Genomic DNA, 144,179 nt, shown 5'->3' on the forward strand with positions numbered 1-144,179 from the left:
TATGATCTGCTCTGTTGTGATGTATGCTTGGTGGACAGCCTGGGTCTGAAGCCCAGAAAGGTGTTAAGGGAAATAAAATTGCTCTAGCTAGAATAATCCTTCCAAGTGCTTCTCCCTCAGCTTAGGAAAATAGGTGTGTTAGAGATGATCACTGAAACCTTTGTGAAGGTTGCTTGTTACAGCCATGCAGTTGGCTCAGCACAAGCAGTGCTAGGTGGTGTACCAAGTTAATGACCTAAACACTGCAGGGTCTTTGCATCCTCTCAGTAAGGTGCCTTTCTGTCTCCACTGTGTGGCTTTTCCATGTGGGCTCTGCTAGGAGGTGTTCTCAGATAACCACTCTTCTGAATGCAGGTGATGAAATGACAGAGATTATTATGCCTGTTCAATCTAGGTTTTGGTTTTTTTTATTGATTTCTGAGGCCCAGGACAGGCCCTACCCTGAGTGGTCTGTGTGAATTTACATTCCTTGGGCATCACTGGAAACCACCTGCATGTGCACTCCATCTCTACAGCACAAGGTGCTCACAGATGTACCACTGTGTATTGTGGCAGATTCCTGAGGTGCAAAGGTCAGAGATTTTTTTTCTCCATCATACGGGCAGGAACATTCCCAGCACCCCAAACCTATCTTCTGGTGGGAATGAAGTGTAACTATCTGTGAGAGATTTGATCCTGATATAAAAGCTTCAAGCAATATTCTCTCTGTCATCAGTGCAAAGTGTTTGCACAGCTGATGAGTGCTGCTGTTAAAAATAAGCATAATTTCTGTCCTGAATTATTCCAGCTTCTGCTCTCGGTTGCTCAATCTCACTTTGGCTCTGCTTGGGCTGAATTGGTGTCAAGTAGTCTCTGTAAATGATTGCAGACTGTGATGACAAACCTGCATTGTTAAGCACATGTGTATGTAGTGCTCCTTCATGTGTTGATAGTATCTGGAATAGTTTCACTTAAAATAATGAAAGTGGTGTGTTTATTTCTTGTGATTCCATTTAGTCATTCAGCTGAACTGAGTCTTGTTGGTTTTGTCTGAGTTCCTTTCAGACAAACACAATGTTGTTGTTTAGGTTTCTGATTCCTAATTCCCTTTTCCAATTAAAAAACCTAGAGGGAATAAAGTGATTCTGGTAAATTTTAGTTGGCTTGTGCTGGAACTGCTTGGTTTGCACGGCCAAATGATGCATTTCCCACCTTCCAGACAGGCTGTTACCCTTGTTAATGTGAAGACTGTCAACTCAACACTCCATGGAAGAACCAAAGTATTCAGGCAAATAATGTGATTGGGAAAGAAAGCTGGGTCCTCAGGCAGGAGCCTCAGAAAGGCACATGGGAGAGTAGCCACTGGCTGCCTCCTCTGGAGGTGCAGCTCCTCTCGACCTTGCTTTAGCTGTCAAAAGCTATTCCTAGTTCATGAAGTGTGTCATGGTAACATGAGGTGCTGTGCTGAGTGAAAGAGTCAGTGCTCTGTGAGTGTGTGTCCCTGGACACTTCAGGTTGCCTTGCTGGGCTCTGGCCCTGTGAATGCACCTTAGCAGCTGGGATGTGTTTTTGGCTCTCCTGGAGTGCAGCTTCAGGTGTAGCTTCACCCACAAGGAGTGAAGCTATTCAGCTGCTTTGGTACTGCATGGGAGGTGAGGCATTGAGGTCACATCCTGATCCTAACTAAACTGCCAATGTAAGAGGACTTGGAAAGGTTAGGTGATTGCTTTATGCTGGTCTGGAAGCTTCCTTTCAGCTTGTGCATCCTAAGATAGATGTGCCAAAGACCAGCAGAATGGATCACTCCTCCTCTCCATCACCTGAGAGGCTGCAGGTGGAAGTTGGATACCCAGGTAATGAAATGGGGTGGGAGAAGTCCCACTTGGGACGACAGTGATTGTGCTCTGTGGCATGATGGGAGCTCACAGCTATGGCTTGTGGGTATAAAACAACCTATTGTGTGATATAAAGTCTAAAGGGAGAGGAAAGCACTTTTTTTCCCACCAGGATAGATGGAAAAACAAACCAAAACCAAAAAAAACCCTCAACCAACTGCCAGATAAGCCTTTAAGCATGTGAGCCTTGTTTTCAGGACCTTGCCTTGCCAAAGTCTTTGTGTCATCACAGCTAGGACACTACTACCAGGAGAGTATTTGAGTGAGCTAAGAATAGCAGGTTTCCTTGAGAAATGTTTTTGTTTATTTTGGTTTTGTATTTTTAAATTGTTGGAGCCTGGGTGACCTTTTTCTTAAGGTTCCTAGAATAGCCTGATTGGAGAGTATTGTTGTAAGGAGGAGGGCAGTTGTGAACTCTCTTAGTTCTCGGGCTTCTTCCTTCCTTCTGACCTGCAAGGTTTCACTGGCAGAACAAGAACAAAATCATCCAGTGGACATGCTTCTGAGCTTTGTTGCTGTTGGATTGAAGGTAGAGGAGGCTGGTGTGATGGTTGCATTAGTGCTGTTTCTCTGTTGCCATTGTCTGTGGAGCCATTCTAACTTAAATAAGGAGGGATTATTTTTTTAATGAGGTATTTCTTGTGAATGAAGGAAATGGACAGTAGTGAGAAGGGGTGAATGAAGGGTGGTGGAACCTAGGGAAGCAAGGGCCAAATGGTGATGGAGACTGAGAAAAGGGAGCTGGTCTAGAAGAAGTGATTCAAGTACTGCGAATGAGACACGGGCACAAGAGGTCAAAATAATTGAGGCTGTTTTTTTGGAGAAGATAATGTGTATTTGGGTTTTTAAACTTTATTTTATGTGGACAGCTGGTGCCTGTTAGCTGTCTCACAGGAAAACTATATGCAAGGCCAGGCAGAGGGAGGGAATTGTACTGTTAGTTAAGCTATGATTTAGTACTGCCTGTGCTCTCAGATGAGCACAGCAAAATTACAGCCTTGGAGAGATTCACAGTAGAGCAACTAACACTTCTTACTCTGTGATTTAAAGAAAAGAAAAAAAGAAACAACCCTTTCTGGAGAAGTAAAAAGCCAAGCTATCTTTGTCAGAGGACCTTGTAATGTTCACTGGCTCAGGCCCTGCCTGGTGGCTTGGCAAGTACTGAAAGTAGAGCATTGCACAGAAGAGGTCGTGTTTTATGTCTTGTCTTATGAGCCTTAACAGAGTGTATAATTGATACTGACATAAAGTGTAGTGTGTATACAAATATATACACCTATATTTGTATTGTCTGCTCATTTCACAATGGAACATGTATCCTGGTTGGAAAGCCCAACCTCTTGCTAAATTTTAGTTGCCTTCCCCTGACAATCATATGGTAAAGGTTGTTGGCCAATTAAGGGTGGTTTCTAAATCAGGATTCTGCACACACAAAATACCCTGTTATTTTCTCATCTGTCTAGACAGGTCACCTAATCCAGCATTAAAATGCTGGAACAGGAGGGGAAAACTTTTTCTTGGAGATTTTGTGTGAATTCTTTACATGAGTTTGTCAAGGCCTGGATTAGGAAAGCTGTGCTTAAAGGACTGAGCTAAACTGGATCAATTTTTACAAGATGTGGATGGCAGAAAAGATGTTTCTTTACTGTGGAAATTAAAATACATGCATTAAAGTATTATCTGGAGACTGGATGAGAAGTGGATAGTGTTGGGGAATGTTTATAGGTTGTAATAAATCCTGAAGATGTTTCTTCTAAGAGTTATTTCAGCTGTGGGTTTGTAATAGCTCACAGATGAGAAAGGACTAGTCAGAGTAAGATTTATTTCTTCTTGAAGAGGAGATGACTAGGATTATATATGAAGATCCTCAGAACTAAGGAGAATGGAAACAGTCTTCATATGAAAGAGTTTTGGGGGATGTCCTCAGCTTGCATTGGGGAGTGGTTTTTGAAATCACCAGTAAACATTGTTTGCATAAGTTTTAATAGACTTTGCAAAACTGTTGTGAAGGCCAGAAGTATATGGGCATTCAGAAAGGAGTCAGCAAATGCAAGAGGGAGAAGTCCCCAAGGGTGTTAAGCTCAGATGTCTGGATGTTAGCTCTACCTTTACAGCATCCTTTTTGGATTTACTGTGGAAGCTGGTGCTCCCAGAAGAGAGTCATTCCTCTTCATACCAACCCCACAGCCTTCAATATGACTTGCTGTGGCAATTCTTATGCTGTACAACTTTGCCCATTCTATGTGAGTGGTGGGCTTCTCTCAAGCTCTGAAGACAGAGATCACAATGTTTGGGACCCATACTAAAGGTCTTAAAAGAACCCAGAGAAATTTCACTTCTTAAATTGCTAGATTAAAAGTCAATGGTATGTTTGGGAGGGGAGGTAAAAGACCACTGATTGACTTGGCCCTAAAAACATAACAGTTTTGCTCAACCTCAGGAGAAGATGTCAGAAAAATACTCCTTTGCAGGAAACCCGGCTCCTTCCCACAGTCCACTGATGAATAGAGAAAAGTGATACTTTTTGGGTTGGGTTTTTAAGTAGAATGTTGTCCCTCATCTCTGCTTGTGGTGTGTTCTTGTCTGTTGAGGAGTGATCTTGTCTTTCCTATCTGCCCCTGACTGGTGAGGATTTAACTTCCCCATTGTGGATCTGTTCCTGACTGACTTCTGAGGGAGGCTGTCTGTACCTGGAGTGCCACGTTCCTGTCTATCTCAACCCATTCTGAAAATCCACTTTTAGAGTGGATTAAGATAAAAAGGAAAGAGCCCCCCTCCTCTCCCAGGTGAGGAAAGGCTGCAGGTAAAATGAATCAGCATCAAAGCCAAGTAGAGACAAGTCCTAAGGTGTCTGCAACTGGAAACTTCACCCACCTCACCACTTGCTGTGGGAAAGCAGCTTTGCATCCTCCTTCCCTCTGCCTGGTCCAGATCCTTACAGTTTCTTGGGGAACCAGGGAAGAAATTGCTCACTGCTACTTCAAACTGTTGTACTGCCTTTGAGTCCAGCTTGCTCAGAAATAAGTCCAGGTTTGTGCTGCTTCTGTCTTTTCTGCTCAGGAAATGACGATGATCCATGACTTCGCGATAGACCAGAAAGCTTGTTTGACTTCAGCTTGGAAATAACTCTCCAATAGCTGGCCCCCAATGGCAGATAGCTGCTAGCTGTGATGTGTTGGTCACGAGATGAAGAAGGTGAAGTGACAAATGTCATTGCAGGTAGAAGGTTTTAGCATGGCTGCAGCCAGAGCTGGCTCATCATCACCTGTTCCATTGCTCAGTGACAGTTGAAACAAGCGGTACTGGCAGGAACAGAGCTCTTGTGCTCATCTCTTGCAGGTGAGCCCAGCTAGGGGGGGAATTGAGCTGTCATTGTTGCAGTTGAAACTAAACACTTTCAAAATAGTTGTCAGGAGATCCAGTAGGACCACTTTATTTTTGGTACCGCTGCTTAAATCATTACCAACTCCAGTCCGGTGTCACCTCTGTAACAGACAGCAGGATGTGCTTCATCAACATATATAAATACTGTAAGAGCCTGGAGAAAAAGGTTCTGTCCAAACACACCTTTGTATTGCTTTGTACTTCATTACTACACATGATTATATACTGCAGCAGGCCAGCAGTGTCTTAAGCACAAAGGTTTAATTCTTCTGGTCATGCAAAAGAGAAACGGGATTTTTTCCTGTTGGGAAAATTGAAGAGGAGCTCAGGAGTATCCAGCAGCTTGGTAAGAGGTAGAGGCAGCATCTGATCTCCTTCCATCTCTCTGCATTCAGTAAGCATTGTGTGAGGAGGATGGGGAGGCAGGAATTCTTGGTGCCCAGCGATTTGGACAAAGTGCACACACTAGCTGAAGGGCTGTTGAATCCTGGGCTGTGTGTTTATGGTTTACAGGCCAGGGCTGATGTTGTCTTGGGTCTGGTGGAGGATGAGTTTCTGTACCCTCTTCCATCGTGCTCTTGAGGACAGGTCTGAAACTTTTTGGAACCTGATTCTGATGTGGCAGGACAGTGTTGGCTCCAGGGGCTGCATCACGTGGTTGTGAATTTTTTCAACTGGCCCTCGTTGGCTTTCATCAGTTGAAACATTTTTCTCCCTGCACCATTTCTGTAATGATTGGTTTCACGTCTGATCTCCATACTTTGAGCTAAATTCTCTTTACCTAGTCCCATAGTTACAAAGCTTATGCTTTGTGGTTGCCACAGAGGCAAAGTGCAGCTTCATCACTGTGTTGTGGAGCTTGTTGTCGCTGGATGTGTGGTTTTCTTTCTTTCTTTCTTGGTTTTTTTTAAGTCTTTACCACAAAACTGCCAATTTGGAGGTTATATAAAGAGATGAGAGTTTGAAACTCTTTGATTTCTCTGGAAATAGTCTACATGATACAAGTGGGTGGAGACTTCTGGAGTTTCCTGTGCTGGTGCTCCAGGCCAAAAAGTTGTTGCATCCCAATTTGACCTCAGTTATTCTTCCTGTACATCACACTTTGAAGGCTGAGTCTAGTCCACAAGTTTTCTCTCTTTTTCCGATGGACTTCTAATTTCTGACTGCCCCAGGATTTTTACCTGCAGAGGTTTGAGCCGAGATCCCTCAACACCCTTGTTTCCTTTTCTTCCACAGGTTCCTTAGAAAGAGAGCTTGGACGGCATGCAAAGTTGTGAAATATCTGCAGACAGCACGGATGATCCTCTTAGTAGTGGCCTACGGAGAAAGCGACAGCCTCGAATAGTAGTTATCGGTGCTGGGCTTGCAGGCCTCTCGGCAGCGAAGGCGCTCCTGGAAAGCGGCTTTACGGATGTAACTATCCTTGAGGCGACCGACCGAATCGGAGGCCGCGTGCAGAGTGTGAAGCTTGGTAAGAGCAGCCTTTTGGGCAGAATGGGTTGGGCCTTTCCCTTCTGTGAGCAAGGCCTCGTGCTGGCACTGGGTTGACTCGGCCTTGTAAGTGTGCTCGTTCAGTCAGTGTGTGTGTGTGCAGAGGTGCATTTAAGGTGTGATGTTGTCAGGAACGGAAGTCCTTGGCTTGTTTTCAGGGTGGGTGGGTGAGCCTGAGCTATCTTGTGCGTCTCTTCTGAGGGAGAGCAGCTCCAAACCCATGATTTTATAAGTTTAAGATCTCGGTGATTGTTTTCACTTGTTACACAGAGCTCCTCTGTACAGTCTGAGAGGAGAGTTCTGTGATTAAATAACTGTACTGAGACAGCTTCCACCGACGTTGTCAAGCTTGACTCTTGACTGGGAGCGCTCAGTAAATCTCCTGGCTAGCGATCAGCTGTTTCTCAGTGACTTACATCACTTGCAGAGGGGGCAAGCTCCAAGCCATTCTGTTTCACAAACAGCCCCATTCATTTCCCTAGAACTAATTTACTGTGTAGGGCACTACCCACTGTGAATCAGCCTGCTGGAAAAACCTCTTCAATGTATCCTTTCATCCCAATTTGCAGCTTTCCTACCTCTGCAGCTTCCTTTCTCGGTGTGTAATAGAGGTGCAGACACTGGATATTTTAATCCCATGTCAAATGGAAGGGCTTATAACATCTCTCAATGCAAAGCTGCTGGAACAAATGTTACCCTTTGCAGCACAGTAGTCAACAAAACTTCGCCTGGTACCTCGGAGGGCACTGCCCCCCCTCTTCCCTGTGGGATGCAAAAAGCTCTTTGCTCTAATGAAATAACTTTCCTGATTTCAATTAACTAGTTCTGTTTGTGATCCTACTCTCTGTATTTATTAGCTTTGGCCTCTTGCTGCCCTCCTTTTTATTTGTCAGGTGCTTACATCACTTACTAAATATTACTTGATAAACTCACCGCTCTAAACAGCAGTGCCCTGTCCTGTGAACTTTCAGAAGGGAAATGAATGAAAAGGCAGCCAGACAAATCTAATCTCCAGGGTTTGAGTAGGGCACTTTACATTCTGCTGAGACTTGGCATAGAGGTTAGAATGGGAAGTGTGTCCTTTACTCACAATACACCATATTAAAAATATCCTGGATCATGTCTGTGAGAGGAGGGAAGTGTTAAAGACCTGAAATCTTCAGGGAACAATGTATCACTTTGTCAGTGCACATGTGAAATAGTTTTGTTGTACTGGTATGGAGACCAGTTCTCTCACCTTTGGACACCTTCCCCAGCTACTCCTATATTTGCTTTTGCTGGGAATCTACCTCCTGTTTGTTAACGCTTCTTAACTACTGTGAGACCAGAGCAGGCTTTGCAGTCTGGTGGAGATCTTGCAGTTTGTAGATGTAAATGTAATTTGCAGAGCAGAGGACTGAAATCCAAAGTCTCGCTCCTTTAACCTTTCTGAAAACTGCATCTTTTGTTACCTTCTGCAGACTGCCAACATTACACAGTGTACGTATGGACTGCAGTTCTCTCCCAGGATGGGTCCATGTTCTGGCTCCTTGGGTGTTTAGCAGATTCATGTGCCATTTAGGCAAACAGTTTTGGAGCTCTGTTGAGTGGTGAAATCTTCATGAGTGGCACATACTCAGAACCTTCTTATTCCTGTGTTTTTTCTCTTCTGTGTTGCTTGGAGCAGCAAGATTTCACCTGGGGCATGAGAAATCTCCCCATTCCTCAGAACTGACTCAAGTCGGGGAATAACCTGGATTTTCAGAGGTTTGGTTCATCTTTTCTAGCACAGGTGAAGCGGAGGGTTGATGATGTGTCTGTGGAGCCTAAGTGTGTGCTTGTACATGACTTGGAACATCTGTATCCGCAGCACATGTGTCACAACAGGATGCCCAAGAAACAGGGCTGCAGGGGGAAATGTGAGAGTTCACGTGCATGTTCAGAAGGCTCAGTATGCAATCTGTGTGCTGCTTTGGAAAATTGCTGGCATGGTGTATTGTTGTGTATATGCCTGTTTGGCTGCTACTTGTGTCTTGGGAATTATACTCACAGAATAAGAAGCAGATTTTTCCTTTTTCTTTCTTTTTTTTTTTTTGTGTGGATGATTAATTTGAAGTGGATTAATATTGAGTTGAAAATATTTAAGGCCCTGAAAGTAAATCAGCCATCTCTGTTTATAAAGGTGATATATTTAATTTTACACCTTTAAATAGTTTATTGTGTAACTTACACAAGGTAACAACTGGCTTATCTGCCAGGCAGTGATGATACTCAGTTTTGAAGTATTACAGGCAAGAATGACTCTCTCTAACAACTTGGTATTTGATTATATTCCACACAGCCACCAAAACCAGAACTTGGAACACATCATAATTGTTACCCAGCTCCAATACAGAGGGACCTGCTGGTGTATTTTCTGTCTTTCAAAGATCAGGTGCCCCATAAATAAGAGCTGTATCCTAGAGAATTGTTAGCATAGGGGAGAGCGAGCTCCTGACATCAAGAAGCAGGCAGTATTCCTGCTGCTGATTTGGCATGTGATGACTCGCAGGAGGATTGCATTAACAAGGTGACTGCAGCATGCAGTATTTATGAGGTTTGTACCTTTGGCTGCCAGTGTGCAGCAGTCACTTCTGCTGGGCTGGGCGCTCCGAGAGCGTAGGGGAGTTTGTGGTGCTTTAAATATTCACATGGTCGTGACTTGACGCCGAGCGCTCTGAAGCACAGCCTTTGTTCCAGGTGTGCATAGAAACCTTGTGCTCTCAGAGTCCTGTAACACATATTTTGGAGGGCAGTCAGCATTGCTCCTTAATGACGTGGTGGTTGCTTGGCATCCTGGCTTGTATCAAAAATTGTGTGGCCAGTAGGTCTGAGGAGGTGATTCTGCCCCTGCACTTGGCATTGGTGAGGCTGTACCTTGAGTGCTGTGTCCAGTTTTGGGCTCCTGACCATAAGAAGGACATTGAGGTCCTGGAGCGAGTCCAGAGAAGGGCAACCAGGCTGGGGAAGGGGCTGGAGGGAAAATCCTATGAGGAGCGGCTGAGGGAGCTGGGGTGTTTAGTCTGGAGAAGAGGAGGCTGAGGGGAGACCTTATCACCGCCTACAACTACCTGAAGGGAGGGTGTAGAGAGGTGGGCGATGGTCTCTTCAGCCAGGGGACAGGAGATGGCACAAGGGGAAATGGCAAGAAGCTGCCCCAGGGCAGGGATAGATCAGATATCAGAAACAAATCTTTTACTGAAAGAGTTGTCAGGGCCTGGAACAGGCTGCCCAGGGAGGGGCTGAGTCACCTTCCCTGGATGTGTTTAAAAAAGGGTAGATGAGGTGCTTAGGGATGTGGTTTAGCTTAGGATGGGAATGGTTGGACTTGATGATCTTAAGGGTCTTTTCCAACCTGGTGATTCTGTGACAAACTACATACCTGGAGCTTCCCTTGGAGGCGGTGTCTCTGCTAGAGACCGGCATTTCCTGGAGTTCTCACCTCTTAACCTTGACTGAGTTACAGCACAGTGCCCCCTCTCTGTCTCTCTGAGCATATATTTACATGCTAAACACTGTATGATGACTGGTAACTGCACGATGCTTTCCTCATCAAGCAGGATCTGATTAACTAACCTCCTTAATCAGGCACTCACACACCTCTGCAGAGCGAGCTGCACAGCGTGGTGTCGGCTGGGATGCTGGGGGAGCAGCGCTTTGTCAGGCTTCAGATCAGTTAGCTTCAGACTTCAGAGAATCTATAGAAACATGTGTGGGGGACATGGCCCAAGCTTATCTTGAGTTCCTCCCTGCATCTCCCTGTGCTGTCGACCCAGTCATGGCAGCACTGGCTTGTGGGGGGAAGTTGAGAGCTCTGGTGCAAACCCTTCCGTTACAAGGAAGGGGGAGTGGGGCTGGCCAAACTCTGTGTTTTGCAGACAGAGAGTACAGGTGATGGGGCTGAGCACACCTGGTGCTTAACTTGACTGCATCTTTTTAAAGAACCTGATAGACATTTTCAAAGGCATAAACAGTGCAGTGTAACCTGTTTTGCTCATTTGGGGAACAGAAATGGATTTTTGTATTGCAGTTCATCTGAAGAGTTTTTGTAAATAATGTATATTTCTAATCACAGGACAAGGTTCAGTATGCAGGCCAGTGTTGCTACCCCAGGGTGATCCAGATTTTCCTCTATCTCCCTACCATAGATGCTTTTCTTCCTGTGTTTTGAATATCTATCCCCTCCTCTTGGATACAGTGGGTCTGTATCCAGGATTAGCAACAGCTTTAGGTACTCTGTTCTTTCCCTACCACTATAGTATTTACATAAATATCCTTACATGTCCTTCTTGCATTAGTGTGGTGTGGCTTCTTCCAGCTCTTTCCCTTCCCATCCCTCCTTCCCAAGTATGGGGCTCGTGCTGCAGCACAGGTGGCACATCCTCTGCTATCTGGTTATGTTCTTCAGTGCAGGTTTAGATAAGATGGTTTTTAAGGGACAAGTAACAAGAACAGATCAGCTGGCAACAGCCATGGCAGGAACTAGGAACTTAGAAGGTTCTGAAATTCTTCTTAAGTATCAGAAGTATGTCACTCTCTTGTACCTTTATAGGAAACATCCCATCCCTCAAGCACTCTCTAAACTTGTATCCTGAAGGACTGGTTTAAAGAACAGTAGCATTGCCCTTGTTTAACAGAGAAAGCTTCTTTAAGTGATGTTCAAACATGTAGTGTCCTTGAGCAGTTGTTCTGGCTTTGCAGGTGTATGTTGTGTTTAGGGATGAGTGTGTCATGCTTTCAGAAAAATGGGCTTCTCTAACTAGTCTGCTTGGTTTGCACTCCTGCAGGGCACGCCACTTTTGAACTGGGAGCTACGTGGATTCATGGTTCACATGGAAACCCAGTCTATCATCTAGCAGAAGACAATGGTTTACTTGAAGAGACTACTGATGGTGAGAGAAGCGTTGGACGGATCAGTCTTTACTCCAAGAATGGGGTGGCTTATCATCTTACCAACAACGGGCAGAGGATCCCGAAAGATGTGGTTGAAGAATTCAGTGATTTATACAACGAGGTTGGTATTCAGCTGCTCTGTCAGGTGGTAGATTTGCCTGAAACTCTGGGGACTCCCTGACAGTGAAAACGTTCCAGGTATTGGACAAAGGTAGAAAACCAGCATTGTCTTTAATTTCTTTGCGAAAATCAACTCATCTGCTCAACTCTACCCTATTTGTCCCTGATGTGAGCTTCTCACTGTTGTTAGGATGAACAGTCTTTCCACATTTGTCATCAACTTTAATCGTTTCCAGCAACTATTGCTGGGGGGATCCAGTCATTTGCTCTAGAAATCTGCTACTTAATTAAAAGGGTAAAGGAGGGATGAAATTACTAAACAAAGTAGAATGCAAAACCTTAGCAACAACCAGCTAAATATTGTAGTCATTGAGACATTTTATTGACGTTGCAAATACCATAGTGTGTCATGGAGTATGCCAAAGACAGGGCAGTATTGTAGGAATTGCAAGGTTTCTTGCATCAGAAGGAAAGGAACATCTTTTCTGGTAGGTTCAGATCAGTGTCAGCTTTTGATTCTTGTGCTCTAAGTCCAGTGACATTCTCAGTTTGGTGTAGATGAGCACCCTCAATAGGCATTGGAAGAGCCAAATAAAAAAAACCCTTAAACAAAACCAAACAAAAAAACCCCCACAAACCCAAACAAACAATTAGAGGCAGAACCTAAAAATATTACATAGAAACCTGAAAGATGGAAGTGCAAATGCATGTTTAGTGGAAAGATTAACCTCTGCTAAAAAGGCAGGAAGACAGAAAAAGGCTAAATTTACTTTTATCTAGCTTGGCACTGCTGCTGCCATCCTAGTGTTTCTTCCAGAGGGAAAACTGGGGGTTTCTTACTGATTTGTGTGTTGAATACAGATGAAAAATTGGTATTGGTTCTACCTGCTGCCAGTAGGAAGATTTGGCCTTAGCCAGAGTGAAGTGGGCTTGCTGAAGTTAATTATAATTATTCCTGGCATTTTTTAAATGTCAGTTATGAAGTATGTTAAGGGGGTTCAGTGCAGCATGTTTAGTCCTCCAGGTAACGTGATCTTGCAGTGAGTTACAGAAAGTGGAGCAAAATGTCATTATTTTCACCATACTTAACACTGTAAGATGAAAATCTAAAGGTAACTTCACCAGTGTTTGATGCTTGGCTAAACACACCCTAGACTCAGGTTACTCCTGCATATTTTATGCTTAAAAATATGTCTGTGAGCATTTAGAAAGTCACCAAGAGAAAAGTCACTGTACCCTTAGAAAAATTATCAAGAATTAAATGGGGAGCAGAAATGGGCATCAGTGCTGTTTTAAGAGACTTTTGATGCTGTCCTGGGGCTCTGAACTGGAATCTGTGATGGGATAGCACAAAATCTTTCCAGTTTTAGAGATGGGTAGGAGGAATTTGAAAGAAACCTTGTTATGGAAGGAATTTAGCAGTGGCAGGAAGGGAGTTCTTCTTGGACAAATGCAGGTGGAAATAATTAATCCCAACAGCTCTTTCGTATTACTGGATGGAAAAGAGGAGTAGAGCCAGCCAGGAAAACAGACAGGTGAGATGTGTGTGGAGCGAGATGAACAGCGATTAAGATGAGGAAAGAGAGAGGGAGTAAGTGAAAAATACTGCAGTGAGCAGCATTATTTATGCAAATGGCACGCTGCCAAAGTGCTCGGTGATCATCCTGCCTCAAAGATGATATGAAAGTCTCCAGCAAAGGCTGGGGGGGGAGGCAGGCAGACTCTGAAATGAGAGGTGAATACAATGAGAGCTCCTTACCTTTGAGATCCATCTGATAAGATAAAGGCAGTAACAAGGTGCCAGTGTTTTAGAAATGATTAAGTTGGTAAAACTACCCTTGCTTTTAAAGCCAGGGAAAGAGGGCAGCCAGTGACATGGGAGAACAACACATTAAAAGTTAATCTTCTTTACGCAACACGTAATTAGCTTATCATTGCCACAGGATATCTTTATCTCTAGGAGACAGGAAAGGCCTTCACATTTATGGATTGTAAAAATATCTACAGCTACTCTCTGAGATTAAAAAAAAATATGTAAGGGACAGCTTAAGCCAACCTCTAAATGTGGCTTGGAAGAGGTGCTTTCGCTGTCTTCCTTCAAAGCGTGATGGAACTTCTCGTGGGGGCAGCTCGTGGTTTTGTTGAGCTGCTTGTCCCAGCCTCTTTGGGGTGTCAGACTGGAAGATCTTTAGGGATTTAAGGCTGTGGGTTCTTCCCTGCACTGTGGGAATTGAGATGAGCTACGTGATCTCCTGAAAATCTCCAGTTAAAAAAGACTGTATGAAATACAAGTGCCCCAGTGGGTGAGCAGTCGGGAGCATCTGCAGCAGGCGTATGGCTTGGGGACCTTTTCCTCTGGCACAAGGTGCAGAGGATGTTTGTGTTTACATGTGCTGAGTCAGCCTGGTACACTTCTCATGGTGGGATTATTTTTTTTCCTTCCTACCCACCAGCATTTTATTTTGCTTTTCCACTACAGCCTGTTCCATCTTTCTCTTTTTTTTTCTTTCTTTTTTCTTTCTCCTTTTTTTGTTCTTTCTCCTTTTTTTGTTCTTTCTCCTTTTTTTTTCCTTCTCCTTCCCTTTTTTTTCCTTCTCCTTCCCTTTTTTCCTTTCTCCTTCCCTTTTTTTTCCTTTCTCCTTCCCTTTTTTCTTTCTCCTTCCCTTTTTTCTTTCTCCTTCCCTTTTTTCTTTCTCCTTCCCTTTTTTTCTTTCTCCTTCCCTTTTTTTCTTTCTCCTTCCCTTTTTTTTTCTTTCTCCTTCCCTTTTTTTTTCTTTCTCCTTCCCTTTTTTTTCCTTTCTCCTTCCCTTTTTTTTTCTTTCTCCTTCCCTCTTTTTTTTTTCTTTCTCCTTCCCTCTTTTTTTTTTCTTTCTCCTTCCCTCTTTTTTTTTTTCTTTCTCCTTCCCTCTTTTTTTTTTTCTTTCTCCTTCCCTCTTTTTTTTTTTCTTTCTCCTTCCCTCTTTTTTTTTTTCTTTCTCCTTCCCTCTTTTTTTTTTTCTTTCTCCTTCCCTTTTTTTTTCTTCTCTCCAGGCTGGCCAATACTCTTTTGGTTTAATGGTGATGAAATGAATGCTGGGGGGGAACAGTCGGGATTTGCATCTCTTTTCTTTTTTGTTTTTTTTTGTGTTCTCCTTTGGGGTGTTTTTTTAATAATGTCTTGAAGTTGTCCAGGATATAAAGCCATGTCATGGATCACCAGATCCTCCTCTGCTTTCCAGGAGCTCCGAGACCCTTCTTGTGGGCAGCCTGCTGTTAGCAATCGCCCCGTCACACGTCAGCTGCCTCTCCCCCTTTGGAAGAGGCTGAGGTAGCCCAGGCTGTGACGCAGCAGTCCTGACGTGAAAAGAAGAAAAAAGCAAAACAAAAACAGAAACCACATGATAGATACAAAACCTAATCATGGATGGGAGCACTGGCATTAAGAGTGGAAAATGCAGCCCTAACGAACGGGGCTAAATTTGTCAGGGTTTCAGATGCCGGCCGGCCCCTCGCAGCCGGCTCGCTTCCCACGCGCTCAGACACGGCCCTTCTGCTGCAGCAGCTGCCGTGTGCTTGGGCTCTAGCCTACGCCTCCAGTTCTGCTGCTCCATCTGTGTATCTCAAGCCCCAGTTACCTCGTCATCTGGACACCAAATTCTAGTGAACGTCAAGTGCAGAGGGCCTCCCCGGAGTAGGGAGTCACTGAAGTTGGAGCTTAGCAAGGCCAAGTCTCTGCTCTGTGGGCTGAGATTTCCTGGTGTGAGAGGCACGGCACCCCAGTACTGCCAGAGCTTTGCCTTGCTAGTTCATGTGGAAAGTCCTTAACGCTTTTTCTGGGCATTTACCCAATCTTTTTTTGGCTGGCTGCTTCTACTTCAATACAAGTTTTTTTGCTTCTTTTTGTTTGCAGTAGCCTGAATTTTTACTAGCTGTAGGGATGCCTCACAGAAGCCTTTATTTGGTTACAAGTAAACCATCAGTGAGACTGCTCAGCTCTTCATAGTTGTAGCAGGAAGATCCCTGTGAGAGGCTGTCTTAGCTCAGGGGCTCTTGTGCTGGATTGAAGTCAGTCAAGATCTACCACAAGCTTGTGACCTGAACCATCCCCTGTGAGATCACTAGAAAACTCAGCAGTGCCTGCAAGGGAAGCTCTGTAGTCCTGCAGAACAGCCATCTGGATTTCCAACCCCACACTGCCAAGTGATGCACCATAAGAAAGGTCATCAAGCCTGCCCTGGGAAGGACAGCTCTCCAGCCACTGTTGTTCTAAAATTATCTTTCTTAGGCCATGTACTATGTGGGGCTGGCACTGCTCAGGGTCACTGTCAGTCCATTTGGTTGGTCTCAAAGGAAGGGGGCACCAGCCCTGGAAGGTTCTCCAGGGTGTAATGTCTCTGCCACCTATTCGTAATCTTCCCACCTTCCTCTCTACCCCTGCAATTGGGGGAGTCCTGGGGCTGGAGGTGGATTTCATCCTCATGCTTATACCACATCTGCATGGCCCTCAAAGAAAAGGGACAAGAGTGTGACCTTAGAGGGTAATGTCTGCAGTTTCAGTGTCTGTATGTGTAACTGCTGTGAGTAGGGACAACCCATCTCAGAGCTCCAAAGAAGTATTCAGGCCAGCTCCCAGGTGCGAGGTGAAGGGTGAGAGGGAGGTTGTGAGCTTGACAAGTTAAATGCAGGTGAAAAGTCACATTGCTTTGCCTGCCCAAGAATTTCACAGTCTATTGGCCAGCCTGACTTAGAAAAAGTGCCTATTTTTACTGCTTTTCAGTAAGGACCTGCCTTCAGTAAGGTCCCTAAAGACCTTCCTCACAGGAACCCTCCCTTTAACGAGGCCATTAATTAGCTCATTGTTGTCTGTCAGCTTTCCCCTGTGTACTGCACAGCTTCTGGGGGAGGGATGCAGCCAAAGAACGACAAAGTTTTCCACCCTTCCCACCCCCCTCCGTGCTGGGCTTCCTGCCATTCCCAATTAAGGTCCAGTGCCTTGCTTTGCCTTATCATAGAAAGCAGGACAGAAGGGCCACCAAGAGTCACTGTTCCCTCCCTGCCCCTCTATTGCACTGACAGATGTCTGGCCTGGTAACAGTGTGGACCTGTCTCCATTGGGGTGTTTTTACTAACCAGGAATTAAGTCACTACACTTCCTAAGCCAAGTAAGAAAAAGACAATGCTACAGCTCGTCACTGGCTCTGACAGGAAGGAGTGTGGATGGGGATGTGCTTTCCTGACCTCCTTCAGTGCTGAGAAACTTCTTTATTTAGAGCTGCTCTTCCTAAGAGGCTGTCTCTTCCTGTAGTGGAGGAGCATGTATGTAGTAAACATGTAGCTAGAAGCCTGTAGGTAATGGAGAAGACATCCCTGGTGAAATCCACGTTCCCTGCAGACCCCAGTTGTGGGATGTAAGGCAGAATGAAGCCATTTTAGGATTATGGTCATTCAATTTCTGACCTGCAGCCCTATTTTTCTACAGGACTCTATGTAAACCCTCAGAGTTAGGGATGGAAATCCACACAGAGTGAAAAGTCACTTGAGATGTTCTGTGTCTTCTGCTGATGGTTCTCAGAAGCAGGTTTCTAGGGCCATTTGTCCTGCCCAAACCCAAAGGAGCTTTTGAGTGAGAACTGATGGGGGTCTTGGTGCTGGGATGTGCTTTTGCCAGTGGGAGCTGATGTAGTCTGTCCTTTTTCTTCTTGTACCAGGTCTGTGACAATAGAAAAGGAAGTCTGGACTGTGTGATGTAGGTCTCCTTGCTGATGGGCACAGTGCTCTCAGTTTGGTATGGATATTTTGTAGGGTTAACTAGGAAATCAGCAGAACCTTGATGTTACTTTTCACCAGGCTCTTTGAAATAAAGCCCACTTGAACTGTCTCAACCCTTTCTGTCATGACATCAGAATGAAATGATTGAAGGAAAATGTGTTTTTAAATCTCATAAATGCATCTTCACAGTGACTGAAGAGGTGGTTCTGTAGGCATGATGACGCAAAGCAACGCCAGACAGTAAAATTCTGCTCCTACGTTATTAAAAATGTCACCTAAATGAGGCTTCTAGTCAGCTTCACACACAGAATTTGTTTGCTGCACTTGCACCTTAAAAAATACATTTTTTGGGTGAGTTTTTGATTCTTCTATTAGGACAATACATCTCTTGATGTAGGACTTGCTCCTGTTTCTTCTGCTTCTTTCCTACAATAGTTTTGCCTTCTGGTCTTCATCAACTGATTCAGACACCCTCCCCCCCCCCCCCCAAGAAGAGGAAAAACAAGGAAATAACAGGGATTCTGAGAGAAACTAATAAATCCTGATGGTGATTATACTTCCCTGCTCTCTGATAGATGGGATGACATATATTGGAAAGGCTTTACTTGATGTCTACAGCATAGAACTGCCCATGGCTGTTCTTTTCTCCATTGGGCATTGAAGAACACAATGGTTAATAAAAGCATGCCCATCCTTTTGGCCAAGTGGTGGCTGGGTTTTAGCACAGCTTTGCTTGTCTTGTGAGTGCATTATCTGCTTAGGGCGTGCAATCGGCTTAGGAAAGCTGAGCTGCACTATGCTGACGCAAGGTCTGTGCAGCTTGGGCTTGCTGGAAGTGGTTTGGGCCTTCAGAAATCAGTGGGGTGGTGAAACTGCCAGAGAGCTCTCAGCATTGGGGAACAGAGAAGGCACTCTTCCCTTTGCTGGAAGCCTTCATTTCATACAGGGCACTGGTCTCCACTGTTTTGGCCTGGGAATCTCCTTGCAAAGGCTGTGTCACAATCAGTGTCTGCAGTTCTCTGTGGTCCTCACCAGCTCCACTGATTACTACTTTTTTTTTTAGCTTATTTTCTCCCTTTTTTTCATTTTTTTCACTCACTTTCTTCTTCAGTTTACTCCTCCTCCCTTACTTTTCATATCTACTCACCTTCCTCCATTCACCCGTAGACCTGCTTTCTCACACCTACCACTGTGGTACCTTTTTCCTCTCTTTTGGCACCTCAAATTCACTTTCTTCCTACAAACCAAAAGAAAATCAAGCTTCTGAGGAAAATCAAGAGTGGGAAGAAACTAAACCATAGTGAATTATCTGTGTCAGCCCAGGAGGGGAAGCTCTAGGAGCCTCTGAAGGAGAGGCTGTCACGGTTCTGCTAGCTTCCAACCAGGCATTTACTTTTGAGTTGAACTTCTCAGTCCATCCAAATAATCTGTCTCCAAAAAAAAAAAGGATCTTAAGTTGTAATCAAACCATCTTTGACAGGAAAAACTCACCACCCCTGTGTCGTGATATAAACAAGAAAGTGACTCATACTGATCAAGCAAGTTATTAAAGGGATAAGTTGTGCTTCTTAGAGCCATCTTTTCAAACCTTCCCTGTATTAAAAGGTTCCTCAGAGTTTTTCCATGGAAATGAAGGGCCATGATTCAACTGCAAGCTCTTCTAGCAATATTGCAGGCAGGTGTTCTGATTACTTCAGGCAGCCACAAGCAGATGGCCAAGGTGCATGGTGGTTTTCTTGCTTTTGAGTAGCTTGTACAGTGGCAAACTGAGGTCAGAAAAAAAGGCCAGGAAGATCTCCTTCAAAGAAGGAGGGGATTTTTTTTGTCTGTGTCTTCCTCAGGGTAGCTCCTGGAGGAGTGTTACTAGAGATGTCATTATTTTCCTTACATCTATACCTGTTGTGTGCTCGACAAGTAAAATGGGTGAGCACACAGAATTCCTTTGCTAAGCCTGCATTGGTTGCTTCCTGTTTTTCAGGGGACAACAGCAAAATAACTCTGAAACTGAAATCCCCCCCCACCCTGTTGGATTCATGGGCAGTACTGTTAGTAACAGAGATGGTGGAGGGCTGGTTCCAGGTTAGAGCAGTGACACTTACGGGCCCTGCAACCTGGGACTGCATCTGAGACACTGAGGTGGGAGAAGAGCTGGTGCCTTATTGCCAGATGGGAGGAAGCCCATGGGTTCTGCTGCTTAAATTCACTCCCAGTAGATTTTGGATGGAGTCTGGGGCCAGGTCAGGCTGTCACACTGCTCAGCAGAGACAGAACTTGCATATAGTGACCCCAGACCTCTTCTGCAGAGGTGCTCTGCAGTCTGTGCTCCCTGGGCTTGCTGATCTATCTGGCTGCACGTGGGCTGTAGCTACCACAAATGGCAGGACTGCCTCAGCTGGTGTTCTCCAAGGGGTAAAATGAACACGCTCGAGTGGAAGAGTAACTTAATAGTAAGTTAATAGTAATTTAATGACTTGCTAGCAACTAGAGCATTGCAGGTAAGTGAAGGTGCTATCTTTGCCTTTATCTTTGTAGGGAAGTGTTGCTTTTTGCCTTCTAACCAGCATAGCTGTGGCTGCAACTTGACCTGATGTTGGAGCGGAGCCCCCAGTAAATCTCTAAAGCTGGCAAGAGAAGGTGATCTGAACCTGCTGGGTTTGGATGGAGGGAAGAGCAGCCTGCTTGGGGCTTGGATTCTGCTGTGACTCACGTTGTCCATCTCTGTCCTGTCTCTGGCAGGTCTATAACCTGACTCAGGAGTTCTTCCAACGAGGTAAACCAGTCAATGCTGAGAGCCAGAACAGCGTGGGCGTCTTTACGCGCGACGTAGTGCGCAAGCGTGTCAAGGCCGATCCGGATGACACAGAGGCCGTCAAGAGGCTGAAACTTGCCATGATCCAGCAGTACCTTAAGGTGTGTGTGCACATCCTTTTTTGTTTGTTTGGACTAAAATCAGACAAATCTTGAGCCTCAGGCACCTCAGCCTTGCCCATCGCTGACAAATAGCTCTCTGTTGTCTCTCGCGGCTGGGGCAGTGTGTGTTTGTACTGACAAGTTTTCCTCATGAGGCACATACAAAGAGAGTGGGCTGGAAGAAATAATACCTTTAAATTATTTTTTATCCCTTACTTTAAGCTTCCATCTGATTAGAAGGGCCTTTCCTGGTGTGATTTAATGTTTTTTTGCTACCTGAAGCTACTCTCTTGTCGTGTTCTTTTAGTAATGTCTTGTCTTGTGCCTTATACCTGTGACCCCGTGATTGTGCCTGAGTGTTTTTTACTCCCTTCTGCCTCTGTCCATATCTCAGACACCAGAATACTGTATTGTACAGAGACCAAATACAATAATTTGCTGAAGAAATCCCTAGGTAGTGTTTTGAAGGTAAAGCAGTAAAATCAAAGGTAGACTGGATAAACCCGTGTACTAATCATCTTGCCTTATGGCTTCCTTTAGTTCTTTTTATCTACTTGATGCCTTGGCCTAAATGAGATCTCTGTGGGTTGAGGACTTAATGCTACATCATGCACTCCACAAGTAAAGTGTAACAATCAATTCATTGCAATTAGAATGACTTAAAGGCTTATGAGACAGGGGAGGCAAGCAGCACTCTGTGGTCTGGGTAAGTGTGTGGTACTCACTGCTTACAGCTGGGAAGCTGAAACAAAGACCTGAAGAGTCTCACAGGAGACATGTGATAAAGCTGAAATTTTGAATCCAGACATTCTCAGTGCTGCTCTGATACCTCACTGTATCACAGGGTGTCTCCACAACTGCCATGTAAATACTAGTTAGTTATTGTGTTACCCATGTAATAGCACCCATGCAGACATTGTTAGTCATTGGATATAGCTCTGATTTTTCCTGGTGGTTATTTCTGTGGTGCCAGAGGTTGCCACAGCCAGAAACTTTTCTGCAAGTCTTGCAAATCTCTTCTCATGTGTAAATACCTGAGAACAGCAAAGCTTCTGATACTTAAGACTATCAGATCCGAGTGGCTGCTGAGAGAGGGGATTAACTCAGCAAAATATAGTCTTGGCAGTTGCCTGTTTCTCCCTAGCATTTTTACTTCTTGGTTGAAAGAACCAAATAGCCATCACTGTTCATTATTTTCATAATGTAGAGTGTCCCTGGTGGAGCATCCAGGATGTTTAAGCAGCCTGGTGGCTGACCCAGGGTACAGGGTTTATGTTGTGGGCTAGCAGAACTGACCCTGTTTGGGTGTTGGAGGGTAGTCATTAAGCCATCAGATGTTTGTGGACCACAGCAGACTCAGAGGGTAGGTCTTAAAGACCTAGCTGTTGGCAACCTGGAGCAGCGGTTGTGCCTGCCTAGTCTTCACTGGAGTCATTGGACAATGACATGAAAGAGGCAACCAGTGGTATGTCAGTACAGCCACAGGAGCAGCCTGTGAACCACATAGTACAACTTTGGCTTGTTTGCCTGACACCTTAGCCCAGCACAGAGATTCCTGCCCTGCACCAGGATGCTCACAGGGAGAGAATCTGGGCTTCCAAACACGGTCATTCAAGGCCTGGGAAGTGGGCAAAGGCCAAAATGTTCCCTTTGCTTAAAATGCTTGAAGAATCACAGAATGGTTTGGGTTTGAAGGTACCTCAAAGCCCCCATTGCCACCCCATGCCATGGGCAGGGACACCCTTCACTAGCCCAGGGTGCCCAAAGCCCCATCCAGCCTGGCCTTCAACCCTGCCAGGGATCCAGGGGCAGCCACAGCTTCTCCAGATGGCTTGTGCCAGGGCTTCCCCACCCTCCCCAGGAAGGATTTCTGCCTCCCATCTCCTCTCCATCTGCCCTCCTGCAGCTGAAGTCCATTCCCCTTGTCCTGTCCCCCTCTACCCTTGTCACCAGCCCCTCTCCAGCTTTCCTGGAGCCCCTCGAGGGACTGGAAGGGGCTTGAAGGGCTCACTGGAGCCTTCTCTTCTTCTCCAGGCTGAACCTGTCCAACTGTCTCAGCCTGTCCCCAAAGCAGGGGTGCTTTAGCTCTCTGAGCATCTTCATGGCCTCCCCTGGACTTACTCCAACAGTCCTAAGGACCCCTCTGAGCTGGACACAGCATTGCAGGAGGGTCTCACCAGAGCAGAGGAGCAGAATCCCCTCCCTCAACCTGCTGGTCATGCTGGTGGGGATGCAGCCTGGCAGACGGTTGGCTTTCTGGGCTGCAAGAGCACATTGCTGGCTCATCTTGAGCTTAAGAACTACAATGATTTGAAGATTTTAAGATCAGTGTGTCCCATGCACCAGTATTGTCATTAGAAACTTATCACAAGACAGGCCAAACATCCTGCCTTTGTTCCAGGGCCTGCTATGCCTAACACTCCTGCAAACATTAGCCAACAGGTCCCAAATACAAAGCTTTGATAATCACATCAAGTGAATCAAATGCAAGTGTCTGTCATCTTGGCATTTCCCTTCTCTGTCTCCTTCAGTTCCTTCTGTGCTGGATCCTCTCACCTCCTGCAGATTGCTGGCTTGCTGGCTGCTTGACAGCCCGTTGAAAGCTGCAGGCAGCAGGAATAGCTGCCGTAAGTTTTTTCATGGCTCCTCATGGGAACATTTATTAACATTGGAAACAGGTAGTGATTGATGTAGCTCCAACTTCTGGTGCAGGAGCCCCGAGCAGCCAGTCCCTGGGGTTTGAAATGAGAGGTGACAGTCAGAATGGTAACCCAGAGCCATTCAGAAGCAGCGACATCATCTCTGAACTCTGATGCAACCGTGGCTGACGCAACCAAAGCTGATGCAGATTGTTACCATGACATAAGGGTTTCTGTGGTTGGAAGGAAGGCTGAGGATCGATTTTTCTCAGCTCCTATGGCCAAGCACTTCTTACTAGCAAAAATAAAGTGGCTTAAGTGGGAGATTCAGGGGTTTGTGCAGCTCCCCTGTGCCCTTGCAGTGTTGTGCTGTGGCAGAATGAATTGCTCTGTGGCAACGTTGGTTTTGTGTTGCTTTTCCTTAGGTAGAGAGCTGTGAGAGCAGCTCCCACAGCATGGATGAAGTCTCGCTCAGTGAATTTGGGGAATGGACCGAAATCCCTGGAGCTCATCACATCATTCCTTGTGGCTTCATTAAGATCGTGGAGATTCTGGCCCGTTCTATCCCCGAGTCTGTCATTCAGCTCCGCAAGCCGGTCAAGTGCATCCACTGGAACCAATCGGTCAGCAAGGAGATTGAGAGGGTGGCTGACCACAACAGTGACCTCCCTGAGGAGGACAAGGGCTCTGATGTCTTCGTAGAGTGCGAGGACTGTGAGTTCATTCCAGCTGACCATGTCATTGTGACTGTGTCCCTGGGAGTCTTGAAGAAACGCCACGAGACCCTGTTCCATCCCCGCTTGCCTGAGGAGAAGGTGATGGCCATTGAGAAACTAGGAATCAATACGACTGACAAGATTTTCCTGGAGTTTGAAGAGCCTTTCTGGAGCTCTGAATGCAACAGCATCCAGTTTGTCTGGGAAGATGAGGCGGAGAGTGAGAGCTTGACGTATCCTGAGGAGCTGTGGTACAAGAAGATCTGCAGCTTTGATGTACTCTACCCACCAGAGCGGTATGGCCACGTCCTGAGTGGCTGGATCTGTGGAGAAGAGGCTTTGATTATGGAGAAGTGTGATGATGAAACCGTGGCAGAAACTTGCACCGAAATGCTACGTAAATTTACAGGTCAGTCACGCCCTGGTCCCTTGGGTGACTGGAGAAGAGTGGGAGAGTGGGGCTGGGCTGCTGAATAACCACTGGGAAGGAAACACAGGAAAGTCATTTTTAGTTCTCTGATGTTTTGTGACGTTTTGAACGGGCTGTGTGTGTGTTTCCAGCATACCTCCTGCTTGGGTGTGCCTGAAAGCTATTTATACAGAGGCACTGATAACCAGCTCAGGAAGCAGTGGCCAGAAATGCTTGAGGATTCCATGTCCTCTGCTTTACATAATTGCAAGTAACTCTTCAGCTGTCAGACTCAGAACTCCTGAGCTCTTCCAGAGCCAGGGAAGTTGAGCCTGTTTAGATCAGCTGCAGTGGGCTGGTTGACTCAGCCACCCAACGTGAGGCTATATGGAAACCTCATTGGCCTAAATTTTAAAGAATCCATTGATCTTGAGAGTTCCCATTTTCTGAATGCCTTGTTTAAACCTTCCTGGACTTCACAGACTTCATGCTTACTCAGCACACCTGCCAGTAAAGGCAGCAGCTGGAGCAAGACAGATCTTAAGTGTGGGATACTGAGAAAATCCAACATTAAATCACTAAAAGTAGTGATACTTGAACATTTTGGGGCTTAGTTTGTTTGCAGTCACTTCTGGAGAAGTTGCACACCTTGCCCAGAAAAGGGCTTCTTGTGACTGCAGAGGTCTTTGAGATGCTCTGATGGAAGGCACTGTACAAGTGCAGGTGTGAGGTAGTAATGCTGGAAGAAATAGTGGTTGACTCACTGACAGCTTTGAAATGAGGATTTTGAATTTATCCATAATGATAAGCAATTATAAGAGCATCATCCTCCAAGATTAGGTGTGTGCTATGCTATTCTAGAGATGGGTCCCTTGACTAAGCTATTTATATCTGCCTGTTGGCTCATCTTAGTGAAATCTTGACACCCTGTGGGGTTTTGGCCTTACCTCTGGTCCATGGGCCTCCAGTTAACTAAAGAAATTTACCTTCAGAAGCACCCCAGTGCTTCCAGACAGTTTGCTACCACCATAATGGAGATTGAGAGAAAGAACCTGGAGGCTGAGGGCTACCATGCCTGGCTACTGCCAAAAGGGGCTTTACCATTTACTGCTCCTTTCAGGAATCATAGGGTAGGCACTGGATTTGGAGACTCGATTCCAGGGACCAAAACTGAATCCTTGAATCGTAGACTGGTCTGGGTTGGAAGGGACCCCAAGGGTCCCAGAGCTCCAACCCCCCTGCCACAGGCAGGGACACCAACCTCCAGGCCTGGAGCTACACAAGGTTGCCCAGGGCCCCATCCAACCTGGCCTTGAACACCCCCAGGGATGGGGCATCCACCCCCTCTCTGGGCAACCTGTTCCAGCCCCTCACCACTCTCTCTGTAGAAAACTTCCCCCTAATATCTAATCTAAACCTTCCCTCCTTTAGCTTTAGTCCATTCCCCCTTGTCCTGCCATTATCTACCCTTTTAAAAAGCTGATTCCCCTCCTGTTTATACGCTGTTTCAGCTTGTTCAGTGTTGCATTTATGTTGGATGAGGAACCTGGGGCTCCCCTGCAGTGGAGTAGGATGAATTAGTGGATGTATGACTCCAGGCAGCCCCTGCCTCCTGAGCTGTGTTTGCAGTGGTGTTAGGTATCCCTGTGTTCCGCTGCAGCGTCACTACATACGTGCCTTCCTTCCTCCTGACTTCAGCAGGCCAACTGCTGCTCTGTGCAGGAGGCACTTCTCTTTAAGGCCAGATTGTTCCAGTGCTGACATCTCCCAGAGCATATAAACAACTGTGGCTGTCACAGCTCTTCTTGCTTGAGAACACTTTTATTCTTTAAAATGCCTCAGCTCATCGGTGGGAATTTGGCTCTTTGGGTCTGTCTTAGTTTGGCAGGTGGGAATATACTCTGCCTTTTCCTTCTGGGGTTCTTTTGCTCTTGTTATTGTTTGCCTGTGCTGGATGTTCCTCTCTCCTCCCAGGACGGAAATATGTTGGCACTGGGTCACTGGTATGTGCTGCAGTTGCTGTTCCAGCTGATACTGCACCTGGTCACTGTCATTCAGCCTCCTCAGCAGTGTGAGCTCTGTCTCAGCCTTCTGCTAACCCAGGGTTATCTAACCCCAGAGAGTTTCAGGCCTAATTCACTAGGGCCTTGCCCTGCAGTGGACATGTTGTGAGCTGAGAGGTGACCCCTCAGCTGCTTGAAACCACGAGAAGAAAAACCTTCCCTTGGAGCATCCAGTACACAACATGAGTCCTTCTGTTTTCTGCCCAAAAAGCTTCTTATTAGTTTATCAGAAGCCTTTTCACAGACCTTTCAGGGGTGGCCTTGCTAAGGTAGCAGGGTTTCTCCTGTTAGCCTGGCTCTCCCATTTTCCCTACCAAGTTCACAGGAGCAGCACTGCATCAAGGCTAATCTGTGCCTGGTGCCAGGCAGGCTGAACTATCAGAGGCATGCTCAGCTCTCCCTGCATGCACTGTCTTCTGCACAAATCTCTTTCATTTGGAGTGTGAGAGTGGGTTAGACCAGCTGGGGAATGGATGGGGGGGTTACAAAACAGCCTTCTGTCTGGGATCTAACTGCAGTCATTTCTGAAAATGACTGGTCTCCTCTGGTCCAGTTAGCACTACCAAACCCAGCCTTTAAAGCATTGCCCACCACCCAACTTCATGTAAGTCAGCTGAGTTGGGAAATTAGTCTTCCTAGGATCCTAAGATCAGTGGGAAGAAAGGCTTTTCCATAAGGCAGTTCAGATCTTCCACCCCTTACTTGGTGCTCTGTGACATCTTCTGAAGGTTTTCTCTACAGAGTATAGAGAGAGCCTTATATTCAGTCATGAAAGTGGGTAGTGTGAGCCTTTTAATGTTCACTTTGCTTTTTGTAGCTTTCATGTTCTGGGTATAAAATCCCCCACATTCTTACTACTTCTGCTAAAGAATCAGTGCATTAGCCAGGTGGGTTCCCATCTTCAGCTTTGTGTTTTCCCAGTCCCTTGCTCATGGAGGCCTTTGCTTTGCCTTCAGAGGCTGTTAGACTAGTTAAATCCATTCTCTTAGACTCAATGTCATTTCACACTGAGAATTTCTCTCTGGGAGGAGATGATCTGCCTCTGTGACCTTAAATTTCACATGCAGGTTAGTGTTGTGGATTATCTGGCTTTGCTGTGAAAAGCTCTGAGGATTGTTCTACCCCAAGAACCACTGACAATTGCTGCATTTCACAACTGGATGGCTGAAAGGCAGTGTCCTCTAAATCTGATTAAATGAGATGCCTTTGAACAATTAGAAGTCTTGCTCTGGGTTTTTTTTCTGTTGGCTAAGCTCCTAGTCTTAGAAGCCAGAAGGCAGTAATTGAAGGCCTGTTCCCTTCTGAAGGACCCACTGATTTGTCAAGCTGCTGCTTGGAGATGCCCAGAGTTGTTCTCCCCATCCTCCAACTATTTCTCTAGAAGGGAACAGATCTCTTTTAGGTCCTCTGTCATATCTGCTGGCCCCATGTGGATACCTGGGGTGCCCTGATGTCTATCCAGTGGCTGTAGAGCAGCTCCCCTGCAAAGAGAGGCTGGGGGAGCTGGGCTTGTTCAGCCTGGAGAAGAGAAGGCTGCAGGGGGACCTCATTGCAGCCTTCCAGTTCCTGAAGGGAGCAGAGGAACAGGAGGGGAATCAGCTTTTTAAAAGGGTAGACAATGGCAGGACAGGGGGGAATGGATTAAAGCTAAAGGAGGGAAGGTTTAAAATAGATATTAAGGGGAAGTTTTTTCCAGAGAGAGTGGTGAGGGGCTGGGACAGGCTGCCCAGAGAAGTAGTGGATGCCCCATCCCTGGAGGTGTTCAAGGCCAGGTTGGCTGGGGCCCTGGGCAACCTTGTGTAGCTCCAGGCCTGGAGGTTGGTGTCCCTGCCTGTGGCAGGGGGGCTGGAGCTCTGGGACCCTTGGGGTCCCTTCCAACCCAGACCAGTCTGTGACTCTATGATTAATGTGAGGGTGGTACCACAGATCTGTGTTGGCCTTGATGGGACGCTAGAAACCCTGCTCTCAGGTAGGCAACTAAATTTGGGTGTCTGTTTGGATCTGTGAGTTGATTTTACGAGACTCCTGTTTCTCTTAATCAGCTCATAAGCTACAAATCTATGTAGCCACACCTTCCAGGAGCTGACTAGAGGGGGGACCTTTTGAGGCACATGGAGTTATGTTCCATGGCTTCACAAGCATGAATCTGTGGCATAAAGATACGTGCCCTCCTGTTTTAGTGAAGGCTAAGGTTCTGTTTTAGCCATTTTCTCTGTTTGGACAATGGAAACTTATTAGTTTCCGTATCCTGTATTAATGGTTACTTTTATCTCCAGGCAACAGCATGTGTTTACCCATCTAGTTAAAAGCAGATTGAGAAAGTCTGGTTAAATATGTTCCTTGAATGAGCAGGGCCCTCTCAGTCCCTGTAGTTTCTGTCTTGCACACAACATTTCAGAATTAGAGCTCATGTTAACATGTTCTCACCCGACCTTCAGCCAAGCTCCCCTCTCTGTCTGCAGAAGTGAAGGTCTGATGATTTTCCTTTTAGGAACAGCTCCTCACGTGAAAAGGTGCAGAAATGCAGCAGCACAGGGGCACAGTGGTTGCATAGTGGACACTGGATCATGCTCTTGTGGTCTGATGTGCTGGAAGACCTTTAAGCAGCTCATGAGAGCTGGTACCTCAGCAGCACAGCACAGTGCTAGGGCAGGAGACTGGCACTGGTTCTGTACAGCTGTGCTGTAGGGTACCAAGGCTCCTTGCCCTGCTCCACACTGGCAGCTGGCTGGGGCATCTCTGCAGGAGGCTCTGCCATCTGCCCAAAGCTGCATGTTTCATGTTGCTGTGCCACAGTTTCCCTTGTGATGGAGTTGCTAGTGAGGAGGAATTCCCTGGGGGGGAAGGCTTCTGGTTACCTGCTTGTATACACAGTGCAAGGTGATCCAGGGAAATGCTGGAGAGAGACAAAGCTGTTGCTTTCCCCAGCCTGAAGGATTGCTCTGTGAAATATTGCTGGATCTAGACAATTGCTGATAGGATTTGGGACTCCACAAACCCCTTCATTAACAAATGTCAGTCTTTTAGCAGATCTCTGGCCTTACCTGCAGGCTGGCAAGCCCTCATCTCAGTGCTGGTACCTGTGTGTTCCTGTTTATCATCTTTTATTGACATCTCCCCTACGAGGAAAGGCTGAGTGAGCTGGGGCTGTTCAGCCTGGAGAAGACTGAGGGGTGACCTTATTAATGTTTATAAATATCTTAAGGATGGGATGCAGGGGGAAATGGGCAGCCCCTTTTCAGTGCTCTGTGGGGACAGGACAAGGGGCAATGGCTGCAAGTTGGAGCACAGGAAGTTCCACACCAACGTGGGGAAGAACTTTTCCCCAGTGAGGGTGCCAGAGCCCTGGGACAGGCTGCCCAGGGGGTGTGGAGTCTCCATCTCTGGAGAGATTCCAGCCCCGTCTGGACGCCGCCCTGTGCAATATGAGCTGGGGAGCTGCTTTGGCAGGGGGGTTGGACCCCATGAGCTCTGGAGGTCCCTTCCAGCCCCTGTATTCTGTGATTCTATGATCTTGCTGACGCCTGCATTGAAACTCTTCTAGGTGCACCCAAGAACATGCACTAGGTACCCAAGAGGCACCACCAGCCCACTGCAAAGACTCCTTTTCTTGTTTGGAGACACATTGTGTGGTGGTTTCTGTGGGATGGGTGACTGCTTTGGCCCTGTTTGGTGGGGCACTAACAGCTTTCAAGGTGTGTCCTCCTGGGCTTTCCCACAGACCCTAAAAATAAAACATGATAAGTTATTTCCTTGACTCATCTGAGACCTCCCTGTTCTCAGGCTCCCTTGGGCTTCTCACTTCCATCCCAGGCATTCCTGCTTTGAAGATTCTTGGAGAAGCATGTTTTAAAGGCTTTGTTATGCTGAGTTGATACTCCTGAAACAACATCCAGTTGTAGGATGTATTTTGTTTGCAGGGTATATTTATTTACTAGCCTGTGCAGTATTTTGATCTGGAGGCTGGCATGTGCTCTGGAAAGCTGTCCAGGTGCCTTTGCTCTCTTTCAGCCCTGAATTTCATGGTTCTGGTTGACCCATGATACTCCTAAAAATGGTAGCTGAACCAGGAAAGTAACCTGCTCCTGATTTTAAGGAACTAAAGGCTTGACTAAATAATTGTTTAGTAGGACTGAGCAATGTAGCCTTTATAGTTGGATGTTTCCCTCTCTAAGCCCTGGTGAAGAAAGTGGGGGAATTTAGATCATCTTCACAACAGGCTGAGCATGCAGAAGTGTTAGTCAGGCTCTGAAGCAGGCAGAGGAACCACACAAGATGCAAACACATTTCAATTACTCTTGCTTCTTGTGCTGACAGTCTCCCAGTATCCAGTATCTGTGTCTTGCCTGGGTATGTGGGGTTGCCTCAAGGGTGGGTCTGAGCTCTCCTGCAGAGACAATTTCTCTTTATTGCAGTAATTTCCCTGTCCTGGCTCCCATTCCTCTCTTGCCAAGCCCAACACGATCACAGGATGCCAACAATATCTTGGTCAGTGACACTGAGATGGTCTCAAACCAGCATCACAAGAGGCTCTTCAACACAGACAACTCTGTGATACAACCCTCCCTGTGTCTGTCTACCCAAGGCTCTTATGGGCTGCCTTGGATACAGTCCTGGTCCTTTGTGCTCCTGTACCCCTTGGGATGGGGACAGTGGCTCGTGATGGCCCTATCATCATGATGGCTCACTCGAGTGCCACTCACTTTTAGGTCCTACACCCTCTTAGCAGTGAAAATCCTACCTCAATCTAGAAATCCTACTTCCAGCCTCAAAAGCCTTCTCTTTCCATTCCATGCACCTCCCACAAAATGGGTCTGTTGGATTTCAGGTTAATTATGGGGAGCAACTAAGTAACACTTGGAGTGAGTAACACAGTTTTTGAAAACTTTCTGACAGGTTTTGCTGTGCTTCCACATAATAAGGATTTACCTGCTAACATCCTGATACCCATTCCTCTTTGGAGACACACCTCTCTCACAAGACCACCTAAACATCCCATTTAGTCTGGGCCCCCAATTAAACACCTAGGTGATCTGAATCACATGCTTGATCACAGCTGAGACAAACAAGGCCAGGAAATACTCTGTATTTTCAGTCTCTTGGGAACATAAGCATTTTAATGATCTTTGCCCAAATGGAAAGCTGCAGCTGAGATTAAAGGGAATGCTATTAGCTAGATACTTAAAACTCAATAATAGCAGAGAGATCTGTTTGGGGCCCCTTTCCTGTAGCCTGCAGGCTGTGATGGGGTGTATTTTCAGTAAGTCAGGTTGGGTACATGCCACTCCACACCTTGCCCAGGCATTGTGGTGTTTTCTCTCAGGCACAGTCTTCTTACTCGTTATCTTCTCCTGCTTTCCACACAGGGAATCCAAACATTCCGAAACCTCGCCGGATCCTGCGGTCCTCCTGGGGCAGCAATCCCAACTTCCGTGGATCCTACTCTTACACCCAGGTTGGGTCTAGTGGGGCTGATGTAGAGAAACTTGCCAAACCACTGCCTTATGCTGAAAGCTCCAAAACTGCTGTAAGTACAACCCAAATGGGTTTGGGGCAAGAAGACTGATGGGAAGCTGGGCAGAGGGTTTTCTGGGAGGGGTCAGAGGTGTAGGTGAGGAGTCTGTGGTGGCAGTAGAGGGTGAGGGAAGCCTGGCCCTTGGCTGGGGGACTCATACATGGATGGGGGGGTTATGAATTTGCTCCTCAGGGGCTGCCTTTGCTTTCTGAATGTAGCAGGGAGAAGGGGAGCATGTCTGGGGGTGGCTGCCACAGCTCAGCGGGCGAGCGGTAACGCACTAAGCCAGACTCACCCTGTCAGTCAGGGTTATAGACCAATCCCAATGGCAAGGGTTGATGAATATGCAGCCTCCCAGCCCTGTCTCCTCCATCCAGAGCCTGACCCCACCATGTAATCCTGTTCAGCACAGGAATCTGTTTTAAAAAGATAGCAGAGGAGCTTTAGGAATCCTTCTCTGTAGTTCCTGGGGAAGAGAAGTTCCTGCAAGCACCTGATTATTGATGTAAGAGGCAAAGGCACTGGGTCTTACCCTGTGTGTGTTGGGACACCACTTTTTAGCCTTCTGAAATTTCTGTCCAGAAAAAGAAATACCAAATGCACAAAAGGCTAAACTGTAGTTCAGGGAAGCAAAGAGGGGACTTGACAGGAGTAAGGTGCTCAGTGACTCGAGCAGGTTGATTGAGATGATTTGAGCTGGCATCTGGCTCTGCAATGGTGCCTCAGCCCTGCAGACAGCTCTGTGCAGGCATCACAACAAGGATGACCTTGATCACAGAGTCACCAGGTTGGAAAAGACCTTTAACATCACCAAGTCCAACCATTCCCATCCTAAACTAAACCATATCCCTAAGTACCTCATCTACCCTTTTTTAAAACACACCCAGGGAAGGTGACTCAGTCCCTCCCTGGGCAGCCTGTGCCACAGTCCCACAACTCTTTCAGTGAAAGATTTGTCTCTAATATCTAATCTGCCCCTGCCCTGGCCCAGCTTCTTGCCATTTCCCCTTGTCCCATCTCCTGTCCCCTGGCTGAAGAGACCATCGCCCACCTCTCTACACCCTCCCTTCAGGCAGTTGTAGGTGGTGATAAGGTCTCCCCTCAGCCTCCTCCTCTCCAGACTAAACACCCCCAGCTCCCTCAGCTGCTCCTCACAGGAGGACATGTGCTGTGCTGGTCCCTGTGGTGGCCATTTGTAGGACCAGCACCCTAAAAACCCAGGACTCAGCTCATGGGGATGCGGGAAGGCACAGAGAGTTCTTTTTCTCCTTTTAGCTTTGCATCAGCTTCCCAATAAACACAGCTGAGCTTTCCCACTTCTCTCCCCCTCTGCAGCCCATGCAGGTGATGTTTTCAGGGGAGGCCACTCACAGGAAGTATTACTCCACGACCCACGGTGCTGTGCTTTCTGGGCAGAGAGAGGCCGCTTACCTCATCGAGATGTACCAGGACCTGCTGCAGTGCCCACCCTGAAAGAGCCCCATGTTTGAACACCACCAGCTCCCAAAGCCTTGTGCAGGTGTGTGGAGAGGGGTTCTTTTTTTTTTTTTTTTTAATCTCAGCTCACAGTAAAACAGCCTTTTATCTTTTTTTTTTCCTATTAAAAAACTGTTTAAAAGGTTAGTCACTGGTAGCTTCATTTCCATGTGCTGTATGGTTAAGGGGGAAGGGTGCTCCTTTTGTCAGGTAAACTGTTTCCTTGCAATTTTAATTCTTAACTTCACTTTTGGTGCCTATCATATTTTTTTCTTTCTTTCTTTCTTTCTGTATTGTAAGTGCCTTCTATACTAAAATAAATGTTGTAATAAAAAGATTGGGTGCCTTGGGACTTCCTGGCCACTTCACTGGGTGTCTTGTGACTCTTTTATTCAGTGTTATAAAAATTGGGGATTTTCTTCCTTCCTATGAAATTTTCCTACCAGAAACATTCCTCCAGGAATGTTCCCCCAAGTATGGTGCAGCCTGTGAAGAGAACATCAGAGTCTAACCTATCACTTGTCCTTTAAAAGTTCTTGGACCATGATGTGGAGGGAGCATTCACACCTTGGCAACAGACTAAAGTGCAGAGTAAGCCCCCTGTTCCCCAGTACCTTGATAATGCAGATGCAGCTGGAGTATCATCTGTGGCTGTAATAGGGGCAACTAATTCAAGAGGAGAACACTGTGCAAACAGGTGGAGTGTGGGCAAGGAGAATGGTGAGAAGCAGCATTCTTGAGCTGCTGCTGTGATGAAACCCCATCTTTTGCTACAGAATCCCAGTCTGGTTTGGGTGGGAAGGGACCTCGAAGCCCCCCCCCCACTGCCACCCTGTGCCATGGGCAGGGACACCCTCCACTAGCCCAGAGTGCCCAAAGCCCCATCCAATCTGGCCTTGATCCCTGCCAGGGATCCAGGGGCAGCCACAGCTGCTCTGGGCAGCCTGTGCCAGGGCCTCCCCACCCTCCCTGGGAAGGATTTCTGCCTCCCATCTCCTCTCCATCTGCCCTCCTGCAGCTGAAGGCCATTCCCCTTGTCCTGTCCCTCCCTGCCCTTGTCACCAGCCCCTCTCCAGCTTTCCTGGAGCCCCTGAGGGACTGTTGTACAGCAATACCCAAATCAGGTGAGGTTTTTGACCTTCACCCCAAGTTCCAAAAGTGTGAATGACACCATTGATGTTCAAGAGTTTGCTCAGAGAGGTCAAACCATTCCTAGTAGCATGGAATTTTGAAGGAATGTAAAGCTTGGCTCAGTCCTCTTACATCTGCACTAAAAATATGTTTTCTGTGGTACCTGACATGGGCTTCCACTGAAGCTTCTTCAGGGCACTTATCCCAGGTTTATGCTTAGCCCATGTGCAAGCTGGGTTCTCTCTCATGAGTTGAGACCTTAGAATACAACTTGGTAAACTTAATTTTCTCTGTGGGGATGCTGCATTTTATGCTTCAGTGATTGTTTTATTTGTCCAAGAGGAGGTGGCACCCCAGAGCCTCTGATACACAGTGAGTATCCCTGTTATGCATAAAGGTGCCTGCTTTATCACCAAGATTCATTCCCAGCTTTAAGTCTTTCTGCAATGGGACAAAAGGCTGGAAGACACTGTGTAGGGATCAGTCAGGGTTGGAAGGTTGATCAGATAGATCTTCCTTCTTTTGCCTGGGTGGAAGCAGCTTCTCCTCCAGTTTTGGGCAGAGAGGCCAACGCAGCTGAACCAGGAAATGAGTAAATGCCAGTGCTGAGGATAAGGAATTCCTGGCAAGGTTGGTTTGTGAGCCTGCCAACTCCTCCTTGTGTGATCTGGAGAGCTTGTCTCCATCTGAAGAGCACCTCTGGCAGTGACACCTCCTCTGGCAGTGACACCTCCTCTGGCAGTGACTTGAGTAGACCTTGGGGAAGGTGCCCAAGCTGAGGCTTACCTTCTGTGTGGAGAGCAAACTGGTTCCCAGGGGAGCCTTAAGGTGATCAGTCTGCCTGGGAGTAAAGATTTCTGCTCACGTGGTGTAAGAATTGCACCAGGTAACCAGAGCTTTGTATGGAAGAACCTCCCAGAACTGGGCATTTTCCTATCCCAACAGCGTGATCTGGACCAAAGAGATCCATCCAGTCTAATGGGATGGTGGTAAATGAGAGACGTGTGTTCAACCAGCTCCTTGCTTGGAAGAGGAGTCTCCACTGACCCAAACAGGCTTCTGAAAAGAAACCTGTTTATTTTAAAAATGGGTTTTGCTTTTAGACACTGAAGCATATGTGTGTGTGTGTGTGTGTGTTTGTGCTTCTCTCAAGGAGCTCTCTGGTTGTGAGGGCAAGGGTTTGCTAGGACATACGTTCCCTCGGTAAACTCTAAGCCCCATGGCAGCCACACCATATTCCAGGCTGTCCTGAAGAGGGCAGGAAAACTTGCAGGAATCACTGGTCACCAGGGTTTGGGATCCCTGAGCTCCATGGGTTTAGACTCTCTAAGGCTTTGGGTAACTCCTTGTGGCTTCAAGCCTCTGCCCAGTTCAGCAGCACACGGTAACAGGTCAGTACACGTGTCTCCGCGTGCTGGCAGTGGTGCCTCATGCCCTGGTGTCACCAGGGCTGACCCTTGGATCCTCAGAGGACACTTCTTGCTGGGATGCCTTGTCACATGGCAGCTTGAAGCTCTGCTTTTGCTTTGGAGCCCACCTTCAGGCCAGCCCTGTCCTCCCTGCAGAGAGGTAGGTGTTTCACCCAAACACTTGGCTCTGCTCTTCCCCTGGGCTAACGGCTCCCAGGAGGACTCGTACACAACGTGCCCTTGTTAATGAGCCCATTTGTTAACACTTTAATTGTGTGGCCTCCAGCTTGACAGGAGCACTCTGCCCCACTGCAAGCCCCTGAACCGTGCAGATGTGTTCCAGCAGGCACAGACATTCGCAAGGTTTATTCTTGACTCTGTGAAGGTGCCTCTGGAAGGGGAATAAACCATTCTTAGAGAGAGAAATCCTGTTGGTTTTTTTTTTTAAAGTGATCAAACAGGAGACATGGGCACAGTGCTGAAATGTCCAAACACCCCTCTTCCAAAAATCAATAGGTTTTGGATGAAGAAGGTGCATGTTTATCTCCACGTTCATTCATCCATCTGGCTGCTGGCCAAGGGACCATGTGAGGAGCGAATGAGGAACGTGCCTGTTCTGGCATCTGCTACCCTGTGCTCTGCTGGGGTGGGTGCTCACATTGCTCAGCTGCAGCTACATGGAAGTGGGATGTCTGGTTGATAAGTTAGTTACAGAGGGGACAGCAAGGAGAGGGAAAGGGGCAGTGGGAGGGGGGGAATAAAGCTCTCCAGACGACTGCAGAATCATTGATTAAGAGTCACAGCATCATTCATGTCTGAGAAAACCTTTCAGATCATCAAGTCTGGGAGTGCACAAGGATTTGGGAGGGGACACAGCCAGGACAGCTGACCCCACCTGGCCAAAGGGATTTTCCATACTGTATGGCATTGTGTGGAGCTGAGGGAAGAGCAGGGACAGGAGGCATTTGGTGTGATGGCATTTGTCTTCCACAGTCACCGTTAGGGTGGATGAATTCCAGGTTTGCTTTGCTTTTCCTTTCCCTATTAAACTGTCTTTGTCTCAACCCAGGAGTTTTCTCACTCTTACCCTCCTGATTCTCTCCCCCATCCCAACATGGGGGCAGTGAGTGAGCAGCTGCGTGGGGCTGAGCTGCTGGCTGGGGTAAAACCACACCAGCAACCATTACCCCAACCCTGCCAAGCCCACCACCAGACCATGTCCCTAAGCATTTTGCCATTCCTCCAGGAAAGCTGCTGTGCTGGTCACTGGGATCTCACAGCTCCTCTTTCTGCTTTTGACAGTACAGTGACTGTGTCCAGCTTTGCTAAGTGGGGACCAGCCATGGGCCTGGTGTACATCCCATGAGCAGGAGGTGGTGTCCTGCTCTTACCACCCAGTTCCATGGATCTGCCTTTGCTGCAGGAGGTTGAGCATTTTGCAGCAAACCCCAAAGTGTTCCTCCAGCCAGCACAACAGGCTGGGGTGTTGCTGTCCCTTCTGCAACCCCACAGAACCTGCAGCAGACACAAACAGCTGGGCATGCCAACAGGCAGCTCCTGGTCAAGAGGGGTGTGCAGGAGCCCTCAAGGGGTGAGGAGGGTTGGTCCTCCTGCAGTTTGGGGCATAATTCCCCGTCTTTGGTGGGGTTTTGCTCTGCCTGAGACCTGGATGCTTGTGGGTGGGCAGGTTGGTGAGGAAAAAGAGGTGGGTGACTGAAGCTTCATGCTTCCAGGCTTGGCTGTGGTTTTCATTTTCCCTTTATATGGGGACTTTGAGCTAATTTCTCCCTTCCCCACCAGAAAAGTCTTGCAGGGTGATCCCACTTCCTCATTGCTTCCCTCCTCTGCCTCCATCATCTGCAATCCAGCCTTTAAAACAAGGCTCGTGTTTCTCTCTGAGGCACTAAAATTAGCAACTGTGTACTAAGAGGTACTTAAAATTAGCAGCAAAGGCCACCTTGAGCATTTGATGAGGAGACTGTGACTGCCATCCCCTGCTCTCCCTTCTACAAAACCCATGGCATCCTCCCTCCAGCTGTGTCCACCAAGGACTCATCAGCAGGATGAAGGTTGGTAGCAAGCTGTGGGTGCTGTGATGGTAAGAGGCACCTAATTACCCAGAATTAATTAGAGAGAGCTCCTCCTGGCTGGCTGGATTGGGCCAGTGGTAGGTGGGCAAGGCAGGGTGCTGGCAGAGGTTGAGTCTCCAAAGCCCCATGGGTGATGGTGTCTTGGGGGAAGGTGCCCATCTGTCCCCAGCTCCCATTTTTCTGGCTGATCCTTGAACTCCACAGCAAGAAATTCCTTGACAAGGGGTTGTGTGCACAGCTGGAGTGCTCAAAGCTTCTCTTGCATTAGGAGGGTGGTGGTATTATGGGCCAGCTCCTGGCTTTTGCCCTAACATCCCTCCTTGCACAAATTGTACCAATCTGCTGCGAGCAGACAACCCCTTTAGTGTCCCTGTATGGTGAAGCCTGAGTTGTGGCACCTGTCCATGCTGCCACGCACAGAGGGGACCCTTTGGGCTGCACCTGCACCAGCATATTTAAGGGTCCCAGTATGGTTTTCTAGCACAGGACTGCAGATGTTTGCAGTCCCCCCTTGCCCTGAGTGAGACCTGGGCTGGTCCCAGAACTGTGTGTGTGTGAGCACAAGCCAGGCTGGAGCACCTGCCCTATGAAGAGAGGCTGAGGGAGCTGGGCTGGTTCAGCCTGGAGAAGAGAAGGCTGTGGGGGGACCTCACTGCAGCCTTCCAGTACCTGAAGGGAGCAGAGAAACAGGAGGGGAATCAGCCTTTTAAAAGGGCAGATAATGGCAGGACAAGGGGGAATGGACTAAAGCTAAAGGAGGGAAAGCTTAAATTAGATATTAGGGGGAAGTTTTTTCCAGAGAGAGGGGTGAGGGGCTGGAACAGGCTGCCCAGAGAGGGGGTGGATGTCCCATCCCTGGAGGTGTTCAAGGCCAGGTTGGATGGGGCCCTGGGCAACCTTGTGTAGCTCCAGGCCTGAGGTTGGTGTCCCTGCCTGTGATTCTTGAGGTCCTCTTCCCAAGGCCAGGAAAGGTGATTTTGTGCTGCCACCTTGTGGCACCCAACCTTGCCTAGAACTGTCACAAGTTCCATCCTATACGGAATCCATCCATCCATCCATCCATAGACATGAGCGAGGTAAAAAGGTTGGGAGCCCGGAGGGCTGAGCAGACAGTTTATCACTGAGTTTGGTTTTCAGTTAATGGACTTGAGGGTCTCAATAACCTGAGCAGCCTTTGCTGCTAATAAGATGCTAAGATGAGGAGAGGTGACACCACCACGGGGCTCTGAGACACCCCTGAGGCAGGTGTGGTGTTGTACAAGCTGTGGGAGGCAGATGGAAGAAGCTGGATGACTTCCTTTGTGTGTGTGTGCATATGTGTGAGGTTTTTGGGGATGCTGCAGGATCCCTGGGGGATGGGGTGCCAGTTACTTGGTGTCTTGGGCAATGGCAGTCCACCTGCTCCACATCTGCTTGGCTCATAGGAGCTTCAAGGTCAGCATCACTGGCATGCAGCTAGCACATCAGCTTCCATGGGCTGTCCTGCCCCTGCCACCCAGAGCTTTAGGTCTCCCCTTGTAGAAATGTCAGTGTTTAGTTGGGTCCTTTGTGAACGTCTGACAGAGAGGTGCTGAACAGGGAGGGTTTCCATGAGCTGCAGGGATGTGTGAGAGCTCAGCACCTTCCAGGATCTCCCTCTCTCCTCCCACCCTCTTTCCCTGCTATAGTCCCTTGCTGGACTACAAGGGAAGTTGGTCACATGTGGTCATGGGCTGGTGACCATGTGGACTGGCCTCCCTTCTCACAGGCCACTAGTGACACTGTGCTAGAGAGACAGGCCACAAGGGAAGAGCAACCAGCATGAAACTGCTCCAAGCAAAGGACTCTGATCCCAGCAGTGCCAACCTCATCCAAGGCAGGAAAATATATCCCTTGTGGAGCACTGGGAGAGATTTCCCAGCCCTGCTTAGCCTGGCAGCTTCATGGCAGGGTGGTTTGCCTTGGTTATCTGTAAGATGAGTGATGGGAGTGTGAGAGCAGCAGTAAAACAACCAAGTATGTTCAGAGGAGAAGCACCAGCGTTGGTTTTCTCACTGGCAGCGTGGTCGGGGTGGCTGCCAGGGGCAGTTTGCAAGGTGTTTGGCAAAGGAGCATCGCTGAGCAGCACAGGCAGGGGGGATGCAGGGGCTGGGGAGGTTGATGTGCAAGGGGAGAGACTCTTTAAAAACATAAAATTAGCAGAGCTAAATCTGGCACGTTTAACTGGGCAGGGATTCCAGGAGCACGGGAGGGTTTGGCAGAGCTTCAGGGGAGGATTTGTGGTTGTCATGGGTGGCATGGTTGGGTGCAGGGGGTTACAGCAGAGCAATGAGAGAGGTCACACAACCGCCGTCGATGGCTGCAGCAGTGCTGTGCTGAGACTCACCAGCTGAGGGCCTTAAATCTCCAGGAAACTTCGGTACAGGGACATCAGTGCCAGACCTCTCCTTCCCTGCTTTCCCCATCACTTCGTTTAAAATAAAGCTGCCAACCCTGAATTTCCTTCTGACAGGTAAGGATGCTTCCAAGTCCAACCAGATGCTGCCTCCCTGACCTGGGTGTTATCCTGATAACACCTGGACTTGCTTGTGGTCACAAACATCCCCAGAAATCTTTGCTTCTTCCTGGTCACACTGCAGTTTGCCAGGTGAATGGATTGGCTTTTTACCTGCTTTTTGTGATGATAACCATTGTGCTCCTGCCTGGTAGGAAGAGAGGAGACTTGCACAAGCTGGGACCTGTGCTCCTCTTCAGTCCCACACCACCTTCCTCAGTGATCTGGACTGTATCTGCCTGCTCCTTGCTAACCTGAGCAGCAGTCTTAAAGGGATGTCTGCTAGTTGTGTTGGTGACCTTGTGCTACCTCGTTGCAGTTTCTTGAGGCTGAAGTGCTCATGTGGAAGCAGTTGACCCTCACAACCATCATGAAGTGATATACGAGGGATGTTTTGGCTTCACAGCAGAGATATGGTTGCATTGGGTCTTGGTTCAAGTTACAGTCCAAAAAAGGACCTTTTTTGGGCTGTCCTCCTTCTCTATCACTGGTTCTCATCCATTTGTTGGGTGCCACCACTCATGGCTGAGCAGGCGAATTCATCTCATAGTAGAATCTTTGCTCCTGGATCACTTTCTGCTCTCAGTGAAGTTTCTGCTGAAACTTCTTCTAGAGGCCAAGGTCCAGGGTGGAGGGTGTTCAGCACAATCAGGGTGGAGGAGTCACAGCTTAGCTATACATTTTTCTTGAGGTGCCCCTTAGATGTTCCAGGGATGCCTGTATCTCTCTGCAAGTAGAGCCACAGATCGAAGCGGACCTGGTGGTGTAAGGATAGATCCAGGCCCCTGTTCTGTGGATGTGTGTTATGGAGTGGCCACCACAGAGGAGGAATTTGCCCTGTCATAGCAATTCCCTGGTGTCCATTGGACACCAGGGAATTGCTATGACAGGGCAAATTCCCTGTCATAGCAATTCCCTTCCTTTCTGAGGCCCCTCTGATGCAGAGAGGGAAGGGTTGCAGCCCACATGAGTTGTAGACAGCTCCTGTCTTTCAGCAATGTCTGCACATGGCATGTGGCTGCCACTGTTGTCCAACAGGCTCATGTGTCATGGTCTCTGTGCATGGGACTGGTTGCACCCCATCCTCCTCTTCCATCACATATCCCATCTCTGTCAGACCCAGATACCTTCCTCCTTTGCCCAGGCTTAGGCACGACCTACCAGAAAGGTTCAGCTCTGGTTCATCTTCCCCCCACCCCCCCAAAAAAATAGATTTGATCCTCTAATTCCTGTTGCCCTTTCAATTAGAAGACTGATCTGTTTTCCCACGTAGCAGCCTCCTGATGGCACTGCTGGGAAGGGCCACGCTGTGCCCACGGAAACTTTTCTGCTCTGACTTTTAAGCAGCAAGAAAACTTTCCCATCCCCAAAGAATAGGAATATCAAGCTGCCTGCTGACACAATCGGCTCTAAATGGGCCAGGCTTTCAGCACAATCAGGGTGGAGGAATCACAGCTTTTTACCCTAATACCTTTTCAGACAAGGATTAATTTTAGGTCGACCTCCTCTGCTGCCTGAATTGCGTCTGGAGAAGCAGCCAGCCTGCTGTGTGTGGCCCTCTTAGCAGGGGACAGCTCTCCTGGCAAAGCCCACTTCTGTCCTGCCCGTTTCCAGGCAGAAAGAGCTTTGTTCAAAACCCCTCCCAAAGCCCCACTTCATGACATGAAGTGCTAAGGTATCTCCAGGGACAGAGAACGTCTCCTCCTGGATCAGCTGCACACAAATGAGAAGTGTCAGGGCAGGGAAAGGGTGGAACGTGGAGAGATCCAGCTCAGAGGTGGGGGCAAAGGGGGTGTTAGGATACAACACCCCATAAATTATCTGGATCTGTGTGTAGGAGTCAACGCAGCTGAGTCATGGTTTTATTGGCTTATGGTAAATATATATATAAATAAATATAAAACCATACATAACATTTACCATATTATATATTTTATATAGGTATTATATAGAGTTATTTATTGTCCTATATTTATTTCTATATTTACCATATTTTTATTTATCTATTTGTATATATAATACAATTTACAGTATATACATATATAATTTTTATATCACAGAATCACAGCATCACAGGGGTTGGAAGGGACCTCCAGAGCTCATCAGGTCCAACCCCCCTGCCAAAGCAGCTCCCCAGCTCATATTGCACAGGGCAGCATCCAGACGGGGCTGGAATCTCTCCAGAGATGGAGACTCCACACCCCCTGGGCAGCCTGTCCCAGGGCTCTGTCACCCTCACTGGGGAAAAGTTCTTCCCCATGTTGGTGTGGAACTTCCTGTGCTCCAACTTGCAGCCATTGCCCCTTGTCCTGTCCCCACAGAGCACTGAAAAGGGGCTGCCCATTTCCCCCTGCATCCCATCCTTAAGATATTTATAAACATTAATCAGGTCCCCCCTTAGTCTTCTTTTCTCCAGGCTGAACAGTCCCAGCTCACTCAGCCTTTCCTCACAGGGGAGATGCTCCAGGCCCTTCAGCATCTCTGTAGCCTCCTCTGGACTCTCTCCAGGAGATCCCTGTCTTTTTTATCCCAGGGAGCCCAGAACTGGACACAATACTCCAGGTGGAGCCTGACCAGGGCAGAGTAGAGAGGGAGGATCACCTCCTGTGACCTGCTGGCCACACTCCTCCTGATGCCCCCCAGGATCCCATTGTCTCTCTCAGCCCCCAGGGCACCCTGCTGGCTCATGGCCACCCTGTCATCAACCAGGACCCCCAGGTCCTTCTCTGCAGAGCTCTTCTCCAGCAGGTCATCCCCAGCCTGTACTGATTCAAATGGGTATTCCTTCCCAGGTGCAAGACTCTACACTTGCTCTTATTGAAGCTCATCTGGTTTCTCCCTGCCCAGCTCTCCAGCCTGTCCAGGTCTCTCTGGATGGCAGTGCAGTGTCCTGCATGTCAGCATATATTTATTATATATGTATGTATGTAGATGCATACATAAATAAATAATATATGTTACATATGTATATATTATAATTTTTATATGATATATACATAAATAAAATATAAATAATATAAAAATATATTAAATGTAAAAATAAATAAATATAAAAATGCATACAAATAAATAATAATAATAATAATAAAATATATATAGAAAAAGCCCTGCAATGACCCTCATTCCCAGGGCTGTCCTAAGCAGAAGCTGCCCAAGACTTTGTAAAGTGTCTGCTTGACCTTGAACTTGTCAGAGTAGCTGTGAACTCGTTTTCCAGCAGGATCCCTTCCCAAAGCTCTGGCCCTGCACTCTCCACCCTCCTTCCTATTCCCTTCAGCCTGTGCACAGTGTAATGTCCTTGCTATGTGGTAGCGTCAGCGTGTCCACGCCTGTTGCTCCAGGACAAATACTTCCACTGGGAAATGCAAGAGTGGGAGAGAAGGAGCTTTGCAGAGCCAAGTGAAGCTCAACACTGCTCACCCCCCCCGCTCTGAGGACAGCTGGGACATGTTCTTCTAGACCTAAAGCGACCCACCTCAGCTCACCCTGGGATGGAGTAGGGTCCCTTTTGTGGAAGGACCTGTGTCAAGGTGGATGTGGCCATTCTACTGACCTGTCCTCTCAAGGGACACAGAGAGGAATTCCTCTGTAGCAAGGAGAGATGACTTGGTTGACCAGATACCCAGAAAGTCTTTAACACGGTCAGTCTAAGGAGCCTCTTGAGGGAGCTGGGGCATCACAGGATGAGTGGGAAACTCTGGTCGTGGCTCTACAGCTGTTGTTGGAGAAAGCAAAAGAGAAGGATTAAATGGTCAATTATGGCAGGAGGTCACAGTTCAGTGCTTGGTCCCAGGCGTGCCATGCTGGTTAATGTGCTGATACAGGGCTTGGAATTAGTAGCAGATGAATCCGCTGATGATGCAGAACCAATTTAGGTAGTCAAAAGCAAGGAGGAACTTCACAGACACCTAAACAAGCCAAGGGAATTAACATTACCAGAGAAGAGGAAATTTAGCAGAGATAAAATGCAAACTAACAGAGAAGAGAGGAGAAATGAAGCAAATCCTGAGCTGGACAGCATTCTCAGATAACCTGTGCCTGGTGGAGAGTGACACCGCTGTGTCAGGACAGACAGCTCAATACAAACCTCTTTTCACTCTATAATTGCAGCCAAGAAAGCAAACAAAACAGTGTGTTTCATAAACACTGAGGTGCTGACTAATCCTGATAGCGCCTTCACGTAAAAATCGATGTGTAATCTCCACAGAAGTATTGGCAAAGCCACTCAGATGGTGGTAACTGGGATCCAGGACCTCGAGACTGTTGAGTCACTGGGAGAGACTACATAACATTTGCATTATTTACAACACAAATGAACGAGGTATTTTGCAGAAGGATGTGAAATGTTGCAGACTGCTTAATGCCATGGGATGCAGAAAACCACAGCTGGGATGGGACTTGCATCTGGGAAGGAACAACTGTTTGTTTCAGTACAGGCTGGGGGTGACCTGCTGGAGAAGAGCTCTGTGGTGAAGGACCTGGAGGTCCTGGTAGAGGACAGGTTGGCCATGAGCCAGCAGTGTGCCCTGGGGGCTGAGAGAGACAATGGGATCCTGGGGGGCATCAGGAGGAGTGTGGCCAGCAGGTCACAGGAGGGGATCCTCCCCCGCTACTCTGCCCTGGTCAAGCCTCACCTGGAGTGTTGTGTCCAGTTCTGGGCTCCCTGGGATAAAACAGACAGGGATCTCCTGGAGAGAGTCCAGAGGAGGCTACGGAGATGATGAAGGGCCTGGAGCATCTCCCCTGTTAGGAAAGGCTGAGTGAGCTGGGGCTGTGCAGCCTGGAGAAAAGAAGACTGAGGGGGGACCTGATTAATGTTTATAAATATCTTAAGGATGGGATGCAGGGGGAAATGGGCAGCCCCTTTTCAGTGCTCTGTGGGGACAGGACAAGGGGCAATGGCTGCAAGTTGGAGCACAGGAAGTTCCACCCCAACATGGGGAAGAACTTTTCCCCAGTGAGGGTGCCAGAGCCCTGGGACAGGCTGCCCAGGGGGTGTGGAGTCTCCATCTCTGGAGAGATTCCAGCCCCGTCTGGACTCTGCCCTGTGCAATATGAGCTGGGGAGCTGCTTTGTCAGGGGGTTGGACCCCATGATCTCTGGAGGTCCCTTCCAACCCCTGTGATTCTGTGATTCTGTCCAGAGGAGGCTATGGAGGCTAGCCTGGTCCAGGGTGTTTGCTTCTGGGAGCTGCAAAGCCATAGAAACACTGCTGCTTTGACCAAATGCAATTTTTAGATGCTTAATCATAATCACTGTTCCTATTCCAGAAAGTCAAAACCTCTGGTAGCAACAGCCACATGAAAAACCTGACAGCTTCTCACATATTTTGAGTCATTTGCAGAGGGTGAAGATATACTTTGCTACCTCTTTCTTTCTGACAGAGGCAGTTACTTGTGGGTCAGCTCTAAATTTTGACCCTTCATGAATGATTATTTACCCTGATTAGTTTGATGGTCCAACTCCAACTTGAGATACCCTATGGTTCTGTGATTCTGTGAGGGTGCAGTCAAAATGTTGTAATCCCATCCATGTACTTGTCAGTGAACTCAACCCACTGGGGTGTCTCTGGTTAAATCTGGTGGGCTTTTGCTATGTCCATGTCACTTTATGTCCTCAGGGGTTCCTTGAGTGCCATGAAAGACACCAGACAGCTTTTCAGAATCTCTGGCATCATCCCACCTCTATGCCAGGGCAAGTCCAGAGGTGCTCTGTCACCTTCACTCTTGAGGTGGAGAAACACGTAGCATGGGAGATGATGGTGAGCAAGGGTGGGGGAGGGCATCAGCAAGGGCAATGCCCATGTTACAAAAGACCCTGATTAGGCAAGTGGGCTCACTGGCCCCCACTAGCCCTGTGTGATCACTCCTGTCAGGTGGTCACACATCCTTCTTGGGATTTGGTAGGATGGTTGTCTCCATGCTTGGTCACCCTAGTTGCCCATGGGTTGCTTGGGTGTAAGGAGGCTGTCAGTTTTGTAAAGCTTAATGAATTCCAGGTCATTAGTGTGGGTGAGGTGGAGGGATGGTGGCCTGGAGCAGATGTCCTTGCTATGGTGGAGATGAGGGTGAAATTGCATGCTGGGGAAGAGGGTTTGGGAGTGGGTAGGTTCCCTCAGTCCTTGCATGAAAGAAGAGTATTCTGCCCATGGTCAAGGTTTGTGAAGAGGGTAGAGAGAGGAGGAGAAATGCTCCTGTAGTTTGTAACACTCCTGGTTAGAAAGAGATCTGAGCCACAGCTAAGAGATGCAAAGCATTAAGAGAGATCAGCTGCAGGATCAGTGGACTTCAACACAGGAATGCAGGCAACCCTCCTGGCAGACCAGCACAGCTGGGAGATTTGTGTTTATTTCCTCTGGAGTTGATTTCACCACCCTACATCAAGGCACTTGGCAGTTAACTGCTGCGTTTTGGGCCTTCATTTGAACTACAACTATTTTAGAGCAGAGCAACAGCCTTCCAGTAATCACAAGGCTTTCCTCCTCCTTAGCTCAGAGTCATTAAGGAGAAGGGGGAAGAGGGGCGGAAGGCCATGAGGAATGAAGCTGTGTACCTCAGCAGAGAGGTGATCAGTGTCTTACCACTCACAAGTGACCAGGGACAAAGAAGGTGGAGGTGAGGTACCCACACATCTGAACATCTGAGCAGGTATCTCTGCTTGCTTTGGCTGAAAACAACACCTTCCAAAGAGAAAAGCAGGGAGAAGCTATGAAGGACCAAAAAAAAGGGAGAGGAAAACAAGTTTTTCTGACTAGCTGTGTACATACAGGGGGAATAGGAAAGAGCTTTTATCATAAACTTCAATTACAATAAATAGGCCATTTTATGTATTCACTGGGGAGGTCTGATGAAGATGTATTAGCATAAAAGTGACTCAGTCCCGCTGTGTCTGGATTCTTCTGAGTACACCCATTTATTTTCCACTTTTAATGACAAATTTCACTTTCAGTCATCAGCAATTTTTTTCCCCCTAGCTGATTATATTTACATGCCTTTTTGTTTGGAGTGAGTTGAGAGAAACTCAAATGAGGCTGGTGTTTTTGGCTGACTTTCTCCATTATCTGGGCAAATGCTGCTTGTGACCCTGAGTGGTGGTGGGTCCTGGCTCCCAGACCCTGCTGAGCTTGGAAACAAGGGCTCTGGGAGATGCTGGCTGTCACTCATGTGGTGTGTCCTGGAGAAACAGGTCACAACCAGGTCCTGCCCTGCACTGTTGATTCCTCTTCTCTATCCTGGTATCCGCCTTGACGAGACTCAGACAGTAAGGGCTGGGGTGTCAGGGTGGGAAGGTCTTTCCCTTGGATGTACGTCACTTGACCTCAGTCCCCTTTTTCTCACTGGTCCTTCTGATGACAGGACAGCTGTAATGAAGAGCTATCACCAGTCAGAACAAAGTCGGGTGATGAAAACTGAGGTCATTAAGGATTAACGAGCGCTGTCGGGGTGCGGGGTGTGCCGACCTCCAGAGCACGTCTGAAACGGAACAACAGCGACTGTTTTCCCCTTGATATAAACAAATCAAGACTGGCATTTTTACTTTTTTTTACTTATTTTTTATTAATATTCTGGGCAGCAGCCAGTGGTTCTCAATTCAGTGTCTTTAAAACACTGTGCCCAGCTGTCTGGGAGGCTGTTTGAGGGGTATACGTATGGCTGCTCTGCAGCCTGATAAGAGCTGTTTCTTCCAAGGCTATTCAAAGCCTCTAATCCTGCCCTCATGTTGCTTCTCTCCAGAACAGAATGACCTCTGTACAGCTCTGAGCTCTGCATATCATGGAAAAAAAAAAAGGATGGCGTTTCTCACTGGAGCCTCAGAGGAATTTACCCCAACAAAAATGGTACCCTACAAAACAAGCATCTCTTAAAGGGGAGAGCTGGATCACATATGTGATCCAGTTTCCACAGGATTGTAGGCTTGAGGAATAAATGAGGTTGGAAACGAGCTTTCAGCCCACCAGTTGCCCACCTGAAACCTTCTTTTCCCCAGGATGGATGAACCTAACTGCCTCATCCCCTCCTGACATGCATGCTCCAAACTCTGGAAAAGTGCCATGCTGTCCTCTGGACTTGCTTGTCCAGGTCCCCTTGCCCAGCAGCCCAGCCTCCCAACAAATCAACAACTCTCCCCAAACTAAAAGATCCCAAGGGCATCACTGAAATCCGCCAATCCATCAGGATCAATGCCCAGATGTCTCCCCTAGATGGCGAAACAGAATACTTCTTTAACTTTCCTTGATTAATTATTTAATATATGGCCAGTGCTAAGACAAGGGTCTTTTTCTTTTTTTTTTTTCCTTTTTTCCTTTTTTCCTTTCCTTCTTTTCCTTTCCCCTTCCCTTCCCTTCCCTTCCCTTCCCTTCCCTTCCCTTCCCTTCCCTTCCCTTCCCTTCCCTTCCCTTCCCTTCCCTTCCCTTCCCTTCCCTTCCCTTCCCTTCCCTTCCCTTCCCTTCCCTTCCCTTCCCTTCCCTTCCCTTCCCTTCCCTTCCCTTCCCTTCCCTTCCCTTCCCTTCCCTTCCCTTCCCTTCCCTTCCCTTCCCTTCCCTTCCCTTCCCTTCCCTTCCCTTCCCTTCCCTTCCCTTCCCTTCCCTTCCCTTCCCTTCCCTTCCCTTCCCTTCCCTTCCCTTCCCTTCCCTTCCCTTCCCTTCCCTTCCCTTCCCTTCCCTTCCCTTCCCTTCCCTTCCCTTCCCTTCCCTTCCCTTCCTTTCCTTTCCCCCAGTGTTGATATTCTGGTTGCTCTATTTGATCTAAGACTCTCAAAGCAAGGGGTTCATCCAGCTCTTCTTCCAGCCTCTCTCATTGTGAACTGTGGAGCAGGAAGCCTTTTTCTCCTCTGTTCTGCACTCAGCAGTTTTATTTAAAGACAGCTCGAAATCCTTTCTCAGTGAGTTTGGTACTCAATCCCTCCGTTAGGTACTGCCTCTGGAAGAGATCTAGAGTTGGAATATTGGAATATTTTAAAGCTACATTAGGTATTTCTACCACAGTGCAATTATGGGGTTTGTTTTTTCACATTTACATAAGTTATTAATAGGAATAAGCTAATTCATGCAAAGCCTGAGGTGTATCTGTTTGTTGCCCATGACTTCTTTCTCTTCTGCCAACAGTATTTTTAGGAATTCATTGCCACAAGCACCATTTTCTTGTGGAAAATAAATACATGACCCTTTTATTTTGCATTTGCCCATCACACTGATTTTTGCTATTAGGTTGCCCATTGCTCCCATGGAAAAATGTATCTCATGTAGTGAAGCTGGCACGTGGTGTGTACTGTATATGGGATCCATAGAATCACAGAATCACAGGGGTTGGAAGGGACCTCCAGAGCCCATGGGGTCCAACCCCCCTGCCAAAGCAGCTCCCCAGCTCATATTGCACAGGGCGGCGTCCAGACGGGGCTGGAATCTCTCCAGAGATGGAGACTCCACACCCCCTGGGCAGCCTGTCCCAGGGCTCTGGCACCCTCACTGGGGAAAAGTTCTTCCCCATGTTGGTGTGGAACTTCCTGTGCTCCAACTTGCAGCCATTGCCCCTTGTCCTGTCCCCACAGAGCACTGAAAAGGGGCTGCCCATTTCCCCCTGCATCCCATCCTTAAGATATTTATAAACATTAATCAGGTCCCCCCTTAGTCTTCTTTTCTCCAGGCTGAACAGTCCCAGCTCACTCAGCCTTTCCTCACAGGGGAGATGCTCCAGGCCCTTCAGCATCTCTGTAGCTTCCTCTGGACTCTCTCCAGGAGATCCCTGTCTTTTTTATCCCAGGGAGCCCAGAACTGGACACAACACTCCAGGTGGGGCCTGACCAGGGCAGAGTAGAGGGGGAGGATCACCTCCTTCGACCTGCTGGCCACACTCCTCCTGATGCCCCCCAGGACCCCATTGGCTCTCTCAGCCCCCAGGGCACACTGCTGGCTCATGGCCATATGCCAGTGGCCTCTGCAAATTCCTCTCCAGTTATATAATCCATTATTCTTCCTTTTCTCTTTCCCACATAGTCATTATTGCCTTCTTTTATGAAGGGTTCAGAGAGTTTACAGTTGTTTGTCTAATATTCATCAGTCTGTCCTGAAAAACTTCCTCTCTCTAAGCTGTCATGGGATAAGGTAAAAGGTCTTCTGGTTTAATAACTGGTGGAATAAACAGAGAAGAAGCAGAAAAACTATTGATAATTAAATAGTGATTTCTCACAATGGAGAAAGGCTATTAGAAATTTCCTTAAGGTAGTGCTTGGTCCCTTAACAGTCACTGTGTTCCAGAAAGATGGGGGGAAAAATGTAAGTGTGTCGGTGTCAGTTTGCTGACAATCCTTCATTATTCAGGGTAGGCAAAAGCTGATGCTAAATATGAGTATTTGTGGAAGAGATGTCATGATACTGGATTAGCAGGTGGTGAATTTAACACTGATGAATGCAAAATAATGTAGATGAGGAAAAACCTATGCATAGGTGGTCATGCACTGAAAAGTAGTCATTAGCATTCAGGAAGAAGATGCTGAATCTTGGGGAATAGCTGAAATGGGAACTTAGCTCAGTGCTCAGTGGTGGTCAAAGGGACCAATAAAATGTTAAGAATTACTAGGAAAGTACTTGGGAATAAAGAAAAATATGATGCTGTGTGCATGATGATGCCATCTATGACATACCTGATGAAACCACAACTGAAATAGTCGGTTTAACTTTGGCCACACACTCTCAAAAAATGATGCAATAGACCTAGAAAAGGTCATGGGAAGGAGACCTTGAAGAAGTCTGGACAAAGCTTATATGCAGATAATAAAATAGGGTAGGACTCTGCTGGAAAAGAGAAGGTGAGGGAGGTTGTGGAGTCTCCATCTCTGGAGAGATTCCAGCCCCGTCTGGACGCCGCCCTGTGCAATATGAGCTGGGGAGCTGCTTTGGCAGGGGGTTGGACCCCATGAGCTCTGGAGGTCCCTTCCAACCCCTGTGATTCTGGGATTCTGTGACTTGACGGTCCATAAACCGTCCCTATGAACTACATGGGGAACAGTTATTCATCTCATGTCAGAGTTCACAACTGGGAAGCGCTGGCAGCCCCGATGCTGGACAAAAGTTGTTGCCTCAGGGTAAACTGGTACCTGAACGTAGAGGTGTGATAAAAAGAGGGCTAGAAAAATTCACCCATCTGAGGTCCTGATCTTTACTTGCCTTGAGTATCAAAATCCAATCCCTTGATTTAAAGGGAGGGCAGATAGAAGGAGCGGCCTCTCAGACTGTCAGTCAGGTTCCTTTCTCTGCTAATAAATCCCTCAAAAATAAATACTTAAACCAAAAGCATAGAAAAACCAACTTTGCCTGGCTGGTTTCCAACAGCTAAAAATACCTGCAGGGGCCCTTGATAGAAAAATCCAATGCAAAGAAAATGGAGACTAAAAATAAAGTAAGAAATAAAGAAATTACTCAACAAGAGGAGAGGACACACTGTATTTTCTCCTTCCAGCAAAACAGGTGCAATCTTTGGGCAATATTTTAAGCTCAGCAGGACTTGCCATGTCAGGCAGGAAAATGATAATTTTTTTAAGAGCAGTGTATTCTGAAAATTTAGCCTGACCTCCCATGTAACTAGAGCAGGAGAGCAAATTTTTAGAAGCCCTTTTCTTCTCCCTATGAAAAAGCAGCATTATAAAATAATTATTCTAATCCCCCTTGAGTTTTGCATTTTAAGAACCCCTCACATCTTTGAGAAAATTTACTCCAGTTGTTAATTACTCCCTGTGCTCACTTTGCTTTGAGCTTTAACTTGGCTAACCTCTCCTGCCAGTGCATTTACCAGTCCTTTGCTGTTGAATGAGAGTCCTGCAAAGAGCACAAATAAGTATGTGAAGGATGAAATCCATGCATATTTATAGGGACATCCACATGTATCTATGTAGATGTATCTTTTTATACATATGTACATGTTCAATATAATTGCAGGCTGAATATGAGCCAGCAGTGTGCCCAGGCGGCCAGGAAGGCCAATGGCATCCTGGCTTGTGTCAGAAATAGTGTGGCCAGTAGGTCTGGGGAGTGATTGTGCCCCTGTACTCCGCATTGGTGAGGCTGCACCTCGAGTGCTGGGTCCAGTTCTGGGGCCCTCACCATCAGAAGGACATTGAGGTCCTGGAGCAAGTCCAGAGAAGGGCAACCAGGCTGGGGAAGGGGCTGGAGGGCAAATCCTATGAGGAGCATCTGAGGGAGCTGGGGCTGTTCAGTCTGGAGAAGAGGAGGCTGAGGGGAGACCTTATCACCACCTACAACTACCTGAAGGGAGGGTGTAGAGAGGTGGGCGATGGTCTCTTCAGCCAGGGGACAGGAGATGGGACAAGGGGAAATGGCAAGAAGCTGGGCCAGGGCAGGGGCAGATTAGATATCAGAGACAAATCTTTTACTGAAAGAGTTGTCAGGGCCTGGAACAGGCTGCCCAGGGAGGGGCTGAGTCACCTTCCCTGGGTGTGTTTAAAAAAGGGTAGATGAGGTACTTAGGGATATGGTTTAGCTTAGGATGGGAATGGTTGGATTTGATGATCTTAAAGGTCTTTTCCAACCTTGTGACTCTGTGATTCTATGGTAATAATATATGCATATGTATATGCAAATAACCCTATTTATGCACCGTCAAAACCCCCACCCCCTAGAGCTCTGAGAAGCACCATTTAAGCTTGCAAGCCTAAACCAGGTTAGAAGTGAAAGCGCCGCAGCAATAGAAGTTAAATTGGATTTATCCTGAGAATCATCTGTGGAGGGTTCTAGTAATAAATGTGCATGAAACAATGGCAATTTACGCACAGATTAACACTAGTGCTGTCAAGGTAGCAAGTCCTTATCACTGGTAAAACTGCCTTGCTGCGATAAGATGATCTTCAAAGGTCTTTTCCAGCCTTGTGATTCTGTGATTCTGTGAAGAACAGGGTTACCCAAAGGCATTCCCTTTTTCCAGGGGTTTGTTGAGAAGGTCTGGTCTGTGTCCAGGCAGCCATTAAATGACAAAGAGCTTTTGGGATAACTCAGAGTGGCCATAGTTTTGCCTTCCATGTTCTAACTGGTGAGTGCTGGGTCTTTAATTGATTGATTGATTTATTTGTTAGTGTGTTTCTGCCAGGCTTCTGTATTTTGAACACCACCTGGGAAACTCTGGAAACAACAAGTCAGCATTTGACAAGGAGAAAGGCCCTTACAATGGTGTCACTCTACTTCCTATGCAACCTGAAGCCTCCTGGCCATGGATAGGGCTAGGCTTTCCGACCTTCTCTGTCCAAAAACACCAGAACCAAACTCAAATTACTGATCCCTGCATTATTTTGCCAGGCTTTATAGCAACCACAGACTTGCTAGAAGAGAGCAGTGGGGTTTGAACAGGCCATGCTGTGTCTCTGAGCAGCGGTGCTGCTACTTATGGTCAGATTTCAATGAGGTTTCAGAGCCAACAACCGCCCTGAGGGATTTTTATTTTCCCATTCAGAAGGTAGCAGCTGTGGAGGAAAGAAGAGTAAATATTCAGCACAGCAGGTGGATTGAGACTTGATTTTTTTTGTAAAATCCCCTAATGCTTTTTTTAGGGTCTTAGTGAGATTTTTAGCATCGGCCAAAGGGACCTGAGATGAGCAGAGTCTCTGCCTTGCTTCAGTCTTCATGAAAGCAAAGGAGAGAAGTTCAGGAAGACCAGCAGTTCCCAAACTGTGTGAAATGTGCTTTAGGAAGCATTGTGGAAATTAAATTGGAGAGCTGGGCATAATAAATGGTAGATAATATTTCCAGAAAACGCCCAAAAATTATTTTTGATGTCTACACCCTACACTCCAAACCCCAAGGCATCTATTACCCACCAGCATTGCACACAGGAAATCTTTAAACTTGGCTAATTTTGTTTTATTAAGCTGAACAGAGCTGAACCTTTTGCTCTAACCCCCTTTTTTTTTGTCCTCATGAGACTTGAAGATAGGTTACTATCTCCAGCTTGTCCTTCCCATCCTCTTGGCAGGACTCTGTCTCCCAGGATGCCGTAGGGACTGGGTGGTGTGGTCCATCCTTCAAGTCAAGCGTTGATCTGACTTTTGATGATATGCTCAACCACAGTAATATCCTCTGTCCTCTTTTCCTTAGGGAAAAGGGGAGTTCAGACCTTCACTTGCTGTTTGTTCTTTGCCCAATAGCGACTTCTTCTCCCAGCCTACAGACCAGGTCCTTCTGCCATGTTTCTGAGTCAATTTTGCATGAGTTTTCTCTCCTATTTCCTATTTTTATGTGCTCCAGATCTCTATAATGGAGTAAAACCAACTGGCTCATATGCAGACATCTTAATGGAATGGGGATGGCTTCATCTGTGAGCTAAATCCCACTGAAGGTAGGTCAGAAAAGCAGAGCCACTTATGACTGGCCTTAATGCCACTATGCAGGAGGTGTGTGTCTTCACAGAGGTCTGAATGTGGAAAAGAAACTGAAATCTCTGCATGAGATGTCTGAAGTTTCCTGGGAAATCTCTGGGCAGCTCCCAGCCTGAGCTACAAACCTGCCCCATGGAAAGATCTTAAAAGAACAGAAGTTTCCCTGCAGGAACTGGCTCACACTGATGGCAAAATGCTATGAGCTGGGTGATTTAATGGGCATTGGAGACCAGCCTTGAGCTTTCTGTGTATTTTCTCATTTTAGCCTGTGGGGAGAGAAATGAATGATGCAACAGTGGCATGGATAGGCTACTCAGTGTGCAGATGAAGGGGACATAGAAATGACTGTGCCACATCAGAGCCTGGGTCCTGCTGCCTGAGCCCCCACTCTCTGATGATAGGAACTTCAGTAGATAGATGGAAAGAAAGAGCCAGCAATGAAATATCCCTTGAAATATTCTCCCAGCTGACAGTTGCTCCCTCAGGGATTTCTCAGCTCAGAGATTATGTAAATGTTTCCAACAGCCCTTGATGGACTTTTATATCATGATGCCACCTAATTGCTCTTCTAACCCCTACAGACTTTTGGCAGGTGCAATATCTTGTGGTGATGAGTTCCACCATTTACACACGCTCCATGTGAAGGATTACCTCACTTTATTCATTTTGGTCATTGGGTTTGATGTCATCTTGTTCTTGCATTATAAGAAACAGGGAACAATCATCCACTATTTGTCTTCTCCCTGACACTCCTGATTTTACAGACCTCCATTGTGTTCTTCCTCAGTCATCACTCTTTTCCAGGAAAGTGCCCTTTGATTTAATTGTTCTTCAGATGGAACGTATCCCATATCTTTGGTCATTTTTGTCAGCCTTTTCTGAGCCTTTCCTCAACTCATTCCCCCCTTTTTGAGTGGAGCTAACCAGAAAAACACACAATAGCCAAATTAAACGTATATCATAGATTTATTCAGAGATGCAAAGATATTTGCCATCTCTTCCATTCTTCATTTCTTCCCAAAAACTCCCTAACAAACATGCAAATTTCATCTGTGTCTGCTATCAAATATTGATCCAATGTTCTCATATGATATTACCCCTTTGGTTTTCCCTTTAAGTTTTCCCTTTCCAGTCATATATATGATATACATATATATTTGTATTTGTGGAGATATATATATATGTGTGTGTGTGTATATATATATCTCGTATCTCAACATGGGATCCTCCACAAATCCTCCACCTCTTGGAGGTGCTTTGCTGTCCCTGGCAGGTTTTCCTGCTGAGGTTCCCATCTTGTGCTGTGTCAGGCTCAGGGTGTGTAGAAAACCCCATTGGAGGGTGTTGGGGCAGGACCCCCTATCTGGGTTTGATCACAGGTGTGGCAACCCTGGGGTGACAGCTTCATAGGTGGGGTCAAGGGAATAGAGCTGTGGGATTTAAATAGCCAAAAGAGCTGGGCAGGATAGAGGAAAGCAAGCATATACTTAACAGGGTGAGATGATGTGTTGATCGTGGGGCTACCCAGGTCCAAAAAAAATCCCAAACTACTGGAGGGAGATAAGAGAGACCAATATGGGATAAGATGAGAAATCCAAGTGGATACACTCCTGTACCTGGGTAATGTTCAACCAGCACATGGAAAACATAAGGAGTCATAGCATGGACTTTGGTGGGCATGAGGAACAGATTTAGGGACTCATGCAACAAGGAAGAGAAGGAGGCAAGGGTAATTGCATAGGTCATACAGTCCCTGTGAGGCTGCATTAATAGATGTGTGGTCTATTACAGTCTGTTGTGAGATGAGCCAGATGAGCACCATCCCATGTTCTGATGGACACCAGGACCACATATCCCTGGCCCTGGTCCTGTCTGTGTAGCTCAGGACACAAAATGTTCTCAATGGATTAAACTTGGGGAAAGGAAGGACACCAAAAGCACCATGCCCAGCCAAGCTTTGTGGTTCCAAAGGCTCATCCAGCCCTTGTCGCCATGCCATGAGTCTTTCATATCATAACCTTAGAGAAGTCAACAGAAAAGGACCTAACACTTTCTCCCTGACATCCAAGCAGGGGAGCAGCTTGATGGTCAAAGAGAAGGGAAAAATACCCCTTGAAATAATGTGAGCAGCATCAGTCAAGAGCGTCCTTTGTTGTGTTCTCACCAGGGAACACAGCATCCACCCCCCTTCCCCAGCATCAGGCTGACTCAGCCACACATGAGCATCAGCAAAACACACATCAAGGTCATGGCAATCTTTCCCTGGAGCTGTTGACTTGCATTTCGTGGCTGCTCACTTTTCATCTGCCTGGAGCCATCCCTGAAGGATGGCCAGCCCTGGGCCATGTTTGAGCATATGTTTTGCAAAGAAATATTCCTGGGAAACATGTTATTGGGTATTTTCAGAGCTTGGTTTCTCCCCTCACTGCATTTCCCTGCTAAATGATATCGCTCTATTGCCCTAGGGGTGAGGCAGGTGTTTTGTCTTCTTTAGCTGTTCTCCCCTTTGGGCTTTCCAGTTCTGAGTCTTTTCTGTGCTACCCAGCCCTGAGACACCTCTGCTCAGTATGTACAGGTGCCACCAGGCTGTCTGTTGTGGAGTACCTGGAGAGAGAGAGGAGCATAAGAAATCCCCATTTCCCCATGGGCAGTGGGTTTGTGAGTCAGGTTGAAATTTTAACTTTAGAAGAGAAAGAATTTCTTTTCCAGAGAAATCTTCAATGAGATGAAATTTCAGGTTTCATTAGCAAACCCTGCTCTGAGGGAAAATTCTTTCACCAGGGCTTGTTCCTGATGAGTAACCTTCTCTCCTGTTCTTCATGCCCATGGGTCATGGCTGCATCTAGATTACTCCTTCTCCAGGGAGAAGGAAGACATGGCTGGTGCAGCCCCTTCATCCCTGCGTGGCACAAAGCTGAGTGTCCTTGTTTTAATCAGAAATTCTTCCATGTGGGAACGATTATCCTTGTGAAAATGACAGAAAACAACTATTTGAGGAGATAAAATGGCTCGTAATTTGCAGGTTTTTCTTCCTCCATCCCTCCTCCCCTCCAACCCCTGTTTTAAAAACCAGACACAGCAGCGACTCACAGGCAGGTTTTAGACTGGTTTGTGCATGTATTTGGTACAAACAAACAAAAATCTGTGCATTCTGTTCCATAGAGCTTACATCAACCTGGCAGAACTCGACTCACAAAACAGAAATACTCTGGCTAATAAATACATCTGGGGGGGGGGGGATGAAAAATAAAAATCTAGACATTAAAAATTCCAATGTCTGCTAAAGAAAATGTACACTTATATACACACTGTAAACAATAGTAATGCCACCCAACTGCAGTCCAGCTCAGGCTGACAGGCACCTTCCTTCCCCCTTAAATAAGGACTCCTGGGAGTCTACTGACTTAAAAGCTGCTCTTCACCATCCTGCACGCTCAGTTCATTGAAGCAGCAAGGTGTGATGATGCAATAGTGACACAAAGCCAGCGTGATGAGGTAAGAGCTGACACATAACCAAAGTGGGGGTGCTCTGGGAAATCGCCTGCTTGGCAAATTTGGAGAAACAGGGACATACCTTCTGCTGGTCACACCCTTGTGGGTCCAGAGAAGTCAGTGGGATCAGACCAGATTTACCTCCTGAAGGTCTGAGCCTGCTTTTCCAAACTTGGGAGAGCTTGTTGGTTAAGGGAACCAGGGGGAAATGCTCAGTTTTAGATATTCAGGTCATATTTCATACAGCATTGTCCTTCCTCCCCTGCCAGCAAAGGCAGCCCTGTCTGCTTTAAATGATGCTCTACATGAACAGCCTCAGAGTCTAGTCCTGGCATTGCCTCCTCTGATGCAAGATGCTAAATGAAAAGGGGGGGTCCTGGCTTAGGTGAGAAACAAGTCACAGCAGAGCTCAAGACTTTCCTACAGAACCTTCTAGGGTATCTCTTGGGGACGTATCAAGTGCAGGCATGGCTGCAGTGGAGAGAAGTATAGGAGCCAGAGATCATGTGTTTACGTGTGTGCATGCTTACGTGTGTTTAAATGGACTTTATCCTAATTTTCTCCCTTGTAGGTGTGTAAAGAAGTGGGATGGCAACATGGTAAACCCCCAGGCTAATCTTTCTTTCCCTTCTGGATGCTTTTAAGGGGCTGGAGGTTGTAAAAGTAAGTATTTTGAAATTGGGAAACAAGAAAGAAGCCTATTTAAAAGATTAGGGAGAAGCAATGATTTCAACTCACTCTTGGGAACGAAGTGCTTGCCAGCAATTGCTAAAAGCCCCTGCAAAATCTCACTTTCAGGAGAATGCCTGCCTTTTTGGAGATGACATTTATATATTCAAATGTAGTAAAATGTGTATGTGTACAGTAAAGGATGCACATGTTACCATGTGCTACGGGTCTCTGGCTGTGGAGAGCCACCAGATGAATCCTCTCCTGAGCATCAGAGAGCATTTAATGGCAAATGCCCATCTTCCCCTTGAGTGGACTTTCACTTCTCATTATATCTGTATCAGGCTGTTATAAACTGTGCCCCCAAATCGCTTACATTATGCACTTGCATGTGTTAGACCTGCAAAGCAGTATCACCAGAACTGAAGATCTGGGTGAATTTAGTCCCTCCAAGAGTGAAGTGTGTGCACATGCATCCCAAGAGGTGGGCAGAACGTAGGAGGATTAATGCTTTCACCTTGACCTTCCAGCCTTCAGTGATTGCCCCCTCCCTGATGCCTTCCATGCTATGTCCCCAGTGCCAGCAGTGTTCTCTCCCATCTGGATCCCAACACGCTCAGGAAGCCAGTGGCAGCTGCTATCCTTGCACTGCAAAATTACATTCCATGTCACCCTGTCATCACTGCAGGATCTCACTTCCCTTGAAGGCCAAAGAAATTGGGGAAAGAGATGGATGCATTTCCCTACAGAGGTTTCCATGGGGTAGAAACTCTCAAACTGGGAACCCTTTGCTGATTTTTCAGATGCTTGACACCTACAAAGATGCAGGCAGTCATGAGTCTGGGTGTGCTTTGGTGGGATTTCCTGCTGGGAGGAAAATATTTGGACAAGTTCTGCAGGTCTTTGTGCAGTAATTTGTCCAGTCCAGAGTCTTGCACTGTGTAAAGGGCAGAAGGGTGTTAAGGGTGTGGAGACAAGGGCCAGCTTCAGAGATCGTGTCTCCATGTGCACTGTACAAAAAAAGTAAAGAAAAAATAAAAAAAGTCCATCATTTCCTCTGTTTTGATTTCCTTTCAACCAAATGAAGAACAGAAAGAAAGGTGACATTCTCTTTGATTTGCCTAGGAGCCTTTCATCTACTTTGATAACCACCTTTAAGAGGATTAGATAGATGCTCTGTAGGCACATTCGTGAAAGACTCCTAATGGGTTTGGAGGACAGTGTTGATGTGGGTGAGTTTCCATTCAGGACACGTTCAGTGTCATGTCTCCACCCCTCAGTTTCATGTTCCTGTTCTTTATTCACCTGTCTTGAGACTCTCTGTACCTCAAATCCAGGCTTTGCCTCCACTGTTGACGTGTCTCGTGCCTCTGCCCATGGGTAAATCTGATGATATGTCTTTGTGGTGCAGTTGAATGCTGGAAATTTGAGGAAAACCAGTGCCTGACATACATGGCCAAGCAGAGTTTGGGCAACCATTGTTTTGAGTTGCAAAGCACATCTTGTGTGAGCCTGGGTGAGGTGTGCCTGTCATGTCTCCAAGCACCCTGTGGGCCCAGAGGAGTCCTCCTGAGGAAACCTCACACTCTGGGGCTGCAAGAAGGGCAAAAAGCCCTTTATCAACATTGCTTCTGACCACACTAGTGGACATAACCAAGGGCTATTGTAGACAGACACTAAAGGATTGATCTGTCTACACTTGGGAGAAGAATCATTGGTGTGACCCTGACTGGGGAGAAGATGTACCTACAGGAGGGGGTTCCAGCTGCACATCAGCTCCATTTTAGCTTTGAACCTATGGGTAGTAGAAATGGGCCCCAAACTCAGCCATCCCACCTTTCCTGAGTCACAGCCCAGGCTGAGTATGGACCTGAGCGACGTCCCTGGGATGCATCTTTATTCCATATTGTTTGAGGCAACGAACAAGAAAAGGAGAGAAAAAGGTCAAGGATGACCAACACCAAAAGGATTTGCTTTCTCTCTGGATCACAGAGGGATGCACACTAGAGCAAGGTGGTTTGCAAGTGTTTCACTGGAAAATGAAATGAGAAATGCATCAAAAGTTGGACTTAGAGAAGAGAGACCCACACGTCCATTGGCATTAGTGTACAACTCTTGACTGCTCTTTTGGCCTAAAACCAGGTTATGTGGGAGGAGCAAACCTGTGCTCACTGCAGACATGATCTGCTGAGAGCCAGGATCCCCCAACTCTGCTTGGGAATGCCACAGTGTGCTCACCCTTCAAAGCAAAGGCCTTGGCTGGAGGTCCTGTCCAGCCCTGTAAACCTACAAGCTTCCAACCCATTATCTAATGGATCAGCTGCCAGCCACTGCTCAGCAGTGTCCTTTCTGGGTGCTGCCTCTGGATGGAAACATGATCACATGTACTAAGGCAGGGTTGGCATCTTCTGATGATTTGATCTTTTGATTGATCTTGCCATTAGATTTTGTGGTGGTGTTTTTAAGGCAAAGGAGACATCCTTTCTTTTCCCTTAATTGCACAGCTTCCTTCAAAATCAAAGATAACCATCCACTGGAGGAAACAGCTCTTGTCCTAAGGCCATATCCACCCCACATCTTCCTCCCCTGCCGAGGCTCATTAAAATGGGCTACGCCACTGGCTCTTACTTGAGGAACCCATAACACCAAAGAATGGGCTGACCTCTGCATGGGGGACGCTTGTATAACCTTTGGGCAACTGCATTTTATACCTGATTGCTGCTTCCAATCTGCCTGACAGACCCACAGACAGTATTCCTTCATGTTTCTGCTGGATACATCTAAAGAAACCATGGACAGCTGTCCCAGGGTGCTCAAATGTCCGTTTCTCGCAGCCCACAGCAGTCTGTTAAGTCATAGGTCTGATAGTCAATGGCTTCTGCAAAGTCATGGGGGATCCCAATAGAGACAGACTCCACCTCTGTTTTGTAAGTGGCTGTGACCCCCCCTTTGCTGGAACCACCCCGGATTTTGTTCGAAAGGCTGTTCATCTTCTCCTTCAGCTGGGTGGATGCTGGTTTCTGGAAAGGGGTGAGCATTTTCCAGCCCTTGAAGCTGAGTGTTCGCCTCTTATGGGCTCTCTCCTGCAAGGAGGAGTTAAATATGAACGAGCTGTTCAGGGTGCTGATCCTGGGCCTCGTGTCTGTCTCAGAGTCTTGCACCGAGCTGTTCATGGAGGCCCCTCGCCAGTGGTGGTCGTAGATGCGCCAGATGGGCCGTCTCCTCCGGTGGCATTGGCACTTCAGCAGCCTAATGAAAGCTCTCTTGAACTCTTTGCTGGAGCAAGGGTAGATGATGGGATTCACGCAGCTGTTGAAGTATCCCAGCCAGAAGATGACCTTGAAGACCATTTCGGAGGGCTTCAGAGATGGGAAGAAAGAACCTTGGAAGAGATTATAAAGAAATATGGTTAGGGGACAGGGAAGGGTGTGGTAGTGCAGAGTAGCATGGGTGGTTCCACAGTCTGGAAGAGGCAAGACGTGCAGGAAAGGCTGAAGCTGTGATTCTGCTATTTATATCCTCGGCTAGCAATACCACTGCCACCAGAGTGAAGAGCTAGCCACTGCAGGACACCAAGGCATTGATTTTAAGGTGATAATGATGGATAAAACTGAATCTTTGTGAGGAGCATCCTAGCCCCACCACAAAAGGGGTCCTAGCAATGGACCCAGCACTCTCAAGTGCAGCTGTGAGCCACCATGGTAAACCCATAAAGCATGGAGAGTTGCTGTTAATTGTTGCAACAGCTACATGAGCATGAGGGGTGGTTGGGGTGGAGGATTTTTTTTCACAGCTCTCTCCAAACCACCATCTAGCTAACCCCCTCCTGGTTCAGCATGCACTCTGCTTTGAAGGGATCCACTCCAGAGGACGGACTGAAAGTCCTGCTTCAGGACCCAAGAGACTTATGGCCAAACCTGTTTCTGTCATTGTGGGTTCAGACATCCTGCTGTGAATTGATGCAGGAGGCTTGCACTTGAGAGGTATCTTCTGTTTCTGGGGACAGTCTGCTTTCTGAGACACTATAGGGGGAGCTGAGGGCGTAATTTTGGGGAACAGGTTCAGTGGTTGCACAGTTCACCACTGCAACATAAAAGGATGGAAACAGCCCTGTCACCTGCACTGATGGAAGAGCAACAACCCTTCAAGTCAAGCACTCACCTACTTTGGGTCATCAATGTCACCCTCTGCTCCAACATTGCAGTGATGTTACGGTGGACTCAAAGTGGTCTCAGAGAATATCCACCGCCCCAAGCTTGTACCTGCTACTGGAATAACACTGTGTTTACCCAGCCCCTAGTTAAGCTTTTGTGCTGCAGGTTTCCACCGGTTTTCTCGGTGAAAAAGCCGGAGTTTTTTTCCTCAGCCAGAAGATGTCAGTGTTGCCCCCACCATGGCCCCATCACTTACCATTCCCCACTCAGATCTGAAATAACTTTCTGACTCAGCCTTAATTTCTTTTAATTTTAGCTCTGAATGACAAATCAGGCTGCCATGTGACTGAGCGATAATTTGTATTTTAGTAAATAACATTAGCTCTGGATATCATTATTATTTTCCCTGTGCTCAAAATCCCCGTGTCAAAACAGTAAAACAGGTGCCAGGAGCCAGAAATTTGGGCCTGACAGTGCAGAAGAGCTCTCCAAGCTGTTTGCTGGGAAAAAAAAAACACCCCACATCATTCAGGAGATCCCCAACACTGGTTCTAGCAAAGCTGTTTTACACCCATCCCTAAAAATGCAGAAGTTACAACCAGCCTGAGCGTTAGGTACGTGGGCTACTCCATCATGGGGACGTGGGAGAACACAAACAGCTCTCAGCATTTGCTGGCAGCTAGGCAGGGAAAGCACAGAGGCACCCATGCAGCTTAAATATCTGCTGAAGGCCAAGCCAAGTCCTAGGGCTGGAGCACACACTGTCTGTGGGTACGTGCTGAAGGAGGCCCTGGGTGAGGACAGAAAGCAGGGCTGACAAGACCTGGGGCCTTCATGGAGATAAAGGCCTTTGCACTTTAATGAGCAGCCATTTGCAGTTTAATGAGCAGCCACTGGTGTTCTTGCCTGTGGCTTTGAACCGTGGGCACCGGGGTTGGGGGTCTGCAGAAGCAATGACCCCAGCTTGGTTGTTTCTGATGAGAGGGGTTTAATCCTTCTGGGGCAGCAGTGAGTGTTCTCAGTTGGTGCTATGCTGCTTGAATGCTCACACTCAGTTCTAACCACAGAAACAGCACTGCTGGGTGCTCAGCCAGGAGCTTTAAAACCCAACAGCAGTGCTGAGGACAGTGTCCCTTTGCACTGCACATAGCATCTCTTCCATTCTCCATTCAACAACAGCTTTGAGCCTTCTGCTTTGCTCCCACTGCTGCCATCCTACATCCTACATCTGGCCCAATGTGGACCAGCAGTATGTTTCCAGGCCCAACATCAATTCCTCTCCTCAGTCTCAGGTTCAGCAATGTTGGCTGGGTCTGCTTTCCTGCCCAGATCCCACCTTCCACCCCCCTCCCCATCCTGCCCAGGGAACAGCCTCCTCCCAGAGCCCTGTGCTCTCTACAACGGGGTCCCTGGCTCCGCCCTTTGATATGTATTGTCCCAGCTTGACCCTGCATTAGTTCAATGTGAGCATTTGGGTATAACACAGGTGAAGGAGCTCATTAAGCATGTAATCCTGCTCATACCCTCGTTGGGGAGAGGTTCCATGCCTCAGTTTCCCCACTGCAGAATGGGGTTAATTACCACAGTCTCTTTCACAGTGTTGATGTGAACCCAGCTTGCAGCGTGCACTGGGCTCCCAGGGGAGCTGCAGCTTTATGTAGCATTTTTTAGCTTGAAGAGAGAGGAAAAGAAAACAAAAAGCTATGGTAACAAAGCAAATAAAAGAAGGGTCTCTTTAGAAATGAGACCAGTAATTACTGCTTGAGCCAGGCTACTTGAGAGTTTGGTGCTTGCTTAAACAGCCTGATGGTTGTTAAAACAATAATTTATATCTAGTGTTCAGCACTTCATTGCACAATGCAGGTTCTGTACTGCACACTTTGGGCTTTGCATCCAGATCAAAAACACAAACTGAAAAGAAAATAAAGCTACAAGTTCCCTGAATTTCAGCTTTGGCTGGTTTTCACCCACTAGAACCTTGTGTGCATCTGAAGACAAGGGACTCATTACCATCCTCATTACCATGCAAATAAGCATGCCTCTTGGAAGAGACGTGTACTGAGTGCACCCTCAGTTTCCTCATTTGATCATGCTGGGATGAATGGAACGAGGTAGGGACTCCTCAGAAAAAGGTCCTTGGCTGGTAACTTTGTACCTCCTGGAGCATCAGACTCTCTTGATAGGCACTGGGGGGCTGCATGTGAGGAAGAGTTACAAGATCTTATTCAGGGAATGAGAAGAAATTAGCTCTTGCTTTCATGCACCCAAATATGCAGTGACATTTTGGGAGAGGTTTGGAACTGGACTTTGCAGCAGTTAGTATATATATAGGTGCATGGATGTTGTTATGCCTGGAAGTGAGTAATGGACACTTGAAGAGCTCAGGAAACACAGGCAGATGCTCCCAAACTCCAGAAATAGAAAATGAGAGTAAAACATCAGGTACAGCATCACAGTGTGATGCATCAGCACGTTAGCCTGATACCTTGGTGTAAGAGCACTTTTTGATGATCTGGCCCTAAAAAAACATCAAAGCCAGAACAGGGTAGTATCACAGAAAGAACAGGGAGCCCAAATGTTGTAGGACTCATGTCACAGTACAAACTTGTGAAGCCTTGTTTCCAAGAGGAGATATTACTACTCACTCAAAATCAGCCCCCTGGACACCTCTCTTGGGAATCCAACTCATTGCTTCATGACAAAGCCTTGTGTACTTCTCAAAGGGGTAGTTGCTGACACCCAGCTTGGGAGCATCCTCCCATGGGGTGGTCTTTGTGTGCTGAGTACTGACACTGTGTGCAGTATGTGTGCTGGGATCCAGCAACTCCCTGCTGTGCTGGAACATCTGGGACCCCAGAGCTCTCACAGGGAGAGGACAATGGAGACTTCTTGCCCTTGCTCTGCTTGAATGGGACTGCTGCTTTTAAGGTTGTGCTCCAAGCAGGGAAGTCTCCATCCAACCTAACCAAATCCACATGTGAAACAGAGACAGCCTGGAGAGTAGGAACAGACCTCTGAGGTGTCCCCTCTCCTCCCTCATTGCCCTCCCAGTGATGCCCACTCTCCTGACGGATGGAGGATCCTGGTTGTATTTCAGTGTAGGATGCTCACAGGTAGGGTGGGATGCAAAGCTTCATCCTTCATATTTTCCACTGCCTTGTTGAGAAAGCACTTTGTTGGCTTATGGAGATCCTGCTGAGAACTTTGTCATCTCCTAATAAGTCAAAATTTTAAATAACAACACTGCTGGGGAGAGGTGCTGGGAGGGTGGTGGGGGGCAGGGCTTGAAAGTTCTGTGGGGGCTTTGTTCCTTTCAGCATTTTATTAAAGGTCATTCCACATCTTGCAGAGCCTGAATTGTAGTGATAGAGCTGGGTCTGAGCAAGGACTGCAGGTCCTGTGGTAACCCTGGATAATTATCTTCAGGATCATTAAGAAAAGAAAGCTGCAGGTGGGCTCAGGGGAAGCTGCCCCCACCATGCAAAGTGACGGGACTCTAAACATGGTCTGAAGACTGAATTTACTTTGGTGGTGCAGAAATTGAGCCAATAAGCAATGTGCTCTGAAGTGAAAGCAAAAGAGCAATTTATTTGGTGTTACAGAGTGTGTGTGTATGTGTGGGACATGCCTGTGTGTTTGTCTGCTTTGTGTCTGTCTACACACTTATTTTCTTTTCTGTGTAATGTCATCCTATTCCAATCTGGAGAAAAATAAGCCAGGTACAGGTCTCTGAGGGCATGGGCATGGCCCCCAGTGCTGTGACACTCTGTGTTGGGTTGCTAGTGGACACAACTTCCCTTCCACATGTCCAAACACATATCACACTTTTTTTTTTTTAAAGTTGATTGAGCTAGCACAATCTCATGACTTTTCCTTGCCTGCACTTCTCCACCCTGCCCTCCCCATGACTCACTTGAAGGTGATATCACTGGATTGTTTGGAGAGTTGCTGGTCCCAGCATTCAGTGCTCAAAAAAAATAATAAATAAAGCAAAACAAGAAAAAAGACAAATGCACAAATGAAAATGGACCCTGTCCAATCTAAATTCTGGCCCTGGCTCCCAGTACGCAGCCAGAATCTCTGAGCAGGCTTGCTTTCTGCTGCAGTTGGCAAGGACATCTTTGTTTTAAAAGGTCCCTGCTTCACAGCATCTCCTGAATAGTCCATGGCACAAAAACGCTGCAGACATGATAGCAGGTGGTTAAAACAAAGTCATGCCCCAGTGCTGTCCCAACCATGAATGGGAAATACAAGGAGCAGCAGGATTGTTCATGCTGAGAAGGGGCCTTGCTGTTTCTTGGTGTGGGCTTTGTGTGAGTAATGGCCCTGGAAAAAAATAGCTTACTGAGAGATGGACCTTGCAGGTGCTGGTGGAATGCCATGGAGAAGGTAAACAGGTAAATACTATTCACTGCTTCTTCTGGTACAAAGTGCATCATGGGAGATGGAGACTAGTGGGTGATAGGTTAAAAACAAAGAAGAAACGATTCATCTCACAGCATGTTGCTTAGCTGTGGACATCTCTGCAGCAGGGATGCTAAAAAATGATTGGCCAAATTCATGGAAAAGAAAAAAAATCTACCAAGGTGCAAACCACACTGTTTCTGAGTTAGAAAGCTCCAGAAATACATATATACAAGATTAGGTCCAAGGTGGGGACGTGACCTATCATCTGAGCTTCTCCTGAATGTGGCCTGAAAGGTTAAGGGGGATCTGAGAACTCCCTCAGGATTTTTCAGAGCAGCAACTCAAAGGAATTGCAGCTGGTATAGGAAAAAACCCAATGTAGGAGGTACCATAGCTGCTGATGCTCATTGTGGGGTTTCCTGGCCAAAGAAAGAGTCAAAGTCTCTTCCTTCTTTTCTGTCTGGCTCTCACAAACTAGATTAATTAAATCTGGTCAAAAGCAGTCATGAGCTGTCACTTTCTGCTCATTGCCTAGCCTGCATCCCTCCTCCTTGCCAGATCCTTCCTGGGCCCCCATGATGGATAACCTCCCTGATGTGGCTGCCAAGCTATGGGAGAGCAGGCGGGGTATCAGCAAGTATTTCTGCCTGTTTGTGGGACTGGCAGTCTCAGCTTCTGCCCAGTCTTTTCTGACCTTCCCCTCCATCTATTGACCACCTCCACTGGGTGTCTGTAGGTGTTTCAGGTTCCCTAGAGGGTTAACACCTTCCTGCAGCTGGTGGCACGTCTTGGAGTGATGGGGGGAGTTCACTGCCCTCCTGAGAGGGATGGAAGCACTGCTTGGCATGCAGAGGAGGACAGCATGTTCGCAGAGACTCTGGTGTTTTCCCTGGAGGACGATGGCTTTGGGATATCTGGTGGAATTCCTTGGGCCTGTGAGCCTTCCAGCTGACCCCATAAACAATGTCACAGATAAGCAACAGCTTCTGTCACGCCAAGGAAAGCCCCAATGAGCTGCCTGCACAGCTCTCTGCGCGTAGCCATGACTGCTCGCTCCAACTTCGGCACCCTGGGCCAACTGGGAAGAAAAGCAAGGACAGGCTACCCTTCCCCTGCCCATTGCTGGCCTTCTTGGCAGTGTTGCATTGTCCCAACTTGATGGTTGGAGAGGCCCTCCTGGAGAGGCCCTGGCAATGCCAAAGCCCATGGCTGGGTGTGCATATGTGGCGTCCATGGGAAGACAGGTCAGCCTGAGGTGTGGTAGGCCTCAGGGCAGCATGGTCAGGGTTTGAGGTGGTGAGGAGGTTGTATAAGCAGGAAAGGCCAGGCTGGGGGTGCTGAGGGCTCTGGAAAACACCAACACTCTCAAGCAGGACCTTGAATTTGAGGAGTGAATGTGGTTTATCTGCCAGCAAGGGAAGGAAAATGCAGCAGAGTCTTGTTCTGGTAATTTACTGGTCTAATTCACAGTGCCCAAACTGTCCTAGTGAATGTCTCCAACGCTTTTCTCTAAGTTGCAGCACATCAGTAGGACTTCATCTGAAATTGCCCTTCGTTCCCCTCAAAGCTCACATTGGAGCTTTCCTCAAAGGAATCCCATCAGTCTGGACAACTCATAGGAGTCATTGCCATCAGGATGTTTCCAAGGCATCAAATTTCCTGAAAACTGTGGCCGTTTTCTGTGAGTCACCTAACTGAATTTAGGTATCTGAGCAGGTCCCTGGGGTCTTCTTACAGTAAATGGTTTAATCAGGAGACTATGTACAGAGGAGGAGGTGATATGTCTCACCCTAAAGCATTAGCCTGTACTAGGCAGGTGGCTCACAGAAGATCTCAGATATGGACCCAGACTCCTGGCTCATGGACATCCAAGGTAAATTCTGATGGATTTCACCTCAAATGTTGTTGGCATCTGGTGGTCTCCTCCTCTCTTCGGGGGAATCTCAAAAACCTCCCATGCATCCATTTCTTTCATCACTGAAAGAATTTCACCAGTGAGACTTCCATTGTGGTAAAGGGTGGCAAAAGTGAAGAGCCACACAGGTACATCTACACTGTTACCTAACAGAAAGCTAATGAGTCATTTCAAATCTTGGATTGTGCACAGTGCTAATTTGATTAGCATGGTTGAGCTAGACCTGTCCAGATAAATTTGGTGCAGAGAACTGTTCACTCCAGTGACCATTCCCAAAAGGCTGCAAGGACTTTACTATGCAGTCCCCTAACACTGTCCTAGTGCACTCTGCACCCTGGATTGCCTCCATAGGTCCTCATGCCACATCACAGGGCAAATGCAAAGCATCTGTTTCACACTGAAGATCCACTCTGGTGGGTTGCCACACAACACCCCCAGCTCTTCCAGAGATTTAAAACTCCCACAAAAGATTAATTATGTCTTAGGACCACTGGGGCTTTGCACAGGGTCTAAGTGAGACCTTGGGCCAGGCATTATAAAGTACTTTAGTCTGCTCTAGTTTGCCCTTCTTGGGGGGCTTTGGGGGCTGTGGCCATAATCTGGCTTTTTTTTTTTTTTCCTTTTTTTTTAATCTGCAGAGATGACCCTTAGTATTTAGCTTGGCTCCTGAGACAGTTGCAGCTAAACTTGTCATTTTCTAGATGCCATTGGAAATGTGCTTATGCAGTACTACAGGCAGGTGAGGGGAGGGCCCAAAGAGGACTCAATATGCTGAATTTCTTGAGAAAGAATGACCCTTCGTTCAGGGACTCACAGCTGAAAGCAGCACCAGAAAATCCCCAGAATGTCATCATGCTCATTGCATTCTCCTTCCAGGGGCCAGGAAATGCCATGCTAGCACTGTGCACAAAGTTTAATTGCCCTGAGCTGAATATACTGCATTTTTCATTAGGGATCTATAGAGAACAAATTGTGCTCAAGTAATAACAAGAGAAGGTGGTCTGCCACTGAACAGGAATGGATAGTCAGATATATAGATCCCTGGGTCTGTAGAAGGGCAAAGAAAGGATTCCCTTTTTTTTTTCCCAAGTCTGTAGCCCTATAGCATGACAAAAACCATCCTTCTGAAGAATGTATGTCAGCAGGGTGAGAATTGAGAGTTTTGCTCTGCTTCTTGATTTTTAACAGGAGCTCTGTACACCCCACTTAATCAGGACCAGGCAGAGGAGAGGGAGAGAGATTTTGAAACCACACCTAGGCTTGGGTACTGCAAACCAAGCTCATTCTATGGCAAAGCATTAAAAAATGGTTAAGGCAACACTTCCAGGAGGGAATGAAGAGAAGGTCCAAGTATCTCCTTTTATAGTGTGGAAGGCAATGTGGAAGGCCCATCAGTATTCTCATACCTGTGATGGAGCCAGCACTTGGCTACCTGATGAGCTCATCATCATCATGAGTTCTTTGCCTGCTCTGTGGTGAACAGCACAGCTGGTTTGGCATTGAAAGGGGATGACTTGATAGTCTCAAGCTTGGTCTTAAATATTGTCCTCTCCATGCCATCAAACCAAGCTGCCCATTAACTCACCTCAGCACTGCCCTACCCAGGAGTAGCCTTTTAGCTGCTTGGTTCATTCTCCAGAGAGGGCTGGGCAGCAGATTCAGGGCCACAGGCAATTCTGAACACAGCAGGGTCAGTAGGATTTGAAAAAGAGCCACAAAATTAAAAAGAAGACAAAGATGTAGAGTTTTTCACCTCACTTCTAATGCAGACTCCCTTAAAGGTACTATTTTTGCAGTTTCTTCTGCTTGGGAAAGACATATGTGTATCTAACTGCCTGTTCTTTAGCAGTTCACAGATAATAGCCTGACTCTAGCCCCAAAGGGAACTTTAAAACAAACCTGAAATTCATGGGACTCAGCAAAAGGGCAGAACTAAAGTAAGGAAAAACAAATAAATAAATAAGCCTGGAAGTTTTGCCAATCTGGCAAATCCAAAGTGAGATATCAGGAAGGGTCTTATTTGCCAGATGCAAATGAAGGGGGAAAAAAAAGTCTCCTGAGAGAAGGAAAAGGTCAGGGTAACTGAGTTACATGTCAAGAGCTCTTGTCTTGCTGCCTGAGCAGAAAGAAGACTGGAGTTCACGTGCTGATCTTAGAGTGAGCACGGCACAGGCCACACTGAGCTTCTTTCCTGGATGGTTAAACAGAGGAAACAGGCTTGGGGCAATCTTTGAAAAGAGAATTTCCATCTGGCTCAGGAGCTGAGTGAACACAATGGCCATGTGGGGTTGCTAGGTTCCCTCCAGGGCCACACAAGAATCAGCCCTCATTCAGGAGAGGAGCCCTCCCGCAGCTCTCCATTGAGAGGAGCATCCTGAGCGTGAAGGTCTTGCTGCATCTGCGCCTGGGAGTCCCTTCTCTGCATGAGGGGACCTTGGGCACACGTGTAGGTGAGGCAGCCAGCATGAGCAACCCTCGGGCAAGGGAAGCATTTATGGATGAGCTGACTGGCTGCCATCTGCAGCAAGAGTCAGCCATAGGTGGCATGTGTCAAGGGCAAGTGTCCAACCACAGGCAGAGGTTGCAAATAATCATAAGCAAAAATGCTGCTTATTTGAGCCCTGTGACTCAAACAGCATGATGGCAAACCGTGGAAGTTCTCAGCCATGGGTAACTCTGTCCTTAACTAACTGTTGCATAATGCTCTCATTTGGTAACCATTACTCCTTGTAGTAGGAGACTATGTGCTTAGCTTCCTGATGCTTGCATCGTTGCCTCACTGGTGTGAGTCAGTTCATTAGGCGTAGGAGGCTAGCACCATTTCAGTCATACCAATCTGTCTGGGTCTACTACCTAGGAAATATTCCATGACCTTCTTTGTTAAATGTTTCTTTCATGGGCTACTCTAAAACTTCATGAACATCAGCATTGCTATTTGGAGGGATGAAAATATTTTAAACAGAGGGCAGAGAACTTAATTAAATACATACTGAACTAAGTATAATCTCCAACAGCCAAGGGAGAAAGATGCTAAAAAGGACTCTGGAGTGTCATTTGAAGGCTCACCACAACAAGCTACTGGAGAAAACCCTAGGTATTGTGATGAGAAAAGCAATGACAAATTTCAGCAAAGTGGGTAAATTAGTTGAAACATTGCTGTGACTTAGCCCTGTGATAACTCCTTTGACACATACATTTCATGGAATGTCATCAATGCTTTTTTTTTTTTTCCAAGAAAATCACAAAAATGTTTCTTCAGTGCTTCCCACAAAGAGCTCTCTGCTTCTGTGTCTATAAAGAGTGAATGGACATAGCACAGGGCCTTAGACCACTGGCTCTCCAACTTTTCTGAACCAGAAGCTGTTAATTCTCACATTTTTTGGCAAACTCTCTGACTCCTCTACACTCTGGTTTTCTATTTACCAAGCCTTCATGGACCATCAGGATCTGGAGACCACAGTTTGGGAACCATTGTTCTAGACTATTGGTTCTTGCATTTATTGGCAAAACCAATGACACATCATGGTGAGCACTCCAACTGTCTGCTTCTGTGCAACTCCTTTTAGTAGCTTCCTTAAACCTCCATTTGCAAGTAACTGATGTTCCTCTGCGGTTACTGCAAACAGAAGCCTGTCTTCTATTCACCTCCAAGATAAAATGTCCCTTTCTATCATGATGTCTCCTCAACTCTGGTCAGAAACATTAAGAATGTGTATCTTTTCCGACTAAAGAGGAAGCTTAGAAAATCCTGTAGAAAAGGAGTGGAGTGGAATGATCCTGAAGCAAGTCATGCCAGTCTTGGAAAAAACACTGTGTTTGCTGGGTCAGACCCAAGACTACTCTTCGTTTTTCCAACTCAGAAGTTCTTTTCTCTGCACTTGGTTTTCTAAGAATGTGAACTCACCCTCCCTGTCCTGTTTACAAGCCCGTAAATATGTAGATCAGATTTGGCTGTGGGGTAGGCCTTGGAAGGGCTGATCCTGCTGGGAACACATGGCATTTTCTATACAGTGAGGCCAGAGCTGAGCTGCACGAAGGAAAAAAGCAATTTTTCATTGGGCCCAACCCAGGAAAAAAATTCACCCCAAGAGTAAAACATACGAGTCCTGACTTTAATCTACAGTGTGGGGTGAGCAGAACTCACCTTGGGTGGGTGAGCATCGCCAGGATCCAGAGAGAGATAAGACCATTGATCTAGAATGATGCTACAGTGGAAGGTTTACTTAAGATGATTGATAGTAATGCTGGTGGCCCCATGTCCAGCCAACTTGCTAGTGGTGGGACGTCAGCGTTTGGAAAACACGCCGTCTAGGGAGGTGTGAGAGTTTCCTCAGTGTGTTTCCCCCACGCTGGTCCCAAGGACATTCTGTTTATATCAGAACTGGGCAGACAGCACGTCACCAGCTGCCGAGCCTGGCACCAACAGCACTTGCAGCCCATGCCCTGCTCCTGGCATCGCCGGCTGTGAAGGATGCTGAGCACTATCCTCCAGAGAGCTGCACCGCTGGACCCAGGCGCGGTGACGTCGCAGAGGAAAGGGTGGGGAAGAAAAGATGGGGGAGGTTGATATTTTCAGCTAGGATGAAAAATTGGGACTGGCTTTGCAGGCTCTGGAGGAGTTATTCAAGACCAGCCAGCCAACTTCTTGTTTCTTTTCAGGCTTGGAGGGGAAAATCCTCCAACGCCTGCCCTGTTTCCGCACCCAGCTCCAAGGCACAGCCCTTCTGGCATTAGCTTGCATGGAAAAATCCACAGTTTCTCTTTGCTTGCCTTCTCTTTCTGTAATTTTGTTGTTGGTGGTGGTGGGTTTTTTGGTTTTTTTCCAACAAGAAGGGAAACTTACCAAAAAAAAAAATCATATTTCCTCTTCTCTCCCAACCTGCAATTACTCAGGGGAGATAGCAACGAGCTGCTCTGTCACTCTCCAGCCCTAAAAAGGCAGCTTTCAGCTGATACCAAGCTCTAAAAACACCACCCTTCAAAAGAGATGCTTATCCCTGCTCAGGAAACAATGGGTCAGTGTAACAGACCTCCAAAAATATATCAGGAATGGTGAGATAACAACATCCTCATCACTCCCAACAGTTCCTGATGCCCTTAACTTCAATAGAATAAAGTCTCCAGTTTAATGCTGTTGCCTGTGAAGGGTCCCCCTTACTCCGTCCTTTCGTCTCCATGAGGAAGGTCGTGTCTTCTGTCAGATGTGACCAGCTGTACATCTCTTATCTGGTTATTTGGCAGTGATGCACTTAACCCATATCTCTGAGGATGAAGAGGGACAGGACAAGGGACCAGATTTTGACCAAGGGGCACCTGGGCTGTTGGCACGAACCATGACTTTGGCATGGCCATGGTGCAGTGGCACATGGCTAACAAACTGACCCTGGTCCCTTTTATTTGCCAGCATCAATATGACATGGGAGACACCACACTTTTTGCTAGGTGCTGTACAATCACACACTGATGGGAAAACCAGTTTCTGAAGACAGTTTGTTACCCAATACTGAGCTGAGGTTTCCTGCACACTCACAGCACACACAAGGTTTGTACCCCAGGATTTGGGATCTGACAGGATGTCTGGCAGTGTAGATGGGAGTGACTGCACGGGTTGCACCATGTCAGGGGAGGAGAGACCTTGTGATGCCCAGACTAATCTCCCACAGAGCTGGTGGCATGATATTGTCATGCACAGTGGTGCCAGGACCTGTGAGTGGGAAAGGGTGACAAACCCAGAAAACCCAGATTATTGTTATTTTTCTTTTGTTACTGGACCAAGCCACCTGGATGTCATGGCTGAATAGAAAGTAAAATGACACAAGAGGCAAAATCTGTGTCTTGGAACTGAGCCTCAGACAAGCAGGAATCGATGCTGGGCAGGACCAAGAAACATAGCAGCAGACACATTGTCATATCGTGGTGGGTTTGTTCCAGCTCTACAGCCACATGAAGTTTTAAGGGGACATTTCAGGAGAGAGAATGCAAGAAACTTGCTGCATCGCCCGGTTTAAATGCCTGCAGAGGGCAACGGGATCTCTGCTGAGAAAAGATGAGTGTCTCAAAGTGCCTCATTACAGTGATGAGGCTCATTCTCCACTGACATGCTTCCTGCTCCATCGCTGCCCTATCTCTATTTCTTTTTAAATCTCTAATCCTGAAGGGAAAGGTTGGAAATTTGCATTCAATTTTCATGGCAATTTGAGTACCTCCCATGAGATATCTGCCTGCTCCTGTCTTGCCTTTTCGTTAGATAAACAAGCCTTTTTGCCTCCTGTGCTCTTCACTCACTGCTCAGAAGTAATAGCCATGGGATCTTGGGTGTACTCTCTGTCTTGATGTGGTCTTGACTCCTAATTAACTTTTGGATATGCTAATTTTGTATATTCACTTCTTGTTCCAGGGAAGTGACCCTAAGTGGACTCTCCACCCCTTCTCAGGAAAGTACTGAGTTTGAGGAGAGCCCCTGCCAAGACTGGTGTCATCCCAGGTAATTATTGTCTCTTCTTCCATCTTCACCAATGAGCTTCTGACTTGACACTTCCCTCTTTGGAGACTTTGATGGGTCCTTATGCCATGGGAACGAAAAAAAAAAGGCACATAAATGTGCTTTGTTTGTCCACTTCTACCAACAGTGTTGTCTAAAGGTGGGGAGCCTGAAGGTCCAACCAAGGCTTCCCAGTGCAGCCCCAGGACATCTCAGTCGGTTGGTCTGCAAATAGGGGTGTTCAGTCTTGTCTTGTGTAATGAATCTATGTCTGGTTAAAGTGACTCTACACTTGCTGTGAGGCAGAACTCAACTTCCCTACAATGCAGATCACCTACATTTTGTCTCCAGATATTAAAATAGCTGAAAAAAAAATAAATTTCTCTGGCAAGTGAAACCACCTGTCTCAGGCACCACCACTGATGTTTCTTCAAGGCTATCAACTTGTTTGTACCAAGAGACAAATATCTTGTAATGCTGGGTGAAGGTAAGCCATTTGATGATCCCTAACATAAATGATATGGCACAGATTTTAAAGCTACACATTGAACTCTCATTAAACTCATGGGTATCAAGCATGAAAACATCTTCTGGACATGAGGGTTCCCAGTATCAATCCCAGTACTACATACATTAGCCATACTGTCAGGTCTGGATCAGTACTCACGTCTGCCCTGAGTAGCAGCACATTTTGGTGAAATGGTTCTTTAGAGGATTATCATAGAATCACAGAACCATTTAGGTTAGAAAAAACCCTTAAGATCATCAACTCCAACTGTTAAGCTAATGCTGCCAAGTCCACTGCTAAACCATGTCCCTAAGTGCCACATTTACATGTTTTTCAACCAACTCCCCGGGGATATTTTTCCTTCTAGTAACAGTTGATTACTGCTACTTCCCTCACAGAAGGGCAGTCAAGGCTGTTGGTGTGATCCACCTAAGAGTAGCATTTCACTGAGTGTTAGTAATAATATCACAAGCTCAGATCATAAAAAAGCTAAGAACAGGAACAGATGAACCAGACCAAGGAAGACTGAGAAATGGAGGTTGCTCATATGGAAAATCACATCCCATTTCAGTGCCCACAGTGCAGCAAAGAAGCCAAGGAGAGAGAAAGTGCTCTGAGGAGCTCGACAAGGCAACACAAAGGTCTGGAAAACTTGGCTTAGAGCATGAAATTAAAGGATCTTGATCTATTGGCGTTATCCAAGAGAAATTGAAGTGACTTGCTCATGCATTGCGGTGAAATATAGGGGAAGCTGCTTCTGATACCAAAAGTATCTTTAATCTAGCCAAGAATGGTAGAAGAATTTAATGGCTTGAAGTTATAGCTAGATAAATTTACCCTGGAAAGAAAGCAGTCATTTTTAATAGCAAGGATATAAAGCAACTGGAAAAAGCATAACTAGAGAGATGGATTCCATTATTTGCAGTCCTGTGCTAATGCTGTGTGTCTTCCTAAGGAGAAAACTGCTTTTGAGTAATGGGGGAGTTGAAGAAATTATTGAATGAGGTGCTTAGGGTTACAGTCATCTGTAAATCACAGCAGGCATTTGGAGCAGTCCCTTCTAGCCTTGCAAAATATGATTAAGATAAGGAAACTCTTTTCCGAAAGGTGGTAGTTCCTGAATGTAGAAGAGTTGTAAAAATCATCATGTTCTGCAGACACAATACATGCAAGAACTGTTTGGGAACCAGTTGATCTGTTCCAGAAACTGCTTTAATTGGAAATAGCAGTGGACCTTTATTCCCCACTGCAAGACACTTCCCTGGGTTTGACACATGTATGCTGTGATGTCTACATTTCTATGCATTTGCTCTTAATTAGAGGGACTGACAATGAGTCAAGCATCTGTGTCAAGGGGCTTAATTGAGTATAATGAAGGTTTTTCTCGTTGGGGATCATGTCAACATTTAATTAATTACAACAAGCTACAGTGTTGGTATTTGAGACCGGTTTGTCTCTCCGCACTCTCACATCCAGAGCTAATATCCTTTGGTGTGTTAGTAATTACCCAGAGCAAACAAAGCTGGGAAGAAAGAAGCACTGCAGAGTGCTTCCTGTGTGTTTCCTCTCAAAGGAAGCCGTTCCCTATCGCTGTCACTTATGGCAAGGTCTGCAAGGACTTGTGGAGGCCACGAGCAGAGACCAGAGACAACTGTGAACAGTCATTCAGGTCCCAGCAGCCTTAAAGCTGCATTATTTTGCTTTTGTGCTGCAGAAGAAACCAGTTTGGTGTGCTAACCCTGCTCTGCAGCTCTGGGGACAGCCAGTGAGAGTGGCCTGGGGTGTCCTTGTGCTGTGCTGTGCTCTTTGGTGCCTGACTGCCTGCTCTGCTTTGCATTTGTGGGGCACACAGCCATCTGGGAGTGGTTCTAAGGACCCCCAAAGGAGGTGGAAGAGCAGATGTGTTGATGTCTAGTAACACCCCTTTGTCCTGACCTGTGAGTTTTCCTTTCTCAGTCCAGCAGAAATTGTATAACCAAGATGAAGAGAATTAAAAATCCTCAACCAACCAAAATGACTCATAAAAAAGAAAATAAAAAGCTCCCTTCTCCTTCCCACACCTAGTGTTTTCTCTGGGGAGACTGTCCTAAGGCCCCACCAAAATCTCCCCTGCTCCCTGTCAGGGCAAGTAAATGGCCGCGGCCAGGGACTGTCTCCTGAGCTTTCCTCTTGGTGGTTGTGTCTCACTCTTGCAGGGACAGGTGCCAAAGGACACATGCTCGCTCCTGGCCATGCCCAAATGAGGAAAATCAAACCCAGGGCAGCCCTGACTGCAAACACTTGGAAAACTCTGCCAGCTCCTCAGTGGCACTGAGTCCTACACAGCAATGGCACCAGGAGTTAGGAGGCTTTGCATGCCAGGAATGTACTGGTTTCCCTCAGGGTGGATGTCTCAGACCCATGACAGCAGGTCAAGGAGAAAGTAAGGAAGCTGTCTTCAAATATCTCTTGGGGTGAGTGCATCTCCCTTGCAAGCCTGACCACATAGATCCATGCAAAAGGAGGTTCTTACCATGGATTTTTTCACCTTGCACAAGTCCTTTGACTCCACATGGGAGACACCTTGTAGAAGACACAGGCTTTCTCCTAAAAAGATCTCAAATCCCATGAGTGTAGGACAGAAACATCTGGGGTATTTTATCCTATCTGCATATGTGAGTCTTCAGTAATCACCACCTTACTTGTGTCTTTGAGAGGTGTCTGTACCTCCTGCTGACCTGGAGGAGATGGGGCTGCTCTCCTCAGTGACACAGCTGGGGTGAATCTCACCTGGACCTCTCACTGAGGGAAATCCCTGAGGGATGCTACTTTCAAAACCTGACTGCTCTTCTTCTAGACTGAGCAGCTAGAGCTGGTCCACTTTCTAAAATGACATGGATATTACAAAAATAATTTAAAAAGCTCTGATGAATTGGCCAGGATGCTTTCTGGGATATAGAAGATATAGGATGGAAGCCTGAATGTGAATGTGGAAGAACGGTGGCTGGGACCTGAGACTCATGTCCCTGGGAAGCTTGTCAGCATAAGACTATGCATGTCAGCATAAGTCTAGTTGCTTTTTTTCAGCACATATCTTCAAAAGCACTGCAGGCCAACAAACACATTTTCCTTAGTGCTAGATCTCCAGCTGGAGCTGCAGTGCTGGACTTGTCCTGGGTGGCTGTAAAGGGGATACATACACTATAAAAATCACACCTGTGCCTCAACACTCTTCCTTTCCTGGAGTCTGATTGGCAGGTCTACCTGGGACATCAGATCTCCCTCCCACCACTGAGGACCCAGCTGCAGCTCTAAGAGGCTTTGCAGAGGCTGTCCTGCCCTTGTGTTTCTACTGACTGCCAAGCAATCACTGCTGATGATTAATAAGTATAGCTTATTCCAAGCTTACATTGGATGCCAGCCGTTGGGCTAAGCCTGATGACACACAGAGTGACCTCTTGGTATTTGTCTCTAGAGGAAAGCAGATAAACCCCCCAATCCTAGCTCTTCCAGCACTTTATATGCCAGTGGATGCTATATTCCAATTATGCATCAGGCCATGCGACATCACGTAGGATACCCTGGTCATCAACATACATATCTGACCTCCAGGGTGTGTGACCCAAGATAGCAGGGAATGGGGCAGTAATTACTCTTTGAAGACAGACAACTACCTTCATGTTTCAAAAAAATAATTGTTTTTCTAACTGAAAGAAGCTTGTACTTAATGTCTTGATGAATGTGTGTGTGTGTTGGGGTGTGAGCCTTCAGCCTTGCATATCTGAAGGTGAGCCCTTCCCTGAGTAATTTTGGATCCTCCCACTACGCCTGGAAAGTCCAAATCCCTCCACAGATGAATTTTCCATCAAAGTAGGGCTTATTTGCTTCTAGATCTGCACACAGCCATGTGGCTGCCCAATGTCTCATTTCTTGGGTTAAGTCTTTTCAGGTGTATCTTTTTTTTCTACTGTTCTCCAAGCTCGAATGCTCAGATTAGCTCTGCTGTGCTTGCCCAGGTCTGATAACCTCTTTAATACCTCTTAGAAGTAACTACAAAACATCAATACACTGTCATTACAAATACCATTAAGCCCATGTCTGAGATGAAAAGAAGCAGCTCCTTGCCAGGCATGGAGCTGAGTCTGGACTGATCCTGGATCCAAGCAAACCCATTTCAGATTCACTGACACATCTCTGAACACAGCATCCTGTGACAGATACTATCTTGATTCAGGAATAGATAACCAGGACTGGGATGAGGTGCATCAGTTGTAGAAGAGGAACAGCAAAGACAATTAGATTTCAGGAAGTGCATTAGAGGCTCCTGAGCACCTCCATAACTCTCTTAAAGTTCAGTTTATAATAGACATTTCATGCTGTTATGTTGCTTAGGTTGTTCCTGAAAAAGTGCAGTTCCCAAAACTGTTTCTCTAAAATTCTTCTATCATTAAGTTCTCTCATAGACCTGAATGGCAGCTCAGAGCAACCCCAAGTTTCATCACAGGCTCACCAGGCTGTCCCATCAGGGTTGTCATGTTTTTCCCCCAGATTTAGCTAATGGGGAAGGTGGTTGGGGTGGATTCCTCTGAGTTCAGCTAATTTTTCCCCCTTTGTACCAGCAAAGTGAACACAAAGGAGCCAAAGAGCAGCATTTTCAAAGCAGTAAGATGTTCAGCAGATGTGCCCTTACTCCATGCTTAGGGCAAAACATGGACTAGAAATTGGAGGCTAGCTGGGACACCCTCGTACATCTTCCATGGAAACAGCATGACAGCCAATACTACCTTGTATGGCAATGAGAGTTTAGGTATCTAACTCCCATGTAATTCCTGTCCGTGTGCACCGATCTTCTGGAGCATTACTATGCTGTGGTTGTAAGTGGCAAAATTCCAGTGTCACATTAAAGAAGATATATGTTTAACAAGAGAAAATACTCACTAGCTGTACCAAAAAAAATGGTACCAAATCAAGTCTTTGATCTGTTTTAGAGATAAGGAATTACTTCAGAATAATAGATGCCAAGTTTCCAGGCATCTACCCCTACACATGAGATAATCTGCACTCCTCTGATATTTCTGCTGCATGGAAACATCTGCTGGTAAACCATACTCTCAGCCAACTCACACCACAGGACAATCAGCTCAACTTGAGGGAAAGGGTTGATGTGTATGCTGTGTGTAGAGGAGTCCCAGGATAAAGAAAGCCAGTTACAAGAGACTGTGACAATGGTAGTACTGGGTATGAAGAGTCAAGCTGTGCAAAGGCTGAAGCTATTAATTAGGAGTTGGAGTTTGGGTGAGTTTATGTCACACAGCTTATGCTTGCACTGCTGGTGGATGTTAGAGTTTTTTCCTCAATGATAACCATACAGAAAGGACTTGTAGTGATGCAGATACTTCCTGAATCACACAAAGCAGCAACAGCAGACCTGCACACTGGAACCAGTTTCACAGCACCAGGGAAAACAAAACAAGAAATTCCCATGTAATGGAAATATTCTATTATTGGCCAGATCTATTTTTGCTGACCTGAGGTCAAGGGAGGGACTAGAGCATCTCTTACGACAATTTCCAGTTGCAACCATCTGTATTTCTACAAAGCCAGTGGTGCAAATCCCCATGATTTTAACATGACAAGTTGGAATTAAGACTAATTTTTTTTTTTCAGTGTGTCAATACATGCTTGGTAACAGAGCTGTCTGGCAATCCAGGTGCCTGGATTGTGGGAAATGTCAGTGTTTCAATTTTTTTTCTTTCAGAGCCAAAATGCAATAAATAGTTACTGAAAATTTCCAAGGAACTATAAATCCAAAAAATTATTTCTAAGAACCTCCAGAGCACATTGTTGTCTAAAGGGCTTTGCCCCTGGAATCCTGACAACTACCAGCTGACGTGGAAACACTTGTTAATCCATGAAGACAACAGTCAACTACCACTAGATGGATCTGCACCATGAGGCAGTCTTACCCTTCTCCCCAAACACAGGGTTCTGAAGATGCAAAGTCCTTGGTCAGCTACATTCCCTGAGCTTTTCTTGGACTGAGAACACAGGAGATCAGACAAGAGAAGTCCTGCAGTCCTGGGAATGAATGAATCTGGGAATCTGGAGTGTCTTAAAGTCCCCCAAATTAACATACTTGTAGCAGGAAGCCTTGAAGCATGAGAAAACCCTTTCTGGAGCCAGGGAAGCTCAGGGCTTCCAGGTTACTTGCACTGGATCCAGGAGTCAACCGCGGGTTAGCGCAGAGCTGCCAAGGTTTTCACTCTGCTGGTTGCATGGTAAGAAAGCCATGGAAACTTGGCAAGAATGGGCTGCCCTGGAGCTATGTGTAGTGGTTGAAGCAGAGGTTGTTAAACCTGGGACATTTCCGCTTGGTTTTCCAACTGGCATTTTCCAATGAAATCCTCCTCTGCTGGCCAGTGTCCAGACCTGCTGCTACTTGGGAATCTTGTGAGTTCAACATCTGCTTAAATGCTTCACTTACTTTGGGCCATTGCACGCAGGAGAGTGACAAGTGCTTTGCAGATGTGCAGGAACCTGAATCCATACCCCAAATATTGCAGCCAGAAGGTCAAATGAGAATGAATTGCAGTTGCTGATGGTTCCGGATTGACACCGGAGAGCACAGGACCTTCTGTCATGACTGCATAAAGCAAGGAGAAGGAAAGAGGTGGCACAGGTGGATTTTTTATCCATCCCCATTTTCACCTTTGCCTAATGGTTTTCTTATTTGGTTTCTAATTCTTCCTCATTCATGTACCCCACTACTTCCCAGCAACTTCATGCAAAAGGTGCCAACCAATCCTTCAGGTATGCACAACAATGCTTGTGCTTTGCAGGAGCATGGATATCACCAGACATACAGTCCTGCACCCCTGACTGCTGTAAGAGCCAATACTCCCATCCCCAGGGATGCTGAATTTGGCACAAAATTAAGTTGCTGATTTATAAGTACAGAAGTGATGCAAGCAGGGAGAAAAAGAGGACTCTCATTCTTTTGGTTGCTGACAAGAAGGGAGGACAAAATACTTCTGCTCAGAAAATTTCACTTTCTGTTTTTATAAAGTCCTTCCAGTTACTGGAGATCAAAACATGCCTTGAAAATGGATGCTGACTTTCAGATTGTCCTGGGGAGGATTTCCCATTTGACCTCTTTTAAAAAGGTAACTTCTGCTTCTCTGCAAAGTCAAAGCACAGAAGCAGTCTGCTGAGTTGCAGAATATCCTATGCTGACCCAGTTGGCTTTCTGGCCTGCAAGTGCTCATTGATGGTTCCACCAGTACCACCAAGTCCTTCTCCACAAGGCTGCTCTCAATCCAGTCATCCCCCAGCCTGTACTGACATCCTCTTCAGTCCTTGCACCAGGCTATCTAAACAAGTAGAGGGAGAAGTTGGGTGACATAAGATATTCCCCTGGGTGCTGGTTGACAAATCTGTCCAGATTCTACTGATGAACTCTGCTCTCAGGGAAAGGGGGGATATTGCCTCAATTGGGAGATTGCTCCCCTGAGGAGACTCCAGGGTGAAGGTGGTCTCTGCCCTTCTCACGTTCTGGGACATTCATGCTCCTTTGTTCATTCCTTTTGACCTCCCTTGGCTTGGTTCCCTCAAAGACCTCCCTGAGGAATAGAGGCCTGGTAGCAATTAGCTGCATGAGGCAGCTGGTTATGAACTTTTCTTTGATGCCTTGGCACAGAGAAATCCCTGGATGCTCCATTTGAGAGAGAGAAAATGGTCCAATTTATGGGCTGGTTCTGCAGATTGTCAGGGCTCCCTTGGTACTTAGCCTGGGAACCTCCATGGTCATGAATCTGCCCCTGTCCTCATCTCCTGTGGCACAATTGTCACAGCTGTGGTCCACATGAAGAGGTGTGGGCAGTGCCATCCATGCCCAGAGCCCCAAAGAGGGATTTCAAGACAACCTAGGGAAGACTCTGGCTCCCTGTCTGAGACTGAGCTGATGCCTGGCCCTTGACTGTGCTCCCACAGACATTTGCACTGACAACTCGAAGGCCAACAATATCAACCTGACCCATCCTGCCTAGATTTTGGCATAGCTCAATGGTGGCTATTTAAGGGCTCCTTTGTCAGTACCTACCACTACTAAACAACCTCAACTCTCTGCTAAAAAAAGGACACTTGGTCTCCTAAAATGGCTTTTGAGTTTGCAACAAGGGGCATTTCAGTCTGGGACTTGTTCTGCAAAGGGAAACTAAAAAATGGGTACAACCAAGAAATGTCACCATTGTTCATGGCAACGTGCCTGCTTTGTTATCCAACCTTCCTAATAACTTCATACAGAGAGATTCCCAAGAGTTTTCCAGGCTGTACCAGGATATTTCTCCTGACATCGCTCTCATGCAGCCTGCAAGGAAAAAAAAAGAGACCTGATGATATCAGGTGAAAAATATATCAGATGGCCATTTCATTCACTGCAGAGCATGTAGACTGGAGGAGATGTTCATAAAGGACAAGCATCAAATTACTTAGGCCAAAGTGGGTGAGAGGGAATTTGCAAAACAAATGCAAAATTTCAATCTTGGAACTTTTCTGAACTAAACTTTTCTTTTTTGGGTAGGAAGGAACAGGCATGCTGAAGTACTTTGTATTGAAATTTGCTTACATTGAAGTTTACAAAACAAACCTAATCAAAACACACGGGGAAACTGGGACATTCTGGGTCATTTTGAAAAACAGAGTTTAATTTTCTCTTGTTGACCCAACAATTCTCTCCCTTCGCTTGATCCTAAACCATTATCAGCCTTCAGGATCTCCCTTGGGTGATTCAACAACCTCATTATCTAACTTTTCACTGAAAACATACACATTCTAATGCTTTATATTCTTATGTGCATCTGCTGTTGACCAGCTGTGATTGTCCCACAATCTAATGGTGCCCGGAGGTCAACCATTTGCACAGTTAAGTTCAAAAAGCCCAAGGCAATAGTCTTTGGATTACCATTTTGCTACAGGAGTTTCAGTCCAACCCCCTGCCAAAGCAGCTCCCCAGCTCATATTGCACAGGGCGGCGTCCAGACGGGGCTGGAATCTCTCCAGAGATGGAGACTCCACACCCCCTGGGCAGCCTGTTCCAGGGCTCTGGCACCCTCACTGGGGAAAAGTTCTTCCCCATGTTGGTGTGGAACTTCCTGTGCTCCAACTTGCACCCATTGCCCCTTGTCCTGTCCCCACAGAGCACTGAATAGGGGCTGCCCATTTCCCCCTGCATCCCATCCTTAAGATATTGATAAACATTAATAAGGTCCCCCCTTAGTCTTCTTTTCTCCAGGCTGAACAGCCCCAGCTCACTCAGCCTTTCCTCACAGGGGAGATGCTCCCGGCCCTTCATCATCTTTGTAGCCTCCTCTGGACTCTCTCCAGGAGATCCCTGTCTTTTTTATCCCAGGGAGCCCAGAACTGGACACAATACTCCAGGTGGGGCCTGAGGAATAACAAACAATGAACTGTTCCCAAATGATCATGCTCTTCCATTCTCCATGGGTTTAAAATTTGTTTGTTCCTTTTTCAATATTTTTCTCTTTGTTAATGGCAATAAACAGCTCAGATTGCTTTTTTCTTGTAGGCCTTTTCTGCATGTTTTTGTAGACATTCCCAAATTTGTAGGCATTCCCAAATTTTGTAGGCCAATTCCCAATTTATTAGGAACATCTGCCTACTGGGATGCTTTTTGCTCCATACCAGTATTGGGGTAATAGAGGTACAACTTCCACAGCTACTGCTTAGCACTGATGTCAGCCTTGGTGGTTTCTGCCAAAATCTACAGGACCCAAACTCCAGTTTGCCTGTCAAAACCTGCCACAGAGTTTCTGTTTTGTGTAGGGAATGAAATGGAACAACGTGCAATAATGATGACTTAGGAGAGGATGAAATTGAGGGAAAACTTGCTAGTGCTGAAACTTATTCTGAGTGACCAGCCTAGACCCAGTGCTGGATCAAAAGAGCCATTCAGAGAGGGATGGAGACCAACAGCCACTGTATGAGGAAGGGTTCAACCTTGTGAAGGAAGGAAACAAGCTCTGGGTACAGGGATTGGGGTGACAACAGTGGTGACCCCAATGCAGAAATCTAAATTCAGTGTCTGAACTTTGCAGGGCCATTAGAAAAGCCCAGATCATTGCCTGGGTGTCTTTCAGATATATGAATAGGATTTAGTCCAACACCAAATGTGTCCATTGCTGTGAGGAGGGAAGGACAGAGAAAAGCAACCCCACCACCACCCGAGGGGCTGGGAGGGAGCTTTCAGAAAGAGGTGGGTCCTAAAGGGGATTTTGGGCAGCATAAATGGGAGAGGATGGGACAGTTTTCCCATCCTTATGGCTAAGCATAAACAAAGAGCTACCCAAGGAAAGAGGTTTCTAAATTTTTCATCCAAGGGGGACCTCTAATCTTGAGATCCTTTGCTCCTGTGACTGGTGCAAAGGTGGTTTCTTTTTCTTGGGTGCTGGGTGCTGATGCATGATCACCTGTATTGAAGAGAGCCTTCATTAATGATGGATTATTTGATGGGAAAAGTGGGAAAACCACTGGTACCACCTATGGCTGGCCCAGTCCCTCTGTCTCTATGAGCAAAGTGATTTCTCATGGACTGTGACACCTTTTCCAAGTGTGTGTGGTAGAATTTCTTCCTTGATGATTTCAGTTTGGAATAAAATAAAATCTTTGGTTCCCTGCAAATGGCTTTATCCTCAAAGCACAGGCCATTCCTGGGATGGAGAAGTAGAAGGGTGTGATGCAGGCATTTGGAAGTGACAAGAAATAAATAGGGAGAAAGAAAAATGGACTTTCTCAGATAATTTTTCTGAGATGCTTGACCCAATCGCCATGGTGACCATAAGCAAGTGTTTGAGAGGCAGGATGACTCATATCTGGCAGTGGAGCAGCATTTCTTAATCAACATTTCAGCACTGACTGATAGGGACCTCAGCTCTGAGGTGTCTCCCCTCCAGTGACCTGGGGTGCTGTTTCCAGCTGAGTTTGGAAGGAGGGTCCTTTGGAGAGTCCCTCATGGAGCAAAATGGGTGCAAAAAAGACAGGCTTATGAACTAAAGCTTCTGATACAATCCTGAATACTTACACATGGCAGGTAGCATTCACTTGGGGATCTTTGTGGCATGACTCAGAAGAGTCTGAACCCAGCCCTGTGTTAACAGCCAGAGCACCAAGCTGCACAGGTTGCATGGTGGCAACCACATGGGACATCCATCCCCCATCACAGTGCAGGTGGTTGTCTTCTCTGTCTCTTCTCCAGGTGGCAGGTGTTATCTACCACTAGTGTTGCTAACAGGAATATCAGGATTGCCACACTTGCCCAGACAGCTATTTATCTGGTGCACCTTCAAGAGTTTGAGTGTGAAGTACAAGGTTGGTCTCCCAAAGTACTCAAAAAAAATAAGTGATATTCTCCTAAAGAGGAATAAATCCAGATGGAACAGTGGAGGAACATGGACATATCAGGCAAAACAGAATTCATTGGCTGGGATGAATTTTCACTCATTCAATGCAGCATAAAGAGGCTACAGGGGAAGAAGACATCTGATCACCTGTCTACTGGAAGGGTGAAAGCCAAAGAGAGAATATAACTACTTAAGGAAGAAGATGATATGTACACAAACTTAATGATTGCAAATGAGACGTGAATATGTTCTGGCTGCAAAAAGAAGTTTCTAAGAGATGGGTGCAATAAGATTCAGAACAGCCTCCCCAAAGGTACAGGCAGCAGAGGGTCAGGGGTTGGGACACACATGATGCTCAAAGGATTTTGAATGGGATCATGTACCCTAGTTGTCTGCAGTGGCAGTCATTCCTTTCTCAAAAGGGTGACAGCTGCCTCTGGTATTTGCACACCACAGAGGGTTACAGAACATAGGACAAACAGCGGGAGGAAGACGAAGATGAAGAGCTGTGAAGGAAGGAAGCACGATTGAGCTTGCAATGCACTTGGTGAGATGGCAGATGTGATCACATTTCTGCCTATGCTTCTCTCCAATGTCTTGTCAGAATTCTTCTGTGAGTCACCCAGTTACTCTTTGAGTGGCAAATGCTTGTATTTGGAGCAAAGTATTTTTGTTCCATACATTAGGCTGCTAATTTAGTCACCTGCTGTTTTACTAAGTGCACACTGATGGGTGTGCAGCCAGAGGAAGAGAGAGAAGGCACAGACCTTTTTCAGCTGAATGTGAGGAATAAATCCTGGCAGCCTGATGGCTACTTTCAATGTAAACAATCTCCACTCAGCCCCCTACCCGCACTGTCTTTAACTCAGTCTCAGACACTGATGAAGTTCTGTTTTGAATGCAAATACTTCCCCTTGCCCTGTCATTGCAGCAGGAAAATGAAACTGCCCACATCCTGATGCCCTTGATCTTGGTCCTTCCCAAGGATCCTGATCCTTGATGTTCCTTGGGTCCATCCTGTAGGACAGCAGTAACCATGCTGCCCACTGGGGTCCTCAAGGGATCCCAATGAAGCCCAGGAAGACCCTATGCATCACATGTGTCCTGCTGTGTGCTTCTGAGGTGTTTCTTACATCTCAGCACCAGCGGGTAGGCAAAGACCTAAAGCTGCGATGGGACACGCTTTGTGCACACCACCGCCCTTTCCAACAGCCTTACTATTGTTACATGTCCAAAGTAGAGAGGCCTATTTAGGGGAGAGACCCACCACTGGCAGGTAACTCCATGTTTTCCATCTGTTTGGCCAGCTGGGTCCTACTTGCCAAGGTAAACGTGCCAAATGCTGGAGCCTACAGGAGAAGCAGACAGGTCAGCCCAGTGAAGACACACTTAGATGGCTTTTCTTCTCGGTCTCTGATGGTCAGCAAAGATTAAGCCTTTCCTTCAAAGACTTTTCTATCTATTTCCTACTATTTCTGCCTGGAAACATTAGTTGTGTTTTTTAATGTTGGTCAGTGATGTAAAAGGAAGCCAGACTGACTTCTCATAGGTCCTCTGAGAAGCCACAGTCACCCCTTTACTATTATTTTCAGGAGATAGCTTCAGAATTAGCCTGTGGAAGCATGCATCTGAGCAGAAGGTACCAACACACCAAGACAGCAAGCTTCAGGGCACAGAGAAAGAAATGTTTATGTGGGGAGGTCACCAGAAGTATTTTCCATGAGGGTGTCTGCTTTTCTTTTGAATTTCTTGGGAAAGTTATCCAGAGTGCAATCCAGGCCTTCCTAAGGTAGACACAGAGGTTGCTTGTGTGTCTTCTACTGCTGGAGAGAAATGGTCAGAGATGTCCTTCCTACTCTCTGAATGCCCCTCTAGAAGTGCACAAGGCTTCTCTAGGTCCTGTCTTGCAACCAAAAGCCCCACAGAATTGTCTCACTTGCCTTAGGGGATCTTGGATAGCACTGGATGTCTGCTAGGGAAGTAAATTGCACTCCAATTCTGGTTAGCAATCTAGCTCTCTAGGCATGGATAATAATGGGAGCTGAGCCTTCCGTCTCACATGCAGACTTCTACCTTTAGAAGACCATACATAGTTTTCACATGTGAATCCCCCCCATCCCCAAACTTTGCTGACCTGAAAACCAGAATTAATGAATCACAGAATCACAAGGTTGGAAGAGACCTTGGAAGATCATTGAGTCCAACCATTCCCATCCTAAGCTAAAACATATCCATGGAAGAGAAGGGAAACACTGCTAAGGAGGTATTCAGGGAAGAGGACTCAGGGGGGAGGGCAGTGACCACAGAGGTGATCAGGTGCAATGGGGATAGGGCTCTTCTCCTCACCTGCTTTTCTAAGCTAGCAGAAGCAGCCTACCAATAGTTGGACCAGTATCTCCTACCCCTTTCCCTGGATGCTGGGAACACCACAGTCTGCCTGCATGCAGATGCCACTGGCACTGGGTGCTCTCCTGCCTCCCACATCCATCTGGATCCACCACTTTGAACTCCTCTGGGCTAGAAATAGCACGACTGTTTGTACAGCACCTGACACAAGAGGGGATGAAGCCTATGACTAACAGGCTTGAGCATTGTTCAGGAGCTCAGGGAGACCAGCCTACAGAGAGCCTTGAGGTGCTGGAACCCTGTGGTATCCCTGGAAGTGAAAAAATGTGAATAATTCAAAATACCTCTGCTTTTTGAAAGGCAGAAGAGAGGGAGACATACAATATTTGGAAAACTCTCCATGCTTTGCTCCTTCCTCTCCTGTCTCTACATGCTTTCTGAGCAAGAAACACACAGAAAGAAAATCCTGTGACATGAAGTCATTCTGTTTTGTTTCCCCAATCCCCAGCCTGAGTGCAATATTGAGGGAGGCAGACAAGCCTGTGGCTAGCTGCCAGCTCGACTTCACAACATATCCTCACAGCTCTGCAGATAATTCCTGTGGAAGGGACCCTGGGAACAGAAATAGCCCATGCCTGAAAAACTTTCTGGGTGCAGTTTGAGAAGTGTCTCCTAAAGAACTCGGGTATAAAGGCAGAGGTTCAGGAGCTGGCAGATGGCTCTGAATGCAAGACCTCTGCTGTCTGTTCTCAAACTAGTTTGGTGAGCAGCTGATGGTCTCTCCATTGTTGTGTTCTGCATGTATGTGTGCACCATGCCCTTCCAAATTGCGTTTCTGCAATTGCTTGTAGGGTGGGAATGTGCACTAGGTCCCCTTCTTGGGGCACAAGTGTGAGGGTTGTCCCTCAGGCAAGACGTGGCACCATCACCAGCTTCATCTGGTGGCCTTGGGGCTTGAAAGTGACTCTGACTACCTGGATTTTGGGGCCAGTGCCCTCCAGAATCCCTGTCATTACCCATGAAGTGTTTCTCAGCCATCTGTGAGACTGAGGAAATCTGCCACTGGAAAACAGCTGAGGGAAAGAGACGTGGCTTAAGCCCACTGTTCTTGTTACCTCCTCCCTTGTCCCATCCTGGGGTGGCAATACCTGGCTCCAGACCATCCTCCTGCTGCAGTGTCCCTGCTGCGCCTGTCCCTTTGCCAGTCATGTTGCCCTAACCTTCTCTTGGCTCACTGCCACAAGAGCAGAGCACCATGCCATGAAGATATCCCCATTCCCTTCTGTCTCTATAGTACAACTCATCTGTTTTAGGCTCAGGATACACATTTCCCTCTCAACAAGTTTCTTTGGTGTCTATTCCCCATCTAAATGTTTTCACAAGGGTCTTGTCCATGGCAGAAGAGCTGGATGGGTCTCCAGCACAGCCACACCAGCAAAGCCTGGGGCAGCCTTCTTTTGTAGTGGGGGCTGCTCCCTACTCAGTGTTTCCATAATTGATCCCTGCATAGGAGATTTTTTGCAGGGCTTCTTTATGTTTTGGGTTTTTTTTCCCCATGATGGACACCTTTAGGAGTATTTGCAGCCTGGCTCTTGGCATCCCAGCACTTGCAACCTTGTGTCACAACAGCCTTGCAGGGGGAATGCAGCCAGTTCTTTAACAAAAGAACAGTGAGGTGACCCCTGTGACCCCTGCCCTGGTCAGGCCCCACCTGGAGTATTGTGTCCAGTTCTGGGCTCCCTGGGATAAAAAAGACAGGAATCTCCTGGAGAGAGTCCAAAGAACGGCTATGAAGATGATTAAGGGCCTGGAGCATCTCCCCTGTGAGGAAAGGCTGAGTGAGCTGGGACTGTTCAGCCTTGAGAAGAGAAGACTAAGGGGGGACCTAATTAAAGTTTATAATTATCTAAAGCAGGGGATGCAGGGGGAACTGGCCAGCCCCTTTTCAGTGCTCTGTGGGGACAGGACAAGGGGCAATGGCTGCAAGTTGGAGCACAGGAAGTTCCACAGCAACATGGGGAAGAACTTTTCCCCAGTGAGGGTGCCAGAGCCCTGGGACAGGCTGCCCAGGGGGTGTGGAGTCTCCTTCTCTGGAGAGATTCAAGACCCGTCTGGACGCCTATCTGAGTGATATGTCCTAGGGAGCTGCTCTGGGAGGGGGGTTGGACCCGATGATCTCTCAAGGTCCCTTCCAACCCCTACGATTCTATGATTCTATGATTTGCTCTAGCCTTTGACTCTCTGGGGGAGATAGAGATCCCATTAACAAACTGCTAAACAGAAGGTCTGATTCCAGGTCCTGAATCCAAGTGGCACTGACCACCTTGTGTTCATACTGCTCCAAGCACAATTCTTGGGCAGACTTGTGTGGGAGAGGGGCTAGGACCTAACTAACTCCTGATGGCCTTCCTTTCCTGTGTGCCACCAATGTGCTCACTGTGAGCGATGGGAAATGCAGCTTGGACTTGTCTGGCTCAGGGATTTCTCCCAGAAGGAATCCCTTGGAATTTTAATTTTTTTTTTCCTTTTTCAGCTACTGGATGGGGGGTAAAAATATAAGTTACATTTCAGGGCCCTTAATGACTGAGTTGTGAATTGGAAACTTCCCGGGAGGAGGAAATGTCCCCTCTTTAGTGAGCTGGCAGTTGGTTTTCTGCCACCAGACCCGGTCGCTCTCTGGCTCAGCTCCAAATGCATTAGCTAAGGAGCCCTCTTAGAGAAAGGCTATTCATTAGGAGCAGCTAAAAAGCTATATCCTGTTCCAGCCACTCCAGTAAATCCATCCTTGGTCTAATGGCACCCATAAATTATGGTGCAGGGAGAAGTAGAGTCTTCTGTTCCATGTGACAATTTTATAGAGCATCAAAACAGAGAAAGCAGGACAGGCAGAAGAAGCTGGTGTGGCTGCTACGAAGTGACCACAGGTATGTAAGTGGTGCCTCAGTTTCCTGATCCAAAAATGATGATGAGCAGTGTTGAAACAGATGGGTTGTGCCCCTCCCTGATGACATTTGTGTGTGTGTCCCCCTTGTTCCTGTTTAGTCTCTGGAACTCTGGAGCTGGTACCACTGTGAAAAGTTTGTCCCCAGCACATGTTGTGTAGAAAGGTGCAAATGATGCTGCCTCTGCCACTCAAGCAGGTTTTATCCCATCCTGGATGGCACATAGTTGATGCAACAAATCAATGCCCACTGGAGAGTTCATTTTTTGCATTGGGATAGCTGGAATTTGCTTTGGGGGAAGAAGGAAGATGAAGCTTTTTGGGCATGTGTGTTCAGGTACAGGCGCAAAGGACTCAAGAGTTCTCTGGAAAGTGCTCATAAAAGCAAAGCCTTCAGAAGGAAGAGCTCATCACTCAGTGTTCCTAACAGCATTTCAAAGGAAATATTTATTTCAAAGAAGAATGGCAATTAACTGCCAAATCGGAAAGGAGCTCCCCTGTGAAAGGAGCAAGCTGATGAACTTTGATAATGAAGTTATTCCTTGTGAACTACCCTCCCTCCCAAATCCCCAAGCCCTTTCAGCCACAACCAAATTCAGAGCAGGTGGGGAAACAGAAACAATACCATAAAACATGTTCAGCCCTTGGAAACACTCCTGTGAGTTTAAGCATTAGGAGAGTTGGGATGGTTCCATTTTGGGGCTCAGCAACCCCCCTGTTATGAAGTCACCTCAAGGAACCTCAAAACCCTGCTACCTCAGGGCTACTGGAGACAAGAAGGACTCCTAGTCCAGCCTTCCCAACGCCTTGCTAGCTTCACTTCACCCAAAATCTTCTGCTCTTCCTCCTCATCTCCTACTGTGCCTTCCAGATACACAACTACTTTCCTTGCCCCTCATGAAGATCTTGCATAAAAACAAGCTATGATGGACAAGGGGCTCCACCATAGTCACAGGGGGTTGGCTGTTTCTGACCCCATGGCCACATTCAAGAGCTTGCTGGTGGGGGACCTTTCCCACAGGGACTTACCATTCCACAGGTGCTACATGGTAACCTGATGGGGCAGAGGGTTGGATGGGCTCCATATGTGAGGTCCTACTGAAACATACAGCACTTGGATTACCTAAATCCTTGTTTGACAGGTTACCAACACTTTCTATGTTATTGTAGGCCCTTATTCATTAAAATGGCTCTAAATAGTAATGAAGCCTTAGAGCCACTGAGATACCTTGTGAAATCTGGAGAAGACCTTGTGTCAATGAGGATGCACCAGTCTCCTACAGAGAGGACTAGCCCTGAGTTATGTGGACTCTGCACTGCTTTGCTGGGAAAAATGCAGGATTTGCTTCCTGGAATGGGTGCATTTATCTAGTGGACATAGCCCTAGTGATAATCCTGATGTGAAGAATGGAGAAACAGCACCCTGAACTTTACTCCAGCCATCCTTCTCTAGGGTCTGGGCCATCAGCAAAAGTCACTGATGCCTGCACCACCATTCAGCAGCCAGTGTGCACAGGATTAACGTACTGCAAGCAACAGGTCTGTCTTGTTGAAAGCAAATAACAATCTCAGGGTCGTGAGACCACATTTAGCCTTGCCTCATTAGCACATGGCAGGGAAGGGTGGTAATTAGTTCACAATGTAGAGCAAAAAACCATCTTCACAAAGTGTAGTTAGTACCAGGCTTTCCTGGGGAAACCTCTGCTCAGAGAACAAAGCTGGTTCACAACGTCTAGAGAATCCAGACAACACAAGAAGGGCCAAGTTGTACTGTAAAGAATGATGGACAGAAAACCCTGATCTGTTCACCCAAAGCTAGATACCTTCAGAGGACTTCAAAATTTTATGTGTAAAAAGAATAAGGAGATGGAGCAACTTGGGTGGCTCAAAAAGAGTCTAAACACCTATTAATGAGAAAACTGGATTTTTCATTACATACATTTCATGGCAGAATCTCTTTAGAGTTTTGTTTTTCCAAAACAGTAAAAAACCTAATTCTGAAATATTTTGTTTTTCAGTGACAATGTCAGTCTTCTGAGAGCTGCAGTTCAGTCACTTTTATATTACTACTTGTCTGGAGGATGGTGTAACCTGTCACGGAACATAGGCTATCACTTGTATCTGGGCTGAGTGGGAACCAGTGGGGTATAGAAGGAAAAGTAGACCAATTAGGAGGATCACCATGTAAAGGGCAATAAGGGTAAGAGACAGGGAAGACATATATCCAATGCAGCTGTGAACCATATAGAAATACCCAGAACTGTATTTTCTTGAATTGAATTTTTGTGGAAAGAGAAATTTCAAAGAAAATCTCTGTTCTCAGGCAGCTCCTGTCCTCATCAGCTGATTGAATTTAGGAGTTTTTTATTAAAAAGTAGACTTTGCTACAGGCACCACTCAAAATCCCACCAGTGTCCATGGAAAGATGATTGCTGAAAATGTGGTGTGTAAGCCACAGCCTTTGCAACTCCTGATTCTGGACTTCAGCCATTGTAAAGATGGATTTTCTCATACAGAGAAAAAGTATTTTAAGAGATTATTACATTATTTGCTTTACATTTGGGTAACAGATTTAAAAAAGAAGTCTTGTTTAACACTATAGCGAGCACTGGTTCCTACCAAACAGACCAACAGCAGCTTGTGGACAAATTTCTTTAAACAATAAACCTGCTAAATGAACACAAAGGAAGCTGCACAGTTAAGGACTTGAAAGACCAACAAGGTCGAAGTGAAAATCACATTTGAAAACCTTTGGTTTCTTATGTTTCAAGAGTTTAATTTCAGGATCATGCTCTGTTGTTGCTGTGGTGTCCCTGCCATGCCAGTTGCAAGGAAAGGTGAGTGCCCAATTAAGTAATAGCTCAGCAGAGCTGCTCAGTATCTCCTCACTGGTCAGTGGCTCCACAGTTTACAGACTCACCTTGCTCAGCTCCACTCTGATGACAGAACTGTTTGTTTCCTCATGGATATCTGAAGGTACATAGCTCAGTGCTGGCCAAACATTTTGCAAACAAATATATTCTCCTTTTCACAGCTCTCCAAGGAGAAAGGGGTGTGTTACAGCCATTTTGCTGTCCAATCTATTAAGCAATGCCAAAATATGTCTATATTTTGAGTGTGGATTCCTGAGCCCTTGGTGCTAAGGGAGCATTTCACATCCTTAAAGCGTAACTCCTACCAGCTCCAGATCCAGCTGGGAGTGCATCAGCTTTGACAAAACTAGTCCTATGTTTGGCTTCACAGTGAAGTTCACCTCAGCTAGTTTAGATCTGTACTGTGCACCTTGCAGCTGGTGATCTTTGGCCTCCTTCAGATGTGTTGAGGAGACACTTTGGGGTGGCTCATCTGCCCGGTTTAGACAGCAATATTAAGAGGAGATGAATGCCTGTTTTTTCATTGGTGGTTATGTAGGAAGCTGAAGATAAATTGGATGAAGATCATATACTGTTGGCATCCAATGACACGGACTGTCTTGACATTAGAGAAGATGGGAATGGTCTTGGGGGTGGGGGGTTGGACTAGATCATCTCCAGGGGTCCCTTCCAACCCCTATCACACTGTGATTCTGTGTGTGGGAAAGCACAGTACAGGGGACTGTAGAGGAAAAGAAAAGCCCATCAGACACCCCCAGGTCATTGCTCTTAAAAGCCCCTCCTCAGCAAGCTCCAGTCTTGCCATACTGCTCAATCTTGCCAACATCTCAGAAACATTCTTTCTTCAAAGGAGTTGTCCATATTGGCCTGGCTTTGTCCAACCCCTGCCCTGTCCTGATGTAAAGCACCCTCCAACACTGATGGAGTGAAATGTCCAGTTCCTGCTCTGATATATGGCACTGTCAGAGATTTTTAAACCCAAGGCTGTTCCCATAACACTTTTTATAGGAACAGAACACTGTAGTTTTTCTTGTCATCTTTCTCAGGTATGGCTATTTCACTTTGTCTCACATTTGACAGAACAAATCCAGCCTGTTATAAAGACATGGAATGGAAAGCTTTACCTAATAGCTAATGGTTGGCACCAGAAACTGGGACTTTGTTCCAGAAGGGTTCTGTGATGTTAATAGGTACTACCAGCCCTACCTACAATACAGCATGGTAATCACATCCAGTAAAATTCATGACCCATCAATCAGAAGATACTTGTTTTCTGAACAGCCTTGGGCAAATGTGCTGTATGAAGTGAGCACACTTCTAATTGAAACCCTACAGGTAGCATGAAGTTTGTGCATTGTTGCTTGCTAACATTATACCATCACTAGTACCTCACACATGCTCGTTGATGGGGCAAAACCAATTAAAACCCATCTGGTAGCAAGGGATTAAACAAACACCTTGTGTGATCGTACCAAAAAAGGCATTCCCACCCTCCCCCTCAACCTTCATTTCATCTCATTAACCACATTATCAGAGTTAATGAGCAAATATTTATCCAAATATGAATTAATGAAGATAGATCAGGCCAATTAAAGGCTCCTTCCCAAAATATCCAGGGCATAGTTTTGTGTGTGTAAATATAATAAAACTGTCAGACCCAACTTAAAGTAGGTGCATTTAATGTTATATGGTATATTTTGATACTGGTTCAAAGACTCCTTTTGAGAGATTTTATGATATTTTGCCCACTGAATCACAGTAATTTTAGATTTTTCAATTTTCCCCCTGTTTGTGGAACGTCCGTTGTAGCAGCTCCTGCCAGATGTGTCAAGACACTGCGATATAAACCCAGCCATTTGGATTTAAATTGTTTTGTTTTGTGGTGTGGTGGGTGGACTGGAAGCAGAGCAATCCCATACATAGGTCAGGGAAGATCTGGGTCCTACTCCCAATCACTTCAATGAGCCACTGCATCACTTTGGTCAGGCAGAGGCAAAGCATATGCTCAAACCTCAGTGCCCAAATCATGTGATGTCCAGAATGCTGCATATCTTGTAACAGAAATACAGTACTAAACCCTTCTATCTGCCTCTCTCTTTCTACACAGGGTAATGGGTGGGAAGGCAACCACACACACTCATTTGGGCTCCAAATAATCAACTTTTTAAAAGGGTAGACAATGACAGGACAAGGGGGAATGGATTAAAGCTAAAGGAGGGAAGGTTTAGATTAGATATTAGGGGGAAGTTTTTTCCAGAGAGAGTGGTGAGGGGCTGGAACAGGCTGCCCAGAGAGGGGGTGGATGCCTCGTCCCTGGAGGTGTTCAAGGCCAGGTTGGATGGGGCCCTGGGCAGCCTTGTGTAGCTCCAGGCCTGGAGGTTGGTGTCCCTGCCTGTGGCAGGGGGGTTGGAGCTCTGTGATCCTTGGGGTCCCTTCCCACCCAGACCATTCTATGATTCTGTGATTATATGATTTTTTGCTGAGCATTTCCAAACACATGTTGACTCCTTCCCTGTTGCTCTGCACTGTTGTGACTTCTGCACTAGGACATGAGGAGTGAATCAACACTATCAAATGCTTTAGCTATGTAATTTACTCACAGGCTCATTATCCACGTGCCTACTTGTAATTCTTTCTTGTGCCCTTCTGCATGATGTCAACATGTTGCCCCCAGAGAAAAAACAAGCTCCCAGTTGCTTTTTCACTGTATTATCTTTAGACAGACACAATCAGTGCAGATGACTCCCAGCCAGGTTCCCTCCAGTGGCCATCCCAGTGGTTCTACACTCCACTGTGTCCCTGTGCCTTGTCTACTGCATGCACCCCTGCTATCATGCCCTAGGATGGGGTTCTGGTAGGCTGCAATGCAGCCTTAATGTTATTGCAGGCACTCTGAGCTGAAAAAAGAGAAGCAGAAGTCACATGTGAGGGCTGTTCAACCAACAGTATAATTTGCCTGGGAAAGAAATGGATTTGCCCTCACTGTAATTCTTTAAGAATAAGCTTGGAAAACAGGTCAGGAATGGTTTGGGGCCAAGTGATCTTTCCCTCAGAAAGGGAGATGGGCTGGAAGACCCATCCATCCCATATAATTTAATGAATTTATATTATATAAAATTTATATATGAAATTATAATGAGTCCATCTGATAGAAACATCCTATGGTGCAAAGCAAACAAGAAGAATCTTGCCTGGATGTTGTCCAGTAAATCAAACTGGATCCTGGTACCTAGCAGCTTTTGAGACTCTGTGTCTTTGCTGGCATTTGAAATGAAAGTACAGTTCCTGTGGACCAGGATCAATGGGGAAAGTGTGGCAGATGGAATAGTTCACTGCAATTGCTCTTGTTCCAGTTTGATTTGATGCTCTGGGCCATAGATAATTATTCCAAAGCCCATTCCTTTTTCCATGCCAATTCTGCCTCTTCCACCATGACTCAGAAAAAATTCGGGAGATACAAGAGGCTGCCCTGATCGCCAAAGTAATTGAATACTTTATCTTTCAATCTCCTCCTTTTAAATCACACATTTGATCAGATCCTCCTGTACACAACAGAACTAAAGAAGTTTGGTTTTTTAGTGGATTTTTAGTGGATAATAATTAGTTTTCTGATATCAAACCAGAGCTCGCTATGCAACATTCTGTCTGTGAGGGAGTATGAAAGTTTCCACTCCTTCATCCATCTACCCATTTTTAGAGCAACTTGGTATCTTGAGGACTTTTAGGACTTTCTCAAATACAATTGAGATTGATGAGAGAATCCATCAGGTGGTGGGGAAAGGCGGCTCACAGGCTCGCAGGCACAGAGCGATGACGTAAGCCCCTTTTTTCCTTAGGTAACTATGCTAAAAACACTTCCACCAGAATAGAATTAGATTTTTCACTTTTAGCAGAACAGACTGGGTCTGTTCCTCTGAAATGTGCTTCTTACCTTCTTCCCCATCATTTATTTTACAAGTGACGGTTACTGAAGCTTGAGCACTGCTCTGCCTCTGTCAGCCTGCAAAATGGTTTGTGGAAGGACTCCTGCCCTGTGAAAAACAGCAGCTAAGAAACAAAATACAATTTGGTTTGGCTTGAAGGAGACCTTTCTGAGCCTGGCTCATGCAGCAGCTGCTTCAGGATGCAGGTAAAGAGCTGGTATGCTGCTTTTCTGAATCATAGCTGGAGATGAGTACCAGCATCCACTACAAACACAGGCAAGTCATCATCCCAAGGCAAACACAGGGCTGTGAATACAGAGGGGTTTGCTCATACCGAGGGATCTCTTATCTCACTCCTTGTCTGGGTAACCTGCTGCTTGTTGGAGGGGCAGAGTGAAGGGAGCCTTGGGTTGTGGTCTTCCCCCTTGTGTGGCACTAGCTGTGGGTGCTGCTGTGCTTTGCTCATGCTGGTCTTGATTTTTAACCAAATCCAAAGAATAACGAACATGGGAGCCCACCACTCCAAGCAGACTATGCTTCTCAAAAAAAGAAGGGTCATTGAGGTGTGCAAATGGCCATCCTGAGTACTGGCTAGTGTGTCCTTGATCCCAAGGGATGGTTGTGTCCTTTGAGATGCTTCTGGAATGTTGATGGAGAAGGTCTTTGCCTCCATTCCTGAGATGATCCCACATTCTCGTTGCATGCTCCCCAGCCACTGAAAAGTGAGTTCATGCCCAAAGGCTTCATTCCTCCTCCCAATTCTTACTTCCTCCTGGACTAGCTTTGAGAAAGCTAATGACTATTTATCTATAGGTGTTGTATAAAGGGTTGTAGTACCTTGGCCCATTGCATAGGTGCCCCACTGCAAGGATAAATCAGGCACTTAACTTTTAGCAGGGTTTCCATTAGTAGAAGAGCCAGGGAGGCTTTTATGGTTGTGTGACTTAAGAGAGCGTTTGTCTCTTGTCTCTAATAAAGGCTTGAGCTGACATAGGAGTAAGCTTCCTCTCACCTTGGCATCTTACTTCCATTAGACTTAAAAAGATCCAGACTAGGATATATCCCACCTCTCTGCAAATACCAGCAGTGCAGACACCATCAGCTGGTTAGTTTACCCCTGGCTGTTATGTCAGTCAAAGGAGGGAAAGATGCAGATTTACATGACAATTCATGTCATCCTAAGGCTGTCCGAAATAGGTCAGGTGAGTCAGACCTTAAGGCACCCCCCCTTGCAAAGATAAAGTGAAAATATGACTGATTGATCTGGTACTAGTGTTCCTCAGAGGAGCTGGACCCTCAGAGAGGTCTCTTCCAACCAGCACCTCCAGGATGCTATAACTCACTGAGATGAAGGCGCAGACGCCTAAGACAACCAGAGAGATGAATCCTATCCAACAGAGCCACCTCTGAACTCCAGTCCCACATAGAATCCTAGACTGCTTTAAGTTGGAAGGAACCCCCAAGCACCCAGTGCCACCTCTGCCATGGGTAGTGACACCCTCCATGAGCCCAATGTGCCCAAAGCCCCATCCAACGTGGCCTTGAACATTTCCAGGGAAATGGAAACTCTGAGAAGCCTCCAGTTAGGTTCTCTTGACTGGTCTTTGCTAAGGGAAGAGGCACCCTGGCATAAACCACACAACCACCACCCAGGATCCCTAGGCAAATCAGCTAGGTCCAGTTCTACTGCACACCCAGAAAAAAGATACAACCCACACAAGAGTTATCTGGATAATTAGGATTTCATTGCTTGTGGAACAATCAGCTGCTTAAAGAGCCACAGAAATTGTTAATTGTGTCAAAACTCCTGGTGATGCCATCCTGTGCTTGGGGACATGTATCACAAACCCATCAGTGAGCTGATTTACTCAACTGATAAATAGTCTGTGGAGGTATTTGGGAATTTGAGCTGATTTAAAGAAGTATATTTGCTTCTTATTCAAGCATGGAAAATGACTGACAACACTCAGCAGATAAGTAGGTCCTGTTTTTAGAAACATATTGATTATTTATATTATGGGATAACTGTTACACCTGTGTAACTCCGGTGGGAACTACCCTGCAGAGAGTTGCAGAGGTGTGTGCAGTCTCACACAGACACCTGTGGCAGAGCCCTTACACAGGTTTCTGGTGGCTCAGTCCATGCTAAATTCAGCTGGGAGTCTGTTTTCAGTTGACAAATTTACTTATCCCTAAAAAGCATAATCACACATCAGTCAGTCAACAGTGTAAGTCACCCAATGACAACTTCTCACAAATTCATGTTGAATAGATAAACCCTCCCCAAAATTTCAATATTCTCAGAAGAAAATAGGTCACATTCATTTCATTTCCATGTGGCAGTTCATTCTGCAGTGTACCTGAGAACTCATTTTGAAATAAACTTCTGTTCAGCCTTTTCTTAAATGGAATTGACACGTTTCATATCAATTATTTTTTTCTCACCCATGTTTCATTTTAATTTCAAATGTGTCTCAATGTCACTTCCACTTGGCCCCAAATTATGTCACATAACTTTGTCTACCAAGCAAATGAAAAAGACGTTCTACTTAGCCATTTACAAACTACTTCTCAAGCACAATCAGCCCCAGCATGTTTCAGTCTGTGGATTTATAGTGAACTTTGCTGGTTCTCTGAGTTTCAGACCTGTCTCCTGGGCTGCAAAATCAGAGATCAAACTGTGCAGAGATTTCTCCTCTCCTTCTAGATAGCACTGAATGATTCTCAGATTTGAATAGGAAATAGCAATTAATAAAAAGGGGGTGAAATCAAAGGCAGCATGTTTTGTAGTCATAAAATGAATGAGCTTTTGCTGTGTTTATATTAGACATATAATACAGCAGGAAGTAAAGATCAAAGCCATGTTTATAAAGAACTTGGCAAGTTGTGCACTTGGAGGAAGCAAATGGGTTCATGGGAGGTACCTAAAAAATGAAGTTTGGATTTTTAGCTGGTGTAAATCAGACCCCAGTGCAAGGGTAGTGATTTATATCCATGGGAAAGCTGGTTCAGGGGCTTCAAGAGAAGACAGATATGGTAAAACAAAGTAAAATATTTTTTCCTACTGAAAAGTATTTGCCTGTTGTTTGTTGTTTATTTCCAGGTATGAGGAATAACTTGGGGGAGCAGGATCCTGATTCCCAGCTTCATTAGCTGTAAGGTGCAAAGGTGTGAATGAGGATCGGAGCTGGTTCCCACCCTTCTGATAGGCAAGTGTCAGACTGGGGCTGCCCAGAGAGCTCAGTCTTCAGGTACTGGCATCTTCCTGAGCCCCACAAGTCCCAAACCATTCATTTACAGGCTAAACCCCCTTCCCCCCAATGCACCTCATTGATAAAAGGGAAACTGAGGCACAGTTAGGGTAGTTAATCTCGCATCTTGTAGTAAGAGAAGTTCACTGCAGCCTTACTGCTCCCTGCCTGCATTATACCACCAACTCTCTTGCTCACGAAAGGGGAAAACTCTTTGCAGCAGCAATTTCACTCCTATGGAGAGCTGAGATAAATCCAGCAAATACCACGCTTGCCAAGAGAGAGAAAATGAAGCAGAGAACAAGACGGTGCAGCAGCATGCTGAGACCAGACACCCACAGCCCTGACCCATCACCCTGGGGACACCTCAGCTCCAAAAACACCACTGGTCTGGGTGAATTATCTCACTGGAAGGCAGGTAGGGATTGAGCAGCCTCACATAGGTGTCTAACAGCCCCAGGCTCCAGCTGTCCCTGGGTGGAGAGTCCCAGTCCTGGAGGGACATCAAGATCTCAGGGAGTCAAAATGTGTCCTGTGGTCAGGATGCTCTGCCTCCACTGCCTTGAGAGGCAGCCTTGAGCAAGAGGATTTGAAAAATCCTGAGAAGTGCAGAACTAACTGTAATGTTTCCACCCAAGTGCCCAGTGGGCTGCAGGGCGTGTGGGTCCCACGCAGCATATGGAATGACAGACCTCTCTGCTTTGCTGAGCTGTGTACAAAGGCCATTGTTCAGAAGTTATTTTAAATTCCCCCCAGTCCCCTGCTGCCCCCCTTCCCCCCAGTTTAGCTACACCACTGAATGTGGTCCCCTGAACTGGGTGTTTGCTGTTAGGTGAAGTAGAGATGAAGATCTCTGGCTTTCCTGCACTTTATGGGCTGCGGGTGACACTGGTGGTGGAGGGGGATGTTGCCTTGGACATCACGTAGCCTCCTGCCCAAGTGGGTTCTGTGCCCACTTAGCATCCTCTGCAGCCTTTCCAGCCAGGCAAACAACTTGCCAAAACTTAAAGAACAACCTATCAGACGACTCCAAATGAGCACCCAATGACACAGGCACCATAGCAGGGCCAGCAGTCGAGGGTACAACTCCTGCAGGAGGTGGTTCAGTGCTGGGAAATCACACAGGACCTTCATCCTGGTAGGTAGGACCTGGTCCTGCACACCACTGTCATCCCAGGAAGTTGGTGGCATGCTCCTTGCAGGGACTCCTCTCCAGCACTATCACCAGTTCAGGGGAAGGGGCCCTCAGCCCATGGAGGCAGATCCAGTTGCCCTCCCCCAAAGAGGGAGGAAGGGATGTCAAAGCTGCTCAGGGACCACTGTGCCAGAATTACAGCCTGTTTGAAACAGAGCTGTTTCCTCTTCAGCCTGAACTTCATTAATTAAACTGCTGAATGCAGAATGAATTAATTAAACCAATTATTATGCTGCTATTTTATTCATTTGCTATTTACTTTGATTGATTATGTGGCTCTGATTAATAAATATTGAATAAGTGTTAATTAATTGAATTAATTCATTGCTGGTTTATTCAACTACCAGTTACCTATCCCTTCACCTCCAATGCAGGAGTTGTGTCCTGAATGTTTGTCCCAAGGAACAGATCCCCAGGGGTTCAGCCCCGGGCAGCGGGGCTGGGATGGTGGATGGGATCACTTACCAAAAGGCAGGACGAAGAAGAAGGGGAACCAGCAGAGGATGAAAACACCGACGACGATGGCAAGAGTCTTGGCTGCTTTTTTCTCCCGGGAGAACTTGAGGAGCCGCACGGAGAGGGAGCTCCTGAAGTTGTGCCCCTTGCTCCGGGTGCTGGAGAGGGGCTCCTCCAGCACGCTGCGGCAGTGAATGCGCAGTACCACTTCCATGGATTTGTTCCTCTCCTTTTTGACCCCTGCCTCCAAGCTGCGGGTGGTCCGCCTGGCCACCACGTAGATCCTGAAGTACATCACCAGGATGACCATGAGGGGCAGGTAGAAGGAGAAGAGAGAGGAGAACAGGGCATAGCCCGGCTCCTCCGTGATGCTACAGATGCTCTCATCTGGCGGTGGCGGCTCCTTCCATCCCAGCAGCGGCCCGATGGAGATGACCATGGATGAGAGCCAGACCACCACGAGGATGACCCCCGCCTTCCTCTCGGTCATGATTGTGGGGTACTTGAGGGAGTACTTGACACCGATGTACCTGTCCACAGAGATGATACACAGGCTCATGATGGAGGCGGAGCAGCACAGCACGTCCACCGCTGCCCAGATGTTGCAGAAGATGCGCCCAAACACCCAGAAGCCCAGCACCTCCAAGGTGGCTGAGAAGGGCAGCACGGTGGTGCTGAGCAGCAGGTCGGCGATGGCCAGGTTGACGATGAAGTAGTTGGTGACCGTCTGCAGGTGCCGGTTGCAAGCCACAGAGAGGATGACAAGGATGTTCCCCACGATGGCTGAGAGGATGAAGACGGCCAGGAAGACCCCGACGCCCACTGCCTGCACGTCCAAGGCGAAAGTCAGCGTGGTGCCGTTGCCCTCGGGGACCTCCTCACCTTGCAGCCCCCAGGACCGGTTGGCACCGCTCTGGCTGCCCTGTCCCGTCCGGTTCCCACTCAAGCTGCCATTGCTCAGCTCGGGGAAAGTCATTGTAGAAAAGGTCCGGGCTCCATGGAGGGCGAGGAGAAAGCGATGCCGAGGCGCAGCCCCCGCGGCATGATCCCCGCAGCCCCTTCCAAGGCTGGCTCAGTACCTCGCTCCCTCTCCCCGCCCCGGGGCAAGGCTCGGTTCCCCCCAGCCGGGATGGAGGGCAGGCGGGATGCGCTGCTCCCCGCTCCCCCCCCCGACCCAGCCCGCTTCACTCCGGCCGGCCGCGCTGCCCCCCTCCCCGCGACCGGCTCTCGCCGCCGCTCAGCCCCGCCGCCGGCCCTCCCGGAGGGGCAGCGAGGTCGGTGCTCCCCCGCTGCCCTCGCATGCTCCGGGGTGGGCGGGGGGGGGGGGGGATGCGCTGAGCAGCCGCCGGCAGAGCTTGGCGGCTCCGCTCGTCTTCCCGCTCGCACGGGAGAGCTCCGGGAGGGGCGGGAGGGAGGGGTGGGCCGGGCCGGGCGGGAAGGGAAGGGAAGGCGGAGGGGGGGGGGGGGGCGGTTGTCGGGAGCCCCGCGCGTCAGGTGCCGCCGGAGGAGGAGGAGGAGGAAGGAGGAGGGTGAGAAGGAGGAGGGTGAGGAGGAGGAAGCGTCGGCGGCTGCGGGACGCGGAGAGCCCCGGGCGCCCGCAGACCGCGGCGCGGGGGGGGGAAGCAAACAGCGGGGTGGGGGTGCGGGGGGTAACGGCAGGAACGCACTTGAGGGGCTCGGGGGTAGCAGGCACCCCCAGGGACGGACAGGCACCCCCCCACTGTTGGGGGGACACGCGGGACTGGGGAGCAGATACCCCGGGGGGGGGGGGTGTGTGGCGTGGAGGGACCCCGGGGGGTTGTGGAGGGACCCCGGGGGTGCAGCCGTCTCGCCGCCGCGCCGCCCGCCGCCGCCAGGGGGAAGCAGAGCGCAGGCTTTGCCCGGCGGCGCGGCGGGAACCCCGGCCCGGGGGCTGCATCTCCGCACCGGGCACCCCCCTCGGTGCCGCGGGCGCCGGCCCCAGCACCCCACCGGGAGGGTGCTCGGCAAGGCTGCCAAGCCCCCCTCTCCTCTCCCCTCCCCTCCCTGCGTCCCGCAAAGGGGGATGCTGCGCAAGACTGGCAGGTCTCCCCCTCCAGTCCCTCCCTGCATCCCCCCGAGGGGTTGTCCGGTAAAGTCTCCTCTCCATCCTCCCACGCTGCCTCCCAGCCCGGGCATCCTGCTCGGGCTGCAGGCACGGGCTGCCCCTCGTTAGCTCCTTCCAAAAGCAGGAGGGACAGCCGGTATCTCTGCTGCGTGACCGGCAGCTCTGCGCCTGGGACAGCGCTGCTGCCGGACTCGGAAACGGCAGCTTGTGATTAGAACATATAGGCACATAGTTCTGGCTGATCTAAACAGGGTTGGGGTTCTTTTTCCCACCGATAAAAGCAGATCCTGTTTACTCTGCTTTCCTCTCAGTGACCCTGCCCCCCTGCCTCCATACATCGCGATGGGGAGTGACCCCAGTGTTGAGCAGGGGCTCTCCCTTGGCTCCTCTCTACTATACACAGGAAATATTTCCTTGTCATGTGTTTATCCATGGTTTTTTCAACTTCTACTTCTCAAAAAAAAAAATGATTTTAAAGGGCGGTCCCGGCTGGCAGTGAGGTGATTTAACTGCTGCTCTGTCAGAGGACTGGGGATCTGTTGATTCACCAGCCAGGAGGGACAAAAAAATAGAATATTATATTTATTCCCATGTTTTTTCTGACAGTCATTGCAGGAAAGGATACATTTTTGATCTTCCTTATTTCTTTTGTGTGCTTTTTCATCCTTAAGATTTCCCCCTCTTTCCCAGAGCTGGGTTTTTGACCCTGGTGGGAACAAGCAAAATGGAGCAACTGGAAAACACAAGCAAACAGGAACAAATAACTGCAAGGAAAATTTTCAGAAGGATGGTTTAGCTTAAAAAAAACCCCACAAACCAAATAAAAAACACCCCAAAACCCCCTTTAAATTTTTCAATATGTAATTTATTTAAAAAAAAAACCAACAAAACAAAACCACCCAACACCAGAGGTCAAATTACTCATTTCCCATAAGTTTATAAGAAAACGTGACAACCACCAAAATGAAATACCATTTCTTACTGGGATGCTAAATTCAGCATGGGGTGATCTCAACCCATGGAATTTTGTAGCTGTATCTTTGCAGCTACACAGATTGCTCTCTAGATAAATATATCTCATCCAAGCAATCCAGCAACACACAGAGATAAGGAAAACACGTGCATTTCTCCAAAGTTAAGGCTGGACTGAGCTTCTCATGTACAGGGCAATTGCAACCACCTTTTTGGTCAGAAAAGAAAGGTTTCTCCCCAATGGCGTGGTAGGAAAAGCCATGAGGGTGAAGAGTGCATTTGCTCTGCATCTTGTCTTCCTCAGGTGAGCTCTCCTCCTCTCCTGACCTTCCTGAAGACAACATCCCCATGTCACTGAGAGGCTGGAGCTGGCTTGGTCTTCAGGGTTCAAATGAGATGCAGGGATGGGGTAGCTGAGCTGAAGGTGTGCTTTGTGGTGGGGCTAAGGATGGGGGCTGCTGCCTTGTGTGCTGTTCAGAACTGATGGACCTGACCCAACCATGCATAAAACCTTTGGGGTTACACTGATGTGTTTCCCCTCCCAAGGAGGGCAGGGAGAGAGCACGTCCCGTGCCATCACCACAGCTTAGTTAATGAACATCATCTCATTAAGACCCAGTTATGTCATTGCTTTCCATCTGTCTCCTTGTTTCAGTCTAAACCAGGACTGTTACAGTTAATGTCAACTAATGAAGAACAGCTTTATAGTAATGCACTTAAACCCAAACAAAAGTGTGCTTTCAGGTAGGTCTGCCTGGAGGAACTGAAGGGCTTGAAGTAAACAGCCCTGGAGATCTGGGACCTTGCCAATCTGTTGGACTTGAGCTGGAAGGAGGCACAGCTTCTTCTCCTCTTGCTCTCCACATCTCTTTCCTCTCTCTTTTTTCCCCTTCTTCACCTTCCTGGGGCAGAGTTTACTCTAGGACTTGGGGAGTGCCATGTGGTGAGGTGAACGGGCCTTTTTCAACAAGGAGACAGACACATACACCCGAGGAGCGGTGTTTGTCCCGCTGTCGTTACGTTGTGCCTGAGTCTGGAAAAGGGAAGGCAATTCCTCAGTGCAAAAACCCACAGCTTAAAGGATTTTGATCAACATGTGCTCCAGGTTTATCTGAGGCCCACTGAGGACAGTCATGCCCTGGGCGCACCCCTGTTCTCCAAAGCTGCAGTGCAGCTGCCAGCAGCATCTCCTGGGTCCAGAGCTGGGCAAGGTGGATTCTGCTCACATTCAATGTAGAATAGTGCTGAAATAATGATGTTTAAGTCATTGCAAAGGTGGGTTTGCCTTGCCATGAGCAGGCGGCTCTGGGAAGATGGAGTTGGTCTTCCCTGCAGGTCCCACTGTGGCTGTAGGTTAGATCTGCCAGCTCCTTTGTCCAGCTGACCCCCAGACTTCAAGCATGTTAAAAATGGGCTAGCAGTGATTGCAAGCAATGATTCTAAGCTGCCTTTCACAGCATGCAACATGGCCCTCTTGATAAATTCCACATGGAGTAACTGGGAGAGGTAACAGGCAAAATATGGACCAGCCATCACCAGAGAGCTTTACAATGGTGGGGAATTTTGAATTGTGGTTGTGCGATGAAGTGTGGAGTGTGTGTAAATTTTCCCACCCGTGTTGGTGTTGCAATGGGGTTGTTTTGACTTTAGTGTGGGAATTCTTTCTGTTGATGTAAATGAGCTTTGTGAAGACTGTGTGATGAGTGTGTATTGTAATGATATTGTATTGTTGCTTTTTTAGTCGAAGTCTAGGAAAAATCAGGCTATGTTTTGAATGTTTATGTCTTAATCAATGAAGTGAGAAGGATAAGGACAGGAAATAGCTCTTATTAGCTGACTGATAAAAGTGTGTGTGTGGGGAAAAATCACACAATCGCCTTTTAACATCCATCTAAAACTGCCCAGACATGGACTACACCTTCTCTTTCTGCCTGCCTTCCCAGTCCCCCACCCATCCCAGTCACTACCTCATTGCCACCATTACTACATTTACTACATTTGCTTTGGGTTTGGTTTTGGTTTCAACTCTTTGCCACCTTACCACAGTTCTGGTGGCAATCACTCATCCCCAGACCACACATGGGAAGGACAGTGGTGATGTGGCCCCTGTCCTCTGGGTTAGAAAGTGTCCCTTGATCTAGCTCAAACTTTCTTTATTGTTATTTCTTGATTTATTGCTGGGTAATGTGGAGAGGATTTTATTGCCTTCCTCTTATGGGTTTTAATTTAATTTTCGGGCAGCTGAATAGAAAAGGTACAGGGAAAAAGAATAAAAAGGGAAAGGGTCACCACGTGGATGAACTCCTTGGTTTTGACCACTTTCTTAGTGCCATGAAGGTGCTTTTACAGAGCCTGGCTGTGATTAACAGAAGCAGAAGCTATTTTGGCTTTCTGGGTGCAAGAGCTGGCACAGCAAGTGGGGAGGGAGGCTGAAGCTAACAGGAGCCCTTCCAAATGCAAAGCAAGGGGTGGCGTCAAAATGTGGTGGCAAGGCGTCTTTCAGGCCATCAGCAATCAGCACCTATTGACATCCACAGGCTATGGGTAGTTCAGGAGGAGCAAGCCTCTACCCCAAATCTCAGGCACAGTGGAGAGGAGCCAAGGAAAGAGGTCAGACCTTTTGAGTGCAAGGAGATCAGCTCTGAGTGCCATGCTGATATTGAAGCAACCAAGGCAGGTGGGATGGGTAGATAAAATAAGCAGATAAAAGTGGTTTATAGGGCTGGTTGGACATGTTTGTTATTTCAGTGGGAATGTTGATGTGTTCAAAATGAAGCATTCCACAGGGATGTTCTTTTTTTGGTCTTTTGCTCTGCTAAGAGCCATATAATAAAATATTTCAATACCAAGCAGAACATTTTAGATCTGCATTTCAAAACACTTCCCTTTTCAGGGGAGGAATGAGCAAATCATGAGGCAAATTGCTTCAGGAACTGCCAACAGAATTAGTAATTAGCAGTACAATTTCATACGACGATGCAAAAAGAGGAGTCACTGATGTATAGAATAAAATAAATCATAGCTTAAGAGATAAATCACAGCAGAACTAAATACATAAACAAAAATGCTACAAAAGGTCAAATCTGCAATGAAGGGTTTCTCCGTTATCACAGAGAAATATTTCTGTTGGCAGTTTTGTTTCTTTGAGAAATTTCACTCCCCCCCCCCCCCCCCAAATGTCAACATTTATTTGCCATTACTGTATTTTTTCCCTAACAGTTAGAAATTCAGACCATCAGCTGCCTCAGCTTTGGTTAGAGCCCTGAACCAACACCCCTCTGGTTTGTGAAGTTCTGCCTCTCATGGGTGACTCTTTTGCTCATAAATAAAAGTCCTAAGAAGTAGCTTTTGGAAAAGAAGGCCAAACTAGGACATTGCCCACAAAGAAATTGGTCATGATGTTGTTCCATCCCAGCAAGCATAAGATAACCATAAAACTTGAGCAAGTCATTGGCCCAACAGCTGTTCTTTAAATAAACAGGGGATATAGAAGCTGGATAGAGAAAGGGAGTTGTCAGGACCCCTAGCAGGAGGGGAGGATCTGGGTGTTTGGCTTGAGGACTTCCCTGTGGCAATCAGCAGCACGGGACACTTGCAGGAGCCTGAGGATCTTTGGGCTTGGAGACCATGTGGATGTGCATGTGTGTGAAGGCACCTCCAAGCTTGGTCCAGCTCTAAACCTGTCCATGTGTCATCCTGGGCACAAGGGCACAGCACAGGTATGGGCAAAGCAGGCTGTGGGCAAAGGGAATGGCAGGGAAGGAGGAGGGGAAAAGTGATGTGGCTTCAAGGAGAGAAGAATGTAGGGCAAAGGCTGACCCTGGGTGGTTGTGTGGTTGCTCTGTTGGCAAGAGGATCATGTGTGTTCATCCAGGCTAGGACTGTGCTTTAGAAGCAAGGAAATGATCTTGAGTACAATAATGCCCAACAGCTTAAATCAAAGATAAAGATATATAGATATGTAGCTAAAAAGAAAGGGATAGAGATAGAGAAGAAGATGGAGACATAATATTTCTATAAATTCTAGTCGCAATTTAATTTCTCCCAGTAGCTTGTTTGCTTTCTCATCAGGGACAGGGAACTCCCAGACTTCCACCCTCTGGTTTAGCACAAGTAAATACAAATAAGTATAAATACATGGCATGAAAATGGGTGGCATAGGCTCAGACTCAAATTAAACTGCAAACTGAGTGCTGTTTCTCATCTTTCCCTCACTTAGAAAAAATCAGAGTTACTTTAGCAGCTACTTCATGACAGATTAAAACGGGCTGGGTGCAATGTGTGTGAGGTTTTGTTTGGTTTAGTTTAGTTTTTAATAAAATATTAGAGAATGAGGAATAAATGTCAGGTTCATTTGTTTTTCTGGCATTAAGCAAGTTCACCCCCTGACTGGCTTCCTCACCTTGTGTCCAGAGTCAGTAAAATGTGTGCTTAAAGGTGGCTACCTGTGGGCAAGGGCACATGGTGTAGGTACAGCCATGACCTGAGGGATCTCACTGTGAAAACCTCACCTGGAAGAAAATCTCTCTTGCATTGATATCTTCAGCCACCAGCTTTCTTTGTCTCCTATTTGCTAGTGGTGTTTGGTTTTTCTTTTCTTTCTGTTTCCTTTTCAATTTAATGCTGTTCATGTCACCGAGACCAAATTTTAAGCAGTGTAAGTTGAGCTTGTACTTAGATAAAAGCACATGAAGTGTGTACACAAGGTGTTGAGTGCCTTGTCTCCATTAAATGTTTGCAAAGCGAAGGGATGTGAGGAAAGAAAACCCAATGCATCATTCTTTTTCTTGCTTTTTATGCCAACAGCAAGGAGCAATGCCTAATGGAGGCTTGTTCCTGTAGTCTCCCAGTACAATAAGGACATTTACCAGCACTCCGGGAACAAATCTGGACACCTTTTACCCCATAGAAATAATGGCACCATCCTGTTATATATCTGCTGAGAAATTTGGCCCAATGTACCAACATGCTGTCCAGCTGGCTTTCTTCTTCATCCAGCTCAAACAAAATCCCTCCTGGCAGAGGTTTGCCTAGCCAGTTCTGGTGACAGACAGCCCCAGCCAGCCGAGGCTTCGCTCACTTACCCAGGGCTCGTGCTCCAAATGTGGCTGTTGTGGGAACTTGTGTGCTACTGGGGATGTTCAGAAGCTGGGCTGAGCTCAGCCATCTCTCTGCTTCAAAATCCTTCTGCACCTCCAGCGTGGGTAAAGAAGGGCTGAGAGAGTTGCATCTCTGAACCTTCATGTGGTTCAGCTTGGCTGCTGCCAATGCCCCTGTGAAACCAACAGAGAGTGTCTCCATGAGTGATGCTAACCTGACAGTTTCCTAGGCTGGGAATACAAGATATGTCATACAATATAAACAATATGATATAGACAATATCATATATACAATATGACCTATACAATGCAATTAAGAGGTCACAGATGTACAAATATCCAAAGTTCTTAAACAAGAGGAGAATAATATCTCCAGCTTCCAGTCCAAGTATGCAACCTGATGCAACCTACAGAGTTAAAAGCAGTGATGAATTTAGCAACAGGGACAGCAATGGGCATGTAAAAGCATTAGCCAGATGTTTGCTTTTAGCATGACATATGTAGGATAGGCTTGTTCTGTTCCCGCTGGCTCTAAAGTGACTGCATGACTGCAATCTGATTTAGAGGCCAGAAGGGAACATCAGCTTTATCTTGGCTAGCAAAAGTGAGAAAACATTGCTGATGGCTCTCTAGTTTGGAGGTGAACTAGGTCAGAATAGCCCCATTAAAATAAGTTTAGCTAAAGGAATGACCTTACTGCAATGTCCAGACTATTTGGATGGCAGCATCATTTTCTTATTAGTTGTTCCCAAGTGATTCTGCGCTGCTTTGTCATAGCACTCAGTGAACTTGGCCTTCCAGGGCAGGGCTTTCTGCTAGCATGCAGAGCCAGAGAGGAGAGGGGACAGTGATAAATAAACACTGTCTGGGACACCAGAGCTTGAAAGAGCAACTGCTTCGGGAGCCAGTGACTGCACCCAGGTGTATTTACCAGGTGAATGGCTGTTCTAGGAGGTAATACACATGATGACCTTACTAGGCTTAAAAGAGATGCCTTGAATCAGACTTACCCATTTTCCACTGCAAGGATGTCTCTTCAGATGGGAAATGGTTCCCAAATTTCTTTACTGGTGGCTTTGCATTTCAGTATGAGCCCTGTTTCTATAAATGAATTTCTATAGGTTTGGAAATCTTCCATGTGGGTCCCAAACCCCATGTAAGTCCAGCAACCTTACTGATGGTTGTGACACCTGGCTGCTCTAGAGAAAGGGAGGTAGTCATCTCCTCCTACACTGTGCTGCTCCAAGTGCTTTAGACAACACTGATGGGTGAACTTTTTACTAGGGTATTTCTGAAGCTGAAATTTTTCAATTGTATCATGTATCTTATGTCCTGATCTCCCAGGGAGATCCAAACCCCAAATGTGGGATCAGATCTCCGTTCCCTCTGGTGAAGAGCTTGTTTCATTTACTGAGTGTGTATTTCAAATTACACATCCTTGTTGGAAGGAAGGAGTTAGAGATAAATTTCAGAAATATTTTACATATTATCTCCCAGTTAAAGATAAAGAAACAAAGGTCTTAACCAAGATCCTTCGGGGAAAGGAGCCAAATTTTCTGTCTCCAGTGTTAGTTTTCCTGGATCACCATGGTCCCTGATGAGCTGGGCTCAGTTGCCCCACAAGGCTGCAGGTTGCAAAGGCTGAGAGACTTGATCTTCAGTCTGAGGATATCTTGGCAATGTTCAGTGTGAAGTCACCATTTTACAGAGATTGTCTTTGCTTGGGGCTATCCCATTTACCTCCCCCCTTTTTCATTTTTGAGCATTTACTTGGAAGTTGGAGAGTCCTTGCTGTGGGGACACTGGCAGAAGGTGGTTGTCACACCACATGCCAGCAGTATGTTAAAGGTCAAAATAAATTTCTCAGGGCACTTGGCAGGGTCATGTTTTCTTCTGGTGATAAATCCATGGGGTCTACATGCATTGTTACCTCTCAAGAGGAGTCCAGGACTGACATGCAAGCCAGGAGCAAACTCACAGACAGCACTATCCAAATCAATCTTTCTGATCTTGGCTATTTGGGATCTTGAAATCTAATGAGTCAATCAGACAGAAGACATGACTCCCAAAGACTCATGGAAATTACTTCTGAGAAGACAATGAATAATATTCTTGCATCAGCTAGCTAAAGAGCTAAATCAGGTCAAGAAAGATCAGTCATTATTATAACCGTCATCATTATTTTTAGTAGGGACTAAAATATAGATATACAGAGAGGAAAAGAAGAAAAATACACTTCCAGAAAGGTGTGTGGTATAAGCAGATTGGGAGAAAGTGCTACAGATTGGAGGCAGCAATCTGGAAAGTGAGGCAGAAAGAAATCAGAAAGGCCACATTAGAAACCAGTAGCAACCCAATGCAGATTTTTTTCCAGCTCGGTTCCAGGAAGAAAACAGGATTTACTGATTGCCATTCAGTGTTTGGATAAAGAAGCATCCAGAAAATCCCCAAAGATGCCTCTGCTGTGAAAGTTGCATTGCAAAACTCAGATAGGGGAAGCCTGGAACAGTTTTGAAGTCTGCAGCTGCTTCCAGCTTCTGGTCTGGAGCGGTGGCTGATTGCAGGCCGTGATGCAGGAGCAAAAAGGAAAGTGCAGTAATCTAATACAGATGTTTCAGCAGTGAGCAGATCCTTGCTTTTGACAGCAGTTCTCTGGCATTCAGGAAATTACTGTGGTCAGAGACTAATGCTTTCTACTGCTCCACTTTCCTTCCAGGATGAGGGAAAACAAAACATGAGAAATGAACGCAGAAGTTATCGAAAGATGAGAGGCAGTCTTAAGGTCTGGGTCGTGTGTTGTGTGTGTTCCCCCCTCCCATTCAAAGCCATATTTGATTGAGAAAGTGTGAGAAGCAAATGTTTGCCATAGGTTGTATTTGTTTATGAAGAATATAGCAGCCAACTGCTAGAGCTATCAAAGACTGAAGCTCAGGTCCTCACTATCCAGTGGTGCCTACTAAATCCAAATAATTCCATGCAGTGGGAGTACCTTAACACAGCAGTGAGGGATCAGGAGAGAGGGTGAATGAGAGTAAAATTAGCAAGAATACTAATGACTTGTTGAATGATAAGAAAATACCGTGTCTAGGAGAGCTCTTAGCACTCATCCTGTATTTTCAGCATGACCATGTATGAAAATCCCTTTGTATAACAGTGACTCACCTCTGGCCACTTCTTACTTTATAAACTAGCTGGGTGCAGTACTGTGCTAGTGAGGGATTCTTCTGTGGAGAAGGACCTGGGGGTCCTGGTAGATGACAGGTTGGCCATGAGCCAGCAGTGTGCCCTGGGGGCTGAGAGAGACAATGGGATCCTGGGGGGCATCAGGAGGAGTGTGGGCAGCAGGTCAGAGGAGGGGATCCTCCCCCTCTGCTCTGCCCTGGTCAGGCCCCACCTGGAGTGTTGTTTGCAGTTCTGGGCTCCCTGGGATAAAACAGACAGGGATCTCCTGGAGAGAGTCCAGAGGAGGCTACGGAGACGATAAAGGGCCTGGAGCATCTCCCCTGTGAGGAAAGGCTGAGTGAGCTGGGACTGTTCAGCCTGGAGAAAAGAAGACTAAGGGGGGACCTCATGGGGGACCTTATTAATGTTTATAAATACCTTAAGAATGGGATGCAGGGGGAAATGGGCAGCCCCTTTTCAGTGCTCTGTGGGGACAGGACAAGGGGCAATGGCTGCAAGTTGGAGCACAGGAAGTTCCACACCAACCTGGGGAAGAACTTTTCCCCAGTGAGGGTGCCAGAGCCCTGGGACAGGCTGCCCAGGGGGTGTGGAGTCTCCATCTCTGGAGAGATTCCAGCCCGGTCTGGATGCCGACCTGTGCAATATGAGCTGGGGAGCTGCTTTGGCAGGGGGGTTGGACCCCATGATCTCTGGAGGACCCTTCCAACCCCTGTGATTCTATGATTTTCTTGCATAATGGCTACACTTTGACAACAATGTCCATGGCAGAAATGCCAGATGATGAGTATCTGAGGATGGCTATTGTCTTGGCTTGCAGATTAGCTGTTAAAGCAAAATGCAGCCAAAATTCTGAAGAAATTTACCTGAGGAGGGGAAAAGGTTTGTTATGGATACCAAACACAGAGATATCACCTCTGCTCTGGTTGGAGGAGAAGTAGTATGCCTGTATTGTCTAGGCAATACATAGGTGTGTTACTACCTACCTGCTCTGGTGTTGTGCTCTTTCCTAGGCAGTTTGCAGCTGTCACAGAAAAGACTCTAGTTCTTTTTCTTGTCACCACAAGGCCACCACTCATGTTTGTACTGGGGAAAGAGGAGTGAGGCCATTGCATAAGACGATACACTAACCTCTTCCCCAAAGATTTCCCATGAAAACAGAATCAATTGGAGAGAAACCAGAGATACAATTTGCCACAAGCCAGGCAGTAGGACTCTGGTAACACTTTAGAACAGACTTCTGGTCTCCTGAGTTTTCAACAGACATCACCTTCTTATCATCGTATTTGTGTAATGAAACAAAATACTTTAAACTGATAAATAAGGGACCTGTTGGCACAGTTTGGTGTAAAAAAAAAAAAAACCTTTATAGCCCATGTAATTGTTTTTTGAGTGCTTCCATGGGTACCATCTAATTCTTTAAAAGTAACTAGCTGGATTCAGGTTAAGAAAACCTCTTTGGCTTCATGGAGGCCAAAGTTCAAAATTAATTTTGGTATTTTGTACAGTGTACTGGAAGTGCTGAAGCTGAATGTGTTGAGAATAGTGTGATACATTTCAGCTGAAGCAATGCCTTCAGGTGCCAGCTGCAGGGACTGCAGGATTTATCTCCTTCCACAGTAGATATCTAAAAATGCAGTGAGCTCTGTGATAGATACTTCCATAAATACCTTAGATTTCTATAAAAGAGCCCCAAGCTCAATTGACTAAAACAAAAAGCACCACAAAAGCTGGCAGAGGAAAAGAAAGCACAAAACATTAGAACACTTCATAAATCTTTAATATTTGGGTTTTCCCACACCTCAAATACTATGTGTAAGTTTGGGATCTCAAAGGAGATATAGGAGAACTACAGAGGAGGGCAACAAATCCTTGCAGCTGTTAGCAACAGTTTTTCTATGAAGTCTGATCAAGTAGGTTAGAACTCCTCAGTCTGGGGAAGAACTGCTTGAAAGTGAGGTAAAAAAATCCATGGAAATGGAGGTGGTGGAGAAGAAGTAACTACTCCTGGTCTCTCCCAAAGTAAGAACTTGTATGAAAGTGGTACATGTCAGATTAGAAGAATGTTGCAGTATACAAAGTTTATATGGCTCATGTGAGAGATTGCACAATCTATAAAAGAAATAGACTACAAAATGAGAAAATTGCATCAGATTCAGTAAATCTGAGCTGGAAGTAATGGTGGACAGGAGGAATGTGCAAAGTGTCATTATTTTTTCCATATTCTGACTTTCTGCACAAGGCTGACAGAGAAACATGGGCTACTTTTGCAATTACAAAGCCAGCTCCAAGAATATCACTAACAGAGAGTCTTTCACAAAGGCACACTCATTGGAGAACCAGGCTGTTACCCTCAGTGCTGCCCTCTTAAGGGCTGATATGCCTCACCAAACTGTGTTGCCCCATTCATCCCTTGATCTGCTCCAAAGAACAGTCTAGGGCAAGAGTGATCTGAGGCTGTGGGTGCCAGCACCAACAGGAACAGAGGTTCACCATAGTACTAGTATCACTCATGACCCCATGACAAACTCACTGTGTTCTCAGCTCTATCTGCCAAGCTGAATGAAATGAGTAGTTTCTGGGATGCTCTACTAGGAAGTAGTAGATCTGTCTTCAAGATCTGTCACAAGACAAGAATTATAGAATCATAGACAAACATTCTAAGGCACTTATCTGAAATCTGCCTTGGTCGTCTTCCCTTTTCTGGTTGTAAGTGCTGTATTTTCCCATAATGACTAGTTCAGGATCACCAGACTGGTTAATGAAGTGGAACAATTTCATAAGAGATGAACCCAAACTGGAATTCAGCCAAGAAACATAAGTGGTTCAACTACCTGATTAGGAGATGAGCTTAAGCCAATTTGCAAGCAAAAGCAAGGTCTGTGGGATTTAAGTCAATTCTTATCGTGGTCATTATCTCAGGGCATGAAACGTAAAAGAGATGAATCTCCATGTGGCTGGCAATGATTAGAAAATGTGTTGTTTCCTTCTCATATGATATACTTAATTCCTAAGTATCCATTGGACAGCTTGAGTGGATTCTTTGCAGTAGTGACTTTCCCAAAGCAGTGCCATATCCTCCAAGGCGACGTACTCAAAGCAACACATTCCTATTAAGAAAAAACTACACAGAAGAAATATTTGCTTAATTGGAGCTTCTCTACAGAAACTAGGTCAGCTCCACAGTAGCAAATCACAGTGATGGTCATTTAATTGAGATGTGTAGCCAAAGCAGGGCATGCCAGGCAAGGCCTGTGCAGGGTATGATACATATTCAGGTTTCTGGGACATTCATCCAAATGTTGAGCAAGCTGACCTGCTCATTGCATGCTTGCCTCTAACTCCTGGCAATGATGACCATGAGTCCTCATTGTCACCTCACTGAAAGTATTTTGTTCAGCTAGATGTATTCAAATCAAGAAGAGGTGAGTGTAGCTCAACTAGCAAACTCATAAACTTGCAAGATTTTAACAAAGTTCACAGGCATCAATGCTTTACTTAGCAGAAAGTAAACTGGAAGCTTCAAAAGGAGGTTTGCATTTATGGTTATTTGTATCATACAAAGGGGCAATTAGTGACCAGGCTCTGAAATGAAGCAGGGTTTGGGATGAAATATGTAGGAGATCAACAATATCCATCAAATTAAAATTCTGGCTAATCCTTTTACTCTAACAATGCAACGGGCTGTCCTTTAACTGAGTAAAGCTCCCCTTGTTCATCACAAAAAGCTGTCAGGCTGCTGAGCTAAGAACCACCATCTTTCGTTTCGTTGGTTGTGATTTAAATAGCAGTGCATAGCAATAGGTTTCATACAAAAGGTGTATTCTGGGTAAATAAGTTAATAAACTAGGAAAAGACTGCATGCATGCAGTGGAAGGGGAAAGATTGGAACAGTAATATAAATAATGGAAACTACATAAAGGAGGTGTGTAAGTCACATAGCTTAATGCATTTCCAAGAAGTGTTCAGACACAACAGAAATATGAATGATATTGAGGATCTGATTAATGTTTATAAATATCTTAAGGATAGGATGCAGGGGGAAATGTCCAGCCCCTTTTCAGTGCTCTGTGGGGACAGGACAAGGGGCAATGGCTGCAAGTTGGAGCACAGGAAGTTCCACACCAACATGGGAAAGAACTTTTCCCCAGTGAAGGTGCCAGAGCCCTGGGACAGGCTGCCCAGGGGGTGTGGAGTCTCCTTCTCTGGAGAGATTCAAGACCCATCTGGACACTGACCTGTGTGGCCTGTTCTAGGGAACCTGCTTGGGCAGGGGGGTTGGACCTGATGATCTCTGGAGGTCCCTTCCAAGTCCTACAGTTCTGTGATTCTGTGATATTTATGAGCATATAGAATAGAATAGAAGAAGAAACCAAGAGATAACCTGTGCAATCAGTAACATTCACCTTTTAAACCTATCAAAATAACAGGATGCAAACAATTTCCCTTTTATTGTTCCTCTGTCAGTTGAACCAAGAGACTGAAATTAAAATAAGTTAAGTGTGAGAGAGCTTCTAATTGAAGCATTACAAGAAATTTCCTAGAGGATATTAAAATACCCTAGAATTAGCTTCTAGAGGAAATACAATGAAGAGACATTCAAGCACTAATTAAGCAGACAAATAAACCATAAGGAATATAAACAATCCAGGCAATAAAATGGGAAATAACTCCTCCATGGACCTTGGACTTAGTCTATGTAAAATCATGGATCCAAGAGCTGCAGTGAAAATTTATGTGTGCAGTTGGAACAGTCCTTAGTTTTCTTATAAAGCTAGGTTGGGAATGACCCCATCAAGCCAGCAATGGGCCAGTGCTGTGGAAAGCAGCATTTTCTGGTGTGGGCATCAGTTGGCTTTATTTGATGTTTGATTTAGTCTTAGTGTTTCTGAGAGATGCCAGAGCTGATATGCTTGTAGAAAGGTCTCTTGTGTGGCAACAATTCACTCCTTTGCTAAACACTGATTATATCCTGGTCATGTGCCACAACCATCTTCCAGCTCTGAGTGTGAAAGATTCATTTTACAACTCTGAATCCACTTTTGAAAAATGAGCAGAATTAGTCACAGTGATACCCATTAGTAGCAACAAGGGATGTGAGAAAGGAATTCCTTGACCCAGATGTTCCTGGAAAGAATACATCAGGGTATGTAAAGAACCCAAAAAACTCTCTAGAAGTGAATAAGTATAATCTTTTGATGAGCAACTTTAAGAAAAAACCCAACAAACTAAAGAGGAAAGGAGATGTTATGACTTTTTATAGAGTGAGTAGGAATGAACTGAGAACGTGAAGGTAGAAGACAAATGATGAAACTAAAACAGTATGGATAGTCTTAGGAAATGAAGACAAGAAACTTGGTTAACAAGGATATGGTTAAAGCTGAGGTGCCTAATGACTTTTTTGCCTCAGTCTTCACCAGCAAGTGCTCTAGCCACATGCCCAAGCCTCAGAAGGCAAAAGCAGGGATTGGGGGAATGAAGAACCATCCGCTGTAGAAGTAGATCAGGTTTGAGAATATCTAAGGAACCTGAAGATGCACAGTTCCAGGGACCTGATGAGATACATTCACAGGTCTTGAGGGAACTGGTGAATGAAGTTGCTAAGCCACTATCCATCACATTTGAAAAATCATGGCAATCCAGGAAAAATCCCACTGTTGGTCAAAGGGGAAACGTAGCCCCCATTTTTAAAAAGGGAAAAAAAAAGAAGACCCAGGGAACTATAGACTGGACAGTCTCACCTCTGTGCTTAGCAAGATCATGGAGCAGATCCTCCTGGAAACTATGCGAAGGCACATGGAAAGTAAGGAGGTGACTGTTGATGGACAACATGGCTTCACTAAGGGAAAATCGTGCCTGAAAAAACAGGTGTCCTTCCACGATAGGGTTACAGCATTGGTGGAATGATGGAGTCTGGCCAGTATAAGGATATTGGCCGTTATGGGAAATGTAGTTCAGCTGGAATCTTGTAGAATCCTAGCATCAAATTTTGGATTGGGAAGATCCTGTAGAGGTCATCTAATCCCACACCCTGCTCAAAACAGATCTCACTTGATCAAGTTGCTCAGGACCATACCCAGTTGACTCTGCAACACCTCCAAAGACAGACTACTGCTTTTATCACCCATAGCTCTGGTGCTTCAGTGTTTCTTAGAGGGACTGAGGGGGTGAAAATGAAGGTAGTTTCAATCCTATGATAATCTGTGAAGCCAAAATTCAAACTCTACAAGATGAAGATGCTGAAAATAATGAACTGTAAGTATAAGATAATTTAAGCAAAGACAGAATAGAGATGTGAGGGAAGTGAAGAAAGAGTTAATTCCTCTTTTGCATGGATTGCAATATGTACAGACAAAGAGATAACAGGGTGCTAATGTCCCAAGTCCTTTAATATTTTGATTGGCATGAACAACACAAATAAGTCAGCTATAGTTAGAGCTTGTTCCTACATGTCCAGACAGCTCTGTAAAAATGTAGAAATTTAAGGAGGGGTGAATCCTGCCAGACCTCACCCAGACATGTTAAACTGCTGAGTTCAACACCGCTACTTCAGTGAAAAAAGTTTTCAAGACAGTGTGCCAGGCATGTCCCTTAAACAGACCAGTCTGTGATCCTTGGTCAACAGTCTTTTGAAAGGATATCCGATTCCCAGGCCCTTTGGAAACCTTACCTGGCATTACTTCCATTTGTATTTACAAAGGCTGTAAATTATAGGTGCCACATAGACTGATATCTGCAAAAAAGGCTGTTATTTTTCAGACTCTATGGTTAGGAATAACAAGTCTGCTTACGGGCCAGAAAGCATGATTTCCCATTTGGAAGAATTTAAAGAATTAATTATTTGGCAGAACAAATGTACTTGTAAAATTAAGCGTCAGAACACATTTTGCCCTTTGATTCCCTCTAAAATTCTCAGATAAACCAACTTACCCCAGATACACAAATCATATACATCAGCTGTCTAGCAGGGAAAAAAAAAAGAATGCTATGTGTAAATGAATAAGAACTCTTGGGATTTTTAAAGAGAGGAAGTAACCTGAGTTGCCTGAAATATTTTTCAATCCCCAAACAAATTTATAAATGTTTGAGGTGCATTTTATTCTTGTTTTGTACATGTTTTTCCACAGTTATCAAAACCTTTCTGTCATGTCTGGAATACGTGAGAGCTGTTCAGAGAGAACAGGAATGGTATACAGAAATCCGCTACTAACTCAGGAATCCAGAAAACATCACAATATCTTGGCAGAACCTGCATTCAGGAAGAGTCATTCTTGCTCCCCACTACCATGCTGAAAATCCCAGAAAAAAAATTAAGAATGCATATAAATAACTATATGTATTTATGCATGGATGTATTTAAAAATATACATTTTTTTTCTTGCTTCAGTTTATTGTAATTGTGAAAGGAGGAATAAAAGGTGGAAAAGCAACTGGAATTCATGAAGGCCAAGAACTGTGGCATTCATATCACATTTTGGAAACACTAAAAAATCCCAAGACAAAGAGTAGCTCTCATGTCTGGGATGTCACCCAGATTCCAGTTGCAGCAGATGTATCTAATAGTAGAAGAAAGCTTTCAAACAACTGTGGTGATAACAACAGGTATCTTAGCCTGTTTGGTTTTTGTGACGTAACTCTACCTTGGCTAATGCTGCAGGAGATGACATGCTGCCATGAAGTAATTGTTTGAACTGCGTGGTTTTAATGTTGGACTGACAAAATTCTGACTGTATTTAGATGTAGATCAATGCATTAGTACCCAGAGGGTTTTCTCACATCTCATATCAGTCAGAGTGGTTTATAACATAGTGATCAATGAATCAGGTGTTAATAGTGTTTGCACTGTGGTTACAATTTTGTAATTATGGATTATATTTGCATAATCATCCCATGCAAATCATACTGTGCTGACATTGACAGAACTTGTAATAGCACCAGGAATAACCAGCTGATTCAGTTACTGTGGCAAAACACTTCTGTTCTGTGAAATGCCTTCTGGACACGGGTCATGCTGAGGAGTTTTACAGCATTAAAGTCTCAGCAAACAAGAAAGTGAAGCAAAACTCCCCTTGAGGGTTTTATACTTTGCCCCATAACTGGCCATGGGGGGCATTTTTAGTAGTGCTGGTCGCAGATGATATAGTCTTTGTGGCCTGATGGAAACAAAGTGGGGTGCTGGTGAAGAAGGTAAAGCCAAAGAAAAAGTTACAGTCTCAGTTTCCATACTGGCAAGAAGAGTTTTAAGAACATGAGGAATAAAAGAAAGCACTTTGAAAGCATAAAAAATTTTAGCATCTCTTAACCCACAGTCTGGATGGTGAGTGTTAGGGAAAGGCAGAGGGTATGAAAAACGATCAGGAGAACTTAATGCTGTGGTTGCATTGATATAGCTGAAAAGATGGGAGGAGGGAGGAGATGAGACCAACTTCTTGCTTTGAGGGCAGTCACAGAGTATGTCTATTATTCATGGGCACCCATTTTTTTATGTTTTCTGTGAGAAAAAAAAGAAAAAAATTTCTTTGGGTACATAAACGGAGTTATAGTGGAGTTTTTTAGATGAAATTATGAGACACACTCAGAAAACACAATTGTGGGCAGTTAACAGCCTGAAACATTCAGAAGAGCCGCAAAAACATGTTTGATCCTGCTCCAAACAAAAGGATGGAGAATAAAAAGTGTGAACAAGCTGCTTCCTGTATTGTAGTCTGTCTTACATTGCTGGGTCCCTTACAAGTTATAAATAAAATTATCATCTTTGTAGATAGGAATAATGCAACTGAAAACCAAGAGAGAAGGAAGATGAATCCCCATGGGGGCTATCACAAGTCAAATAAAGTATATGAATGGGAAAAGCAGGAACCTCATGCTTGACCAAGGGCACCTCATGCTTGACAAACCTGATCTCCCTCTGTGACAAAGTAACTTGCTCGTTTGATGTGGGATATTGTCTCCCTGGATGTCTCCAGAGCTTTTTATACAGCGCCCCACAGCCTTCTCCTAGAGAAACTGATGTATTATGGTCCGGACAAGTGGTCTGTGCAGTGGTGGGGGGACTGGCTGACAGGCTGCACCCAGAGGGTGCTGGTAAATAGATCTTTTTTTTAAACTGGCAACCTGACACCAGTGGGGTCCACCAGGGATTGATATTGGGCCTGACATTGTTTAATATCTTCATAAGTGTATCCCTTGAAGTCTGAGAATGCTACCAAACTGAATGAGGAATTAGACACTTTGGAAGGGAGGGATACCCTGCTGTAAGACCTGGATAAGCTGGAAGACTGGGCTAATGAGAACCTTATGAAGGATAAGTGTAAGTTCTTGGACCTGGGAAAGAATAATCCAGGAATGCAGCACAGGCTGGGATCCACTTGGTTGGAGAGCAGCTCTGTGGAGAGGGATCTGGGGGTCCTGGTGGACAACAAGCTCAGTATGAGTGAAGTGTGCTGCAGTGGCAAAGAAAACCAACAGGATGCTGGGTTGCATCAACAAGTCTAAGTCCATCTTGTCTAGGTATTGCTTTTGTACAGATGGAGCTTCTGCCAACAAAGGTTGAACCAGATGATCCTTGAGGTCTCTTCCAACCTGGTATTCTATGATTCTACAATTCTGTGATTTGAATCATCCCTTATAGCTGCAGGAATGGGACCTACGATGGTCAGGATGCGGATGCTCTGGAGCACTGGAGCTGTGGTTTATAAACGTGAACACCAGAAACTACAGTACTGTACATAGCAGAAGTTTCTTTGAATTATCAATTAGATTATGTTCACAAATTCCATTCAGTCCATAAATTGGGGTCAGTAACATCACAGTGTGAATTGAGGCATAGTTGCTGCAAAGGCTTTTGCTCACAATCAACTCTTTGGCCTATTTATTATATGGCTACTAAAGGTTACCACCAACCTGAAAAATTACATAGAATAGAATTATTAATAAAGAATTAAATGCTAAAAATAAAATGCTTAATATATTTATCTTGGGGGTGATTTTTGAAGAATAGCACAGAAGAGGACACCTGGATTTGATGGAAGTGGTGAGGTTTCACACAGCACCTACCACCTCGAGAGCATTGCTGGCAGCCTGCTGCTTGCCAGAGAGGGATTAATACCTGTGCCAATGTAGTGGCTTTGGCAAGGATCAACATAAAGGATAACAACACTACTAATCTATTAAACCTCACCAAAATTATATGACCTAGAGGGAGAGCAGCCTTCCAGAGCAGACAGGCTGTAGCAGGTAGAAGCAAGTCACTGAGATTTTATGCGGTTGTCTTGCTTGCAAAGAAGTTCTCCTGGGGTTCCTTTTTTACTCCATGGGCACATAGTTTAATTTGACAAACTGTAATCATGCCAATATTAATTATCCATAATGAGTCAGTCATACAAAGTAAAACCTGACCACTGGGGAGATATTGGAGGTGATGTACTTATTTTTTATGTGCATATTAATCTGCTAACTTTAAATCTAAGGAACATTGTTAGACTGGAAAGGCACTCATTATTAAAATTAGGCTGAAACTTATAAGGCAGAAAAGATGCTGAATGATCTCATGTGGCAGTAATGATTTACAAATATTCATTATTAAACCCAGAGAGGTTGTGTTTCAAGACTTGAATTATTCCGTAAACAGTATCTGATTAACTTGTATTAATCTTGTGTTTGCTTGTTTTCATGACCTGAGTGAATGGCACAGGATTTTGTTGGCATGTGTCATTTATATCCATTTAGCAAATAAGTCAAGGTGATAGAGTAACTGAGGTTACAGGGTTGGGAGGGGAAGAAACGATAGCCTATGTCTACTCAGCAGAGCACATTTAAACTAAGCAAGTGTTTGTGAGCTGCAGCCATGAAATGTTTTTCCATTATGTTAAATTTGTCCAAAATCACAGCACTTCTCAGACTTCAATGTGACATCAAGCAGATGACTACTAGTACTGAAAACAGGTTTGTTATGTTAATCAGTAGCTAATCTAAGTAAACTATATATTTGCTGACTTCGAGATATGCAAGATTCCCCCCAAGACAAATAAGATAAGGGTATAATCTGAAGTATTTCAGGAATCTTGTGGCAGCATGCTTAGATTAGTCCAAAGGGTATAACCATATTTCTTTTTTGAGCATCCTTTCCTGAGCAGATTTGAGATGCCCTCATGACTCTACTCTCCAAGGAGAGCACTGTGTCTAATCCATTGCAAAGCTGCCTGTGCCTGTTGCTAATAATCTAATAGAGCGAGCCCAGCTCTTAAATTTGGAGTGTCGTTAACATTGAACCATGCATTTATGGCTATTAACATAATATGAAATAGTGCCATTTCACAGTGACTGATGAATTGGAGAGCAGAGTGTCACAGTTCAGCAGAGAACAATAGAGGACTTACAAGAGCACTTTGGTGTACAACCAATAACTATTAAATAGCCAAATACTGGGAGCGATTTGCAGAAAAGAACCACCTTGTATATAATAATGAGAGTCTCTGCACATAGGAGGTGAAGATGAAGATGACTGTGAAAGGTAGTGGGTCACAGACCACTTAAAAGGCCCAATGTCAAGGCAGAGGTGTCTTTGAAAAACACCATCTATTAATCAGGCTGAGGTAGAAAAACTGTAAGAAAAAGGGCATATGAGCAATGCAGAGCAGCAGTGAGCTGCCAGTCAGCACAGTACTAATAGGGCTTTTGCTCTGAAAAACTATGAGGTTTAAAAAGACCTAAAGGGCTTGTGGCAAAAGCCACATGCCTGGGAGGTGGGTTGTTGACTTCTTCAAGCAGCTCTTCAAAGTGCGCACAACAGGAGGAGTCCAGTGGAAGGTGGATTCTCCAACCTGCTTGGAGAAATCTTGCCAACATGCCTGTGGCTAAAACACAGGTAGGAGTTGTAGTACCTCTCATGAGCTCTAATAGTGAAGAGAGAGGTAATTAGGAAATGTGAGTCCTCTTAAAACATTGTAGTGGACAGGGTTTGTATCCTCTATACAGTGTAACCCATGGAAGAGAGCATCCTGGCTAAGACTTGCTTTCCTCTGTTCTCAAGTTGTCTTCTTGTTGCCAGTAAGCCTAGAAACTATTTTATCTAGCAATCACGAAGGTGACTTTTGAATAAATCAGGTCCTGGTCTTTGAGAAGCTCAAGGGTCGATATTGCAGCCTCATGACTTTGGACAAGAAGGCAATTTTTTGAACGGATAAATGAATATAGTGAAAAGATGTGTTCACAAATCCAGAATAATTCATAAATATTCACCTCTGAGAACACCATTTTTTACCTCTCAAATCCTGTTTCAGCAGTTGACATAGGACAATAAACACATCATTGACCAAGCCCACATGTGAAGAGTCTGCTGCCTAGTTACCTGGCTCTAGGGAGCAGTGTGGAACCTGCAAAGTCCCTGACATGTCACATATGTTTTACAAGTCCTTAACACTTCTGGGGTAAAATTCAACTGAGTCTATAGAGGCAGATGCCAAACACTGAACTATATAAAGCAACTTTGGTTCCCTGGGATAAGGACCAACCATCTCCTTGAGGTGTTTGAGACCATGAGGCTGAATTATAGCTGAATTAGTTCAAGTCTTGAAGTTTAAGCATTGCATGAGAGCAATATTTTCGTTCTCTGCTCATTTGGAGGATACATGAAACATCTCCAGCTCCAGTTCTGTCAACAAATAGGCTTTTGTCCTAGCAAAAGCACACTTTAAAAGTCAGCACAGCACACAGAATTCACTTTGTTATTTTAAACTGCTTACACATTCATCATGGAGCAGCTGAGCACCAGGACGTGGCATTCACACTGTTTTGGAGAGGTTCACCCATGTAGCACTTCCAGAGCGGTCCAGAGCAGTGAGATTTGACCCAATTGCCTGGGCTGCAGAACAGCTCTGCACAGACCCCTGAAGGGTCAATGACTGGGTTACATGAAGCAGCCAGAAAAATGGCTATTTGAAAGAAAGCACCAAGCTGAGGTTACTTTTATCCACTGGAAAATGAGACTAATTATTCAGATACACTGATAATGATTACACCTGAAGTAGTTTGGATCAGCCAGTCCTCTGAAAGCTCTGTCATGCGTCCAAAGCTCTTTGTCCCTTCCATAAGCCATCCAGCTTAGCAAGCATGACTGTCCTTTAGGCAGCTTAACTTTGCACAACAAAATGGGGAAGCAGTCACGCAACAAAAATGCCCCCAAAATGGTACCTGAACTAAGTGTAGGCTCAGAAAGCTGTTACATTAAATTTTATTTAAGCAGCTAGAACAGTCTTTTATTACCTGTTTGTGTGAGAATCTGAAATGGGAAAAAAAAAAAGAGAAAAAAATAGAAAATAAAATAAAAGGGCAAAACCTGCAGGAAACCAGTTTGAAAGCTGCACTGCACAGCTCCAGAGAGAGCAGGTAATGAGCTCCTGTAAGTCTGTGCTGGGACGCTCCCACATGATGGGATCTGTGATTTCAGCTCCAGTGTTTTCATGCAAGTTCAAGTTCAGCATCTCCTGCTAGGTGAGAGCCTCCTCAGTGCTGCTGATTGATATGGAGACTTCTGGGTGGATTTCTAACAGAGGAAAATAAAGAGAAAAAACCTCAACCCCAGAACAAATCAAGGAGCTTAATTGCCTCAAATGTTGCACGTTATTTCTGTGTTATGGTATCCTCCTGGGCTAAGGTGGCTGAGCATGATGTGGAGCTTGCTGGGTTGACAACAGGTTTTATAGGGTCTGGTGGGTTGTGAGACCCAGGACAAGACCCTTTGACCCCAGAGATCTCTTTTTGCCCAGAGTCCCTATGAGAAGGTCCTGACCTCCTTCTCCCTCTTCTCTACTATACCCTTCCTCCTTTATCACAGTCTGCACTGGCAGAAGTGCCAAAATTCAGGCCAGTCTGAGTCTACTGTCACCTGAACAAGCAGAACTGGGTCCCACCAAGGCTCTTGCTAGGCTGTGCTTCAATTTCTGCCTTCAGTGCATCTCTCCTTCAGTAGAAAAGTGGTGAGCAGTTGGTTTTCATACATTTTTTGTTTGATCTGCTGGCGAAGTCTCGTGTTTGCTTTTCCAAAAGTCAGAGTAATTCTTGCCCCTAGTTTCAAATAAATATGTCACAAATATGTGGTCAAAGTCACACCTTGGAAAAGCACAAATTTCTGGAAGATCAGAGCAAGGAAAGCAGGGAAAAAGCTAGAGATGGCATTTATGTGTTGTTTAAAGATGTCACTGCCTCTTTCGCTCCTTCTTGTTGCCTCTCAGGAAAATTCATCTGCAGAGTGGTATAAAGCACCTTGCTTCAGTAATACTGTTTTATTTGGGGTTTTTTTTGATCAGTGGATGTCTAAACATTTTTTTAAAGTAAGTAAAGCAAGATTCCTTCCCTCATTTAAGAGTAGCTGAAGTAAATTGCCCCAGGTGATGTAATTTATGCCATTGGCAGAGCTGGAAATAGAACCGAATCTCTTGTGCAATGCACTGCCCACTCTGCTCTACTGTCTGAGGAAGTAAAAAAATATCCTTTAATCCCCCAGAATACTTTATAAATAAATGCTCCATAACACATTGGCATAAAAATTGTCATTTGCCATGCTGGAAAGGCCCTTCTGGCAATTAGTGATTAGCAGTCTCATAGTCACATCCAAAAACCCCTTCATGTCATCAGTGCCCCACGGTGCAATGATTTCCACATCTCACCACGTTCTGCCCGTGAGTTGGGGAGTTACAGCCCTGGAAATGACAGCAGAATTTGGGCAAGGTAGCTGGAAAATTAGCTTCCTTTTTTTTGCACATATGCACAGACCCTGGGGGAAGTGACCGCTCGCTCCAAGGAGTCACAATGAATGCTTCACGGACCATAAAGATTGCGAGGGGCCATTGCACATTTCTCCCACGAGTTCCTTTGCAACACAGGTCAAAGAATAATTTTGGTTGCTAACTACTTTTTGGCTGCATGGTACAGTACTACAATTGTCTATTTTATTTTTAGCCTAGTGCTGATAGGTAACTGAGGGGGGGCTTTTCTGCTTATTTCACCTTGGCAACGCTTGCCCATATTGGCCATGGAGGATGCAGTAAAGAAAATCAAGTGAAATTTAGCACACAAGGTCACTTTGCTTCACTTCAGAGAAGTGTTCAGAGGCAGTTAAAGCAGCACACGGGGAACAACCCATTGCCATCTTAAATACACTTTGCTTTGCTTTAAAACTCTGGTTGTCACTTCTGTGCTTCCCATTTAATCTGCCTCCAAGTCCCCGGCATTGTCAATGGTTATAAATAGAGAGGGGCAGCTGGAATGAAACGACGCTTTCAATGCTTCCAGTTATCTGTCAACAGCCTCTTACATAGGCAATAGGATTTTCTCCTGGAAGAGACCTTGGGTTTACTGGTGATTTGTGTTTTCCCCCCTTTCTCGTGCATGATGAGAAAACAAAGACAGTGTGTGGGTTTGATTTGCTTTTTTCTCCCTTACTTCAGTAGTGTCTAGAAAATGAGATGTATAAAATTCCCATGGCAAGTTCTGCTCTCTGCCAGCTTTGTGGCAGTCCTAACTGACAAATGCTGCCTCTGTGATTGTGGGCTGGCCACCTTTTTATGGTAGAGGTCTTGAGGCCAAAAGTGGAGTTAAGAAAAAGGTCCTCATTGAAGAGACTATCACCAGCACAGGCTGAAGACTGCTGTGCATCACTGCAGACAGCCAGGACTTGTTCCAGCTCCCTGGATGTCTCATCCATGTCTGTGCATTCCATCAGAGTACAAAAAGCAGATTTAGGAGAGCTATTGTGCACCAGTGGATGATGTCTATCTGAGTCCCCAGGCGGTCCCAGGGCACAGCCTCCAGCCCTGGCTCACCATCCTGTGCACCTGGGTGTGATTGTACCCTGGGTTGGTGCTTTCCTAGATAGCACAATTTCAGGGGATGCCATCTGCCAAGGAACATTCCTGAAAGGCAGGACAGACAAGATAATCCTGTTTGGGGTAGAAAAAAAGTGTGAACACAACATGTGCCTTGCAGTCAGAAAACAGACTCCAACACCTTTTACTCTTCACTGTATGTGTTGAAAATATAGAAATAATTTGTGAAATTTGTGCTTGTTCCTTCTGCACCACTGATGCAGCAATCGGCACCTGACCAGGGAGCTCAGAAATGGCTGATCACCTTCTAGATGGGAGTTTATTTGACTGCAGGGCTCACTGGCAGATTGCTTCTGCACCTCAGTTTACCCAGAAGCAAAACAGAGACAATACCAGGGTGTGAGGACTGTGCATGTTGACCTGGCCATTAGCAGGATTGTTCTGCTTTGGGGATGCTCCAAAATGGTATTATTGATTTTCTGCATCATGTGGCAAATGTTTAGCACAGCTCTTGAATGTCTGAAGTCCTTTTATGCTTGGAAGAAAGCGTGACTGTAGGAGTCCCATCCACAGCAGAACAGAAAGGGCTTGAAAACCATTTGCAATAAAAAAAGGGAACTTTTGGAAATGAAACCTTTTATTTTATCTCCTTATGTTTTTAATTTTCCAGGCAAGTGGGAGAGAAGTGCTGAGAAAGACAGTGGCATGAATAACAAGGCAAAGATAAAAGCTCCACTCTCCTCCTGCTTACACTTTAATTTTCCTTAGCCTTTAGCTCACATTATAGCATCTGCAGCATTTTACCATTCTGGGCTAAAAAGGATCAGCAGAAAATAAAGCATCTTTTTGCTTAAAGAGCAATAGTGACCGTGTTAGAGAGCATCTTGCTCAGATGGAAGAGAGGTACAGGAAGGGAACCCAGATATTGTCCAACTCTGAGTGGAGAATATCTCATATGAAACAAGCTACATATTCCCTCAGTGGAGTCACAGAGATACCAGGGATCATTTCCACCTAGTATTTTAATGAAAATTTTGTCTTCAACAGAGCATATTGTCTTTTAGACTTTAGCCTGCTTGTCAAATTTGGTTAACACTGTGAAAAGGGTTAAAATTGTTTTAGGGCTGACGCAGGAAGGCAGATTGCATACACAGTGTGACTGTGAAGACTTATTTCTCTAGGAAAGTAGGCTAAAAAGCAAGAGACCTGGCTTATAATACTTTATTCCTCAGTTTCCCTACTCTACAGGGATGCTATAAGATTTCCAGTCTTTTTTAGACCAATGAACAGACACTCCTTAGCTACTGAAAATCCTTACTACTAAAACAGACCTAATTTTATTTGTTCCTTTGACAAAGGAGTGACACCCTCACTAGAGCTCTTCTGAATCACACATCTGCAAGACTTTGTTATAACTACTGGATGTATGGCCTTTCTCAGATCTGAGGACATCACAGAGCCTTGCAAAAGTTTTATCACAACATTCAAGTCACCAAGAAACCACTGAAAGCATGCCATTCCTTTAACCTTCAGCATTGTTTGTCAGCCTCTTTTTATGGCTCTGGTCTCTACTATTTCTGGAGTCATCGTAGCAGGTGGATGGATCCAATGAAGTGATGAACTCAGTTTCTAGCTATGATCTGCTTGTGTCTGTCTTTCCCTTTCCCCTACAGAAAGTACTGTACCCCTTGAATGCTGTCAGTCATGTGGGAAGCATCAATTTCTCTCAAATGTCAACAATTAATTGCTATCTAGACCATTAACAGTGTTCAGTAAATAGTGTGAAATGGATATGGTCTGATGCTAATTATGTTGTGTCTTTCCCCAAAAAGTATTACCCAGATGCAAAGGACAATGATCCATCTTATTACATGCTGTATTTTTTTTCAGATGGGCAGAATATTATATTCTTCCTTCAGCTGTCTTATTTCTAGACTAAAAAAAAATATCTAATTTCTTTCAGTGATTCATTCAGGTCACTTTCTAACACATCTGCCACTTTTGCTGAACCCTGGCCTTCCTCCAATTCATTTTTGACTTGCTTAAACAGAAGTTCCCTCCACTGGATGGGGGATTGCAGGTAAAACTTTATCCATTTCTAAGCACAGAGAATTAATTTCTTCTCATATCTAACACAAAGAATTTTGTAAAGCTCCAGGAAGAGATTATTAGAAATTTTTTTTTGTCAGGAGTGTGCAAGGAAACTGAAAGGAGACAAACAAAAGGAGAATCCTTTTCACAAGCCATACCTTCACCTGCTGCACCCCTCACTGCAGGATGCTGTGGATGCCCAACATTTATACAGCTACAGAAAGCAAGTGGACAAAATTATAGAAGACAAATATCATTGAAGAAATATCTCCTCAGGATCATCAAAGCATGAAGGCAGTCCTGTCTGGGGAAAGTGTATTCTTATATGGTCTATCCATTTTCAGCCAGACCCCATACTCACCAGATAAAAGAGTTTGTAAATTTTTGCATTTTAGAGGGAGATTTAGTGGTCCATCAGGGATGGCCCCCTTGTTGAGTGACTTCATGTTGATGCAGGAAAACAGATGTCTCTGTGCTTTCACTTGGAGGGTTTTGGCTGTTTTGAGGTGAATGATGCTGAGATGTGAAGAGAGATGTAGGAATGAAAAGCAGAACACGTGATGCATACAGCAATGTGTCTCCTCCCCCTGACCTGTATCTGCAGCCCATGTTCTCCATCACTTGGGGAAGCTTCCTGCAGACAGCGGCGAGCAGCGACTATTAGCTCTCCAAAGTTCACCCACTGTAGGAATTCAGGTGGTGCTGACTGGTTTCTTATTTCAGGTGCCCACAGGGGAGCTGTGTTAGACAACATCCTCCCTTGCTTGCTGAAAAAGAGAAAGAGCAGCTGTTGTGACCCAGGCTTTGCCTGTTGGCATCAGTAGGCAGAAGTAACTTTGTCTCCTTCGGTTCCCCGATGGTTCAGGAGGGTTTGAGTATCCTGCATTTCAACCTTGCTGTCTCAAAGACTAGTCCCAGGAAGGTGCAACCAGGTGGATTTGTCACTCCAGCATGGCCAGTTTTGTTCTCATGAGTTTCTCACTTCACTGTCCCCAGCTGGTTCCTTGTGTGGGGGCTCTGCCTGTCTAGGGGTGCTGTGACACAGGCAATGGGCAACAAGACAGGCATTTTCATAGGATCATAGAATGTTTTATGTTGGGAGGCACGTTTAAAGGCCATCTAGTCCAAGCCCACTGCAGTGAGCAGGGACACCTTTAACTAGATCAGGTTGCTCAGAGCTTCATCAAGCTTGACTTTGAAAGTTTCCAGGGATGGGGCCTCCATCCCCTCTCTGGGCAGCCTGGGCCAGTGTCTCACCAATGCTCAGGCTGCAATGTGCATTTACTATGATAGCAAGGGCTGTCCTCTACAGCCTCAACCCCTGATTGTGCTGGGTAGTGGTCTCTCCTCTGCAGCTCAAATGAAAATGGTTTCTAACTGCCTTTTATGAATGAGGATTTAAAAAAATATCTTATGGAGACCTCAAGTCTACAGGGGTGAAAGCAGGATTGCAGTGGAGGGAAATCCACTGCTCCAGCAGGAAAATGGCTGATGCTCAGAGGAGCAAGAAAACCAGTTCTGCATGAAAGGGGATGACTCTACAGTTACAAGGTAAAGACAGAACAGTGACAGGGAGAGCAACAAGCAAACACACATCTAGTAGCAGGTAGCCCATGAAAATCAGCACAGGCTGTAAAGGACATTGAAAAACACTTAACAGCAATAGACATCCAAATCCTAGATCTATCATTTCTCCTGGGAAGTTTACACCCCACCAAGGCAAAATCAAATTGCTTGGTGTTTTCCACAGAATGTCACAGTGGTCAAAAGCCAGAGCTTGTCCATCAATGGAGTGCAGCTATCCTGCTGTGGTTGTGGTGCTCTGGGAGGAAGAAATGCACCACCCCCTAAACATTGTGGTTCCGTGAAGATATGAGAATTAGCAGTTCAATAGAGGGTAATGCTGGTTTGTGTAATTTCTGCTCTTTCCCTACTGCAGTAGTTCTCAACATTTTTGTGTTTTTTTTGCAGGTATCTCAGTGTTTTCTGCTGAGTGGTGGATCCCTGAATAGCAAACTTCAGCTTGCTGACAGTAGCTTTGATTTCTTAATTGCTTTTCATGGGCTCAGAGGCATTCCAAGAGACCACATTTTCCCCTGGGATTTTTAGACAACAGTCTGGAGGCAACTGATAAGTTTATTAAAGTCTCTGCTGTTACGTTTATGTCCTGGAGTTCCTATTAATAGCCTAATGATACCACCTATGTGCTTAAGGGAAGAAAATTACACCCCCCCCAACACCCCCCTATCATCAACTTCTGAATAAAGCTAGTGGGACTCTGGCACTGTTCTTTATGTCTTGGTGGAGGATAGGGCACTGCAGCATTAGCATCTTTGCATGGTAGTATGGTGGAAGAGCTTTGGGAAGGTAGAGAACTCATAGCTCATCAGCCAGAACTAGTGGCAGAGCAAGTATGTGACTGTTTGCCCCAAACATACAGTCAGTTTTGTGGTATTTTTCGCAAGAGACAACACTGTGTTTAGCTTAACCTCTAGCTAACAGCAGAGAAAGGACTTCCTTGGCTGACCTTTGAATTGAGTCCAGTCATTTGTTTTCTTAAGCAGGGACTTTCAGTCACGTCACTCAGCCGTGATGGTGAGAATTCAGGAATGAAGGGATTGTTTGCCACAGCCCTTCAAAACTTGTCTTCAACTCCTGCTATTATAAAAAAGAAACTAAACCTTGGTTCTAATAAAAAGTCTCTCATTTTAACTCCAGAACCTAATTATCCATCTTCAGAGGGTTAAAAGACAGGGCCAGTGTCCTCTCTACCAAGAGATGTGTAGGATCACATTGGATGTTCTCATTTTGATCTTCATTTAGACTAAGAATTACTTTCAGATCCAGAGGGTGAATTACTCAGACCCTGCAATGAAGCAAATAATTTGCTTTATTGCAAAGAAGCTCTGATCTCTCAGGAGCACCTGATGCTTGTGATTTCTCTCCCACGTTCCTTTTCATGGCATAACTCAGCACTGACGTCAGTGGGTCACAGTAATGAGCAGCATCCATGAAGAGAGGGTATGGGTGTCCTTAGCTCTGATCTCTGGGTCTGATTCTCCAGTGCTTTGCATCTGGGGAAAATCCCAATCTCATTTACACCACTGTGGAACAGCTGCATTTGGGGGGCTGACATCACTCTGCCATTTGACCAAAAAGCCTGTGGGCAGAAGATGGTCCAGCAAGGGCCTTCAGATGTAGCAGCATTCCCTGTTTTTGGCAGAAGCATGAACAGAATAGAAGGTACATCAAGAAATGAAGCATGATGAGCCTGACTTCTAAGATTGCAGTGATTGGTGCCTCTATTGGGAAATTTTTCAGCCAATCACAGTAATTGCAAAACAATATATATACTTGTGTGGTTCTTCCCCAATTAAGCTTGGTAGCAGGAGTTAATAAATGTAGGGTACATGGAACTGTGGCTGAAAGCAGGTCAGATTACCAAACCCTAAGCAAAGAATAGTATTTCTTTAGGCTGTGGCTTTTGTAAGGGGGAGCATCATTCCACAGTCCCAGCTATTACTGGAGAGTTTAATGAGAAAGAAGCTCTCAGGACCTGGAAAACATACTATTTGCCACAAACATAGGTAGGATGTTTTGTTTCTTTTTCAGCCTCAGTAACTCACCTAATGAAAAGCATCACCAACAACCTACAGACCTGGCCTTTTCTACACCCCGTGGTCATTACCTGCACTTCTACCATCACTTTGCCAAATATGCCACTGCCACCATCCTGTGGTGGACCTCTAAAGCAGTGCCTAGCAGTATGAATCTCACAGATCACACTTTGCAAGGGAATGCGAGAAGTGAAACCACTGCCTGTCCCCGCAGTAGTTCAGCTTGTGCTCATTAAAGAGCATTTTGCCCAAGAAGTGGGATGCTGTTTCTTCTCTCATCTTTCACTGCAAGGATTGAAAGCATGAGCTTTATGTCTAACATGGAAATGGATTGCTGAAAATGTGTTGCTGAGTGCAATTTTGCAGTGCTGGATGGGGGTGTGTGGTGGTATCAGTAAGAGATCAGCTCTTTCCTGTCTGTATATTCTATTATTCAGCATCACAGGCTTGATTTTTCTAAAGCTCTCAGCCAAATGCTCACCAGCTTGTCACCTACCATCAAAGCAAGATTTTCTGAAGAGTTCGTCTGCCATTTAGGCTGAAAGAAATTGCCAGAAAAACTCCTCTTTTCCTCCCAACTTCTAAGCCAACCCCTTTATAGGACAGTGTTAGTGCTGAATGAGAGGCAAGGCTATCTGAAGAGTCTTCTGGAAGCCAAGGTAGGCAAACCTTCGGGTCTATATCACAAAATGTGCAGGGATGGATTTCCAATGGGTTGTCTCATCACTCCTCAGCAGCTGGAGTGGCAGTGTTTCTGTTTCATCACCCCTCATTGTTACCACTTTCTTTGGGATGACAGCTGTGGGGAGAGGTGGGTTTTGTTCATGGGAAGCGAATCTTAGGTTTCCCAATAGCATAGGAGTCCTGAGGACCATGTGAACGACACAAATTCTCCCTCTGTCTCCTCAGAATAAACTTCTACTTGTAAGATTTCCAACTGAAAAGGAAAACCAGTCTATTACCCATTAAGCAGGAGCACAAGTCCTTGGTTTTCAGGGGAGTTGAAAGAGTAGAAAACATTGCTGGAGCATTGATGGGTGCAGGAAACTTTTTCACTGTGAGGGTGATGGAGCACTGGGACAGGCTGCCCAGAGAGGCTGTGGAGTTTCCTTCTCTGGAGTCATTAAAGACCTGCCTGGATGTGTTCCTGTGTGACAGGTGATTCTTCTCTGGCTGGGGGGTTGGACTAGATGATCTTTTGAGGTCCCTTTCAACCCCTAACATTCGGTGATTCTGTGACTGATAAGCTCCCATCTAATTGTAGTTAATGGTGCCAAAACACAGGATAGCACAATCAAAAGTATAAAGAAGCCACAAAACTAAACCCCCCCAAATGCTGCAAAGCGAAAAAACTGCAATTACAGAAGATACAGTGAAACCAGCCTCAAAACTGCTTTGTCCACTTATCGTGTCTCACTGAAGCTGAGGGGCAAATATGCAATTTCTTATGTTTTTCAAGAAATATGTAGCAGTTCCCAGAACAAGAAAAGGATTATGTTTCAGGGGTAGATTTTTTTTTTGCTGTATTTGGGATGAAATAGCACCAAAGGTAATCTCTTCACCCCCTGCCTTGCATCTGCTCTTCTTGAATACATATTGCAGAGGGGGATCATTGCAAGAATGTCAACAGCCTGGTGTTTCCAATTTCCAAAGAAATCCTTAATCATCCTTGGCGATCTGACTTTGGCCTGGACGTTTTGAACTCTGAGCATTAAACTTCAAAGCAGCTTTTCTTTTTCAAAGGAAAGTACTTGTACATAGGCTAACATTGTTGCCATTTTCTTTGTGTGTCCCCCCCCCCCCCTTTTTTTTTTTCTTTCTTGTTTGTTTTCCTACCACTGTGTTGTCTCTGCTTATGCAAAATAGAAATGAGCTAAGTATCCTCATGAGGTTGCTTGCTCCTGGGATAATAGACTTTGAACTATTCTGTGTCAAACCTGTTTGGTTTACATAATAGTGAAGAGTTTTGTTTTGGTGGCTTCCATAGTCCCCCTTGTCCACCCAAACTGCTCCAGTTCTTCAAGGAAGCCATTATTTAGACACATTTTGTTGCAATTCTTCAATGGTTTCTAGCCCTCACAATCGGACTTTGCCTCCCATTTTGTCCTATAACCTCGAAGGCAGAAGGTCTCTTGGAAAGGGAAGTCAATGAAAGAGAGGTGTTTTGGAAAGCAAAGGGCCACTAGAGGTCCTTGCCTAAAGAGAACAATATATATGAGGTGCTCAAATGCAAGTCTGGGGTGTATTTGCCAAGTGTTCCAAAATAAAATAAATAAACTTGCCAGTTTTTTCTGTACAAGATCCTTTGTGTGATCATTAGGAGCTGATTCAACCTAGAGTTGAAATCAAGCTTGTGCACAATCTGGCATTTCCCTAATCATGTATCTAATCACAGGAATGTGTCACTTCCGTCTGCTGAAAACCTTTTTCATCTGCTTCTTCCCCTTCCCTGAGCCAGAAGAGTTCTGGTTACAATCCTTTCCTAAAAGCAGGGCTACAAGGAACCCTGCTTGTCTGAGTGTAATTGTGAAAGTGGCAGCTGTCATTCTTTGTGCAAAGAAAGCTTTGTCAACTCTTGCTTTGCTTTTAATTTGAAGTGTTTTCCTGGTCACCACTTCTATTTGTGCTGCTGATTATATCCCACAACTCTATAAATCAAATGTTTTATGCATCCCTTGTATCAATGGTATAGATTTGGTTTTCAAATGGAGGAAGAAAACCCCAAACCCACAAACAAACAACTTAGTAATTAAATCCTAAAGCCATCAGGATTTAAAGGCAAAGGCAGCATTAATACCTGCAGCAGCTGTCCCATGAGGATAAAGAATAGCTCTGATTTCCCCTCCACCCTTTTGTAGTCTGCCAGAAAACTTACCTAAAATTATGGGGACATTAAAACTGAGATAGAACTGCTTTCCCATAAAGTCAGTCTTCTGCTGAGCAGTAGTCAGTCTGTATGGCCCAGGCACAGACATCTCCCACGAGCTAAGATCTGGAAGCAGTTAGCAGGGATACTCCTCTGCACAGGACAGTCCAGCTACCCACAGTGGTACCCAACAAATGAGTGGAAGAAATGTGTTCAAAGCCTCATAAATCAATGCTGAGGGTGCATTGCCAGGTCCTGGTGAGAGCACGTAAGACTGAAGGGATGACATGAAGATTTAATCTATGCTGTAAAAGTTGGCTGGTGAAATCCTTCCCTGTGAGGGTGGTGAGACCCTGGCACAGGCTGCCCAGAGCAGCTGTGGCTGCCCCTGGATCCCTGGCAGGGTTCAAGGCCAGGCTGGATGGGGCTTTGGGCAATGTGGGATAATGTCCCTGCTCCTGGAAGGGGATGCCACTGGGTGGACTTTGAGGTCCTTTTCCACCCAAACCATTCTCTGATTCTGTGATTCTATGCAAGGCAAAGGGAGGAATGAGAACATGGAGCAGCTGGGCAACCAGGAAAAAGATGTAAAAGAGATGATTACAGAAATCATAGAATATCCTGGGTTGATAAGGGAGCCACAAGGATCATCAAGTCCAACTCCTGTCTCCTCACAGAGTCAGCCAAGTCATGTCCATTGCTATGTCATCTACTTTTTATACATTTGACAAAGGTTGATCAATGCTTGTTGAATGATACAGCTAAAAGTGTCAGCAAAAGCCAATATTAACACAAGGAGTAAAAAGGCTCCTGAAAGGGAATGTGAAAGTCCAGAGGCAAAGCTCAGAGTTTGTACTGATCACCAAGGAGGAAAAGTCAATTATATCCATCCCAGTGATATGGAAGGACTCCCACAGAGAACTGCAAATGGCAAGGTACCATAAACCCAAACCTGACTTCTGTAGCATAGAGGAAATTTGGCAGGACGTTGTACTTCTGACCATAGGTGCTGCTTGTATTGCCCTCATGTGCTCTGCAATATTCCCAGACCTTTCTCGCAGTGCAGCAGGTAACCCCAACTTCTTCATGTTGTTAATGATGTTCTACTAATGCATGGTCAGACTGGGGCACCTGTATTTAGCACAGCACAGGCATGAGGAAAATTAGCACTACTCAGGCCTCTGAAGCTAGACAACAACAACAACAAAAAGGTGTAAGAAAGGAGAAGACAAGACCATTGCTAACAGAGAGAACTACCCTATACTCTGAGGGATGCCCACATGTGATGTCGTTGCACTGAAGTGTTAAAAGCCTGAGGCACCCACAGGCAAAGGAAAGATGGTCAGTATCATTGCCTTCCCTGTGTTGGTATAAACTGGGAAGGCAGAGGAGTGGAGGATTAAGCAAAATATTAACGTTCAGTTGATGGCTGAGTTTGTAACTGAAACTATTTTCCACAAGTCAGTTTGGTAACAAAAAGAGCTGATTTTTTTGTGTGTGCACAGAGAAAATCAGAAATTCTTACATCATCCTATTGCTACATTTCTACTAATAAGCTAAATAGAGCCAGGACACAGTCTGTGATTGACTGAACTGCCTAATTTTAATACTTTTCCTCACACATCATCAGCCTATGTCAACTAAGACTTTTCCATGTAATACTGAGTGAAGTATAAGCCTGATCTGTGACGGTGAAATACAAAGGCTTTGTCAAGGTCTTATGGTTACTTAGCTACTCTGGTGTGATTCTGCTGAAAAACTGCTGTGTGAAATTGAGCCACATGCAGTTTAGCATTTCAGAAAAGACTGATGAGCCCAAGAAGATAATGACCTGGAGCATTAGGAGCTGCTATTGTCCTGGAGGCTAGGAAATAATCCTGCCATAAATAACTTCCTTTCCTTTCCTTTCCTTTCCTTTCCTTTCCTTTCCTTTCCTTTCCTTTCCTTTCCTTTCCTTTCCTTTCCTTTCCTTTCCTTTCCTTTCCTTTCCTTTCCTTTCCTTTCCTTTCCTTTCCTTTCCTTTCCTTTCCTTTCCTTTCCTTTCCTTTCCTTTCCTTTCCTTTCCTTTCCTTTCCTTTCCTTTCCTTTCCTTTCCTTTCCTTTCCTTTCCTTTCCTTTCCTTTCCTTTCCTTTCCTTTCCTTTCCTTTCCTTTCCTTTCCTTTCCTTTCCTTTCCTTTCCTTTCCTTTCCTTTCCTTTCCTTTCCTTTCCTTTCCTTTCCTTTCCTTTCCTTTCCTTTCCTTTCCTTTCCTTTCCTTTCCTCTCCCTCTCCCTCTCCCTCCGTCTTCCTCTTCCTCTCCCTCTCCCTCTCCCTCTCCCTCTTCCTCTCCCAGAACTCCATCCCAGCCTATCAAGGTTACGAGGTGTTATTTTATTGAGCAAGAAAATACACAGGAGTGATAAGATGAAAAGTTGTCCTTAGGGCATTCCTCACCTCCTGACCTGCCATGCAGATTTATGGTTCACACAGCCCCACACAAAATCAAAATATAAAATTGTCAGTTTAATGGTATCTGACCACTTCATGTTCCTTCTTAAAAGGAGTAAATTCCTCGAGTGGAATGTTCAGCAAGAGCACTCAAAATAGGACCATTTTTTTTCCTAACCAGTCTTGGCTTCAGACTCCTCCCAGGCATATTTCATACGAGGCTCCAGGCAGTCTCGCCCCAGGGACTGGGCACTTGGTTGCTTGGCTGGGTTGCCCATCCCAAGCTTGTTTGGAGAGACAACAGGTAGAAGACAGGCCGAGGACTGCAGTCCAGGGTCCCTTCCAAAAATCCAAGGGAGCTCTTTCCTCAGCCAATGTGTGCTCTAGGGACATTAATGAATTGCATTATATGTAGTACACTGAAAACTAGTTTTGTTTAGGTAATGATATCAAGAGATTGGCTCACAGGGTGGTTGAAAGTACTGAGCAGGATTCATCAAGGTCCAACACAGTCCTTTGCATAGTGACTACATAACTGGAATTGCAGGCTCCTATGTGCTGAAATAGTTATGCCAAGACCAGCTTATCGGGTACAACTGTTCTCTGACCCTGTTTATGAAGCCATCTTTGTTGGACACAGTTTTTGCCAGAGGCTGAATAAAACATTTTCACAACTTTTTCTTCCTGAAGCCATGGGAAAGCTTTGCGGTTCTGGAAGAATGGGAGCATCAGGTGCAGAAAAAATACACAGAAGTTGAAGAATTCCAAAACATCTGGAAAGGGCAGAAGTGGAGAACTTCTGCAGAAGAAAGATTTGCAGCACCTGCAAGTATGGAGAGGATCATTTCTACCTTTGATGCCCCTACATCTTTTTCTGTGGGAATAGACTGAGGTTGTCACACAACAGAAGAGATCTGTCAAGGTCAGGAGTTCCTGATACTCACATCCAACAACTCTAGACCTGCTAGCTAAGGTGGAACTACTTAAAGCCAGGGAACTCCAAAATTAAAACTAGACCCAGACAAGGACCTGTGTCCCAAATGCATTTGGGGAAAAGACTGTCCAAAAGGGGACTCCACAGTTGTATTTTCATGCTCATGTTGGAAAAGGGCCATAGGTGTACATCTGTATGACACTTGCAGATATAGTCCATGAAGCTGGTGGGAAAATCAAATCTGGCTTGTGGGACTGAGCAACCAGGGAAAGTCATATAAGTGC

At 46.0% G+C, this 144,179-nt stretch overlaps 2 protein-coding genes across 2 annotated transcripts; one reads left to right on the top strand and one right to left on the bottom strand.

The window, feature by feature from the left end:
• Positions 1 to 6,521: 6,521 nt before the first annotated feature.
• On the top strand, positions 6,522 to 33,586 carry SMOX (spermine oxidase; the record flags this gene model as incomplete). Its single annotated transcript, XM_084263807.1, has 6 exons — positions 6,522 to 6,729; positions 11,555 to 11,781; positions 20,265 to 20,438; positions 23,503 to 24,202; positions 31,632 to 31,792; positions 33,116 to 33,586. The coding sequence occupies 6 exons, from the start codon at positions 6,522 to 6,524 to the stop codon at positions 33,251 to 33,253; spliced, it is 1,608 nt and encodes a 535-aa protein (XP_084119933.1). The 3' UTR covers positions 33,254 to 33,586.
• A 28,183-nt stretch (positions 33,587 to 61,769) lies between these two features.
• On the bottom strand, positions 61,770 to 105,775 carry ADRA1D (adrenoceptor alpha 1D; the record flags this gene model as incomplete). The annotated part of the gene is made up of 2 exons (XM_084262761.1): positions 61,770 to 62,338; positions 104,809 to 105,775. The coding sequence occupies 2 exons, from the start codon at positions 105,773 to 105,775 to the stop codon at positions 61,770 to 61,772; spliced, it is 1,536 nt and encodes a 511-aa protein (XP_084118887.1).
• Between the last annotated feature and the right edge of the window lie 38,404 nt (positions 105,776 to 144,179).

This window comes from Gallinula chloropus, assembly GCF_964237585.1.
Source record: "Gallinula chloropus genome assembly, chromosome: 4".
In the NCBI taxonomy this organism is placed as follows: domain Eukaryota; kingdom Metazoa; phylum Chordata; class Aves; order Gruiformes; family Rallidae; genus Gallinula; species Gallinula chloropus.